At 39.9% G+C, this 120,512-nt stretch overlaps 3 protein-coding genes across 6 annotated transcripts; 1 reads left to right on the forward strand and 2 right to left on the reverse strand.

Moving 5' to 3' along the window:
* Nucleotides 1–5,361: 5,361 nt before the first annotated feature.
* On the reverse strand, nt 5,362–14,271 carry LOC137272982 (major facilitator superfamily domain-containing protein 6-like). 2 transcript variants are annotated; one of them, XM_067805420.1, is made up of 6 exons: nt 14,143–14,271; nt 13,697–13,796; nt 12,455–12,613; nt 9,352–10,929; nt 6,488–6,670; nt 5,362–5,778 (listed from the first exon to the last, which is right to left on the reverse strand). In XM_067805420.1, the coding sequence occupies exons 3-6, from the start codon at nt 12,609–12,611 to the stop codon at nt 5,660–5,662; spliced, it is 2,037 nt and encodes a 678-aa protein (XP_067661521.1). In that variant the 5' UTR covers nt 12,612–12,613; nt 13,697–13,796; nt 14,143–14,271; the 3' UTR covers nt 5,362–5,659. The 2 variants fall into 2 exon arrangements, with proteins under 2 accessions (XP_067661521.1, XP_067661522.1); XM_067805421.1 differs by having other exon boundaries at nt 14,139–14,179.
* Nucleotides 14,272–14,410: 139 nt separating this feature from the next.
* On the forward strand, nt 14,411–20,321 carry LOC137274551 (endoplasmic reticulum membrane protein complex subunit 7-like). The gene is made up of 4 exons (XM_067807802.1): nt 14,411–14,648; nt 15,403–15,661; nt 16,350–16,430; nt 17,205–20,321. Exons 1-4 carry the CDS (start codon nt 14,455–14,457, stop codon nt 17,340–17,342), a joined length of 672 nt encoding a protein of 223 aa, XP_067663903.1. The 5' UTR covers nt 14,411–14,454; the 3' UTR covers nt 17,343–20,321.
* A 7,744-nt stretch (nt 20,322–28,065) lies between these two features.
* On the reverse strand, nt 28,066–84,200 carry LOC137274552 (uncharacterized). 3 transcript variants are annotated; one of them, XM_067807803.1, is made up of 3 exons: nt 83,875–84,200; nt 46,212–52,441; nt 28,066–32,483 (listed from the first exon to the last, which is right to left on the reverse strand). In XM_067807803.1, exons 2-3 carry the CDS (start codon nt 52,270–52,272, stop codon nt 31,864–31,866), a joined length of 6,681 nt encoding a protein of 2,226 aa, XP_067663904.1. In that variant the 5' UTR covers nt 52,273–52,441; nt 83,875–84,200; the 3' UTR covers nt 28,066–31,863. The 3 variants fall into 3 exon arrangements, with proteins under 3 accessions (XP_067663904.1, XP_067663905.1, XP_067663906.1); XM_067807804.1 differs by lacking the exon at nt 83,875–84,200 and adding an exon at nt 60,249–60,291; XM_067807805.1 differs by lacking the exon at nt 83,875–84,200 and adding an exon at nt 55,982–56,035.
* Between the last annotated feature and the right edge of the window lie 36,312 nt (nt 84,201–120,512).

Below are 120,512 nucleotides of genomic sequence, written 5' to 3' on the forward strand. Positions count from 1 at the left end.
TTCCATACACTGACCTATGCCTTTGTTGCTGCACTAGCTGGTTAATGGGCATGTTTGTCTCCAAATCTTTGGGTCAGCTAAATACATATAAATAAATAATAAATTCTAGAATGGCAAATGTTTCATTTCTAAACATGTTTACCATACAAGACAACATGAACAAAACTTACTGGAAACTGGACTTTCAGATGGGATGAGGCACATTCTAGAGCCATGACATACATAATGCAAGCCATCAGGACAGGAATAGAAACTTATTAAGATTGATATCTGGTCTGGGTCCTTCAACACACACAAGGTCTGAAGTCTGAAGATAGCCAGTGGCATCCCATCTGGGTTTGATATCAAATGCAAGAAAGGAACTATGAAACATTCTCAGAAAAAATAACATCTAAAAAAATGCTGAATAATGTCTACAAAAACAAGGATTCTCACTCTCATCTTAGATGTATCGTACTTACTTCCATCATAAGTATTACTTCAATGATTCAATGAAATAAGAATAAGATTTGCATGTCAACTAAAATGTCATAGACAGATTATGACAGAATAAAACTGAAACATACACTAACAATATTCTGTACAAGCCTGTTCAAACATGCCATGTAAGACACAGGCGCTCGGGTCATTGCAAGGATTAAAGATTTTTTTAAAATATGAAAAATTAGAGATGACCCTGGACTTGAAACACTTCCCAGTATAATATATATTGTGATGTAAGACTCCCATTTGCAACACCCATACATTCAACAATATCCCTCTGACTATGTAACAATATGATACAAAAACAAAACAAAGAACAACTTCGCAACAACCACAGAACACCTTCATCTTCAAACATCCTCATAATAACCACACAATATTTCCATCTGTGCAATATCTCAATCTGTGCAACATCTCCATCTGTGCAACAACCACACAACATCTCCATCTGTGCAACAACCACACAACATTTCCATACTTCATGGTATCATTCCTTTCTTATTTCTCAAAAAAAAAATAAATAAATAAAAAACCCTTTCTGATACACAGTATTGATATACATAGTGCTCAGTTAGAAGAACTCAAACCTATATCCAGTCAGGGCAACCTTAGTAATTAACCTTGTTGCACCAGATAATAACAGGTTGTACATGATGCTCCATATAATAAGTTTCAGCTGTGGCATTTATGATTTAGAACATACTGATACACTGATTTCATTGATACACTGATTCCACAGATACACTGATTTCAATGATACACTGATTTCACTAATACACTGTTTTCACTGATACACTGATTTCAAGCACAGATTTTGAGGTTCCAACTATTATCATGAAAAAGATGAGTGCATATTTTCAAAAAAGAATATTTATTAATTCTAAAACTGAATTTTGATTTATTTAAGAAACAAACTGATTTTTTCTTGTACACTTGCCCTTTAACAAAATTATTCCGCAGGATGAGGACTATTTTGTGGATATAGAACTTCCTTATTCTGTATTCTTATTCTGATGTTTCAACTTCGTTTCTAATGTCGTTGTCAAACATGTATCACCTGTATGTAAGCATGTACCCCTCATCTACCCAACTTCTAGAATGCCAATCAAAGAAGATTATTCTGGGTCACATGAGATCAAAATAGTAATAAGCACCAAGTGTAAGTTCAGTGTATGTAATAGGTGCCCCGCTGCTTGCTAGTTACATTGTAGACGGGCTTACAACTTTATCTTATAGCTGGCCCTGGGTATGCCATTATTTGACCATGTCACTGACTACGGGAAATATCTCGGAAATAATTTACAAATGTGGTAGCTAGATGACGTCTGTTTAGTTCATGATCAATCAAACCCTAACTTCCACAGTTTCATACACTGGCAAGTTGGTAAAATGCATTTCCCAGGTTTAGGTTGCACCAGTGCAAGTTCTAAATTGTTAATTGAGCCCTGTACTGGCATATACCAAATATCTTTATCACGGACTATACTATTTACCAATGCTACTACTTAATATCTAAAGTGTATTATTTCAACTCGCAGTTGCAGAGCGTAATAAGTAATTGACAATGTTTTTTTTTAGGTAGAACAAAAATCACCAACCCTGTTAAATTCAATGCAAATTTTGCACATGTGATTATACTTGACACAATAATTCAGAAATATGTTAATGTTTACTGATACATAAGTAAACATTAATACAGGAAAAACACTGCTGTGATGATGTATCACACTTATCGAAGCTCCACGTAATACAGGGGAATTGCCTAGTTTGTCATCAAGTTGTGGTTGTGGTGAAGCTCGGATAACTTGAAGAATTTACATTGGTCCCTTTAACTTCAACACAATGGGGTTGGATTGTTTTTTCAATGACAGACTAATTCTGCATTAAGAGAAAGAAACAGTCAACTCTGAAACAATGGTCAGCATTAATTCCAGACAAGCCTCACCCACTCTGTCCTCAGTTTACGAGGAAGCAAAACTCCATTAAAGGGAGCAACCTCTTTCTTTTCTGAATTATGGAACATCAATACATAATGTGATTTCCTCGAGGACAGCAAATAAAAACAAATGGACACATGAACACCTTATATAAGATAACAAAAAGGTAAATAGACAAAATAACCCAATACTAGTAATAACTTCTAAAACACAAAATTGGTCAGTTGAGATATTTGACTTTGTTCTTTTCATCACATAGCTCACAAATCAAATATCAAAATATATGATAGTCAGAAGAAAGTTAATAAAAGAATACATAGAACAAGTGCTCATTTGAATTGTTTTAGTGAGGATTAAGGAAACTGTATAATCAGAGAGTAAATGTTATGAAAATAACAAAGTTATGTCCCTTCCTTAATGGCTCACTAATTTGTTGCCAGCTCTGCAATAATAAAAGGAACATGGCAACAGATCCACATCTGTGAATTATTACAGCTAGCAGATCTATCCTGTAATTCTAAACAACACACTTTGTATTATGCAAACAAAACAACAACAAATACAACAAAAAAAACAAACAAAAACTTGTTGTTCACTAAATATGAATCAACAGCACAATCCCTGATCATAAGTGCTGGGCATGGTGTGACCAGTGATCAGCTATATGTGATCGAAGTGAGGCAGATCAAAAATATCTCTAACATGTCAGGATCAAGTTCAACCCATGATCAGCAGATCCTGCAATGGACAGGGGATGGACAGATCCTGCAATGGACAGATTCAACTGCAGCATATATCAGCTGGCCACGTGTGTTGTAAAGGACAGTCATAAAATATGATTGAGATATGAAATAAGCAAATGAAGACCATTTCTGCCAAAAGAGAGATCATATCCATGGAAACAATCTCAACACAGGTCTTGATATGTAATGTTTTTAAAACAATTTGTGACATATCACCATGATGAATGATCTTCTGAAGAGAAACGTTCATAATTTTGTATTTAACACATAATGATTGAACATTAAACTGAAAGTCAAGCATGAACATGTGAGAAAAATTTGATAGGACACAACAAGGCTTCGTATGCATATATATGTACATAGAAAACTGGCTTTTCAGTAGTACTCACAACCAGAACACAATCATTTTTAACATGAGATGTTACATGAACCATTTCACATTGCACAGTAAGAAAATACAAAAGTCATAAGAAAGTCCACACATACAACTGCTGGCTGGTGTTGTTAGGCATGGGAGATGTACATGAACCCTGATATAAATTGTATAACATAACTCCCATACATTAACCTTGATATAACATAGCTTGGATACAAGAAACCCTCTATCCTAACTCCCATACATTAACCTTGATATAACATAGCTTGGATACAAAAAAACCTCTATCCTAACTCCCATACATTAACCTTGATATAACATAGCTTGGATACAAAAAACCCTCTATCCTAACTCCCATACATTTACCTTGATATAACATAGCTTGGATACAAAAAACCCTCTATCCCAACTCCCATACATTTACCTTGATTTAACATAGCTTGGATACAAAAAACCCTCTATCCTAACTCCCATACATTAACCTTGATATAACATAGCTTGGATACAAAAAAACCTCTATCCTACCTCCCATACATTAACCTTGATATAACATAGCTTGGATACAAAAAACCCTCTATCCCAACTCCCATACATTTACCTTGATTTAACATAGCTTGGATACAAAAAACCCTCTATCCTACCTCCCATACATTAACCTTGATATAACATAGCTTGGATACAAAAAACCCTCTATCCTAACTCCCATACATTAACCTTGATATAACATAGCTTGGATACAAAAAACCCTCTATCCTAACTCCCATACATTAACCTTAAGATTACACAGCCCAAGGTAAACCAAAAACCCTACCTTAACTCCCATACAGTGACCCTGATGCAACACCACCTCAGATTAAAAATACTATCCTATCTCCCATACTTTAACTCAAAGGTAACTTTGCCTTAGATTAAAAACCCTAATCCTGTACATGGACACAGGCTTAAAACAGTTTTATTAGCACAAGAATTGCTATGTGCAACCAGGACACAAATGGCAGCAGTGCCGAGCATTGCTTCAGGTACAAGGAAGATGACACTGTCATTGTAATAGATACTGATCACACAGTTGACAACACAAGTTATATAAACCTATAGCACACATGACATTTTGTTCAAATATGGTGACTTGTTGAAAAGAGTTAATACTGTTTCACTCATTTTTAATGCCATTTCATTTCCCACCTCAAAGTCCTCTAAGTCAGAATGCGATATTGTGTACTCTGATATGAAACCTCGGTAAGGTAAAATTTGGACAAATGTTCCCAGGGAGACTGAACATCCAAATCATATGACGGATGTCTAGCTTCCTTGGCTAATCAGATGTCAGATTTCCAAAACAGTTCAACTTACATTCCTTCTTTCCTACCTGAACAAAAGGAAACAAAGGTGAGATAAAGGTGAGATAAAGGTGAGACTGACATGTCATCATTTTGGGAGAGATATGGACAGGGTATATATTATGTCAAGGACAAAATAACAATGTCCTCACCTTTATCATTTGCATTCAGAACTACTGCCAGTTCATGATTGATTTGGTGACAGGTGGCCTTGATATGCTGCTCAGAATGATTACTCATATAAAGTACATTACTGTTTGACACTCACTTGTCCATTAGAAATTCCATCTTGCATTACCTCCCTTGATTAGAAAAACAATAATATGTCTTTACTGGAACTATAAACATTAAAACAAATAGTTTAGATAAAAATAAAAGCAGCATTGTCAAAATTGGTTGTATTACTGAAAAATAATAATCCTTTGAAATGACAATTAACTTGTCAAAATGAATCATTTTAAACTTTCAATACACCAACTTTACAGTGCACATGGAAGGACAAGATTAGATTTTAGAAGTTCACAAAATAACTTCAGTCATGAACTGTAATAGACAATACTTAAACATGCTTTGGTCAAACTGTCATGATATTTCTTCCTGAACACATTTTCATGCAAAACCATGTAAGTGTTTAAACAAAATAAACAAATCTTTAAATTAATTGTCCAGCCTTAGTGTCATATATTTGTCATGGCAGAGCTGATAGTTGTTAAACTTTAATTTATTTCACAAACGTTCACTCTGTGAACACTGACTCTAACCCTGAAGGCTCCTGTCAACAGTCTAGAGGTCATGAACTTTTTTCTCATTGCCTGCATCCGATTGAAACTCCTCCTGATTGGCTGAGGGATCTGAACTAAGCAGGTGATCTTGAGCAGCTGACAAGCCATCTTCAGTTGTTTCTGGTGAACCAAAGACAAAATAAGAATAACAAGAATTTGAGCCGAAGGTAGGTCAATCAAAGTGTTGAAACTATCAATATCTCATCAAAAGCTATCACAAGGTTTTGAAGTCATCGCATGAAACATGAAAGTGTGTGAGTCACTTACCAGATTGAGTGAGTGAGTTGGGTGTTATGCCACTTTTAGAAATATTTCAGCAATTTGTGACAGGGACACCAGAAATGGGCTTCACAATGTATCCCTGTGGGAAACTGAATTTGAACCTGGTCTTTGGCATGATGAGCTAATGCTTGAACCACTAGTCTAACATACCGTCCAATCCCTAGTGAGTGTGACACTGATTGTTTCTACAGTGCACTTCTAAACATCAACTGTGCAGATGGATGTTCATGCCATTGATCACTGGATTGTCTGGTCCAGACTCAATTATTTACAGACTTCTACAAAAATGACTAAGTACTGCTCTGAAGCATCTGCATCCAATTCCCCACAAGATCTGGACTTGGCATCCCCCGATATGAGATTGACAAATATTCTAAACACAGAGTACACTACTTACTCATTCTCACCAATACCATCGCTTCTTATCATCATGATGTTTTTATGTCATGAGCTCATGTCGGGATAGGTATTTCAGTCTAGTGATAAATGTTGATAGCTGTAATATTTCTGTGTAAACCAAGAAACAAACAAACAAATTCTCCGTTACCTTCCGCTTCAGCAGTTGTATCATCTCTTGCATCTTTCACCGATGGATATTCTAACACAAACTTGTTCAGCAGACAGTATACAATCAACACCACCACAGCTGATATGGACAACACACGGAACGTCCATCTCTCCCCAATAAGCTCAAAGAGGTACCCAGTGATCAGACTGCCAATACCTTTACCTAAAACATGAGATACTGCGTGATCACTGTTTCGGGCATCAATGAAAAAAAAGAGAGAGAGATAACTTGTGGTTCCAAAATGGAAAAGAGGACCACACTTATTGCTGCCTTTGAATAATTTAATTAAAGCTGTGTAAGTATGATTTGGATGATAACTTTATTTTCAAAGAACCAATCTAAACAGATGCTAAAAGGCCTAAAAATACAGATGCATTCAATGTGTTTGAAAAGAAGGTTCATGTTTCTACTCTTACAGGAACAGTTTTCTGAACAGGTTATAACTAATCATATTAATTGGTGATAAACCTTTCGAATAAATACCTATTTCACCTCCTACCTCTTAAAATTGCTACAACAAACATGTATGAGACATAAAATGATACTGACCAAACACAACAAACCATAACAGGCATACTAGGAATGGAAATAATGTGGGGGCTATGACAGAGTTATGTCCCTTGAATTGTTACATGCACATTCATCATTGTCTATAGGACATCATTAGGGCATCAGTTTTGTGTCAAGAAGATTGACATGTAATCATTTGTTCCTCAAGAATTTTATACTAAGCTAAGGGATCTTCCTCAGTATTTGACTCAGTTCATCCCTTGCAACAGGGCTCCAGATAACTTCTTGGGGTGTTGGTGTACTTACATTTTATATAGCAAGTAGAGGTGTAGTGGGAATTTTGATGAAGTACTGGCATATTTTTGTGTGAGCTAGGTGGTCACATGGTTTGTTAAAATGATATTAAACAACTTTTCACCTATTAATCTTTATATATGTTGGATATACAACGGCATTTATGTGCATACATGATACCCTTAAAATTATTATGTCATACATCATTGATTTTTAGGTGTACATTATGCTTGTACGTCCCTTATCTGTTGCCCTGCTTGTAATAACTACCATCACAATACTCTAGATTCAGTGCAGCTGTGGTGTGATCAATGTTTCTTCCAGTCACTGCATAAAACCTGCATAACTGTGATTATTGGCTTTGTTCACAGAACCCCTGAAGGTTCTGGTTAGAATGTATCTTCAGTAACCCATGCTTGTTGTAGGAGGCCATAAATGGGATCGGGTGGTCAGGCTTGCTGAGTGGGGTGGCGCATGTCACCGGTTCCCAATCATGCAGATCGATGTTCATGATGTTGATCAGTTGATTGTCTGGTCCCTACCCTATAATTTACAGACCGCTGCCATATACAGTGCATGACCATATTATTATGTACAATTGTAATGGCACTGATATTGTGATTTTTATGATACTGCTAGTCAAACACGACACAGCGTGTAGTCATAATATTTTGTCATAAGATGAACCATGATGTCACGTGATTCCACTTTTAATCCACTTGTCATCTGCTACATATTCTGGTTATTTCTGGCAACAATGGGGAAATCAGCTGATTTGTCAGAGTCACTTAAGAAATTAATTGTAAAAAAGTTTCAAAGAGGTGAAGAATGTTCAATCATTGAAAGATTCTTTAGAATGCCTCGAAATTGCATATATTCAGTGGTAAAGTGGTTTAATCAACGTGGATCAGTCAAGAATGCTCTCAGAACAGACCGTATGAGGAAACTGACTCCTTAGGACAATCAACAACTATTCACCTATGAGAAGGCAGATGCTGAAATTACTACTAATAAGGAACAGGGGGACACATCACAAAATATTGAGGTAAGACTGTTTATATTTAACGAGTTATGACACTTTGAACTCTCGTGTAAATCTGTCATTAACAGTCATGTTTGTACGTAATTATATGGCCACCCGCTATAGCTGGAAAACTCAATCACTCACTCACTTGTGCACCCATAACACTAAAAACTGTGACAGAGACAGAACATACCTTGATGGCAGATTTCTGGTGTTACCAGCCCCTGTTGCTTCGTTTAGTGTAGAAATGGACATGGTATTCTATGTCATGACATCATTTCCCCAATATACATACACCAGCATTGTTCCCAGGGATGAAAATATGTAGCCGAAAATCCATGTCAGTAGAGAAATGTACACATCTTGCAGGAAGATACTTTTTGTGGTTTTATACATGCTAACAAACATTTGTTATTTGAATTATGGTCTTTATTGATAAAATCTTTCCAAAACAATTTAACTTGAGTAGAAACAAGAAAAGCATTTCTGAACGTGTTAGATCTTGAGAAATGGTTCAGTGAAAGGAACCCGATTTTGTTCACTCTTGCACTACTAGTAGTACTACTAACCGACAGTGCATGACTTAAGTGCCATGTGTATGGTGACACTTATGTGAGTCAGCTTCACTTCAATAAACTTGTGAAGCCCACTTCATCATCAACAGTACGTGTATACTGGACAAAACAGTTGGGGATATTTGCAAATTTTGAAACTTTGAATAATGATCTATCTATTCATTGACAAACTGATAAAATATCAATCATAAAAATACCAATACCCCAAATTATTTTCTTCAGTATATTATTTAAAAAACTGTTCTGTGAAAGGAACAAACTCAGAAATGCAATTTCAAAACATTTTAGATAGACCCCATGATCTCATCCACAATATTTACCACGTCTACTTAAAGCTGTGTACCATTATCAGAGTATTACTGGGAAGGACAGTTACACACCGATGAACAAACTTACTGAAAAAAAGATATTCTAAATTAAATCTCATTCACAATACTTACCAAATCCAAAATGGAGCCCTCCCACAAGACCCTGCACGGTTGCTTGCATGCCTGGAGGAGCGATGATGCTAGCGTAGGATGATACAGCTGACCACATGATGCCGAACGTGATGCCGTGGATTGGCTCCACCAGCATCACATACCATGGCTGCTGTAGGAAGGAATATGCAAGGAAGCGAGCTGCATAGGCCAAACACGCCAAATACAAACATGGAATGTGGCCTATCTTCTTGATAATGAAGCCTGATATAAAGAGACAGAACACTTCAAAAACACAGTTCAACACCAAACATAACCCGAGGGTGATCTGAGTGCTGCCAAGGTCTTTGAGGTACCAGAACAGGAATCCTTCGATGGATCCTGTCAACATCCCGAAAAACATGGCTACAAACAGGTACACCACAATGTGGAAGTATGTGAAGAGTTTGCCGATATTTCGAAGAAACTTGCCTGTGGATATATCAGGGGTGACTGCGAGAAACTTGGCATCAATTGCTGCTACTAGACAGAGGATACCAAACAGGTAAAAGGACCATGAGAAGTCAACTTCTTCTTTCTTTGTCTTCACGGTGTCCATAATAAATGTGGAAGTAATTGCAAAAAGTGCAAAACCGATTGTGCCAAAAAGGCGCTGAAATCCCCACCGATGTCTCTCTTTACCAAGAGTGTCATAAACAATGGCGTCAATAAGGCTGAATGTAGGAGCAAAGGCTATGTTTCCGATTAAGTAGATAACAAAAAATACCCAGAATGTCTTTCCAAATGAATCTTTGGCTTTCTTCACAGAACACTTATTCGCAATATTCCTGTCACAGAGAGCATTGCAGTGGAGAACGCTTTCTTTGTCACAAGTGATCTGGTAGAATGTTTTACCATTGTACTGCATCCATTTCAAATCATAGTCACGGCAATGTAATGACGAGGTTGCGATTCTGTCTTTTTGTATCTCGTGCATCATAACATCAGATACATTGAGCAAATTGAATTCAAGGTAAGAATTTGATGTTGAGCTAACCCATAAGGGCACACACTTCCTGTTCTGGTATGAAGAAATGTCTCGTGAAAAGCAAACTTTCGATCCATAAGCTCCTGGCATTGAGAACCCACATTTGGCACGGCATGTGATGTCATCCGAAACTGCATTTGTGCTTCCATTGTTCAGAATCTGATACCCAAATAATCCATCAGATACATTGTAAGATTTGTCTTCCATTGCAGTCAAATTGGCGTATTCAGACAACGTGAGCCTGCATTCGTTTTTGTTGTCCCTGTACTCCTGGCAGTCTTTGATGAAGGAGTCAATGATGTTGCAGTGGATGTTGAACCGGACAGGAACCGCATCCTCATAGTGAGGTTTGGCTGGCACGATCAGCAGCATCATGTACAGGATCCCTGTGAGTAGGGTTAAAACCATTAACACCAGGGTGTGTCTCCGCAGGCGGTCGGCCATTGCTCCTATCAGTGGTCTGATGAAGAAGGCGATGAAAGGCATTACTCCATAGATGATGCCAGTTTCCCCCGATGACAGGCCAAGCTGTTTCATGTAGATGGAGATGAATGGTAGCAGGTCCCCGATCGCTAAAAGGAGAAAGTTGAGGGATAAATAACGTTACATTCAGAGGCCTGAGGGGAGGATATTTTCCTGATTAACCTATCATATTTTGTTGGAAAACATTGTCTATATATATGCCATCATTTCAATAACGCTAAAACACTGCATTCCTGAATCTGTCCTTGATGCTCAAGATGAGCATATTAGCAACATTCTATCTAAATTTAGGAAGTGTGTAAATAATGAAGACTCAGTGATTGACATCGTTAAGCCTTAATCAATCAAGTGAGTGAGTGAATTTAGTTTTAAGCCGATAATAGCAATATCAGCCATATCACGGCAGGAGCACCAAAAATTTGGCTTCATGCACTGAACCCATGTAGGGAATCGATCCTGGGTCTTTGGCATGATGAGGAATGTTTTAACCACGAGACTACCCCAATCACTCATATCAAACCAAGTAACTGAGTTGATCACCCAATCCTCTTATCAGAACAATTTGAAAACAGATAATTATAGTAACAGGCACCAGGTTTGACAACTTGGGTGTTGTTGTATAAAGTACCTTAGTGCTTCGCCACTTGCAAGTCTGTATTACAGTGTGGGAGTTACAATCACCATTGCGCTAACATCCCTTTGTACAATGGAGCCTTGGTTGATAACATGTCATTTAAACCCAGGCATAGATCGTGGCTATTCAGGGCAACAAGGGAGATTTTATGATGCTTCCACAGGATTTGACAGTGTACCAGTGTTCGCTGTAGTTTTTGTATGAGAGCATGCAAACATAAATTTATAAATATGCAGTCCACATCTTTTGCTTGTGAAATTTTCATGACAATCCTGAAGCATTTCAAAATTTATTGTTTTTTCGTACCTTGCTCTTTTAAGGTACTTTTTAAAATCAAGTAGGTCAGAATACATTTTCATGTGTGAAAAACCCAGGTTCCTCCGTTACACACTGCAGTGTACACAGAAAATACATGACGAGTTATCTCAAAAACTAAAACTAACTACTCTAACATTAAAAATATTGAAATATGGATCTTTCTTTGTGGAATACAAACATGCATATTATTGACCATAATCTTAGACAGGTTATACTTGAGCTTGAAGGGGTTGTGTGAGCTGAGAATTTATGCTACTTCCAGCAATATCACAGCAGGGGACACATAATAACCACAAGACAACCACACCACCACAAACAAACAAAATATGGCCCTGTTTCACTCAGTGAGTTTACTGCTATGACTGTCAGGCTTAAGTCAGGCTTAAAGTATGGGAGTTACCATTGTGTTAGAGCTACAATCACTTTGAGGAAGGGGGATCCCACGCAGTGAACCATGCTTGTCCTTACACTGGTCAAATGTACTGTAAACAACATATACCATATACTTGAAAGGACCTCAAAATCTTTGATCGTGACTTAAACATAGCATCCAGAAACAAAATATTTGTTACATCCATTACTTAGTGATCAGCATATTTTTCATGGAGGGAGCTTACTACAAACCGGGGCATTACATTTTCAATCACAGATAATGTATTCACCTGCTAAAAAGAAGAAATAATATCCCTTCACGGGTAACAAACGTTTGTTGACTGTCTGCCATGACTTTGTGGTTGTCGGGTGAGCTTCCACAGCTTTGGAAGTCACTTCCACATCCCCATCAGGTCCTGTCCTGCCAATGGCCACCTTGTCCGACATGCCTGAAACAGTGGGTCAAGATGACCTTAGTTTTGTGGGTAAAAGACATGTCAAAGACCGTTTGACAATATAACAGAAAGTCCAATGCATCTAGCAATATTAATGGGCTTCTACACCTTTTTCAAAGGGTATCATAGGACACAAGTCAGATAAGTCAAGCATGCTTTGTGAAAACAGGTGTGCCCATACCTTTTGATAATCAAAGTAAGCTTAAAACATTCAAACATCATTTTGACTCATTGTTTAATAACTCAGTAAATATCTTATAAACCTGTACACTTGAGAGATGGAGTTCTTTAAGACTATCAAGACAGCAAAAATAATTCAGCTTCATTTGTTGTGGTTCCATAAACTAACTCACAAACTATGATGTCATTTAAAGGGATTTCTTGATTTGCCACATTGAAAAAGCTGTTAGCTTGACAGTGCCACTAATAAACAGTTTGATTCAGTGCATTAATTGCACAAGAGCTAAGCCAGGAATGGCCCCTAATATCAAAGTGTGCTTTGGTTGGTGAGCAAATAAATGTACTTGGCTAAACTAGTCAGTCAAGCTTTGAATGAATCGTCAAACAGAATTGACTACACCTGGCCTGAGTAGAAAATGGTGACTGTGGCCTTGATGCTGAGGTCTTTGACCCACAAGATAAAGAATGAAGACAATTTGTATGGACATGCAACTTCTGTGTTCTGTATAGGCAATGTTTCAACATAGATTCTAATGTGGTTCTCAAGCAAGTAGACAATTTCCCTGATGACATAAGAACCTATGTGTAAACGCAGCTTATAGAAAATAAAAAAGGGACAGAGTTTTCAGGAATCACAACTTCATCATTACTGAGTATTTCTTTACTTCTTCATTTGGTGAATGAGCAGTACGCTGAAAGAGTAAGGATATACTCTGAAATGTTGTGTTCCTAATAATAACAAAACAGACATCCATAAAGCACTCTCTTCCTTATGTGTGTCACTTCTAAATGCCATTCAAAGACAAGAATAAGGAAGCTGTAAATCCATAAAAATTGTCCTCATTCTTTAACTCCTCAACATCCAGAATGCCAATCCAAGAAACCCAAAATACATACCTGCTTGCGAAGGTTGGCTTGAGGTTGCAATACTTTCACATAATTTATGGCATTATGCACCAACACATGATGAACGTACTTTTGCTAGGTTCTGCAACACCTGAAACGATAATAATTTTACAAATGAAGATTTATTAGTGATATAAAGGAATATCAAAACAATCCACAATGTTGCAATTATAATAGAGAATTCTACCGTTGAAAGAAACCTAAAGGCAAATAGTTTGTGTCATATTGATAATCTTGTTTATGTAGCTTCCTGAGCGCCAAAGCAAACACAAATTGTCATATATGTCCTGTCGCAAATCGGAATAAGAGCCTAATCACAGTAAATGAAAACACGATTTCAATTAAGAACTCGACACCTACGAAACAAAATGCTGAAATCAAAAGAACCAATGTTGAGAAACGGATGCAATTAACAGAGACATTGTTAGTTTACCTACTGTCACTGGTGCATTGCAAGCGCAGCATGTGTGTTATGTAATGAACTTGATATTTGTTCAGTTTATTAAGTACACCAATCAATACAATGGGAACATCATGTGCTTCCGGTTGACCCCTTCAACACTTGTATCACTAACAAAAAGTCATCACTTCATTACTGGCCTATATGGTTACTCCTGATTTATATCGTCAAGTGCAGTTATGATATAGTTATAGTTTCATAGGTTAAAAGGGGTATTAAGCATAATTTTTTTAAATCTTAATCTAAGCGGCCGAGCCTTCCCTGCATATCACTTCCGGTTATTTCCAACATGGATGGTTGGTGCAGTTTAGTCGTTTTCAGCTATGTACTTTGTTTTGTACATTCCACAGATGTTGTGGAAACCAACAGCAGTTCCAATTTCAAAATAGAAGGAAAAGTTGAAATTTTGTCGTCACACGATAAAAGCTGGATGTCTAACACTCGGATCCTGGTGGATGGGGATGATTACGTCGCATATTTGAGGTTGGTCGAGGCAATGCAAATGGCTTCATTACATCTCCTATTTTTCTTGAACTATAACCGACACATTAGTAAGCTTTCGTCGTAAACATTTATCTCTGATGTCTTTTGTTTTGGTTACAAATGTACAATTTTCCCGAAATTACAAGGGGTGTAGTGGGCTGAAGAGATGGAGTTCCATTAACAGGCATTATCTGGGTGCCGGTGTGTTTAATACTGGCAGGTTTTAAATCCAGTGTTGCCTGGTATATTTTGTTCTTAGATTTTTGTTGTTTGGATATTGATTTGTCTTTCAATCTTTGAAATTGATCATACTAAGCTGGTTGGTCTTGAAAACAGTGTTGGCTTGAACAGGTGGAAAAGATTCTTCTTGTTACAGTGAACGGAACATCATATACCGCTTTATACACTTATGAATGAAATCATTTGAACACGCTGATGCACACAGTCAAAAGACTCTCCTCTTAGGCCTGACACCCCACAAAACATGCTAAAGATTTCCAGATCAACCACCCAATACTCCTGGGCTTTCCTCTTCAGTTGGTTTGAAGGGAATCACCATCAACATGATCAAGGCAGGTTTCTTTAGGCCTGTCTCTCTTTCTTTTCCCCTGAGGCAAAGACTATGACTATGAATATTGCTTTAATTTTGACATTTGATACGTCTATTCATAGTGCAAGTTACCAGAATGTACGATACCTATGAACATGATGGTACTAATTACTATTAATGATAGTTTCTATTCTTATTTAACAGAAGCGATGGATCCTTTGTTGTCAATGGTTTACCCTCCGGTTCCTTCATTGTGGAAGTAGCCAACCCAACATACCTCTTTGAAGCAGCTCGAGTAGACATTACATCAAAGGGAAAGATCCGGGCTCGAAAAGTTAACCACCTACAGCCTAACAATGTGAGGGCCATGCCCTATCCTTTGGAGTTCCGAGAAAGGGGAAAAGCTAACTACTTCCAGGCCAGAGAACAGTGGAGAGTACAGGACTTCCTATTCCACCCAATGGTATATTTTGTCACTTTCACATTGTATTTTCTTGTCTGTTTCATATGGTGTGAGAATTGTAAACACGATCAGTGAACACAGATGCATGTAATGAAAGATCATAGAACTCATAACTAACATTATAAGCTATCATATCATATCGAGGGAAATACAGGGTCTTATCAGTCCCAAGTAGGGTTGTACACCCTGCCATGATTCTAAAGCAGTATTGCTACAAGCGGCACAAAACCATATTCACTCTTTCACTCACTAATGATGGCAGTGAAATAAGTTTTGGGTCTTGTGTCATCACTTGTGTTGATGAAGATTTTCTGTCATACTGTTTAGAGTTAACTTTCCATTTTTCTATTTTTAAAGGAAGATATAATGCCATGATAATTATATGTTGTAACTTGAGATGCTAAATGGGATTTCAAATCAAAGATTCAGAATGACATCATACTGCTGAAAACAAATCTTGTAATACTGACAATTTCAATTTTGAATATTCATTATCATGATAATAGTGGAAACTTACTTATGGAATCTGTCATCAACGTGCCTACAGCATCTACTTGTCTTTGATATGACATACTCTAGACACATGTAACTTGTGAACTTATTTCAGTCAATACTTAGCTGCTGTGACATTAAACTGACTTACTGTTGCCATAGTGAATATTTTGAGACATTGCGCATGGTGTTGCAGGTTCTGACAATGGTGTTGCCCCTTGCTCTCATCATGGTGTTGCCTAAGATGCTGAATGCAGCTGACCCTGAGACACAGAAGGTAAAAATGGAATCCTGTTTCAAACTCATACTAGAACTGCTCCCCTCATAAGGATTCCTCATCACAGCTGCAGTATTTCAAAATGAAATTTTGTTTCATTTTATTCCTCATTTCTTACTTTGCATTATGGTAAATATTTGATGATGCTGTCTGCTGGTAGTATTATCAATCTGTTTAAAGATATAAATCATTTCACATGATGTCAGGTGATACTCAGACTTGCAACCCAAAATGTCATGATCAACATGTATATTACTACTTAATTCTGATTATAGAGTGCAATCACTCTGGTAATGGCAATACGTGTCCTGAAACTGAAACTATTTTTTGTGTTACAAGCACTGTTGCAAAACTATCAGATTTTTATCCTAGAATGATATGTTCTCCTTCTGATCAGTCATTTGTGGCATTACCATCGCTGTAAACCAGTGAGAGATGTCAACATTGTAGCCTTCAATTCAAACATTCATTCAGCTCAAATGCAGTTGCCTACAATGCCAGTGTATACATACATCCCATATCATTGACTGTTGTTAAAAACTGCTCTCAGCCAACTATATGGCAGTGGTCTGTAAATAATTGAATCTGGACCAAACAGTCCAGTGATCAACATCATGAGCATTGATGTACGCAGCTGGGTTAAAATGTCATGTGTCAAACAAGTCAGGGAGCTGGAACATGATATTTGAACGTTTGTCATGAAAAGAGATGTTGATGTCCTTGTCTTCATGAATAATTAAAATGAAACTGAGTCATCACATTTGTTTCTATCAGGAGATGCAGACTCAGATGAGTGCCCTCAACTCCAAGCCCAACATGCCCGATATGTCCGAGATGTTCACCAATTTCTTTGGCGGCGGCGATGCAAGAAAACCCATCAAGTCTAAACAAAGTTCCAAGAGAAAGTCTTGAGTTTAAGCCATTTGTAAGGCATACTGTATCACTCATTTAGGCAGAGACAAAATTGTATATGTTATTTCAAAAGATTTTTATGGAACTTGTTTATTGCTAAAAGCAGAGTGCATCTCTTGCAGCAAACACTTTAATACTGTGTGTAAATAAGGCTGTGTAAATTGCAGATTGCTTATCAAAATTCATAGTGTTCATATTTGAGATCTGTATTTGTAGATTTATAGTGTACAGTAAATAGTGGGCAAGACAGATGCTTAACACAATTAGTGAAGATAAACAGAGAATATGATGGTATTATTTGTATAAGAATTTTTATCCACTTTATTGAGTATGGGAAATTATTTACTGAAAGTTATTACTTACTATTGAACTGAGGACAAATTGATTTGTGTCTAGCTGAATGGTGAAATCTAGTATTGGTTGATTCCTTTCCCAGTTAGTGTCTGTAAGATAGAAAGGCATGTTCAAAATAGGCTTCAACCACCTTTAAGTCTCTGACATATTTTCCTTGGGAATCCATAACCAAAACATCAGTTAATCCCTTCATGAAACTTTAACCCAACGTACAACCTCAATCTAACATAGTTTCAATATTTTCAAATTTCATCATTTTATTTCAACTAAGCAGGGTAAGATATCTTCTTAACGATCACTTAAAGCGCCGAAAGCACATGTTCACTAAAGGATCTTGTGGTGCCATATTGTTTTTAGAATTTGGTAATATTCTTTTAAGTATGTTCCAACATGTTAGTTTTATGTATTAAATCCAGGTAGGCTGCTTATAGGACAGAACTTATCGATTTGAATATTTCATAGATTTTGAGTGTGCATGAATAGAAGTAAAGTCATGAGTCAACTAAAGAAAAACATTGCAGGTGCAATATATTTCAGCATGGCAAGGAATAGAGAGAGTATTGTTTTCTATGTGTCTCTCACAGGAGCAACATGATCCAGTACCTGCCATGTCCAGTGTCCAGGAGTGGTTAGAAAGATGTCTTTTCGCAGCATTCAGAAGTTGTATGTATAACCAAGATCTTTATGAATAAATCTTCTTTTTCATTTTTTCATCAGTTCACCTGATGAAGGGATCTGAAATGAATTAACAAAGAAGATTTATCCATATATATCCTGGTAATAAGAAAGACTTTGTGTTTATCTATCATTTGTATGTGTGTATAATATAATGTCAATTTCTTAGAGCTGAGTTGTAAAGTTGTTGTGTCATCTTCAATTCCGATCATTTGCTTTATCGTCTTTTGCATCACACCGATTGTCATGTATTTCATTACAGGAGTGTAAATTTCTTATGTGTCTCTATTTATGAATGAATGTTGAAGTAATTATTGTGGTATCCAGCCTATGTACATTCTAATCATTCAACTTACCTGTCATGGTTAATAGTTCACAGGTTTGTTCACCATATTCTTCAGGAGATAAATACCCCAATATTGGATGTAGGTACCCAAGTTTTTCACTGATCCTGAGGGGGCCATGGGCTCATGTACCCCCTGCGGGCTCGGGGAACATAAGCAAACCTCAAGGGTACATGAACCCATGGATCCCGTGGGACCAGTGAACAATGTATTTATCTTACCGAACACCTGAATTTTAATTTTGAACTGTTTGAAGCACTCCTGTTGAATGCAAGACGAATCGCCATTTTGCAGACGACTCAAGGTGAACAGATTTAGAGTTAAGTCCCTTCCATCGATTTTCAATCGAAAAACATCGGTATTTTCCGTGGTTGATGCAAGATTCAATGTTATTCAAGGTAAAAAAGTACTACCATGATGCACCAGAAGAGTTTGGAATTCCCAGCGGTGCACTTTGAAAATAATAGAATAGCGCTTAGCCAATCAGAAAGCGACATTCATGTGTGAGGTAAGATAAAGGTCAATGAAAACTGCCACTTACTAAACCTCTGGCCAGATTCGTGTGAACTCGACTGCTGCATGAAACTAAATCAGTAGTTTTAGGCAGACATCTACAAGGCTCCTGCTCATGTTGCAGGATGTATTACAGTGTTTGTCATGTAAACATTAGCTGTCATGGTTCACATTTCTGGTGTCTTTCTTGCAGGAACCATGTTTTGAATCACTGATTAACAAAGACAGTTTGGAAGATTATGGTATACAAATCCCAGAACTGTTGCCCATGATTATTTGTGTATCGATGTATCGATTGATGCATTGTCTGTAGGACTAGTTTCGGAAACAGGAACCAGACAGTGGCTGTTGAGTTTAGAATATATGTTTGTTTTTTAAGTTTATTTAATCATTGAACACTGCCAGGTGGCATTACATTGAAACTGATCCCTGAGGAAATTAAAAGTTTGTTTCTTCATTAGGAGGTAATTTCTTCAAAGATGCATTCTGTTTCTTATATTTGAAATTTATGAAAGATCCATTTGACAATAATAGGCAAGTGATATGTTAGTTATCAAGAGTTATCCCCCTTGACTCTTTCACTGTACCAAACTGTATATGATTGTCATGCATACTGTGGTTGTTTTACACTCGTGGTGATAGTGTGTTCATGTGTTGCACATAAATCATTGTTCAGCGCCAGTTATCATTTGACCATTAAGTAATTTTTTTAACAGATGGGCTCAACATATATGTAGGGTAAGAATAGAAGATTGTTTTCTGAGATCCTTAATTACCACAGTTCCCTATTCGGGACATGGCAGGAGGGAAACAAGAACATTTCAGAAGAAACCTAAAGCTTTGAATGTGATTTTGAATACTAAAACTAAATATATTACAAAACTGTAACACTTTATTAAAATGAAATTAGCCAAACTGTACTCCAAGTGAACTCCATGGCTGGAAGTAATGCATTTTGCTGCGGCTTTCCTTTGAAGGTATTGTGTTGTATGTATTTACCTGGAGTGTGTTTTGTGTATTGATGAATGTGAGAGGTTACTGTTTTACAGTGTTTCTAAATCACGGCAATATTGTAAATAAATCTTTTCTCTTACTTTGGCAGTGTTTGTTATGTTGGATGGGAACTTAAAGTGGCCGTACCTAGTATCCTGAAGCCCGCTTCACAAAACTCTCGTAAGCCTAATGTCTTATAACTTTTCTCATAGCATTCGTACTTCGTATACTGCAACACTGACTGAAGATAATTGTCCCGCTACGAGAGCTTTCTGAAAGGAGGCCCTGTCTCGCAAACCTTGGGATTTATTTATGAAAACAGATGTGATGGAAAACCTGCTATTTGTATTCAAATGCTCTGCCTCACAAAACAATTGATTAGACCCTTGTGGAGATTAAATGAAAATTTTACTGCAGGACGATATGGTGTACAGAATTTTTAAATACCTACACCCCGTAGGGCTCATGCAGTTCTACACTATGTCGCAAACGATTACCATTTTGTAGGAAGAAAGTGTCTCAGCTTGTTTCCTATATATAAATAATTTTTTTACATTTAATGAACACAGTCGCGGAGGGAAAGCATCCCAAAATGTTCTAGGTTTTGTACTCGAAAGAAAAAGGCGCTGTCTAAAAGGCATTGTGCATTATTTGCTATACACCCAGTGCCATTTTTAGCCCTAACGCGAGAACTATCAACATAATATTTGTGTTAGTATGGCTTTATGTTTGTACAAATCGAGGTTTCCGAATCGAAGCGAGGAACTGAAGCTGCATCGTTTTGAAAGTTAGTAGATGCCTGGCTCATAACCTCGTGTTTCTTTTAGACTGGGCGATTCAAGTTTTCTCGTAGTTCATGGGACGCATTCTCGAAATCAGATCTTAGTTTTCGCTGCCCTTCTTATCTGATGTTAACGAGCTCGCACCCTCCGCTACCTGGCATAACCGATGCCTTGACAGGTATTGTATCAGAGTAAGGGTCTTGACCGGGCAATCTGGTGATAGGTAATTGAGCATCAATGAGCTGGAATACAATAAGCATCAAGACGCCTCCAGAATTTACGGCAATCATGCGCCGCAGACCAACCGATGCACTGCAAGGTTTACATGCGTTTCAGGTTTTCAGACTGGTTCGTCGGTCGGCAGAGCTGAAACACAAAGAGCAGATCAAGCATGTATAAGGTAGATCTGAATGAACGGTTCATCATTGGTATATCCTGGAATTTTGAAACGCCCTCAACCCCCCATTGGCTCCGCCAACGAAAAAAAAATTTCAGTGACCCCCAGACGAAAGTTTGGATGCATTCAGTCATGCATGCGTTTGTGTTTTACATTTTGCTTGTCCACCAACAAGACTCAAAGTCTGCTGATGCGCAATGTAGAAAACGTTTCTTCTTTTAAATATGCATTCAGTGTTTAGTTTGGTGGACGCGTGTGAAATGCAGATCTTGCTAGGCATCCACATATAATATGAATGTATATTTGCCCCTGTTTATCTTCAACAATGCAACAAGTGTCAAGTGGGTCCCTACGCGGCGGCTTTAGACATTTATTGAAACTACGCTTGGTGGGGCGCTTTCCCTGTACAGTTGAATTCTGGGAATGTGTCGTCGTTTTTCAGTAAGCCATAAAGGTGACACTCTTATGCTATTGATATAAAGGTGTTCAAGCGAGCGTGGTATTATGTTCAGTAGTTAAACAGGCTGTGTGGACAAGTGATAGCGCGCTTCGTTACAAGACTAGCATAAATGTTACCTGTGAGAGGGTCATTGTGTTTGTCGTGAGTGACTCGCTCATTTAATTACCTGAAGCTAACATAAAATGTCCTTGCACCCACTCAAGGGTGAAACTTGCACTCACATGTTAAAACCTTTGTGTACGACACGGGGAGTTATAAATACCTAATGTATTTTTATTGACAAAAAAGTTAGAGATCGTGAATATTTGGAAAGGATGAGGTGAAGAGTAAAGTTCAATGGACGTTGCAATGTATTCAGTCAAAACGTGACCAAATGATTCACGGAGCCTAATTGTTTTCCTTATATGACGAACAGCACTTTTATTTCCATACGGACTAAGAAATCAATTTATGCTTTGCTCATATGGATTGTTTTCTAAGGCACAAACAAACATGGAATTAAGATTAATTCATATATGTGATTATAGAGATGTTAGTTGTATCCTCGATTCATCATTCAAACGGCACAGGTATAGTAAGTTCAAGAAGATTAAGAAAGTAAAGATTTGAAATTAGCCATATGGGTTAAACAACATATGGTATGGCTGACTGCACCAAGAACTACCTTTGTAATACCTTCATAAAAATAAAGTGGAACGAAGCGGATTTTTGTTTCCAAAAATGCAGCTTCTAATCATTGAACTTTAATAATCCGTCTTTGGCATGGTATACATGCTCAATCTGATCTTGAGCATAGTATACATACATAATCTGTACCCCTAAGCGACATCATGAAAACATTATTCTTTATTTTTACAGTTTCGCAGTTAATCACAAGGTCGATAGAGCTGTCCAAAAGCATCCTGTAATTGAACTGAAGTCTTCTGGCCTGGATCAATTTGGCCTCAGAATCGGACGAGTTTTCCATATCGCGATACACTTACTTTCTTTTCTGGATGACAGCACCCAAGTCGATTTGGCACATCTCAGCAGATTCGGACTTCACAATCTGCTTGATCAGGTCAACAAAGTGATAGGTGTTTGGATGATGGTGTGGCAGTGTCCTGTTCAGACGGTAGTGGAAGCCTTGAAGACTATTGGCATTCGAGGCCCAACATTGCGGTGGTGATTCCATAGAAGGATCGGGAATCTTGCATCATCAACCCAAGTTGTCACAATGCAGTTATTAAATCGCTTGGCGTTATCTGCTTCTGACGTACTGACTATGGCGTCAGCCGAGGCATCATACACTTCACCTCCTGGTAACAGTGCCAGGGATGATACTCTTCTGACCAGTCTGACCTCTGGGTCCTCTTGGTACTGGACGGCAAGCCTCGGTCTTGTTTTTCCTCTTGGTGTATTACTTTATATGTTAAACATTAATAACATTTGTTCGTTTATATGTCTTTATTACCAAAGACTGTGTTAGCATTACTCTTCTCTGTGTTATAGATTAAACCAACCTCAAACTTTCTACGTAGCGGACAAGTCCGTTTTTCGCAAAGGGTATATGCTTGTTGTTTTGGTTAATCCCTCATTTGCTGTATGACCAGTGGGAGTAGGTATGACGAATGGGACAATATAATATTGGAGTATTTATGTCGCATAAATTGATATCACCCGAAAAACCTTTTCATCGATTTCGTCCTCCATCCGATGGCAGTACAATATCTGTTCAAGCTTCCTCACTTAATGTTTTTTGGGCCAAAACAAAAATTTCAAATGGCCCGAAATATTCTAATCACCCAAGCTGCACCAGTCTTTCGTCTTGAAAAGGAAACCATCACCTCTGCCACAACTGCGATCTAGCTTTTACTTGGAAACCATGAGGCATTTTGTTATGTTGATGAAGGAGTAGGAGAGTGAATCCAATTGAAGTAGACATGCAAACATTCGCCCTTCTTTTTGTGTTGTATACATACTTCGTTCAGTGTAGTTCGTGCACTGAAGGTTTAAACATATATTATTGTAAACAAACTAACTAAAAGAAAGAAATGCGGAATTCTTAATACCTAGGAGGTACATAATAACGAGCTATTTTATCTTGGGTCTCTTCCCCCAAACCTGAAAGGAGGTAATTGTGAACTGAATTTTTGCATACTTTATGCGAGGCATTATGCTCCAGAATAGACTGTTAGAAGACGCTAACTATAGATATCAAGTTTTGCAGATATGTAAGTGCATACAGCGTGAAGCGTATTCAAGAAACCAGTTCAGCTTCGCCCTCCTGTTCATTGTATGAACTATGTGGGAATGTTAAACTGAAAATGAGACCCAGCTGAATTATACAATTATAGAGAGTGAGTATAGTTTGCCGCCACTTTTAGCAATATTCCAGCATTATCAGGGTGGGGAACACTAGACATGGTCTCCATACACCAGCACTATCAGTCGCTATATGGCCAGGATACCTCACTCACCCATTCACCCACACACTCATCATGAAACGTTTGCAAAGGGTGTAGGGTGTGGTTACGCATGAACAGTTCGCTTTGGGCGTCATAGTGGTAAATGATTAATCGTTATAAATGTTATGCACAGTAATATAAGGTTACTAATGCATCGTTCTCCACAGGCGACTTGAGTACGAGTTTTAATGCTTCACTTGTAGCGCCTGTACCTATGTAGCTAGGTGTCTTTTATCTGTGATGGAACATGATCTGAGACAAACCGGTAAAATCGTAAAACATTTCGACACGTAAGTGGAGTAGACCCTCCCATCTCCTGAAGACGTTTAGTACTTGCCGTTCCTGGCTGACGACATCAAGCGACTCGGCACGACATCAGTACTAAGAACGCAGTTAAGCTTGTTAGACCAGCGTGTAGAAGAGGAAGCAGGCTGAACCACGTGTTGGGAGCTCGCCCAGTGTTATGACAGAAGTACGTGACGACCTCCGTGACGTGGGGATTAAGTCATAAGATCTGAGGTAGCGAGTAGGACGCAGCTATAAAGAGAAAAACTGCCCTTCGACCATGTCATACGGTTGGAAGAGGAGTGATCTACTCTAGCAATGCAGTGTAGCAGTTTCGTCGTAGTTTAAAGCGATGTAACGGCGAGGTATTTTGCTCCATGTATGTGAACTAGAATAATACACTCATTTGGGATTTGAGCCCTGTCCTCTTGTGGAGCCCGGTGGGTAATGCGTTGACACGTCATGGTGAAGACTGTCGTGACTCCACACAGTGTCACGGTTTCATCTGTAGTGTCACGGTTTCATCTGTAGTGTCATGGTTTCAGCTGTAGTGTCACGGTTTCATCTGTAGTGTCCAAAGATGGCCAGGAACACCTGGTATCATCCCTATTTGATAGCTAATACTTAAAACATATCAATGGTACAGTCGGAATCTCACTCTTAGGATAAAAGTCCTAGTAAGAATCATAGTGGTGTTTCTGTTGACTCATCATTTCTATTGAATGAGTTTGGACAAATCCCAGTCATACCTGAAAATGCATATCATAATCTTTGATAGCTACAAGATTCGTGCCCTCTTATCCCGTCTTACCATGCGACAGTCTGAATGGGTCTGAATTATTACCATTTTCGAGAGTAATGCCATTAAATGACGGAGTATCAATACGACTGAGGAGAACATTCGGAAGGTAATATGGGGTGGTGTCATTACACACATATAACACACACACACACACACACACGCACGCACACACACACACACACACACACACACACATAAAGGAAATCAGGTCTAATCTCAGGTTCGAACTTACGATCATTGATTCGAACCTTGATTCATACATATTCATTTTCAAATGATATCATTACTTTCCACATGTCGTACTATTGATCTAAACTGTACTGTAGCTTACGATTTGAAGAATAGCACTGCTTTGGCATTCCCCATTGAAGCAAACCATAGTAAAATTGTCAAGGAAACATTTTGATGTAACCCGAATCCCCAAACCGATGCCCTGCTTAGTGCGATGCGCCGGTTTAGCGCGAGGAAAGGAAACAGGAAAGCCAAGTTTGAACAAATTTAATGACAGTCCAAAACAGGCGCGTCGTGCGTGTTCCTGCCGTGTGTATCAACATTTGAAAATAACCCGTATTTATATGAAGATGCTAAATTATTATTTCAACCTGTATATACTGCAAACAAAAGGTTTATGTATACAAATACGTATTCCATAACACAAAGCGTCGCCAGAGGATCTACTTTACAGGTATTATCATACACACTGAAAGGGCCTTTGTCGTGTGACAGGTGAGTAGGCACGTCAGCAGCAACACTTTGATCTTTCAAGTGATCGATAGACTTTGTCATATACAGTTTGGGTGTCATTTGTGAACGGAATGCTTGAACTGGTGTTTTGTGTGTCACGCCCTCTTGATATACGATCAGGAAACACTTGTAAAAACTCACTTGAAACTGTAGCTCGTTATCTACATAGACAGTTACCTAGTCTGCAGCACAGACGCAGTCGCATCTGTCGATGAACTCAACAGGCAATTTATCATTATTTTTGAACTTTCATTATATACTTGACATTTGAATGACATTTACTTGTATATGTGTCACGTATTCTAGTTTTAGTTCTCAGTAATGTGTTTATCGCATTGTACTTTCTGCACATGAAGATAACCGCCATTACTGATGACAAGTGGCTTATCGTTTTATTTTACATTCAATATTTGTGTGACACATGACTGTGTTGTGATTTGTATTGGTGATTGTTGTAGTTGTAATTAAACAGACGATTGTGTTTACGATAAAATCATCATGATTTTGAAACTTTAAAAGTCTACAAACTGCCGATGTATTTCAACTATTTGAGAGATTAAGATGGATTTCTGTAACCAAAAGGCATAAACTATGGTACATATGCACACAGAGGAACCGAACAATGACCTGTGTTGAATTGACTTGACCGTTTCAAATGACTGATATTCCGCGACTTTCCCTCCCACAAACTCACCCATCCCTGGGGCTACAGCAGAGAGAGGTCAATGGTGCCTGTCTCGTCAAAAATTGATGGCAGTGTACATGGCGTACCACATGTCCACTGCAGTTTACATGCATGCCTTTCACTATGGGTGGCACGATTCACTGACATGGCGACTCTACACCTCAAGATTATAGAGGGACACTTTTTATGGAGAGATAACCTTTTCTTTGCAATAGATGCCCACAAAGAAGTTACCAGAGGAACATTTTTCCTAGATACACTGCACATTTATTGCAACAGATTCCCACAAAGAAGTTGCCAGAGGAACATTATAGGTACACAGCATATGTATTGCAATAGATGCCTATAATGAAATTGTCTGTCCATACTAAGTGTTCCTCGTCATCGTACCAGCTTCTAAATGCCACTTAAAGAAGGTGTTCATTTCGCAAAACATAATACTGAAAAGTGTTTTTCACATCAATTTCGTAGCATTAATATTCAGTATCAAGTATAGCTGGCGTCTTAAAGAAGGTGAGCGTGTCAAGTCCCTTGTGTAGCACCTCGTAAATGAAAAGGCAAGTTAACTGTTAACATGAACAAACACCGCACTGGAATTTGCATCGACATCAGTTTTAATCATTTTGATCACTGAAGCGATACATCTGTTCGTATCATTATTTTCATAAAACCTTTTGAAAATTTCCTAAGTCATTGAACGTTGTATCCTTTACCAAACACCTTTTGGGGCTCTTTCGAATCTTCGTATCAAGTGCATGCTTTGTTGTATCTCAAAAGTTGACATCTGTGTACTGAACTCTTAGAATATTCCTCGACATCAATGGAAAGTTGACTATGCATTTTTAATAAAGTATTTTGGACACTGAAGTACATATGTATGTAACAAAACACTCAAAAACTGGAGACTTCTATTTTTAGCTTAGGGGGACAATTAGTGGATGGACATTTGACCAATTTCGAAGGTATCAGATCTTCGCTACATCTCAATGTAAACTTCAATGATCATATTTCTAGCATAAATGCTTATTCACGCGCAAACAGAAACAAATCAACGAAGAAAAAAAAAACATTCAGCCTGTCCAGCTATACTTTGATTTCATTTAAGGCTGACATAAAGTGTACACGGACTTCACTGAGAGGGATTGTCAAGTGTCTCCTGACTTCACTTATTAAAGTCAAGTATCTTCTGACTAAACACAGAACATTGCCAACACAGAGCATACTCTGCCTTCACTGACCAGTAATACACAATGCTAGTGGCCTACTTTGACTTGCTTTAGTCTCTGAATATATGTAAATTTGACGGTAACAAATAAACTCCTTAAATTGAAAAGGATCCCCAGTGAGGTGGGAGACTTTGAGCCTCTTGACTTGCTTCATTTAGGGCCTCGGCATTCCAGGGAGGGCTAGACAGTAATGAAAATAATGTGGTTCAGAGACTGTGAGACAGATTAATAGCTCTTAGTCTACTATTCAGTAGGCTAATGCTCAATACAAGCCGAAGTCGTAACATCCGAAGTGGTACCGTACATGCCATATCATCACATAACTCTTCAACTGAATATAATATTTTATTACATATTTGTTATAAAAGTGTCGTAAGTGTACAGTACAATGTTCAGTGTACTATGCATGCTTGTTCTTTATGCACACTGGTTGGATCACTGTGTACTCCTACACGAAAAGACCCCATTAAACAGCACAACGGTACAAGTATGACGCAAGATCTGACGTTACACAAGCGTACACAAAACCACTACATTCGTTCTGGGCATCTAACAAGAGTCTTTACAAAGTTCTACATATAACGCATTTAGAATATCAAAACAGGCGTCAAAATACATCGTACATACAACTTTCATCTATATACTAGGTCAATCACATGTCGACATCAGTTCGCCAAGGTGCTTCAAACTAACAGGTATGACAGCTAAACTATTTTACAGTCAACTTTATTATCTCACTGAATTTGACAGGTAAGTATTGTTTTGCGAAACGGCAAATTATCTTGCTTCAGTTTTTGATAAATAGCGTTTAACATCAAACAGTAACTATAACTGATTTATGCTTGTGTACACTGATAACCTTAAAAAATAATTCGTAAGTATTTTGCCAATATATATTTACAACTATGACATATAATAAATAATAATCTCAAAATATATTTGTGGTATTACAGAATACAGGAAAGACACGTGGCATTCTAATACACAAAGGTGTATAGTAATCAGATTCACAGAGCAAGAGGTCATCTGCATGTTAGTTTCAATGGCAACTATGAGATAAAACTAAATCCGGTTTTGTATTTTCTTTTCTAAACCACCGTGTACATTGCAGCCACACTTTTCACCTTGAAACCACTTGCCACGTCAAATGATACACGTTATCCTCGGCCTGTTATTTAGCAAGGCTAATTGCCACAACTATCATTTTTTAATACACGGTTACTATTTGACTTCTTTCTGTAAATTTCACCACCTACATTCCGAAATCCCTGTGTCTACTAATTAAAAACACTTCCACGTTCAAATTTTTAACAAATGTCCCGTGGTATTGCCACAAGGGGAATACGGCTTAAACCGCGGTGACATAAACCTTCCATAACAAGAGGACTGGCTGTACATGGAATGTGCATTAAAGAGGCTGGGAGCCTCTCCGACATCATGGTGATAATGACACGCATCTCCAGATGATTATATCAACGCATACCATAGGCGTGTGTCGCGATGGGTTGATAAGTAAGGTGCATGCGCGATGTATGCGTGTGACCTGCATTCCTGGCTGAGGGAGGATCGACCTGGCCTGCAACTTCTGATGCTAATGATGATGTATTTAACTTGTACGAATAGGTTAACAAACAGGTAATACAGGTATGCGAGGAGTGATTCAGACTGTGATGGCTTTGTAGTCTATTCCAAAATAAATCAAACTCATCTCACTGAACCCAGAAACTGGTTTCCTTTGAAAGCTTGGCTTAATCGTGACATTGAAGCTCGCTCATTCCGTACGAGCTACCTGTATTTGCACCTGTGAACACTGTGGATGTTTATGTAGCGATGAGTTTAGGACGAGAAAAGTTTCTTAAAAACAAAGATACACTGAAGGATGAGGAACTAAATGGGATCTTTTGTCATTCAAAAATAACCTTAATCATCATCTGAACAAAGATACATTGCTTTTGCATATAAATTGTAATGTGTCAGTCCGTATATGTCCTTAACTGAGTATATACCGCACGCTGTTTTATTTATCCGTCGAATGGCTTATTATGATTGTTGTTCACGACTATCCGTCAGCCTGTTGCGTACCTCACGACAAGATTCAAGTAATTGGGCAACGTGGCGCAATTAGTCTGACAGGTTGTCTGGAGAGCAAAGAATGTTTATGGTGAATTCACGGGGCATTGTTGGGTTTCAAGGACTTCGATGCCGACAAACATTTACTCACAGCGTAACGTCAAACTGAAAATCAAAACTGAAGAGGCGTTGAGGCCCTTTGCAATTTACACTACACAAGCCTTACTTAACACAACAAGAAAAGGAAAAATGGTATTTGCGTACATGGTATTGACATTTCAAGAGGCGTATACATGTAGTTATTCACACATTGTCAAATCACGTAATATGGCAACCAATAGAGATTATTCATTTATACAAGATTCAATTTTTCTTGAAGGTGATATTCTATAAGAACACGATCTGTTCGGCTTTTAACGTCAGAACGTAAACTCGGCGTTGAAATTAACCTTTGGTTTTATCACTAGTAACCATTTGACAATTAAGTGTCCAGTGGATTATTTAGCAGTCTTTACATATATACAAGTCCCTGGGATACGTTGTCTAAATATTGCACTATATACAAGCAAGTAACGCTGCCATTGTATAACATAGAACATTACATTTATAATATCACAGTGTATATTTACGCATTTCTACACGAGAACTGCCAATTACAAACAGCAACACATTAGAAGTCGTGTACTTTGCACCATGATGTTAGTATAAGCTATTCACGCTATGCTACAGCGGAAGACGCGAGTCCATATCTACATAGCCATGGCAAGCATCATTTCACAAGACGCCATTGGCCCTTCGGAATACCGGGTGTCATTGGACCATCGATCACTTGTTTGCTTGGTCCAGGTTCGACTGCATATTACAAACCGCCGTGAAATAACTGCAGAACTGTTCTACGGGGCATAAACTCCATTCATTCGCTACACGAGTTGTGTTAGTCCTAGCACCATCATCAGTGACATCTAGTAAAACCACTAAATATGTCGGTATTCGTCGTCTGTTTCCGTCATTGTTCGGAAGTCAGCTCGAAGACCAGAGTATACACTAAGGACTGCAAGGTATAGTTCATTTCTGTACGCAGTTTCTGCAGAGCACTAATATCGTCGTTTCTTCCGTTACGTAAGAATGTGTATATTTACAAGGTCTGTGTAATCTTCGAAGCTGTCAATGAGTCAGTACATAATATAATAGCATGCTGCAATAATATCCCCATTCATTTTGCACGAAACACGAATGAGTTCGAAAAGTCCAATAAACACGCACTCAACACGTTCACATCCTGGTACCAAACTTGGACTAAATGCTTCACTTGGAATCACATGCTGTCATCAATGCTGGACTGGGTTCATGTTGATTGATCCAAAGCATCTGAGGAGTTGGTTATCAGTGCAAAGGAATGGTTACCTGCTCACTGTTGGTTCTAATTTACGCCCAATCGGAAGAGCACAAGCCAGTGACGCTATTTAGCCACCTCCACCTATCTACGGATAGGATTTGTCAGGTCAGGAATAAGGTCCACAGTGTTGAAAGTTAAATAACACATATTGTATAGATAAATAGTCCGCATGCATAATTTGCACCATCTCATGCACACTGACATGCATATATGCATTGGAAGCTTGTATATGTTGAAATGCACTATGATGTATAATACATCGAATAGTCGGTTCAGGTCAGGGGACCTTACTTCTGGAATCTAGCAAGAGCGTCCAAAACAGTTATCAAGATCACCTCTGTGGTGCTCTCAGTAGAGGATGTCATGTGAACCGCTACTGGATAGACGACCTTGTCTCTGCCTCGTGGAATAGTGGGATGTGTCATTGTCCCCCTGACCTTCGGCTACACTCAAGATTTGAGAGAACAACCTCAAGGTGTCCATACTGCTGAGTTCATTTTCGTTCCTGGCCACTGATGACGTCATACTATGTGGTCCATAGGATCCGGCTTCGAGTGCTCCACGTGCACCAGCGTTCTCCATCACGTGCTCATACAACCGTCTGCGTTGTTCGTTTGCTAGAAGATCTATTTCAATCTGCCGGGTGACAATGGCGGAGCTCTTCCTCCACACGTTGAACTCGTAGTCAATAGGCACAACTCGTTCGGCGATCACCTTGATAATAACGAAAGCCTTGCCATCTTTCAAAGTCAAATTGACTTTTTCATTGACGGCGTCGAAATTGTCTGTGTTTCCAGACCCGGACTTAGATCCGTCTGCGTGGACAAAGTCAAGGTCACCGTAGATCTCCTCGTTGTGGTGTTCCACGTCAATGTTCTGTCTAATGTCCTTGGAGTCAATATTGGCGAGCTGAGACAGCAACAGCGTTGACAGGTTCTGCTTTGGCACCTCCCTGGTGGTCATTTGAACTGGAAACAGAAAGAAGACAGTTATAGATGATGTTGGAAGTGTATTGTATATTTTATAGTCATTGGTGCAGATTACGATAACTGGGCAGATGAAGGGAAGGGACTCTCAGGACATATTTCTTGACTACGTCTTTCAAAGAAATCCACGACAAGGATTAAGTAGATGGCAAAGGGGTAATGGAAATGTATATGTGAAGACGTATTTGTACATTTTCAGAGTTTCCCTAAACGTTTACGGTAACATTCCGAGGATATTCGTGGTACGCTGGCTAGCGATTAATGAACAAACATTGTGCTTGTTTGACGGCTGTGGTTTAATAATTTAGGAAACAATATACATGAACTGGTTTGTGTTTTCTGTACATTTTACCGAAATTACGGTTTTTGTAGTTTACTTAGATGAAGCAGCAAATGTTTACGTGTGTGATAACTGAATTCCGGTGAGTGATATTATGAACAACAACACAGGCCGTCGGAACACGATGACACGCAATAAACAGAGTCGCCAAGCCTGACCACCAGACCCATTTGTCGTCTAACATCACAAGCAACTGTGTGTCTATACCAATCCCAACCTGGTATCGCCACCCAGAGAAGTATTAAAGGACCTTTATTCAAAGATTGAACTACATGTTTGATGTGTATACAAGAAGGCAGAGATTGGCATGCCTTTGAAAGATTTACACAAATTTACATTTTGCATATGGACTTGAATGATGGAAATGAGAAAGAGTCCCTAACAATATTAGCATATTCACTAACTTCACACATTTTCAAATCGCGGGGAATGTTGTTGTGTTCACTCTCACAACACTAAGCTTGTGTGTTAAACATTATACTCCTACTGAAGGCAACGTAATAGCGGAAAACGCTACGATTCGTTTGGACTTCATTGTGGTCGTTCATTATACGACACTGTGACTCATTTTGCGTTTTTCTTGACCTTTCATGACACAGAAGGAAAACATTATTAACACTTTGGTTTCACAAAACCAAAAGCGTATATGTATATGCTTTCTGAGTGTGTTTTGTGTGTGCGGTGAGTGATGGTGGTGGTGGCGGTGTGTGTGTCTGTATGTGTGTACTCTGTGTGCTTTGTATGGTGTATGTGTGCTCTGTATGGTGTGTGTGTGCTGTGTGTGGTTTATGTTCTGTGCGTTGTTTCTCTGGTTTTGTGTGCTGTGTGTGTGCTCTGTGTGTGTGCTCTGTGTGTGTTTTCTGTGTGTGGCTGCATTGCTGCATTGCTTCATTGATACCTGTATAACAACTTTAATGGTCAGAAAAGAGCTCTGATATTTCCATCCCATCTTCTGAAGCAAAACAGGATATCCTGACCATGAGCCTAGCGATAATTCTAAACAGACTTTCAAAAGCCTACAAATGACCTCGGGAGCCCTGATATATTTACAATTATCTTCATCCACGCCCCGTGTCAATTGGCTGTGTCAGTCTACAGCAAATGTCAAAGGGTACTGTTACAATATACATATATCCTCGCACACTGCATACCTCAAATTATAGCCTGCTTGTTCTCTCGCCTACGTCCTCACAATTGGCCATAACAATAACAGTGACGTTTAACACCTAGTTTCAGTAGCAGTGACCGTGGTATGTTTGAATGGGTTGGTCACGACGAGAGAACGCAATGGCCAAAAAAAGGCCATTACAAGTAGGAGCTGAGACTCGGTAGCCAGAGGCTGCCTGAGTATTAAACCTCTTGACGGTGTTGTCATCGTCTCAAATTACCTCTGACCATCCTTTCACCTTGGTCCTTTCCTTGACCTTATCAAAGGTACTCAAAGACCATCTGACCGTAAGAACTAAGTCATCTTTGCGGCATTGTAGGTAAACGTTTAGTTATCAACCACGGTTACAACAGTGTTTATTCGACGTACAATGCTCATTCACGTGGTATAATTATACACTCCTCGAGGAGTAAATAATCAGATAACTATAGGTCCCACTGACACTGAAGACAGGTGAAAGTAATCCCTATGTATGTATCACTGGTTTACAAACTTCCTTAATTGCTAAACCATCAATTTTCATCCAGTACTGAGCAGTCACAACTCTGTTACGTACGATACATACAGTATATGTTGTGTCGAACTTTGATGTGTCGAATCTATGGTTGTCTCGAAGTAAAATGTTGATTCTTGCGTATTGCTTATTTACATTAGTGGGGCAGTGGGGTAGCCCAGTGGTTAAGGCGTTCTCTCGTCACGCTAAGACCTGGGTTCGATTCCCAACATGCATATAGTGTGTGACGCCCATTTCTGATGTCCTCGCCATGATAATGCTGGAATATTGCTAAAAGCGGCGAAATACTGTCTCTCACCCCATCCCCACCCCCACCCCACCCACCCACACACACTCACTATTCATAACTTTGCGTTTATGTCGAGGCTTGGAGAATTCGAAGAGCACAGGTACCTCTTGCTTCGACACAATGGTGTTTCACAGTTTTTATGTTCACGAACAGTACAATTTACGTATCTGCTTTGTTAAAACACAAACCTAAGTTTATATGTTTTTACTTTCTGTTAAAACCCTATTGATCGGACACGGGAGATATGGCAATCTTAAGTCACATTTGGGTCAGGCATCGCAGTGGACCTTATATTTACACCCAGCCAGCTGAATGCAATCAAACCATCACCCCATCATTTTGTTACCATTACTCGGATGTCATACAGCCCCAAACTTACCCTGTTTATCATGAGAAGTATGTTTTCTAATAATAGCACTCCAAAGAGTAATGCGATGCCGCTCATATATGCAGCATCTAAACAAATATCAGCATGAATCGTATCTCCCATCTCCTGTTACAACGTGGGAGAATAAAGGTCAAGGACATTAAGGACAATAAACAGGCAAAGACGACTGTGCAAACCCATTATCGCTTCGCTGCACCTGTGATGAAGTCTGTCGCCATTTGCTGCAACCCTGTGCCCCAGTAGGGAGTCATTTCTATGGCGTTGTCGCTATGTATCTGAAAACTTGATCTAGGTCAGAAGAGCCTGCATGAAGCGTGGACGGTAGTTTGTACACTATGGCGTTGTCTAGATATTTTGTAGTGATGATAATACCTGTGCGATGAATGCTATGACGCTGCACAAAACTTTCAATTGAACGCTTTGTTGTCGATAAAAATCTGTATTTTAAAATTGGTTTCATAAAATACTTTTTGAGAGCAATAAATAAATCTCAGGAGTTATTATTTGTAACAGTGGATATGTATTTATACACACTGGTGTCATACAATGCAACGTCTGTTTCGACAACAATTTGTTTTGAATTTTATCATGTATGGCGTGCTATTTGAGGTGGGTGTTCATGACAACTTATCACGCGCGCAATCTAAAATCATCATGTCCACCGATGATATATTTATATAACACAAGCAGAAACCCTGTTATATTCCAGCAATACGACTGAAGCCGGGGGAAATCCTGTCCAGTGATTGATAGTATGAGCAAATATGGACGCAATCACCGTACAATGAGACGAATCATCTTAGTAACCAAGTCCGAACACCTGGTCAGTTAAACCGATGGGCGCAGTGAATGAGTGAATTTAGTTTTACGCCGCGTTTAGCAATATTCCAGCAATATTACGGCTGGGGACACCAGAAATGGGCTTCACACAGTGCACCCAAAAGGGGAATCGAACCCGAGTCGTCGGCGTGACGAGCGACCACTTTAACCACTCGGCGTTCACGGACAGTGATGTTTGCCATCGAAGCGCAAGAGTACGCTAACACCTGGTATCTCGATCGTTTGACAGTGATTCATAAACGCCTGTTTTTGTATAAATCTCCATTTCACAACAGTCGCTGCAAATGATGATTACTATGGACAGGTTCTGAAATAACTTTCACACGTTCATAATATACCAAGTATATATGGCGCTTTGTTTCCCAGCCTGTGTTCATAACGTCCTGTAGCCCAACATATGTTGTTCTGCGTGTTGGTTAGCCCTAATGGGTGAGAAAATGAGCTGTGCCGATGTCGCAAGTATGTGTATATTGTCATGACCTATTGCCCTTCTGTGAACAAAGTAGCAAATACAACAAAGCCACCTTGTCTCCGTTACAACCTAATACGGCTGTAGTACATTGTGATGGTGATGCTGTGTTTGTAAACACGACACTTCTTATAGAGACACTGCTAAAACATACAAACATGGCGGCAACACAACAACCCACATGGGAAGGAAATGATTAATGTTTACCATATATGAAAATATATCACGTGACATCGGTATTATTTTGACAGTTTTATGAGCATTTGGTAAATCTCGCGTAGTTTCCATATGTTTAGAATCCACCTTATTCGAGCTCATCAACAACATAAGTTTTATTTTACAAAAAATGTATACGCTATTTATTCATATATATATAAATATGGCGCCTTCAACAATCCATCAGACTGCATCGGAAACATGGCAGGAGCATAAACCTGTGACGTTACTGGATAATGGGTCACAAACACATGCTCTTGACATAGCCGGAATTGACAGCTTTCGCCAGTTGCACCAGACATTTCTACTGAGCGTTGAAGAAATTCATAAATTCATAAAGGAAATCAGATGTATTCGAATATTGTATCATTCAGAAGGAACCAGCCAGTGTCACCTGCGGTGACATTAACCTGAAGTAATGTGACAGGATGGCAGAATGTCATATCATTCCATTATTCATTTGACACATAATCAATTCTCGTCATTGTGGATAGATGGTTGAGAACAGAGTATTCTCCTCTTTTAGGGTAATAACACGGAAGTGAATGCGTTGTTATATTTATGTTCAAAAAAGATCGAGTGAGCCTGCATCTGGCATCAAACCAGCGATCAGCAGATCCAGGCGCGATAAAGGGACACCACTCTTTTCACCACGGCTCCATGGTGAACAATAACGTACGTTTCACACGTAATAAAAAAAGGTTACTTTAAATCCGAGTATGGATATGCCTTGTAAACTCAGCAACAAAAACATGTGGCACAATGCTAACAATAACAATAAAGATACGACAATTATACGCATACAGACGTAATACCTAACATCCACTGTTAGATGTATGCAACAAAGCTATTATTACCACCTGCGTACGAACATCCCGGGAGAGTCGTTTATAAAGAAGTCTTTGTCCATGTGAAGCCATTTTATGTCACATGTTCTCACTTTGATATCAGTATGGAAGATATTCCGAGGTCAACCTCTTAAAGCTGAGGTCAGTGAGAGTGTTTACTTGGGCGACTCGAGCCGCCCTCAGCGTTTATTACCCTCCCATTCACATACACGTTGGGCAGTCATCTGAAGCAGTAGTTGTCGACTGTCTTACAATATAAGTACACACTTCGTCCTGTCGGCTCTCAGCACCCCTACTCACAGATGCTGAATCAGGAGATGGTGGCCGTTATTCAAAACTGTGGGCGGCGCGTTGTTGTCATGGTAACCATAAAAAATACCCTATGTAAATGGTTTGATGGGGTGGGCGCATGTAGAGTGCCCTGTGTTGAAAGCTAACATGACCTCAACTAAATGAAATGATTGAGAAGGATGACGCGTTCTTCTACTGACGTGAGACTAACACTGCCGCGGAATTTCAATACTTGGTAAATATTTGCTGAGGATGCATCCCTGCATCGTCACATAGGCGTCAACTCCATACAGCGCCGTGTTGTGAGGAGTCGCCAAGTACCCATGAAGAATGACACTTCTTTCTTTGGGAGAAAGAAAAAACTCAGTATCTACCCAACGACTTAATGTGAAGTGTGTGGTCAAGACGTCAGTTGTTGGGCGACAGGGATGAAGTTGTCAAACATCAAGATGCCAATGGTTAAAATGTCAATGATGACCGCGTCCTCAGAATGGCAATTAATGACCGTTCTGAGGCTATTCATCGGGGCTGAATGATCAACTTCACGTGGTTACACTAGATATTATTTTCGAGGATATATGACTTTGACACAACGCGAATGTAGCTTATTTTATCAATAAAAGCGGTCTTAACTTAAACAATAGTTCACGACTTGTATACTGATATTTGTCCTACTTTGAAGTCCTATCATATTTCCGTGCATAATTTGATACACATTTTTGAAACTCTAATTGACATTTCTCTTGTTGTCACAATTTGCCTACTGCTGTCTACTGGCTGTGTTAGTGAAATTAGTTTTACGCCTCCTTTCGCAACATTCCAGCAACATAACGGCGGGGACACCAGAAATATGCTTAACACGATGCAGCTACGTGGGGCACCGAACACGGGTCTTCGTCGTGACGAGCAAACCTTTAACCACTGGGCGCCCCTACCGCCCCTGCAGTTTCCAAATCCTTTGCTGTGTTCTTGTCAAGTCTATCTTAGCTTCAAATCATTTCAACTTCATGCACTTCTTCACCAACAAAATGCCTATACCTTCAATAGAGCTGACATGACTTTTATTCTTCTTTAGTGCTTGAATGATTGACATTAAGATATATGATGGTGCAGGTCTTCAAATCCCCAAACATATCAAGCCAATACTCTAACTCCTCACTCCTAGCACCATGGGGTCCAGCTGACCATGTGTATTCTGTTAGTCCCAGGGAGTATTGGGCATGTATTGCATATTATCAATCTTTGAAATGATCAGATTATACAGAAACAGTATAATCAAGCATGTATTATAGGGCGTACATTCAAAAACATCATATGTTAAAACACAAAGCTCAGTTATTCACACATGCTATGTTTTCGCAATTCGGTATTGGAAATCACGATCAAATCTCTGGTAGTCAAGCGTATCACGGGTACATATTTAAGTACAGACATACGGCGAATTAACTGACTAGGGAACAAACACTGAAATACCGAAATTGCTTAGATACTCCTGCTCTGTGAACCGTGACGCCATACAAGCTGTTTACCTGAAGGGCCTGTATTTAATGCTTATAAATAATCCATATCCATAAATAATAGTCCATACACCCTGGTTCCGACAAAAGGCAAAAATGAACGCCAAAGAAGTTAGACGTATATCCTACTTTTGTATTTCTGTTGTTTAAACTGTGTAAACAATATTGACAAATAACCGCTGACAGTGACATATAGATCTGTGATGTATCACGGGCCATTAAGTATAAATAAGAAGGCTGTGATCTATGTGATGCGTGACATGATTAGCATATAAATATGTCCCGAACATTGACTATAGTAGAGTTTTATTTGAAGACTTGTACGCACTTGCTGCAGTTCGAGAATATAAATATGACATTTTGACAAAAGAATAAATGTATTAATTCATGTTCATTTATGTTTGTAGACTCAACAGGACTCGACAGGACAAACTCAACATTAATGTTATTCTTAGAGACATTCCCTAACTTTCACTCCCTGAGAACCAATACTTTAAACATATATTTTTCGACACCTTATCTAGCTTTGATTCGCTGAAACCTTTCACTTAGAACATATGTACCGACACATTCCATCGACTTTACTCCCCGGAAACCATTAATCATATATCAGTAGGAATATTTTCCTGAGAACACCTCTAGCTTTCACTCCATAAGAAGGCATTGTGTTGAATGTGTTCATCAACACCCTCCATCACTCTCAGACTGAAATCATAACGTTGAATATACACGTATTCTTGGACACCTTCCCTCGCTTTCACTACTTGATAACCATTGCGTTAAATATACCCCACGCTTTCTTCACTCGATTCTCCTTGACTAGGCTATTGCAGAAGAGCGATTCATATTTGAATTAGCTTCTTACAGCATTGCTAAGTGAAAGAGCATAATGCAAGTCAAAACCATTGTTAAGCATAAATGTATAGTTCCTGGTTCATTTGACACTGTTCACGATCTTACACTCTCACATACAACACAAGAAGACATTCTATTGGAATCGTGATAACATGCTAAAGGCACTTACATGCACATATGCATGTTCCAATTAATTCCATTCCGAGGTAATTAAACCATGTTATAGATCAATTCGAACCGCATGCGGTACGTTCCTAGCGTCTTAACCTAAAGTCTTCCATGGTAGATACACTAACCCCCTTTGTACGTGACGCACTTAGACACATTTACTGACCTCAACATAAGTGTCTACTGATGTTTACATGATTTCACTTTAACATCAACATCAGGTTACTACAACCTAGACCATTACTCGGGTGACAGTGAACCATGTCTTGTCACGAGGTGACAAGGACACACGACGAGACAGATGGAGATGCAACAAGAAGCAGCAACACTATCTCGTAACTCCATGCAACTGTAAGGAGCTTTCATAGTGCCGCCAGAAAGGTACACGTCAATGTCGACGTAGTACACTTCATCAAACTGGAACTGTCACAATAGGCTACATGACTGACAGCTCCATTTTCATATCTACACTAAGTATACCCCTAGGCTGTGAAAGTCTCCAAGACGTTTATCATGATTAATGGGCGGTCAGCGAGACCATGAAACGCCTGACTGGACATTGGTGTTTATCTGATTAGCTAACAGTGTTGTGCGCGGTTCACCTGGCATAGAAAGCCAGACACGCCCAAACTATAGCGATAAGGATTTCACATAGTGTATACGACCATTATGCAGGCATTAAGTAATTGCACGATGTGTTGTTACGAAACATGCATTTAAAATATATATGTAAGGGGGAATACATGTAAACATATATCACAGATATTCAATCAAAATAAAATACTTTCAGTATATCCCCATAGGTCCCTGGGCCCATTTTCATAAAGTGTTCTTAGCGCTAAAACTATCTTTATCCTTTTTTCAGGTGGGGGCGCGTTATCTATATAGCTAAGATCACTTTGAGCAAAAGGGCCAAGGCCCCGTTCCACAAAGACAGCTTAATGACAAGACAACCGTAACTATGCTCTAACACTGACTGTCTTATCACTAAGCTCGTTTTGTGGAAACGGCCCTGTTTGTGCAAAGCAACTGCATCCATGTTCCTTGGCTTTGTGTTAACTATGGAGACAGTTTACTCTCCTACATGGGGAAATTCCTTTCCTTACTTTTCATGATCTCATTGATGATTTTTTTAGTGTTTGTGCATCTCAAACCCATTCATGATTATTTGCCGAGTCTCAAAACTAATTTAAAAAGTTAAACTTTAATGCACCATCGGATCTAAATATAACGTCTTCATTAGCAAACTTGACCTGTTCAGTGTAACAGGTAAAAGTGTAACTTCTCTCTACTTACATGCCACATCTTTAAGGTGTGGATACTACCAATACAACTTTAATCTAAGGAAAATTAACAATCCCTTTGCAAACATATCTCAGCGAATGTGTGAATGCGATTTTTCCTTTACAAATGAATACTGTTCCTTTCCCATTGAACTTCTGAGCAAACGTAGTAAGGTGACTCATGTTGACTCGTGCCTTATAAGGTGTGTTGTGCAAATACCCGATCGTGCTTGAAATGAGCACACTCACACATGTATATCATAGAGCATCTCGGTGTATCTAACTCGCACATATCCCTTTAGATTACACAGAGTCAAGACAGCAGTATCTGATAGGCGAAGTACACTATGGTATTCCAGGAGCCCCGTTTGCCTAACCTATTTATTTTATATCGATGACAGAGCCCAAAGCTATTGTCCTTAGATAGTTAAAGACACGTTCTAGATACACCTTGTTGTATTGAATGTCGGTATGTCATATACATCACGAGTGACAGAGATGTAGTCCATGACATATGCCTCACAATAAGTAACATTTAGATGGTTTACGGAGGTTAGATGTCTCCCCATATCTGCATATTCTTCTATATTTGCATGGTTTTTTGGTTGTCTCTACTGACCTGATCGTTGGACTTTTATCGTGATAAAATCAATCACACAACCCTTCACATGGGTTGCTATAGGGATGCTATCTTCCACCGAAACGATACACTGGTTGCCATATAGTGATACTATCTTCCACTGACACGATACAATAGTTGCGATAGTGATACTATTTTCAAATGACACGATACATACGGGTTCCGATATAGTGATACTGTCTTCCACTGTAACGATATATTGCTACAGTGATACTATCTTCCACTGACAAGATGCATTGTTTGCCATAGTGATACTATCCTCCACCGAAACGATACGTTGCCATAGTGATACTATCTTCCACAGACACGATACGTGGGATGCCACAGTGATACTATCTTCCACTGAAACGATACGTTGAAGATACTGTCGCCCACTATCATGTTTCAATATCAACTTGTGGTGCGACGGATAGGTTGCCATAGTAACAGTGCCAAATGATAACCTGACATAGCATTTTGGTTGCCATGGTAGTATTAACAACTGATGATTCAACACCTTTTACTTGCTATGGTAGTTATATCAAGCGATCATGCAATCAACAATTTGATCACAATGTCATCAACCGATGTTTACGCCACAAAGCAAACAGGTATCACTGTAAAATGGTAGTAGTTGGTTCTGAAACATCTGAAGCAAAATATTTATTAAAAAGGCGTAATGTTCTCTCAAATCTTTTCTTTTTATATTTTTGTAACTCCTAATTATGGAATAAAGTATTATCGTGCATGGTCACTGAAATATGTCTACATATCTAACAGGTATTCCTGTCATGTTACATGGGCAATATATTCATATTATAGCTATTTCGACTATTTCATTGTTTATAATATGCAGTTGTACTGGAAACGTTTGGCTTTCAAACACTGAATGAAAATAGTTCGGGGAAAACTAAGTGCTTCCCAGCTTGATAACAGCTTCAAACCAGGACACAAAACTACAGGCATCTACAGCCCCAACCCAACCCCGCAGCTAATATTCTCACGAAAATTGAGAATTAAAGAGTTTACAAAAAGGCTCCAGTTTCTCGCCAATGTATTACCACAACCCCATGAGATTTATGGGTGTATGTGTAATTCACGGTGCCATTGCCTTACACATAAATGTCCCAATACAAGCCTTGGCTATACGGTCAGATAAATGTCTCCGCTATATTTGGAATGTAATTCATGATAATCCATGCTTCAATGGCTATCATGTGATCAGCGGAACAGCGAATACCATCTACACACTGAACATTACTACTCTATACAGCTTTCAGCAACGGGTTAGTGACCTGATCCGTGGACAAAACGTGGCCACAGTGACCCAATGGTCAAGACCTCACTGAGGTTACAGCTCAAGAAATGGCCCTGGGGTAGAAATTACTAGTATTCAACACTTGATCTGAAATTTCTCTTCGCGTGGATGGTGCAATGATCAAAGTAATTTTCCAAAAATATTTTATATACATGTACGGCAGACTTCAGGGCCAAGGGTTTCTTGCATTGCGACCACAGTTACTCTTTGTGCATCACGTGTTGGTGTAGAACATCTACCTTTCCAGTTTAATCTCAGCAGTGCTTCATATTGTCCAGGGACTATAGATATGGATCGTTTCTTCAACAATTGGTTGTGATAGCACCAGTAGGGCGTGTTCCAATATAACGGGTGTGTTTACGTTACCTACTTATATGAGAACAATAAATCTTCATATTGTCGGGTCACCCTGACTGGAATGCATGGTATGACAGGAGCAGTTAATGGAACAACACGTTGTCAAATTAAAAGGTCTTAATATGAAATTTTATCATTTAATCTACACGATTTCATACCAATTGTTTTAAACTGTCTCTTGCTTCTAAATTGTTTTTAGAACATGTTATTGAATACGCCGCTATGCAGGCTATCGTTATGTAAATATGTAAATATGTAAATATATATAAATATATATGTCATTCATTCAACCATCCTTTTATTCAGACATAAAGACATAAAAAATATTGCCTTATGAACAATTCAGTTGTTGCTTCTCATCTATCAACACCTGATGACAGATTGTAGATTATTTTGACTATTAACGTGGAATAATGAACAAACACCGTGCAAAAGAATGTGTCACCTGAGGCTAAAAGTTAACGTCCCCTGTTTCAGTGTAAAGGGCAACTTTTATTCAAACACACAGACTTCCACTACCACTGTAAGAAGTATCCAAGACACGGTGTTGATCTGAACTACAACTTGTGGGACACAAGTAATATTCAAATAGGATAGGCAATTACACTGAAAGTGGATCTAGATTTTTCAACATCCAATAGCTTTATGATAATGATCATTCTAAGCGTTGGCGGCTGGAAGGGTTGAACACAAAGTCGTCGTTGGTAATACATATACAGCCTTTCAAACTCAACTGTGTCGGATTTAGCGAGGTCAGCACATTTGACCTTATTACAAATCGTGTAGGCCGGACTACTGAAGTGAAATATTCTGTGTTGTAAGTTTGAATAAGGCACTGCTGGAATGAATAGAACCATGTCGAAACGCTCCAATGGGTGTTATAGATTAACATGATAAAGATATGAAGAACATAAAAGGGAAATATTTTGTTAGACCTGCTACATTCAGCGGAATAAATCTTGTGAATAAGATAACCACAAATAAAAAACGTGTTGCAATACAGACCAGCTATATATGTTTTTCTGGATATTCGAATAAACTCACATAAACACTGATAGAACTGGGCCGTAGATACACTTACACAAGCAAATCCTTACGTAGAACAGCAGTCTAACTGTAGATGTGTTTAATGCATTGAAATACGATCCTGCATGCCTAACTCCGCGAACAACCCTTCAAGTACATGTGCATGGCGGTCTCGACCTGCCTTACCTTCCAAAGGATAGACTTCAATTTGGTTACGGTCCTCTTTTCCATATTTACATATGTCTGTTCCTCCTGAACACCTGGTGTCTTCATACATAGGCGCAACCGAGAGATTGGCAGTGTTTTCTTATGACTATGAAAAGGATTTTGTCGCTTATATCTGAATATTGCTGACAATGTATTTGAATGTCACTGACACCGGTGACATCTGCCTAGATCGTACAATCGTACAACGCTCATTCACACCAACGACTCGCACCTGAACTTCATTTAAATTTTCAAGCAGAAAGGTACTGAATTGTGTCGTGAAAGGTCTCGCATAGGCCTTTTATATTTTAGGTTCACACAATGTGACTCCTAATTTACAAGGTATATGTTGTTTTCAAATTGTATTTGATACTTCTGACGCCCTCCCTCTGTTTAACTGAATGTATGACAATTTCAGGACGATTTAGTCATGGTAATGTTTGTTGTTGGGGTGGGTGTGGGAAAGGGTCTAGGATAGGAATGGCAGATAGGATCCTCCTCGCCGATTATACATTGTAAGAACAACGCTAACATGGCAAACGATATATATATAGATAGATACATATTATCGCATGGGTAAAATCAATGAACTTGGTTTGCACTTTACTAAGCAATATTTCAGCTATATCATGGCAACATGACTACACTGAGTATTGGACAGACGACCCAGAGGTCGACAGCATGAGAACACTACAGGTCACCTTGACGTGCAGGCACATTGGTAAGTCACAAACAGTAACCATCCAGTCCTGCAATGTACCATCATGTAACATAATGACCCAGCAGTGAGTGGGTACCCGGTAGAATACAGTGCCAATAAGTTAATCTTTCAACCACTCACAGGCAACTTGGGTTGCATACTCCGCATGAGTAAAACAGACATATACTTTTCTACTGACCGGTGTAATAATGCAGTTATTTGAGAATGATAATGGCTTAGGGCTGGCGCATAATAATCTATGATGTGCTTAATGTATTTTCAATCGAATATTCTTACCGTTTCTTCTACTGCTACTGCTGTGTTGATGTGCTATCCTATCCACGGTGTCGAAAGTGATGTCTTGGTTTACTGTGTTCCTGAACTCCGACTGATGGACGTTTTCCTCCACCTGTTCCTCATCGAACTTCTTGTAAAGGTCAGGGTCACTCTGATACAAGGGATTGTCCTTCTGAAGATGGAACTCATTGTCAAACAAATTCAAGTTGTCATCAAAGTCGTCTTCATCCTTGCTGGGGTCAATTTTGTTTTTTATCAGAATCCTTCCTCTTTCTACTTTTAGGTCTTCTGTTTCGTCTGGTATCTCTGAGTGTAGTGGTTCTCGACGAACAGTGTATATTTGTTGTTCCAGTCTCTGGACTTTTTCCTCACGAACGAATTCTCCGTTTCCTTCATTGTCAGAGCTCACGATCTCGGTCCCTGTGCCGGAGTCGGCAGTCATGTCGTGGGAGAAGCTTCTTGAAAGATTCCTGTTAGTCTTGGGAGGAGATGGTGAGGTAGATCTGATGAAGAATGTCTTCTCACTTCTATAATTCTGAGAGTTGGATCTCCCGACCGGCCTGTAATCACCTTTGTCTGGACTCAAACTGGCAAAGGAAGAGCTCCTTTGGTTGTTAAAATCTGTAGTGTAATTCTGTCTACTAATGTCCACGGAACTTTTATGCCACTGAGGCTGACTCGACGCTCGGCTGTAATAGGGCTGAGGAGATATAGACCTTACCCGTTTACTCAACATAACAGGCTCGCTATCTTCCACGCGACTTGGGCTCAGTGACCTCTGAACATAATATTTAGTTGTTTCATCCCTTCTCGATCTTCGCTCCTGCTTGGGAGACGACGGGTACTCACGTTCTACCGAGGACCTACGCTGTTTGGATGACGTAACCCGGTATTTTCCTTTCCTCTCTCCGTCGGAATCTGATGAATAACTACCCCTCCGACCTCGGGTAGGGGAGGTCCTGCTGTTCCACATGCTTCCATTTGTCAGATTATCCTCCGATTTCACATTCATCACTGTGTACACAGAGTTCCTTGTTGAAGCGTCAACAGACCTGCCTCGTCTCGGGCCGGGATCGACGCGGATGACAGTTGTGTGGGATGGAGATTCTCTGCGTGATAGGGAGTCGTCAAAGTAACCAGAGTCGAATCTCGTCGGACTTCTGTACCTCGAGTCTCGCTGCTGAGACTGAGAGGAGATCTTCCGCGACACTATTAAGTCCTCTGAGGAGGATGTTTTTGCCACTCGGTAATGATGCTCAGGTTGGGTGTCGTCATCGTCATATATTGGATCTGTGCTACTGCTACCGAATAAACTTCTGTTCATAACTCTCCTTTGGGCTTTCGTAGATTTGCCAGAAGGGGTCACACTAGTAACTCTGTACATTTGATTGGTATCTTCTACCTCTGGTTTAAATTCCATTTGTCTTCTTAAAAGCACATCGTCGTTCCTAATGTTTGACACCCTGTATTTCGTGCTCTCGTCGTCCTCAGAGTCAGAAAGATCTCTCGGCTCATGTCTACGTTTTCTCACTGGGGACAGCCTGTCATTTTCTACCTCTACCTTTGTAACTGATTTGTAACGCGTCTGTTCACTCCCAGACCCAAATGAATCACGGGCTCTGTAAAAACCGTCGTGTGACTTGTCCTTATTGAACAGTTCTTCCGCGGGTATCGTCGTGGTGACCTTGTATCGTTGAGAGCTCCGATCGCTTCTACTACTATCGCGGGAATTGAAGACTGGTTCATTATACAGTGCAGTGCTGGGTGTGTGTCTGACACGCCATAAATCGCCCCCTTTGTTGACAGACCCTTCGTAGTTGAATACTTTGTGTTGGTAATAGTCAGATCTCGTTGGTTCGTCCTCCACATACTCGTAGATAGTCCGTCTCTCTGGTGTAGTTTGGGCGCGGTTTGGTGATCTTACCACTCTATACCGAGGACTCTCCCCAGGGGGCGAGGCTTCTGCTGATGTACTCTTGGATGTTTGGGACCCATACTGGCTGTCTGTATCACCAAATGACACGTTGTTGGTCCGGTTTGTCACTGCATCGCTTGATGTGAAATACGTCTTCTCAATATGTGGACGATTGCCTTTCGGTATGGAATCGATACGCGTGATGTACCGAGTTCGTCCTTCACTTCTAGAAGAATCTGCGCGGTCCAACGAAGAACTCTTGATCTGCCTGACACTGTAGACCTTTTGACCTCGTCGGCCACCATCTGAGGACTGACTAGAGTCACTATTATATCCGTTTGTGTAACGAATACTGTCATTTGAATTCATGGAACTGTTTCTAAAAGAACTGACCATCCTGTTACTCTGGTTCCATTCTGACCTGACGTCTCGTTCTTGAGGGACATCGATCATCATGTCTACCTTCTGGCCGATCACCGTCGACTTCGTCGTTGTGACGGTTACACCTGTTGCAACGTCCTGAATCACGGGCTCAGCAGACGCAACAGCTACAGTGCCGTCTTGGCTGTTTGCAAGTGACACATTGTACGTAGAAATATGCCTTGTATCTGTTTCTGGATAATCAGGCGCTGGCGTTATCAGAGCTAATGCCTGGTTGCCACTTGTTGTCGTTGTTATGGTCCTGTATCCTGTGTCACCTCCAATTTGTATTTCATCGCCGTTTTCCATCCAGGCTTTGACTTGTGTGTCTGTCGTCTGCTCGGTCCACAGCGGGCGATCCTGCTCATCCGTGACAATATTCAAAATTGTCTTTTTGTTGACATCTTCATGCAGAGCCATATCGGTATCTGCACTTCTCAGAATCACGGCAGTTTGATTATTCGCTTGACTTGCCATGGTATCTACATCCCGATCCGAGATCACACTTATCCCACTAACTGTCACATTGCCTCGCTCCACTGAGTCGTTTTGGAAATCTGTCACGGCCAATCCCCGATCAGCCGTATTCAAACTGTCAAACAAGTTGGAAAGTACTTCCTTTGCTTTGCCATAATTCAAATCAGAACCATCGACCGAAATCCGCGTTGATTCTGGTGTATTAAAGTCAAAACTGCGCAGACTGCTCTGAGTTGTATCAAAAGTGTGACTTGTATCTACATCCCCGGACGTAAACACCATGCCTGACTGATCAAATGTAGCTGTCTGTCTCGGCTTGTCGCTAACATCCTCCACAACGTAGAGATCTCCAACATTGTCTTGCACAACATAAACACCACTGCTCGACTCCTCGGTGTTAACTTGTGGACCCGACGCTCCACTTGTCGAGCGACTGTGTCCCGAAACTCGACTGTGTCCCGACACCTGACTGTGTTCTGATGCTCGACTATGCTCTGAAACTCGACTGTGTTTCGATGCACGGCTGTGTCCACTTGCACGGCTGTGAATATCAAAACTTTGCACTTCACCAACAGCAGCCGACATGTTAGTTGAATAATCCGAAGATGTATTCATAAAGCCATTAGACAATATTGGCGTATTTGCCTGTCCGTTAAGTTCAGACGCGTGAAATGATCTCACATTCATATTTGTACCTACTTCAGATTTTTCATTATTCACAGGCTCAGCCTCTGAGTCAGATTCGGGATCATCGTCGAAAAATAAACTCCGAAATCCTGTGTCTTTTTTCTTCGGTTTGCCGTCGCCTGCTTTCAAATCTACGTCTATTCTTCCAGGTGACTGCTCCTCCGAAACCTCCTCACCTTGTTTACTGTCAAACCCTATCCGTGTATCTGAAGCAGACGACACAGCAGGCTCGTCTCGCGGTGTACCTGGTTCGGTCACGTGACCATGCGAAATGCTTCTCCACGTACTATTGCTGACAAGTTGCTCATCAGGTTGGGCTTCCCTGCGACTATCAATCACTTCTTCATCCCCAGAAGGCTTGTTGTAAGAGTCTCTTTGCTGTTCGGTGGAATTAAACGTGGTTGACGCCACAACAAGCTGGTCGTCCTTCCGAGAAGACAAATTACTGTCCTCAGATTTGTCTGTGTACACCTTCGTTTCTCTTTTCTTCTTTTCAGCTTCAAAAGCCTTCTTCTGATTGTCGTGGATCGTTTGCAGGCGTCTGTTCAGGAACGCAATGATGTTTGCCCGGGAGTAAGGGTTAGATTCGTCATTCTCCGAATTTTCCCATCTATCAGATCCAACTGTAGGCGTCGTGTCATTAACTTTGGGCGCAGGCTCCGAACTTGATGCTGCTTGTTCACTCACTTTTGCAGGGCTGTCCACTTTAGTGTCGTTGGAAACCACGGCGGGAGTCTCCATTTCAACTACGTCCACCCTCTTCAGAGGAGTCTGCGTAGGTGTCGGACTGAGCGGAACTTCGTCTGTTTCATCAGCGCTGAACATATCAATAACCTTTTTGTAACGCTTCATTTGCTGGCTTTTGGACATTTTGAACAGTTCTTTCCGTCGTTTCTTTATTGCCGACGGCTTAAATTCACCATCACCCAACTTACTGTATATCTGTTTCAGTTCATCGACAGTGCCTGGTTTGATTGCCGAGCGTGTTGTTTTTAAGGGATCATTCCATTTTATCACCTTTGAACCGATCCCCACATTGGCGACACCGCCATCACGGCTGGAGGAGTTATCTCCCTTGGATTGTCCCGGAGTGTCAATGCTATTGCTTGCAAAGTAATCATTTTTTGGAAGAGACAGTCCGTGTATTTCTTCCGCTTGGCTGCTGTTATCGGAACTCAAAGTAGTTTCCCCAGTAACAGTTTTATTGAAATACCTTAAAGTCTCATCCTCAGGTCTATAGTCTGACGACACGTCGGATTCGGAGAGAGATCCGCCCTTCGTTTGTCCAGAAACTGTTATACTCGGGCGTTTTGGGGGTGGTGGAGTAGGTTCTTGCGGTGGGGGTGGGGGTGGGGGTGGGGGTGGGGGTGGGGGTGGTATATATGGTGGGGGTGGGGTTGCTAAAGGAGATGCCAGTTGTTGTGACACCTGTGGGTACAACTCTGTTGATTTCTTCACTGGTGGGCTGGAGCTATCCCCCTCATCATTTCTAAAGTCCTCCACTGATGGAGAGTGTGGTCTTTTAGCAAGCAGAGACAACGTCTGATTCTCTCTTCCTTCATTACGGGAGGAAGTCCTGAGGGGTGGTTCAGGACTCGGGGGAGGGGTGAGCTGAGGTGGGGAGGACGATGGAGGAACAGGGGGTGGGGATGGGGGAGTAGCCTGTAGTACGTCTACAATTGATGGTGGTGACATCCTTGTGTCTGATATGTTGTCAGATGGTCCTGGAAAAGACGACAGTGAATCTAAGATGTCCGTTGCAGACTTCAGATCGTAAGAAGACACTTCAGCGTCGTTGTCGGCGTCTTCGTCACGGGTGTGTCGCGATTTCGTTGAAACAGCAGGAGACGATGAATTCAACGGAGTTGCTTGGGAATCATATCCCTGCGAAACAGTGTTTAGAAAATACGACATTACCTCATCAGTATCGTCATGGCCGGTGGGTGGGGGTGACGGTGGTGGGGTGGGCATACTCCTGGTCATGTTCTCAAAACCCCTGGGCTCATTTTCGGAAGTATCCATGTCTGTGGTAGACATGGGATAAGAACTCTCTGTCATGTGGATCTTTGTCGTGAGCGAATCCGTTTCCATAATAGTATGAGTGGAGACGGATTTTGTAGACGACCGATCTTCATAGTCGAAACCGTTTTCGTTAACTTCGCGAATGACGTCTCTGGACATACCTGTCTCATCCTCATGCGTCCAGGATGATGGGTCTGTAGATGGGTCCGTTGGGTCAGATTCGAAGTTTTGGAGAGACACGGATAACAGTGAGCTATCAGGAGAGACGGTATGTGAGTTCGAGATACTTGTATTCGCTGACGACATTGAATTTGGCCTGTCAGAGAATGTTCTTGTTACAGTTCTTCTGCCAAGATTATCACCTTTACTGAAACTGGTCCGGATATTCCTGGAACTGAAAATCATTCTTGGCTTTCGGCCATTCTCAGAAGAACGAACAACAGAATCTGAATGTGTTCGTCTGACTTGGCTCTTGATTCCCGCCAAAACATTGGAGGGAATTCTGGGAAGGGCTGAGCCAACGGTACTCCGTCTTTCCATGCTGAAGTGGCGTTTTACAGGTTGATGAGACTTAATCCATAAGGAATTCTGACTTTTACGCCGCAATAGAATCAGTCGATGAGGACGGGTACAACGGGGTAGGCCACGGAGTCTTGGAACCGTTCGTATTCCAGGCTGGGCATTCAGAATCGTTCACCCATCACGGACGCTGAAAGAAAATAACACACATGAATATTCATTTTTTAAAGATCAGTTTTAAAGTGCTCCGAAGTATCAATGGTTAATCTGCCGGAAATAACATGAATTTGTAGCGCTGAAAAACCGGTTTATCGTGTGAGATGATAAAGTGGTTGTACACAATCGGCAGTACAGAGACGCTCACTTGGCTTGCACGTCATAACATATGCAGGTATTAAGTTGCCTGCTGTAATTACGTAACTTGTCTGGTAAACCTGCATTCTTTTCGCATGATAAAACATTCTAAACATATCAACATCACAGAAATCCCGCTATACATACTTGCCATATTTTATATATCATTTTTGGCTTTGACGTATACAAGATAACATCTTTTGACTTGAAATGAGATAATTGTGTTACAACATAATTCGAGTCTTGACAGCGTTTGCACTGACTTTGATCGTCTGATGATAGAAGATCCTTCGTAGTATCCAACAGGAATATTTCATCAGTAGGGGTTTACAGTAGGGAATATGTAAAAATGTGGTCTGTCCATCTCCTGTATTGTATCGTGTTGCGTTTGACATAAATTTACTTTATTACATGATATAACTCAGTATTCTCTGCTCGCCCGTATTTTAAAGAGACGAAAAGCAACACAACAAGTACATTTATCAGGCAGAATGATACAGAATTTCTGCACTTTCACTGTCTTCGTCGAGGCATTGTTAAGGATATTACTGAATTACATTTTGTCTGATGGATTAACGATTCAACTAAATCGTTTTCCTGTAATCCTACTTTTTCCCTAATAATGATACGCGTTACACATGACCTTATAACTGGGATTACATTTACTCAATAATGTAAAGAATCTAGTACTTCCACCGGTGGCTGAGTGGGTTAGATGGCTGACTGTTTGCTGTCCATTAGGTGCCTAACTCTTAGGGTGTGGGTTCGAAACCCGAATGGGACTCAACCAAACAAATGTACTTGAATCTGTACTTGATTGAGAAAGTTCAGCCAAATGTGCAACATGTGTCACATCTGACAAAGGACTAAATGCCGTTGTGTATTCATTGACAAGTGCTGTTTCAACACCATAACCAGTCTTGTTAGTAGTACCACAGAAAAATACACGGTAACAACGTACGTCACTCACAAAACATTTATGTCAGAGTTTTTTTAATACAGGCTCGCTCTACCATGAAACGTTTGAACTAGGAGTCTCCAGAATATGCTATTTGGTTTGACATAGATATACTTAAAACGATAATGTTATTATTTACGTACCTTAAATATAAACACAATGTTAAATAACGGCTGAACTAGGTACCACTTTACTTAGTGTCAAGATAATACCGTACCAGTGTCACCGAATATATTTGTAAAGAGATAATTTCTCCCTTCATCGTCAACAAATGCCATATCAGCTTACACGAACACGAAATCTTTTATACCGTACAAAGGCTAAAGAAAATAAGACTTACCTACAGTATGTTTACAGTGTACTAAAGCATCCGCGGACCTAGCTTCATATCGCATATCTAACACTGCCCCTACCACCCTAGTGTGTATTCACCAACAGGGAATATAATGATATACAAAGCCGTCCTGCTGAGATGGAAAGCTCATTGTTTTATTGGGGTCACCAAGAAAAGGGAGTCGTATAACAGCTAGCCTGGGTTAGGATAAGTATTGACCTGAATACAATAAAGCTGATAATTTAATGGCGTCTTATCAGGAGATGGTAATTCTCATTTATCATGTAATTCATAAACTAAATAACTATTCCAGCCATTATATAATCTCCTAAATCAATAGTCCACCTGTACGATGCTGGCTTTATCATGCCGCATGAAGTAATATCTACCAACGGTGATAATACCAGGTGTTCGAGAAAAGTGAGGCATCCTTCTTCACTTGTAGTGTCTGTCACAAACACACGTCGAGTCAAGTCAATTGTTCACCCGATAATTCAGGGCACACGCCTTCAACGTGCTCATTATGACAACTTTTGAAGGGTCTTATAGAGACTTAAATGTGGTGCAGTAACACTGGTACAACGTCTTTTGAGTGAAAATTGACTGATTGTAATATTCGCCGATTTACTTCGGACCTCACGTTAATCTACACATACACCGGCGCGCGCACACACACAAAGACACACACACATATACACACACTGACAAAACATCCATGAACGTCGCTTTATTGGTGTTTGAATCTTCAACGAGACATTTCACTTGACCATACTCATACTGATACTATTAAAAGCTGAGTTCATGTGCGAATCCGTTCTCATGTAACGGTAGTTTCAGCACACACTTTCCCCGTTCTGTGTGTCATCTAACTTTAACTAACACAATGTTGATCACCAGATGTCGTCCTCATAATAACCACTGGCCGCATAAAAACAATGCCTTCAGATAATCACCTCAGGAGGAATGAGTTGTTGATTCACTAAATCGACGTCTTATATAAAGACGCCAATTTTATTAATGGACTAGATATTTATTGGTTGTCAAACAGAGACATGTTTAGAACTAATTCACACTTAGTATACGACCTCTCTGAGAGACATTACTGAAACACCGAGGCCACTTAACCCAAAGCGCCAAGCAAACAGTCAACAGGTCAATTACAATCCTCCCCTTCTAGAGTCCCTTGCTGACATAACTGAAATATTCCAGCAATATATCTGGGGGACAGGTCGATGGGCTTCACGTGTTGTACACATGTGGGCAGTCGACCACACTAACATGACTTGTTACCGCACAATCCTTTCGTCCGAATCACAGAACGCCAAGATGACCATCAGACAATATTAATGAGTGTGTTTAGTTTTAAGCCGCACTCAACAACATTCTAGCTATGTAGAGATTGTACGTAATTAATCGTAGACAATACAGCCAGACAATATTATTGTGTGATCATTAGAATGAGCATCGATCTACGCCACTGGGATAGGATGACAGGTGTCAACCAAGTCAGCGAGCCTGATCACCCGATCCCGTTAGATGCCCCCGACGACAAGCATAGGTTACTGATCTTTTCTAACCAGGGTCTTCATGGGTAGAAAGCAATAGGAAATGGTGCGTAGAAAACATCAGTAGATATTACGGAGATGAATCTGACACATGGACAAAAAAACATTTACTGCTTTGGTTGAACCACAGATACAGATTAAAAGACGACCGACTCGAGAAGAATCTGGGATTCGAACCCATAACCAGTGCATATCGCCAGACAAACAGCGAAATGTTGCAAGTGTGCTAATGAATACCCGAGCTTAAACAAAGCTGATATATGGAATTTGAACACGTGAACTATGTTACGGGGTTCTTGTGATTATATGTTCAGTTCTTAAAATTACACTTTTGCCATCAAACAGATTTTTCGTATAATTCCGTACTCATACCCATTAACAAAAAGCTACTCTAGAAACAGTATCTCAATGTGTAGATTCAGAGACTAATAATATCTGCATTATGATTACACGTTCTAGGGATATTATCAATGCAAAGTCACATCATACAAACACCAGATAACGGTTTAAGTTACTTACTGGCCATCGTGTAAAGCCCAGTGATATCTCCATGGAGTCTGACCACAGTGCCGCTGGGGGCCAGGAAAATTCCCACCTGAACAAATGCCACCTGGACAATTCCCACCTAGGACAATTCACACCCTGTTATTTTCACTATAATCCCCACCATACCACATGAAGTGTTTACTTTGTGCAATACTCACTTTGATAAAATATAAACTTGAGGAAATTGTAAGATCAAATGTTTATAAAACCAGTTTATTTTAGCTTTTGAGATACTGTTTTAAGTATACATATTTTCAAATGAATCTTAGTGTGAATGTTCTTATAAGGTGAGCATACATACTTTGCTAGAAAAACAGTAGAATTCTACAGGTTTTTAGGTTTGCTGATGGAACTTTTAAGACTGTATCTGAACTGTATTATCAACTCTTCACCATCTCAAGTCCTCCTGCTGCCTAACTGTATTACTTTATGGTTTGGAAACGTGCAACCTACAATGCTACTTGGAGACTAGACCAAGGTGCAACATCTATCACACCACCGCCATTATTATCAAGGTATTTGAACTTGTCTCCAAATTCAAAAGTTTCCCTTTGTATAAAATGGGGAGAGCATAGAGATGGAATTTGAATTTGAACTTGTCTCCAACCCGACCCCTATGTGAGTTTGTTCTTGTATATGGAAGTGACTTCGTCTAAACTGCTTCTGCAGCATTTCAGCAACATCATGTCGGAACACTGAAAAACGTCAAAATAATCCACTTTCTCAAATGACCATGAAGCAAGGAAGACAATCTATATATACACTAATACACTAATTCTATATAATACCAAAGTTTACGTTCCGGAAGAATCAACCGGTAAATTTGTTAAGTATAGGAATATACACAGTCATTCTTTCGTTATAGGTATTACATTTCATCCGGCTATTTACACTCGCAAATTAATGAACTCAGGGCACGACCTTACTAACTCTAAGCAGCTTATGTTCTCGTCAATGAATCGCATAATACCCACAAAGTATCAAGTAGCGCCTGGTCGGGTAGAAACCATGTCCTTAAGGAAATGAACCCTAGTTGTTGTATAGGTGATCAGAGTATATGGATATACGCATGAATTCAGACATGTCATGTGTGAATATATTTGCCATTCCGGTTGTAATGCGAACCTGGTCCAAACTACTTAAAGCCAAAGTATTAATCTTCATAACAGCTTGTATTCAGTGCTACCTCCGTTCATTACACACTGCTGGAAATTATATCATAAGCATGTGTTTTTTAATCATGTGGTCTTGATACATTTTCAAGAAACAGATATATCTCTACAGCGTATATAACAAATCCGTATAGATTAGCTAAAAATGCCATACAGTAACAAATGTAGTGCAGAAATAAACCATGTGATCAATCTGAGTGGATACTGATCCACTGACAGGGCCATTCATCTTGTGCGTGGAATCAATACAGGCTCCCGCGGTGTTGTATGTATGTACAGGTATAGATAAATATACAGAGAAAAGAAGATTCACGCGATCCTGGCCCGGATATGTTGATTAGTCACCAGCTCTGGCACCACTGTTACTTTTAAACAAAGACAGGGAAATAACTTCTCCCAGAAAACGCTGCTAAACCGAACCTACCATGAACTATTCAGAAAATGTGAAGACTCACCGCCATCCAAGTTATCCTTATTTTCCAAATTTTCAGAAAGGATGTCATCCTAGAAGTGACGGCTCTCATTGAACAGATTTAGAGGTAACAAGCCAGGGGCACCGATATTAATATAAAATCCTAAGCGAGGAACGCATGATTTCCCTTAATCTGGTCATAAACATTCATATGAAAACCCCCAGAAAGGTCTATGAGATAAATGATTTCAGTGGATATATAAAGACTAGTCATGGTCAGGTGTGCTGCCGTGGATGTGTTTGAAGTTGCAAACAGATCAGTTCTAATAACTATATGGTGACCTAGGGTCAAGCCACGTGATCATGTCTCTTACGACACTGTATTTGTGGACTGGGTGTCTGAGAGTCTCGTTGCATAAACAACATCTATATACCCATGTCTACACCATCCCAGGAGAGGTAAAGAACCACCAAATCAACATTAAAACTGATCCACTATTCCTGGTTCGTTTAAGAAAAATATATTCTATTAAGAGCTCTGACATACTTCGTGAGAGAATCATCATACAATTGCATGTAAAACTGCATCAGACAATTGCTTGTAAAAGCCCTGTACCACACACTGGCCTCAGTATGCCACCTCTACATGTAATCCCTTGTCATCACATTACTCCTGTACTTTCATACTACCTATCTACTATGCTAAGAACCTGTATATACATATCCACACTCTCCTGACTTGTACATCCCTATTGGCTACTGTATGCAGTCTATTTTTATGGCTTCCACATGTTGTTACTGCGCTGCCCAGTTAGTTCCTGTTGCTTTTGTTAATTATCTACTGTATATATATGTACCATCCTGTCTTATCTGCCTCTCACTTGCTTGACAACGATACAAGAAGCTGTACCGAAACGTCGCTTCACCTGAAGAAAGAAGTTGCTCATCCATAAAGTTTTGTCCTTATCGAATTGCATGTGTGCAAAAGTAAACTTCATGTATATACTTCGACAGTGAAGAGCCTTCGCATGAATCAGATCACCACTATTATCATTATCTCACAGGAATATCTTTGTGGATTTGGTGAATTCTTGGATGGCCAATTTTTTTCCTGTAACAATCTACTTAATAGAGTAATCAAAAAGATCGAGACCTCGTATGGCTGATAATAAACAAAATAGTTACAAGACAGTGTTAGAAACATCTGACACGGACGCAAGTCACCACAGCCATAGAATACATCCCGTGTATAGATCAGATACTGTCAACAAAAAGATACAATGTACAGTATGTTTGCTGACAAGATACGAATCACTGAGCCTGTTCAGGCACTGACGTCAATAGTACACCCGACCTTGCATTACGACGTCATAGAGTCCAGGCATTCTATACAGGTCAACTATGCTTGACATATCTTGATGTGACATGTTATTAAACACCTCAGATCACCGCTAGTCGTGAATAGAAAGCCCTGCAGGACTAAAAAGATCTTGCCTTTCAGTTTCGACAAGGAACTATTCATCACCCCAATGAGACTATCTAGGTCTCGACCGGTGAGGTATGGAATGCTGTTTATCCATAAAAAAACACTGATTACAGTAGAATCGTATGTTTTACATGAAACTGCGGTCTTATACTTGCATACAGTGTCACAGTAAGTCCATGTACGGTGTCTCATTATTGTAGGGATTTGATTTGTGTTTGATTATACATATGCACCCCGTGAAGATCAGAATTGATCTTCAGCATCCCACGCTTGTCGTGAGAGGTGACGAAAGGGATCGGGCGGTCAGGTTCACTGACTTGGATGACACATCATTCATTCCCACCTGCGTAGATCGATGCAATTGCTGTTGATCACCGGATTGTCTGGTCCAGATTCGATTATTTACTGACCGCCTCCATATAGCTGGAATATTGCTGACAGCGACGGAAAACTAATCTCACTACACACATGTGACCGATTTACTACTGACGTTTTGGACAGAGTTACACTATTCATGGCCTCCGACAAAGTCTCCAGAATATTTAACGCACCGGTGACAAAAGGATGCCCGGTGCATTTGGACTTGTTTCATGTTCTCCCATATATTGTCAGATGAACAGTTGACTTGCATGTGCGTGTGTTTCTGACAGCCAGTGGCCAAACACGCTCACCTCTTTGCGAACACCTGGTATCACCAGTATTTGATAATTACTCCCAAACACATGTTCATGATATAGTCGAAATGGTCCAGCATCACCGCTATTTGATAATTACCTTCAAACACCTGTTTATAATATAGTCGGAATGGTCCAGTGGACACTGGTGGTAGAGGGTTGTTATAATCATGAAAATAGTTGTGTCACTTTTAGTTCAATGTACAGTACACACATAAGCACAAGCACAACCAATGTACATACCTCTAAACTGTTCATGGTTGCATTCTGCTGAGGCTATTAACACAACAACAAATTAGCATAATGTTGTCATTATTACAATAACTTGACCTTGACCATTTTACACAAGGACTCGTCATCAAACGATCAGTTTCAATGGATATACACATTAAATTGTAATTTGAATTCAAAATGATTAGTTTATATATTTTTGCGCTAAAATTGCTGAACATGTGTCAGGCATTTGTGGAACAAAGCCCTATAGGTAGACCCCTACCTTGAAAACTTCCACTGCACGCATCGCCAGGTAAGTCCCCCAATGTCTGAATGAGAATCACACAGTGCAGCATTAAAGCCCGGAGTTTATGAACACAATCTTGACATAGTCCATGATAGAAAGCATTCACAAATATCCCGCTCGCTCACTCCAGGTGTCGGTCGTCATGTCTACACACACACTACCCGACCCTCCTCAAGTGGTACACGTGTAGGCCTAATACATCCCACTGTCTCGGTCGACTCCTCCTTAGGTGATGTACATGTACTCGACAAATCGAATACATCCAGGAGGCCAATCTTGCACCCCTATTATCCTGCTCTATGGTTCAGATACATTAAGATATCATTCTGATCTGTCCTCCAGGCTGGTCCGTCTTCACGCAGCCATCATGAGTGGATATTTGACACGGGCATCTTTTACTCTTGGCTACTTAATTCAGCGCGTGTTATAAGAATGCTCCATTGCTGTCCGACATTGCACTGATAAAAGAGGAGGGGTCTTACAAACCAACTACAATGCCTCGTGTGTTCAACAGAACACCTATTAAACCCCGTTTTCAGTCCCCATCCAGCTACCGGATAAGACATAGGTGACGTAGCAACCCCTTTGTGATCTAAAACGAACCAACTGAGACTAATTTGTTGAAGGTCGTATTGTTTGGCGCGGTTGCATAACAACGTACGAGCCCTTTGCGAAGACATAAAGTACACAGAAGTGTTACTCAATTTACTACGTGGATTACGCCTCTGTCGATGGGTACAACAATTATACATGTTTACAAGAATAAATATTAGGAAGTTACACGCCCCTAATGATTTCCTTATTTTACCACATGAACTCTTGTCGAAAGTTGAAGCATTACGAGGTGTAGTATTACTTGATGTATTACTCTCGTGTTAGTAATATTCCACTAATATGGCATCGGGGAACACCGATTTCACATATAATATCTATATGGGGAGTAAAACAAGACATTCGACATAACGAACGAACGCTGCATCCACTGGGCCAGTCGTAGGTTCTCGTTTCACAGGGCCTATTGTCAATAGTGATGCGTATGAAGGTCTAGGGGTTAGCGTTCCCCTTGAAACTAAAGAAACCATATTGATCGTACTGATATATGTATGTCTAGTAGACAGTGCGTCTAGTGGCCCGAGGTCGGAGTTCCATCCCCGGACGCTTCCTACGACAATAAATTATGGTAATTTTTGTTACCCTGCCTGGTGTTCGGCATTAAGGGGACACTACGCTGACTTGTGGGTTCGGTGTCTATACATTATGCCTGAGGAGCTCATTGCTAAACCTGCGGCGATATATCTCTATGCATAGCATTATAGCTTATCTGACAGATCACGATGATCTTGAACGTTAAACCCAATTTCTCCTTGGTCTCAGTGAACTCAGCCTGATCTAGTGATTGATAGTACAGCACCTTGGATTGCACATTAAGGTATTGATTACGGGCGGTGCTGACAACCGTGTCAATAGCTGTGCAGTAAATGGCAACACTACAAATACGTGTTACAAGTGATAAATGAAATAAACGTCGGGAACATGTGATCCCAATCAGCAGAGACTCTAGTGTATCGATCAGCAAGAAGATTACACAGATGAAAATAGAGTACAACAACAATTACCGAGTGCCGAAAGATTCAAAATGGCGACAGATATGTGTGTTTAGCAAGCTTCCTTTCAAAGTGAATATAAAGATACATTTGAACAAGAATGAGGTCTTTAACAGAAAATAAATTATTTATCAAAGTATCAAAGTAGATTTAGGCCTTTGTTGTTCCTCAAATATAATGATTATGCACTAGATAAGAAACACGAGAAAACACATCTATACACCTCCCCATGGTAGACCTGCAGTACATCACATACCTATTCGCCATATTTGTTTGTTTGCCGAGATGATAACGTGGGCAAACTCGACTGGCTGTGTTTAAAATAGGCCGTGAATTTCTAATTCAGTTGAAAAATGCGCTTTGGGGCATTTTATGTTTTAGAGTGGATGTACATGTCTATGCAATTCCTAGACATTATGCTTGTGCATCAACAGGTATATCAACAATGAGGACAACAGTAGTCACCTCTTCATTGCCACCAATGAAGGGGTCTTCACACATTCCAACAGGTATATCAACAATGAGGACAACAGTAGTCACCTCTTCATTGCCACCAATGAAGGGGTCTTCACACATTCCAACAGGTATATCAACAATGAGGACAACAGTAGTCACCTCTTCATTGCCACCAATGAAGGGGTCTTCACACATTCCAACAGGTATATCAACAATGAGGACAACAGTAGTCACCTCTTCATTGCCACCAATGAAGGGGTCTTCACACATTCCAACAGGTATATCAACAATGAGGACAACAGTAGTCACCTCTTCATTGCCACCAATGAAGGGGTCTTCACACATTCCAACAGCCACAACTGAACATCACATTACCATTTACAGCACTTCTTGTACGCTGAAAAATCAAACACTTATTTTAGAAAAGTGTCGAAAAAAAACCATGTTCCGTGTTTTAGAAAGGAGCTTGAGTTCATGCCTGACAAGTATGCTGAAGATATTCAGTATTCTGCATGCCGAGAAAACATTAATGGCGGACTACGTTAGGTCCGTACACCTATTTCATCTACTAGTTCAAATGTAGTTAAAGATAAACATAATTACTCAAAGACAATGGCTAAGATACACGGAGGCAGTGATTAATACACTACCTGTATGTAATTTGTACGTTCATAGCTGTTCATTGTGTCTCACAGACATCTGATGCACAAGGCCATCTTTTACTGGCATTTACGCCTTACGTGATAAGGATCTGTTATCGCTTATATAACCAACAAGAAATACAGTTTATGCAATGATAATGTTTTCTTTAAAATTGTAACACGCATAAAGATATAAATAACACAGTATAAGGTTCTGTAGTTGCTGTGTGGTGAACACACCGACATAGATAATGCCTTTGTACCCGGAGAGAAAAACTCGTAGGAATAGATTGTGTAATCTACACTGTTTATACACGATGCAGACACTAGGAGGCGGACATAGGCAATAATGAAGAATGCACTGACCTGAGGAAGGGCCAAGAAGTGACCCAGAAGGGTTATACAACATACAAGAAGTTGTCACCCACATGCTTGCCTTATAAATCTAACGATGCCTCTGCACAAGTGTCGGTAACATTACGTGCTAGTAGTCAATAAACAGCTATATATATTTAACGGGCATGGTAAGATTTACCACTTCAAGGGAATCGAGACAGGTGTCTTGTGAGATGCTGAAGTAACATGACACCTGTTGTCCAAGTTGAAGATAAATCACCTCAGCTCACTGATCGCCGAAAGGTATGATGTGTTACCACATCCGCAACAAGTCACAGTAGATTACCAAGGCGTCGAAAAACATTGCCCGCAGGATCAATAAAATACTCGACCCTTGACCTGTCACGATATTCTCCTGACAACTAATGGCAAACCACATGCAACGAATGATCTTTGTGAAATGATTTTAAAGTGCCCTGTATTAAGATCTGGTACCCATTTCGGGGTCTGGGCCTAGATTTTCGAAGCTCTCTTAGCGCTAAGTTAGTTGTAAGTTGATGTTAATGTATAGCACCTACGACTGTCTTAGCGCTAAGAGAGCTTCGAAAATCTAGGCCCAGGTTCCAAATCTAACACTCATTCTCAATAAAGGGCGCATTTGTGTCACCGCGCTCTGTGTTTTCCTGTTTTCCGTTTTTGTGGACCCTTTTGTATTTTTGCATCATGACAACACTCCTTCTAAAGATTTAAACAATATGTGCCTGCAAAATAAACGAAATACATCTATTAAATTGTTAATCTTGAAATTTACGTGACTTTCGCCGCATACACTGTACACACTTTAAAAGGCAATCAGCATGCTATTTTCATTACAGATAACCCGGGGAAAACGTATTTTGCTATGATAGACGTTTGCCCATCAAAGAAATGAAACAGGTAGTGAAATAACTCTACTATCGGATTTAAACTGTCTATCGCCAGTGTTTAATGTACGAACATTTGTGTCGGCATTCTTTAGTTTATGATGAATTTGGGGCACTATTTAACTTATATGCAAGTGCAATACATCGGCTTTGAGTTAGCCATGTGAAAGAGCTGTGAAAATAGGTATGACAGATCCCTTTGCGTGTCTCTGCCCTGTCTCTGTTTGAACTAGGCCTGTCATATGCGTATGGTTAAGGTTGTACATGACTGTTATAATACCAAAGTAAACAAGGTAGATCCAAATTTAACTTGCATGATGATCATGGTCTTATCACGATGTCAACATTTTGTGAGGAATCTACAACAAATTTGAACAGATATGGGGAAGCCGCTCACAGACAGAAATGAACGTTACTGAAATGTACGATACCAGCACATTTTGATTTTGTATTCCAACGTTGTTCAGTTCAATACTGTTTTACCCCGCCAAGTGCCATAGAGTCCTTAGACGGCTGAACCATGAATGAACATCTTCAGTATCGCGCAACATTTTATCAAATAAAAAGTGAAACCTTGATACCAATATGTTTCTGTGTCAACAGGTCATTCTGTTATTCATGGACACTTGAAGAAAGCATCCTTGTCATAACACTTAATATTATAAAATGCTGTTGACGTTTAAATAGTATGCAGATTGGATTAAGCTGATGCCTCCATGCATTTATCATTTTACGTCTTGAATGCAAATAAAAACAATTTTGCTCGAACCTATTGATTTTTAGACTGTTTGAATTTTGGAAATTGCTTACGTGTACCATAGCCATGTCGTGCATAATCGTACCGTGTTGTTGGTGTAATTGTTTGTATGTAGCCTATAAATGTGAATCCAGACACAGAGAGATCATTTGGTGTCCAGCATGAGAATACGTGTGATGGTAACGTACATTTCAAATGTGTTTCTAGCAGATGGAGAGGACAATGAAGTGAAAATATACTTTTTAAGAGAAGTGAGGAAGTGAGTTAGTTGGGCTAGCCCGCTTTGTGGAATAATTCAGCACAACATTCCCGGAAACGCCAGAAATGGGTTTCACACATTGAACCCATGTAGGGAATCGAACCCGGTAATGCTTGATCAACTGGTAGACCCTAGCGCCCCTTTTTGGCGAGGAAAAAGGTTTTTCAGTGGCCTAAACGAAATGATGTCACATGGATTCTGATGTCTTGTGCAAGATAGAGGAACCTGTAGTCAAATTTTAAAGAATGCTGAAATTAGATGCTGTTGAAAAGCAGAGAGTGTTAGGTTTGTTGTTTAATATTTCAAATTATTAAAAGCGTTTTTGCTTGTTTCTCCTGTCAAACCCTACTGACCGTTTGGAGTATAACAATTCATAAAGCCATAGTCATATTTTAAAATGTCCGGTACGAACAAAAGTCATGGTAGGATAATGTACTGTCAAACATGGATGTGAGAAATGTACGTTATGAAGTCACCGGTTTTGAAAATATTAATTAAGTTGCTTGAGACGAATTATATCACATTTTGCTCCTCTTAATATGTTCTGTCTGATGAAGTGAAATAGGTACTATCTGTGTGAGAATTCATAGCTTCAGAACTATGACACATTAGCAATAATGTACGTTACATATCATGTATATATGTTCATGGAATCTATATAAGAAACGAACACATTTGAATGCTTCATTTTGAAATAATTGCGTAGATTATAGTTTAAGTTTCGACTTTTAAAAATGGTCATATCTCGAAAGATTTGTAATTAGTGAATGCCACACAGGCCAAACGATGTAGTCTCAAATTACATCTGTTAATACTCATGCATGAATCCCGTCCGCAGTAACGTTTACGTACATTACTTAGCGACATTTTTTGGAAACTCGAAGCATTACTTTAAGCAACAAAATAATATATTTAAAGCAAAGACAACTGTTGTTGTCTCTCATTTACCTAATACTCCACCCTGAAATAAACTTATTTTTACTGGATATACATTAACTTTATTTTTCGACTTCGATTTTTCGACATGGTCAAATGCGCCCATTTATTGTGAATGAGCGTAAACATTGTAATTAACTTAAATAGGGGCCCTTTGTGATATTAACGTCTAAATGTTTATAAACTTGAACTGAATACAAAGTTGTATTCATATTCAATAAAATCTCCTGGGACTGTCGATCGGTTCAAGGTATGGATCTCTTTAATAACTGTTTTCATGTATTGGTTCTGTATGTTATTTACACATTGTTGACTGTTGGTGTTTTGATGGATCAGAAAACTTCCAAGTCAACAATACAATGATCAGTATACCCATACAGCCAGCTTAAATATATCTCACACGGATACCCTTACAGTCTTGCAACAATGTAAATACTGAGTAGGATTGTACATGTCTCGCTACTGTTATAATGCATGTCACGACATAACACATAAACAACGGACTGGATACAACTTCATACCACAGTAATGTTAATCTCACATGAGCTAAGACACTTTCAAACGGTATTGCAGAACATACCAACGCTCCATGAGACACCTACTCTGGAGGTAATAAGTCACTATACATGTATCATTAAGGAACATAAGCTGGCAAAAGTTGATGTCTGTATACACGTAGTGGGATTATATCTTCGTTAACAGGAGGAGGAGATCCTCACACATACATTGTATATTCTCTGATGATAACTTATGGTAAAGTTGCCTTTAATGCGTTGGAGAGATTACAGTGATCGATGGTGCTATAAAAGTGAAAACAACACACATACCCGAAAACAACACACATACCTGAAAACAACACACATACCCGCACATACCCGAAAACAACACACATACCCGAAAACAACACACATACCCGAAAACAACACACATACCCGAAACCCACTAACCCGCCCTATTACATCCTCTCACTTACTATATCCCCTATAACAAAGGTCCAATCCATTACTGCAGACAATGATAATGATGCCATTACTGTAGGTGCTTATGTATGTGTGCACGCTGTCGCTAGTAATAACTGTCGTTTACATGATGAACGGGAAGATGATAATATTTACTATAACATTGCTTTGTGTGGGAGATATTCAGGCACGACTGTCACGGGGTGTAATCAGTGACATATGTTTTTGATGCTAACAATAGACAGATGAATAAAATGGATAAATGATCATAATGTAATGATGATGATGATGATTATGCAAATGCATGTAGAAATGGGTCAAATGCAGCACAAGTGTTATACTGATTCTAGTACCTTCTGGGTTGGGTCATATCCGGGATTCGAACCCACGCTCTCGGAGTCAGGCACCTAATCGCCACCATACAAAGTCAGTGAGATATCCAACACAGCCACCGCAGATAATAACGATGATGTTAATATGTTCATATTTATCGTCCAAACACATATCTATCCTAAAGGCGCATTCGCATGTATGTTCCAGTCTCACCTTACTTTGAAGAATGCCGTTCCTGCAACGTTCACGTGTACACCGGCAGCGGGCACACAGCGGTACGACAACAACGCCACATTAATATCTGACAAATTTCATTGTGAGAAACACAAAGTATTCCCATAAAGAAACGCATAACTACAGGCTACAGAAACCCCGTACATATCTGCCACCTATCGCCTCTGTGTGTTTCATACACGCCCGCTAGGTGGGACATTGTTAACCGTCTCAATTCTCATTCAACCTGATAATAACACAACGCACCACTCGAGTTGTAGTGAACATGTTAGCAGGACTGTTTCTGTGTTTCAAACATTTATTTTTCATCAGCATCTTGAATTTGTGTTTGATGAACGATCAAATACAACTCAATGAATTCAAGCAGATGAAGTCATCTTAAACAATTAATTGTTTCATTTTTAGATGAAGTCAGCAGAGTAAAGGTTAATATGAAACATTTTTCTGTGACACTATGTCATAGTTGTCTAACAGTCGTGCCAGTATATGATAAAGCATGTCACGAAAGCATATATGTAGGTATTCATTCTCTTAAGTTTGCATTATTTTACCATTTAGCCAAGGGGAGCATGTTTTTTTTTTCATTTGAAATGTATAAATTTGAGGCAATGAGTTTGGGAGTGTCGGACAAGAATGTAGACATATTTCGGGTTTTTTTCAAATTACAAATATACGTAATTTCACTGTATTTTCAGGGATCGTTTCTAAACCAGCAACTGGGAACTAAAAGAGACAGCATCTGGAAGGCAAACCCATCCCCGCCCACCGTGGTATAGTGATTAGAGCGTCCGCCCGGAGAGAGAAGGTCGCGCGTTCTATCCTCGGCGGCATCATACAGACAGACGTTAAAAAATAGTACTTGTTAGTCCCTGCATCACTATAAAACAGCTTAAGTCTGGGCTTGTCCAAGCAGCCACACACACACTAGCAAGCACGTCGTCATATGAGAGAAATAATCTATAGTACGGCGTTAAACCATCTCACCTCACCAACAAAGTGAAAGGCAAATCCACGTTCAGGCCTAAGGGACGTAACTCTATAGCGAATTGTAGTGCCCGAGACGGCTTGCCCTTGAAATTTAAGACCAGCCGCAACGTTGACATTTCATATATACATACTTATAATTCCATACATATACAATGCATACAGTTTTTACCATTTATACTTCATCATGTTACATCACTAGCGCGGTCGAACGCATCAACAGCAGTTATATGAGGATTAGTTTTCTTCAGAGTAGGTAGTTGCACTTTTCATTTCACAAAATACCCGCACCATAACCGTGAGACTGGTGATATCAGGCCTTCTTCACATGACTGTGCTCCAGAGTTATGCCGTCGACGGGAATAGAACCCAGAATTTGGGATTCACTGAAGAATACCTCATACCCAAAGGCAAGCTCTTCCCTGTCTTTTCATGTCCACAGAGAGAAAACAAACAATTCTCAGCACACAGAGGACAAATTCTATTTCGTCTCTTACATCAGAACAATAAGTGTCATGTGATGCAGCACAATAATGGTCATTATCAACGAAATGCTGACATAATTATGTCAATAGGTACATGTGTCCTTAACCGTGCATTGTTCGGGAAATAATAAATTTAGTATCCAAACCAATTAGTGGCTTACGTTTTGAGTGTGTAACAATAGACAGTACAGTCTGCACCCAGAAAACCTCCTCACTGCTGTGACCTTACGACATAACTCACATTGGCTGAATTGAAACCGATTCACGAGTATGCACACCGCTAATAATGACCCCGATGAACCGGTTTCAGTAAAAACATTCTTTTCATGTGGGTGTATTTCAAATGTGAGCAGAAGACATTAGCTAAACTCATGTAGGGTCTTGGGGAATGAATGTACGCTCCTCCGTTTGTTGATAATGATTTGCATATCTACAGTTATTTCAATACGTAAGAAAGATCTGTTTAAAATCTTTGAAAGGTTGAAACATCGTATTGCCAGCTAGATTATTCAGGACGAGCGGAGATGAGGGTTGGGTATGTGGTTGAACTCACTGCAAATTACATTTCAGACAATCTAATTCTATCGAAGAGGTTTGGGAGTACATCTGATTTTTTTAAATATCTTAGATATACACACAGACCGCCATTCCCTAGCCTACACACAATTATGAGATACCCGTTTCCTCACTAAATCTACACAGACACATTTAAGTGATACGAAGACTCCTGATGACTCATGGCATCTGCCTGCTGTACGTATGGCTCTACTTAGCATGTAGTTCTGTTATATTGCTCCGTCCAAAAGACCATACAAAATGGACTGGATTCATTAATGGAAAAACTAACACTCACAATGTCGACGCTAGGTGTCAGCAAAATCAGATAGCAAGGCGAATGTTGTAACATTGCCTGCCTGAGGTCCTCTTTCCGGTAGGAACTCTGATCAGTTTGTAAGTTACATGTATCTCTATCAGCGCAAGATGATGGGTTAGGCTCGTGGTTAAAGTGTTCACTCTTCACACTGAATACTCAGGTTCATTTCCCCACATGGACACAGTTATGATTTCTGGTGTCGCGTCGTGATATTGCTAAATGCGGCTTAAAATTTTACTCACTCACTCACTCAGTTCTAAGACGATTACACGTATCTCACAGCAAATACAACATCGGATCTCTTACAACGACCCCCCTGTCAATTTGTTTACTGAAAACCATTTGGAATCTCCATCCCCAGGCTACTTAGAGAAGTGATGTGATACCCAGAAAGATGAAAAACATTTTACATCGGCATATCTTCCCCTCGGCGATGAATTGTTTTTACGTCCATGATCTAAAATGCAAGCTGCTGTGTTAACACCTGGGAAGGCATGTCATGACAATTACCGGGATTATCAGAGAGGTGGTGACATTCGAAGTGACATTTGACCTGACACACGCACCTGACTTTATATCTTTAACAGTGGGTTACTTTAGTTTAAAGCTACTTTGAGCAATTTTCAAGAAGTATCACGACTCGGACCAACGTTCTTAAAATGAAATTGAGCTTGGTGAGATAGAGGTATATTTCAAATTCGAGAACGTCACTAATATTTCCCACCTCTTTATATTCGGCTTATCCACTCTCACATTGTCGAGGATAAATAGGTATTTCTTATCTGAATTATGAAACATGTTCATCTCCAACTGGCAGTACCCTATCTATGATAGGATAAAGGGGTAGCTGTGTGGTAAAAGCAACTGCTCGTCAACCCAAACTCCCGGGTTCGATTCTCAAAGGGTCACCATTAGTGCTCCATCCCGGTCCCAATCCTTTACAAAACCAAGGTATTACATGGCGACTTCAGTTAGCCACATTAATGCCAAGTGTAGTGGAGATTTACATCCAGTGAAGCAAAGCTTTGCTTTAGTGATGAACATGCAACCTATCGACGTATCTCGTGGAATCCAAACAGGGTGTGTGACAATCCACCACACAATAAAAACAGGTAAGATTCCCCCATGAGATATCTCAGGTGTGCCATACACTTCTCCCGACAGCGTTGGGCGATGCCTCCTCGTGGTTGGACGCTCTGGAATGCTACTGAAGATGTCATAAATCACTGTGAGAAAACATCATGTGTGAAATAATAGAGGTCCTTTATCGGAGGTGTGGGGAGTTCATGACTTGAGTTCTTTGCCACACGCCACGTGACGATCCACGTGCGTAAGGCGTGGAGTGAAGACGTGATGTAACATCACGAGCAGTACAAATATGACTGTACATATCACACAACAGTAAACCCCAGTATTGAATGCCATGATCAAGCCGAAGTCAAAACTACGTTAAACAACACATCTTACACACAGTATATGCAAACACTGGTAACAGAAGCATGGTTTTGATATGATAAGGTGATAAAAAGCAGATGTAGAAGTGTAAAGCCGCTCCGTAACAGCATCACCGTGAGGAGCACCAGATATACGTCATCATCTTCCTGAACAGAAAGAGTACGCACTAGACCGTCGGGTCGTTTGAGGACAATGTCTTCAGTAGTGCAACAATATCACTGTAGGGAACACCCGTTATAGCTAATGTGAATGGACAGTAATGCTTTCTGACCATGCCGTCGTCTAAGCATGGCGCTATCAAATAGCAATAATGTAACAACAATCTCACGGTTGGGAACAGACTTTGTAACGTATACAAGCAGTAAGTACTGGTACTCGACTTCTGGTCATGTGACCATGTTGTCATGTGATATCTTCAACATTATCACAAAATCCATCACTTAAGGGAAATTCATTATCGTCATCACGAAAATGCTGATATCGGGCCATTGGCTTTGTACGTCGTGATCGATTGTTTTATATATAACAATATGGCGAAACCCGTATGAATGCTAAGTACAAGCACTAGGTCTCTGATCATGTGACCGTGTGTCATGTGACTGAGCATGAGGTCCTAAAAAATAGTAAGTCTGTGAAAAATATATGTTGTAGGAGCAACATGACCATATCTAACGTAACCGTTTGAGCATGATGCTTCAACAGTGTTACATCAACACAGTGACCACGGACAGCGACACCACAGGTCGCAGCAACAGCACCTACAGCTACTGTAACGTCATCAAATGACCATGACATAGGCCTTGGACCGTGCAGCCAAGAGAGTACAACCCCCAGTTTAAAAGTGATGGTTGACAAGCAGGGGCTTCACGATACAAATTCTTTATCGTGGGGTACTTCCGAAATCCAAATGTGTTTTGCTCGAGCGGTATTACATCTGAGCGTGTTCTCCAACAAAGTTGTCCGGACGCTATACTAAATCCGCTCGTGTTATTAAATCAAGAACCGGACCTTCCTAAACAGTAAACGAGTTGAACAAGTCAACCAACCACGCAGAACACACGAAGTGAGGAAACGCTGTGAGGAGCTTTGGTGTGATCATGGTATACAGGTTGTTAACGTCTACAATGCTTACAGTACATGTGCTGCTATGTTGTCCACGTATACGTGACGTCACACCATAGTGTTCTGAATGGGACTAATGTCAGGGCTTATTATTGTGAGTGGGGTAGTTTAGTAGTTACGCCAAAGACTCAGGATCGATTCCCCATTTGGGTGCAATGTGTGAATCCTGTTTCAGGTGTCCCCCGCCGTGATGTTGGTGGAGTATTGCTAAACTAAAACCATACTCACTCGCTTTTCTATAAACATGTCCTAAATATATGTTATATTCAAAGTCTGTATATGTCTATATACATGAGCTAATGTTTACAGTTTAGTGAAAATTGTTGAGAACACATCAGCTTGATGATATTTAGACATAAATTCAGAAAACAACGCATTCTATTGAAGGTGACATTTCGTATAGTAATCTATTATCTGTATCCGTTGTTCCACATAGACCATAGAAAGAAAAGGGTTTTCATAGATGTCAACAACGTTTCGAAATATGTCCTTACTCGTCAGGCGAGATGAAGGTGTAAAGATGAACTCTGAAACGTTGTTCTTTATAATAAATAAGCTGACATCCATAAAAAAAGTCTCTCCTCCTGATGTGTATCAAGCGCCATTCAAAGACATGTGAGACCACATACATCTGATACTGGCAGCTGATATTGGTGGTGTGTTACATATTATGCAACATAACTCGCTGGAGCAACATAATACACGAGTTCTATTTGAAAAGTTTTTATATGTACTGTCAAGTACACGTATACCTCACAACACATCATCTCTAGATGTAATGTCCTAATGAGGGCTGCAATCTCGAAATTAATCAGCATTTCGTTTTCTTTGTCACTGGATCTCGAATCCTCGGTCACTTCGAATGTCGCATGTCTTTAAACTTTCACATTCAAATCAGTCTGCAACCAGTGGATATTCGGTAAAAGCCATTTTGTATTTTACGTTGAAACATCTTAAATAGTTTTAAGATCAGATAAAATGTGTTCTACTTACAGCCCTATATGAGAGCAAGCCCTTCTGACATGTTGTTTCTCCACTTCAGACAGACATGATGAAATACATACACATTCTCAATACAGTTAAACCCATCCGTCCCGTCATATTTACACTCCTTTCGGACCACATACAATACTTTAAGCAAATATTGAACGTTATATGTTCCCGGAGACGAAGTGTCCTTGATAGAGCTCAGTCCCCAAAGTGCTCCTGCATGGTATCGAATGATGATAGAAACTATAAGAAATTTCACATATCAGTTATCGTGTACATCGTGATGTATGTTGACAAACGCTCAGTCTGGTATACAGTATTTTGGTTTGACCTAGCTAGATAGGATAGGCAGTGAATTGTATGACCTGAACATAGTTTCTTGGGGTTAAGAAACTCTGTTCTGTAGATCAGTATTCATGGTGTAGACGTGTGATTTAATGTAAGGCTGGAGCGATAGCACTGATAAACCGTTCAATCACATGTACGCCTACACTAGAGGGCGCTACGTGTCAGACCTACCTTGGTTTATACAACCCCCTGCATTCCGGGTGTGCTAAAGACACAGTTTATTTTAAGCTGAAACTCTACCCCCTGCCCGTCAAGTATGTCTCAGATATATGTTATTGATGCAGCTTTGTGTTTTTGAGTGCTTCAGCAAGTCTCAAGATTGTACAATCTACTACGGGGTAATTTCAAAGTATTATATTTCAGTTATATAGGTATTGTATCTTTGAGATAGTTACATTGCTGTAGGATTTAAGTGAATTTCGAAGCTTTCATCAATATTTTGCATTCTGGGCACACGTGTATCCTGCAGATAGATAGTTGGCTACAATTGTTTTAACGCAATTAACGATGAAGAAAGCAATACTCCTCCTCATCTCACCACTTCAACACTCTACCCACCACAGTACATCAACATTCTACCCATCTCACCACACTACATCAACATTCTACCCACCTCACCACACTACATCGACATTCTACCCACCTCACAACACTACATAAACACTCTACCCACCTCACCCCACTACATCAACATTCTACCCACCTCACCACACTTCATCAACACTCTACCCACCTCACCACACTACATGGACATTCTACCCACCTCACCACACTTCATCAACATTCTACCCACCTCACCACACTACATCAACATTCTACCCACCTCACCACACTACATCGACATTCTACCCACCTCACCACACTTCATCAACATTCTACCCACCTCACCACACTACATCAACATTCTACCCACCTCACCACACTACATCAACATTCTACCCACCTCACCCCACTACATCAACATTCTACCCACCTCACCACACTACATCAACATTCTACCCACCTCACTACACTACATCGACACTCCACCCACCTCACCACACTACATCAACGCTCTACCCACCTCACCACACTTCATCAAAATTCTACCCACCTCACCACACTTCATCAACATTCTACCCACCTCACCACACTTCACCAACATTCTACCCACCTCACCACACTACATCAACATTCTACCCACCTCACCACACTTCATCGACATTCTACCCACCTCACCACAATACATCAACATTCTACCCACCTCACCACACTTCATCAACATTCTACCCACCTCACCACACTTCATCGACATTCTACCCACCTCACCACACTACATCGACATTCTACCCACCTCACCATACCACATCAACATTCTTCCCACCTCACCAAACTACATCAACATTCTACCCACCTCACCACACTTCATCAACACTCTACCCACCTCACCACACTACATGGACATTCTGCCCACCTCACCACACTTCATCAACATTCTACCCACCTCACCACACTTCATCAACATTCTACCCACCTCACCACACTTCATCAACATTCTACCCACCTCACCACACTACATTGACATTCTACCCACCTCACCATACCACATCAACATTCTACCCACCTCACCACACTACATCGACATTCTACCCACCTCACCATACCACATCGACATTCTACCCACCTCACCAAACTACATCAACATTCTACCCACCTCACCACACTACATCAACATTCTACCCACCTCACCACACTTCATCAAACTTTCTACCCACCTCACCACACTTCATCAACATTCTACCCACCTCACCACACTTCATCAACATTCTACCCACCTCACCACACTACATCGACATTCTACCCACCTCACCATACCACATCAACATTCTACCCACCTCACCACACTACATCGACATTCTACCCACCTCACCATACCACATCGACATTCTACCCACCTCACCAAACTACATCAACATTCTACCCACCTCACCACACTACATCAACATTCTACCCACCTCACCACACTTCATCAACATTCTACCCACCTCACCACACTTCATCAACATTCTACCCACCTCACCACACTTCATCAACATTCTACCCACCTCACCACACTTCATCAACATTCTACCCACCTCACCACACTTCATCGACATTCTACCCACCTCACCACACTACATCGACATTCTACCCACCTCACCATACCACATCAACATTCTTCCCACCTCACCAAACTACATCAACATTCTACCCACCTCACCACACTTCATCAACACTCTACCCACCTCACCACACTACATGGACATTCTGCCCACCTCACCACACTTCATCAACATTCTACCCACCTCACCACACTTCATCAACATTCTACCCACCCCACCACACTACATCGACATTCTACCCACCTCACCACACTTCATCAACATTCTACCCACCTCACCACACTTCATCAACATTCTACCCACCTCACCACACTACATCGACATTCTACCCACCTCACCATACCACATCAACATTCTACCCACCTCACCACACTACATCGACATTCTACCCACCTCACCATACCACATCGACATTCTACCCACCTCACCAAACTACATCAACATTCTACCCACCTCACCACACTTCATCAACATTCTACCCACCTCACCACACTTCATCAACATTCTACCCACCTCACCACACTTCATCAACATTCTACCCACCTCACCACACTTCATCAACATTCTACCCACCTCACCACACTTCATCAACATTCTACCCACCTCACCACACTACATCGACATTCTACCCACCTCACCATACCACATCAACATTCTTCCCACCTCACCAAACTACATCAACATTCTACCCACCTCACCACACTACATCGACATTCTACCCACCTCACCATACCACATCAACATTCTACCCACCTCACCAAACTACATCAACATTCTACCCACCTCACCACACTTCATCAACATTCTACCCACCTCAGGGATGGTGGGGTGGCTTAGTGGTTAAAGCGTTCGCTCGTCATGCCAAAGACCCGTGTTCGAGTTCTCAAATGGGTACTTTTCATGAAGATCATTTCCTGTTTATGTTCTCTGAACCAGAAGGAAACATAAACAAATACCGAGGGTATGCGAACCCATGGGCGCCGAGGGACGTGTGAACAAAGTATTTATCTTACCGCACACCTCAATCTTAATTTTGAACTGTTTCAAACATGGGTATCGGATCGCACACTTCAGCCAACCTGTGTGAATCAAACGATACCAATTTCGCATCTTCCTGGTTTTTCCTGCGGGTATTGTCTTAGTAAAATCGCAGCTGTGCAATTCCCCTTCTTAATACTCAGAGGGAATACATTCGAACGTTTTGTCTAAATTTATCAGTTGGTATGCGAGGCAAACCTTTTCCTAGCCATCGCTAGATCTTGCAGACGACACAAGAAATAACTCCTTTCCGTCGATTTGCATCCGCAAAACATCGGTAATGTCCGTGCATCATGCGTGATTCAATGTTATTCGAGATAAAGAAGTACTTCTATGAAGTACCAAATGAGTTGCCATTGGCAGCGGGGTACATTGCAATGTACCTCGCTTGTAGGTGCCAATCAGAAAACGATATTTATGTGTGAGGTAAGATGAAGACATAGCCATGAATAAAAACAAACCCGTGTTTTGGGGTGAGTTCCCTGACCCTACCTGCCTTGCTCGACACGGGGGTATGCTCTCGTCATACCTAGTTGTCATCTTACTATTAGGACAGCAATAAATGTCACTACAGTCTATCGTTATAGTGTATTGAGACAATTGCATGCCCCAGAGGGGTCAAATATGAATGTTTTCAGGTCAAACGTGACTGATTTCCAGATGATGTTATCAACAGTTTTATTTCAGTATCCACGAGTTCAGCTGAACACACAAAGTAATCACATGGACACCTGCACGCCCGCGTTCATACACCATATATCCGTTCTCCACAAGCGATGTGTGTTGTTTTCTACTGCGTCCAGTTCATGATAATTAATCTTTATGTGGATTTAACATCATACTAATTTGGCACATAATATTAACATGTTATAAAATCGATCACATTTAGTGTATTCTTCGTTTTTTGTAAATGTAATGGCTTTTATGTTTGAGAATACTTTTCAAGATACGTTTCCCCCTTCCAAATATATCACTGCTTGTCTCCCTTTATGGACCCCCGAAAGATTCCTGGCTCTGCTTTAGCCATTATGGATAATTATCCATGCAGGGATAGAAATCCGGGATAGAATTGTTTTTCAGAGGCGACTAACGGGATCGGGTGGACAGGTTCGTTGGCTTGGTTGACGCATGTCATCGTATCCCACTTGTGTAGATAGACGCTTATGCTGTTGATCACTGGATTGTCTCGTCTAGACTCGATTATGTTCAGCCCGCTGCCAAATAGCTTGCCTGTTGCTGAGTGCGACGTCAAACAACAAACTCACCAACTAATCTGGATAAAATATTTGAAACAATATATTTATTTGTATTCTATCACAGTCGTCGGATGCATTCCATCTATATGAACGACCAATTGAAACAGTGATTGATGTTATGAGCACTATTAGCAGTGTACGATCAGTCACCCGACCCACCACTTATCCTCAACATGTACTGGTGGCTGGGGCCCTCTTCTGGCCCCTAATGCCTCGGGGTATCTATCATTAACCCTTGTCAGTGGTAACTTTATAAAGACCTGGATGTCGCTGAAAACTGTCCTACTGCTTCCGTTTGAAATAAATCACAGTTGTTTCTCTGTAAGTCATATCTGCCGCAACATATTCCCATATAGCCAAATCTGCGGTAACAGATGACAGCAATGCCTCTCAAGTGTCCTTTGTACATCCAGGAATATGTATTTATAGAAGTGTACTTATTAAGAGACAGGCTATTCGCCGTTTACTAAGGCCAAATCTGTCACCTTGCAGGAGTCCCTTACTGCTGCTGAATGTCAGATGACAATGTGAGTCAGCGAGTTTAGCTTAACGCCGTTTTTATCGCCGTCAACGTGAGACGAAATATGGAGCAGGTAATAAACGCTTTAACACTTTGGTGTAGCAAGCCACACAGGTTTCTGGGACCCCCAAGGGATGCGCGTCATCAACGTCCGTTCGAGACTCTGCCTTCCGAATTACCAGGGATATTATGTAAATACCGAAAATACCTGGAAAATGAATGTGAACACCGATATTGTTTTAACATCACATACGGAAAGGAATACTCAGTATACGAATTCTGTTTTGTTACAAATGTATGGTCCTTTATTATTTTTTCTGAAAACAGTTCCAGTAATGCACAGCACTTTTGCTAAAGTGCTAACAGTGCAATTTGTTGTATTAACCTGTTACAAACAACTTGTAGTGACAATAAAGATCGTCACTAGTTTGGTTTTTGAGTAGCTTTTATGTGGGATATAACTCGTATCTCGCGAGGTTCTCACGCATGACTCGGCAACGTTGATTCATCAAGTGAAGAAGATACGCTATCGTTAATGTGTGTATTCATATCTCGGACATAGAAAAAATAAATATAAGTCATGTGTGGGTCGTAGCTGGACTCCAAGGTGAAACACCATTCAGTTTCTTCAGAGATTTAAGATCAAGTTCCTTCAGTCATGTTTCCGACTAAGGACAAACACCGTGTCTTACATCTGCAACTAGTTGTATGCGATTTAAAATCGCATTAAGGTGTTGCATGCTAAAAGTTGTCTCTACAAGTCGGACCGTGAGAATGTATAAGACATATATAAGACATTTGGCTACATACCGGAATACATCTAGATAGTATGAAAGATTATAATTCAGTCTGTGATGTATCATCTGAGAAACTGCCTACTGAGAATGTCCTTGACAAAATGAAATGAAGCCCATTTCTGTTGTACCCTTCCGTAATATTGCTGGAGTATTGGACTAAGAGCGGAGTAAAACATGAATCATTCACTGAACATAGAAATAACATGTTTTTACTCCATGATTCATAAGAGTGAAGGGGCGGTGGGGTAGCCTAGTGGTTAAAACGTTCGCTCGTCACGCCGAAGACCCGGGTTCGATTCCCCACATGGGTACAATGTGCGAGGCCCATTTTCTGGTGTCCCCCGCCGTGATATAGCTGGAATATTGCTAAAAGCGGCGTAAAACCAAACTCACTCACTCACTCACTCATAAGAGAGAAACGTGTACAAATGTATTGTTAAAACCAAAATGTTCTGTTCTGGAGTAGAATAAGTTCCAACACTGTTGCTTGTCATTAGAGTCATTAGAGTAGATGCAAATGGTCAGTTTGATAACATGAGCGTGTGTCTGCGCTCACAGTGTCAACCACTAGTTTGTCTGGTGAGAACCGGTTGTTACAACGGGTCACCGTGACATATTTGGAATAATACTGACCCAGCTAATACAACAAACAAAGCCACGAAAGATATCCGTGAAACAATGTCAGATCCTTCAACACCTGAGTATTTGCGGAATGGAGAATGCACACGCTCACATGCATACACATCCTGAATCTCATGAATAACTTTGTTGGTGAGAAAACGAAAATAATCTTATTCATAGACATGACCTTCAATTTGACACACGGCAGTGTTTCCGTCATCTGTCATGTCGGGCATTCACTGAATAAAGGATACAGTTTACATTGAACAGAACAGAATCACAGAAACAAGTTAGCATTTGCGACTTCTCCCAGCATCACATGAGGTGAAAATCCCCCGTCATATTACAGATAAACTGACATACAGAGGTAACAACACACCGTACACAAACAAAATTGCTTTGGGGTTATTTCCCTACATATTTCGAATAGTATTTTGATGGTGACTCACAAGCCTCAAACATTGTGCATGTGTTGCCCAAACACCTCAGATATCGTAACCAGATGAGACGATGCCAGCGGCTCACGTTTGGTCGATGCTGAAAGTTTAATGACATGCCCACTTTAATGGTCGATATGCTCTGATGCCGACAGCATGCAGCCGTCTTGTCACTGTTGCGGTACCAAAACACTGTTGATGCTCATGACGTCGCTGCGAGCACCCGGTTGCACAGGTCTGTCTTCAACTTCTCTCAGATGTTTGGGCAGTCTAGCTGACTGACGTGTTTCATTTGTCTGATGATAGTCTGCCATGTACAGCCTAACGTACTGACAGTAAGGCTGTTCGAACCCCCCATCAACAACATACAAAGGGATCGCCCTCGTTCCGATGCTCATACTCTTTGCATTTAATGCTGCATTTAAATGGTGTATGACTACAATCTCAGTGTTAACAAAATCATGTGTTGTCATGACATAACCCACAACACTGTAAATGACATGTGAGGTTTCGGCATCACGCGCACAATGTTTCTGACTTAAATCGCCAGGTGTGTATATTCGTTTGCACGTCAGTACATTATATAAATATTCTATATAAATATTATTATGATAAAGGTAGAAGATACTATTTTCAAGGAGACAAACATTATAGAAATGGATGAAGGGCAAAGTAGTAGGCGAGGAAATCGGTGTGTTGCACAGTGGCCGGACATACATTTTAGAAACCGTATTTCCTATGGTAAATGTACACCTTACGACATTTACTTCAGTGACTGACAAGAACATGACAATTTGTATGTCCATAAACACCAGTGGATGTCGCTAACGGTTACCATATGCAGGGAAATGCAAATAGCGTCTGTCTTCAAAGGATAACTATAACAAGGTCCTACAGAAAAACACATGAGAGGATAAACCACATACTCTAGCAAGGAGAATCCACGTCATAGCAACATGTAAGGATTCTCTTTCACTGGTCTCCCTAAAATGAGATCAGATCTTTATCTTGCATGTTCTCCACCATGTTATATCACACCTGTGTCGGTATCACCACACACACACTTATTCTATGATAACAAGAATACATAACTAAAAGAGATTACAAAGAGATCAAATACACTGGAACAATCTTCCAATCATTCGACAGCCTTACGAAACTTTAGCATAAGTTATATCTGGTACAATCACGTAATACAGCACGTTTTTAATTGAAATAAAATATTTAGCCTACCTCAAGAATATCTGATCTATAAATGTCCCGAACGCCACAGAGACGTTCCTCCCAGGAGTAGTGTGTGTCAACGACAACAAACTCTATATGTATATTCTTTCCCGACACATGTCCCATAAAACCTGTTCAGAGGGACGTATTCTTGAGGGTCGTCTCTTTGTTTGCTGTCATCAAAAGATTGGGTGTTGACCTCTATACAGATTGAATACAAATATGCCAGCTCTCGCAACTATGCATAAACCAATGGTGCTTTACATTTTACCTCGATATTATTTGATCAGTGTTGCAAAGTTTAATACAACTGTCTCACTTAGGAATAAGTATTTGAATGGCTGATTTGGGTGTATGCGGTTTAGTCACATTCTTCAATATATCATTCACGTATAGGCCATCTTAGCATGAGATTTGATCTCATGTTTACATGTTAGTGATCATAGAGAACATCAGACTCTTTTACCAGTTGTGAAGAAATGTAACATTAAACTAAATATCTCTGGTGGTGCACCAGAGGTATCTGTGGATATTCAACGTCCAAGCAGGTAACACATGTCAACGTGACCCAGATACGGGCCATTTGTTTACTGGGTCAGGGACTTCACACATCATTAAATTTTAATTGCTACAATTCAGAAGTCATATCGTTGTCAGATGGGTACCAAACTAGACGCCAGTATTAACAACTTCAAAATGCATCCGTGTTGATGCCCGTGTTGTTCACTTACATTGCAACTTCTTTAAGGCCATTTAGAACCGCAAGATGCAGTATATATTGAGAAAATTAACAATTTGTAATACACAAATATTTAACTGACCTCAACATTCATATTTGTGGCGTTTGTGTTCACGTTTTGTCATGGCCAAAATGCAAAATGACAGGAGCAGAATGGAATGGATACAGATGGTTAGTATGATCGTGCTTCATTGATCTCTTAACTGAAGGGAGGGTGTGTTATGTTAAAGGTCATGTGTTGTTTTAGTATGAATAAGTAAGGAAGGGAGGTCGAGATGGGCGGTATGGAGGACAGCCTTCGTAATTCACGTCAGTCCTTAGGCCTTCGTTATCCCCAAAAACGAAGAGTATGATTTTTCAGATAATATCAGTGAGCATTTACTAACTTTTATCTCGGTCAATTGTCACATTTTTGTTTGCTGGGAATTCCTTATATTGTAGATAAAACGTAGAGTTTACACATACTGATCAGGACCCACAACATTTTATCGTTCTGGGTCCTTAGCGCCTGCAGCTTTTCAGGGTTAAAGGCAAATAGTAGTAGGGGGTCATTAAGAAAAACGCGAAGGACGGCTGCCATAAATATATTTCCACCTTGCTGGAAAAACTAATCCTGGATCCCCGATCATTTGAAGAACAATATCAGAGAGGCATAGGTTAATATTTAGTGTCTGGTCGTTAAATGCAGAGACCAATCTCTCCCTTCCCACCGACCACCGAATCACATATTCAAATTAATGTACTAGAGTCCTCACGGTTCCAGATGTCAAAAGTATAGTGCACTAAATAAGGTTCATTAATACAGACTTGTAACGGAGGAGCTATGAAGTCTAGTAGGATGACGTCACGGCACCCGTGACCTGGACAGATAAACATTAAAAGATGTCAGTCTATATCTGTCTATATCGTCTTACTATGGATACAGATGTCACACTAACATAATATCGGTGCTTGGACAGTAGACTAATATCCTTAATCCTTAACTTTAACCAAGCCTGGCTCACACTTAGAGATAACTGTTACCCAGGTCTCGCGTTCTAAAGATACGATCGACCTGTCTGTAATGACACACCTAGGATTACACACAACACAAAGTTTAATGGTTGATATGAGAAAACGATTGTGGGTCTTACCTCGTTCAACGAATACTGTCCCAGGTACACAGGAGATGGACCAGCGCCTTGGAGGGACGCGGGGGATATTGTGACTGGGATATGGAGGATGAGTTCCGAATATGAAATGAGTATGCTTCGCTCCACTGGTTTCATTTCCCGGGGGCACTTCGCTTCATGGCCAGGCGTTGCTCGCACCTCATCACAACACGGGTATTTCAGCACGCGGTGTAACGCTTCGCAAACAAGTTATGAATGTAATAAAGGAAGAGTCACGTGGTTAGTGTGCGTTCCGAGTTGGAACTTGATCAAGGTGAGTGAAGAGATGCATGGATGCACCCTAGACTAAGGATCGGCCTCTGAATGTATGAAACTTTGATATGATCAGTAAAACCTATTTTAACTGAAAATGATCCCATGTGAGATGAACCTGAGGAAATCTGGACTGCTTCATGTGCGGTTTAAGCATTGCAGGGAGGGTTAGGAAGTATGGAAAATAATGTGGTTCATGAACTGTGAGACAGACTAGGATGAGCCAAGTATATGTACCTGCCTCACTAGCACAGAGACATATGGATACAAGTACTGGCGCAGTTTTCCACAGTGTTTACGGATTCTGTAACACGTGTTGATGTTTTTCTTTAAAATGTCAACGTTTGATTCATTACATTATTTAATAAATTTTGTATCATGTTATTGTTTTTATTTTGTATTGAAAGGAGAGACTGAATATGAGCTGCAAAGCAAGTTTTAGAAAAGAAATATTTCACCCAGTGTTGGGGCTGTAATGTATTTTTCGGGACACTGTAAAACCGGTTTGGGACTCCAATTAGGTCAGGCGTATCTATTGTTATCTGTGTGTGCATATTTTACATTGTTTTGATTGTCGCCCGTTGTCATGTGTGCATTTACGCTACAAGAATAAGGCTGTACGTTGTCAGAGCTAGAACACGAAAACTGACCGTTCCTGTTAGTTCGATAAGTATTTCTTCAGCTGTTTATACAGTCAAGGTGTGCACAATGTGCAAATATAGCGTATCATAGCGCGAACCTGTAGATGGCAGTGAGATCGCTTAACGTCTTTAATAACAATGTTCGAGTTATATCATGGATGGCGCGCTTAATGTGGGAGGAGCTCCCGAAATGATGTAGGTCTCGGATGTTTACCGCATTGGAAAACCCACGAGCGCAGATCAGGTGATGACAAATTTAGCACATAATTGTCAACATCGGATAAATGAGTTAAGCTTCACGCCGCTTTTAGCAATATTCCAGCAATATCACGGCGGGGAACGCTGGAAATACACATTGTACCCACGTGGGGAATCGAACCCGAGTCTTTGGTGTAACCACCGAGCGGATTGACCACTAGGCTAACTCACCACCGCCCAGTTTTGCATTAAGAGGCGTGGCCAGACAGAGGCATCTCAGCTCCTTAAATGACCGGACTATCCTTCAAGGACGATTTATTCTAATAAACTAAACAGAGACAGAGAGAAACGACTGCGTGAATAAGCGCTTCTTGTGAAACAGCATACCTGTTTTGGGGGGATTTTCTCGTAGTTTTTTTTTTTCTTTAATAAAGTTTGACAGGTTTTTGACTGAAGCCCATTTGTGATGTCTCCTGCCGTGATATTACAGGTATATTGCTAAATGCATTGTAATGCCATACATTCTCTCTATTTTTATATTAAATTTACTCTTTTCTTTTCATTACTGTGCCATCTCCGAGTTTTAACAGTTAACCTGTAACTAGAAGTTGTGAAGCGCATAAGGGAAGGTTTGGTTGGTTTGTTGTTGGACGCCACATTCAACAATATTCCAGTTAAATGGCGGCGGCCGTCAAATAATCGAGCCTGGGACAATCCAGTGATCAACATCATGAGTATCGATATACGATGCTCTAAGGCGTAAGAGCGATATACAGATTAGACTAATAAAAGTGAATATGGATCCAGTTTAGATAACATGCTTCTGCGGATAATAATAACACAATAACGCAATGTGTTTTGTGACCTTGTTTGGTTTGTTGTTGTTGTTGTTGTTGTTTGCTTTTCTGTTGCTGTTTTCAGTAATTGTTACTGAACATTATATCCCCCTCTGGATCCACCTTTGAAAATAAACTAAACATCTCGAGGTTTCGACTACATAAACTCAGACAGAACACGTCTTCAATAATTCCTAACACCTCAGGTGTAATTGATTCGGCGAGTCAGCCTAGTGGGTAAAGCGTTCGCTCTTCACACCGAAGACACAGGTTCAATTCTCCACATGAGTAGAATGTGTGAAGCCCATGTCCCGTGTTCCACGCAGTGGCATTGCTGGAATACTCCTGAACGTGGTGTAAAACTATACTCACTCATACTAATGTGATGTAATTATTTGTCATGTATGTGTAAATGGCGGTTGCTACCATTGCAATGTAAAGTTGTTTACGGGGGGATTGTATGTGTAGGTTCATTCTTAAGCATTTAAACTTCCTCCATAAAGATGCTTTCGTGCAAACCAGATGGCAAACTAAACACACTGTTGTCTAGTCATTGAGTCAGCAGTCATCTATCTGGACCAACATACATAACATGCCCTTGTGTGAGTGAGTAAGTTTAGTTTTAAGCCGTTTCCATAGCAGGGGACACTAGAAATCGCTTTCACACATTGTACTTATGTGGAGAAGCGAACTCGGGTCTTCAGCGTGATGAGCGAGCGGTTTAACCACTCCGCTTCCTTACCGACCCATTTCGCATCAACAGCCGTGCCCAGTCAGACGCACCTCAGCGTCCTAGATGACCGTCCTTCAAGGACGATTTATTCCCACAAATCACAGTAGTGACAGAGAGAAAGGTACACATCAATAAAGCGCGTCTTCCGAAGCACAGCATACACTGGGGTTTCTAAAATGTATAACATGTGACCTCTACATTGATAACAGTAAAAAAAGTTTATTCAGATCGTCCTAAGGATGTTCTGGCTAATTAATATCCTCATCGGAATACTTTTACCCTCAATATCAATTCCATTGTTACGATAATTTAAAACATCAAACAATCTCTGGCACTAACAATACTGTCACACCAGCACTGTGATCTGCATCTGGACGCACTTCTGTAACATTAGCTCTTTGATAATTATAGGGGTATCTCGTTAATGGATGTTTTTTGGTAAATTGTTATGTATAGTAATAAATAACCGTCTTCAGCGATTCGCAGAACTTCAAGCTAAAATTCCCGAGGCACACGCTGGTTTCCGTAAACGTTGCTCCACTACAGATAATATATTTGCATTGCAATGTCTCATTCAAAAGTATCTTTCTAAAGGTGGTGGTCGTTTTTATTGTTTGTTTGTAGACTTCCGAAAGGCTTTTGATTCCGTTAACAGGACACTACTTTTGTACTCACTTTTCAGGCAAGGGATAAGAGGCAACTTAATCTCAGTTCTAAGGGATATGTATTCCAAAATATTGGTGTCAGTTCGCCATTCCCATCTGTCAATTGGTAGATATTTCGAATCATTAAGTGGCGTACGTCAGGGTTGTATTTTAAGCCCGTTTCTCTTTGCGATGTTTATAACAGAATTTCAGAGAATCTGTCCATTTAAGATATCTTAAAGAAGTTAAGTCATTGTTAAATACTGAATATTATGTCTCTTCCATCAATCAAATAGCTATCAGAAGAAATGTATGTTTGCTCAGACTACATGCACTTCCTTTGAAATGTAATATTCGAGACAATAATTTTGGTAAGACATGTAAACTGTGTGACTGTGGCTCGAAAGAAGATGAAATTCACTTCATGTTTGAATGCAAAACATATGATTTTATTAGAGATACGTAGTTTCCATATTCTAGAATGGATAGCAAACAGACTAAATATTTTTGTTTCATAAGTAGTACTTGTATCCACACACTTTCTAACGGTTCTAAATATATTAAAGAAGCCCTTACTTTTAGAAATTCCATTACATCCTCTGCAACAAGTTAACTTAATTCCGTCTATGTAATTTGCTACTCTTTATGTTGTAAATTGTTTTCCTTATTGTACATGGGCCAACGGCCTACAAAACCGAAATAAAGAAACTGTCCTCTTTTCTATTTTCATACAGATTTGCATGCTTTGTTTGTTTGCATTCAACAGGATTTTAAAAGGATGCCACATACAGTCTGACCATTCAAACCATGTTGCCAAGTGAGTGAGGAAGCGAGTGACCTTTTACGCCGTTTTTGACGATATCCCAACAATATCACAAAGCAGGGCAATGGGCAAAATTTCAGCCACATATTTCAGAGAACTGACAAAATGGAAAAAAGCAAGAAAGAAAAGCAATCTCACCACAACATGTGCCAGTTTTCTGATGAGTATCGAGGTATTTTGTAAAGGTTGGTCAGACGATTATCCGCAGTCTGTGAGTTTGGTTGTTACGGAGTGAGTTGGTTCATGATTAGGGTGGCGTGGTTTAACGAAGAGTTTAAACGAATCAGACCTGTGTTAAAACTGGGTACATACATAATGGTTCATATGACCTCATTAAGCCTCTACCCATCAACGTCTTGCTAAAACGTTATGCAAGCGGAGAGGTTTCCAGTGGGTCACCAGCTTCGTCCTTGATTCTTCAGCACAAAGTTGTAAAAGAAGGGCCGTTGTCTGAGGTCCTAGACTATGTATGTGAAACTGATCTCTGCGTCGTTTAACACCATGTCAGTTCATTTCTTGCCGCACCTGAAGATCCGGGTTAGAATTGATCTTCAGCAACCCATGCTTCTCACAAGAGGGGACCAGGGAGGTTGGGTGACTCATTCACAGACTTCCGGGATATAGCTGGAATGTTTTTGGGTGCAGCTTTAAACAACAATGAACCAACCAAACCATTTCCTGTCTCCTTGTCCATTCGCTTAGGTAGTTCAGACGGACAGTATTTTATGTCCGCACCGTGCAACTATTTGGTGAGACTTTTTAACAACTTTTCTGTTCTGTTTCCGTTAGATGTGACCATATAATCCCCTATTTCACTCTCTCACATCTACTTTGATTGATGGACTTTATGAGTTGTAAAGGATCATCTGTGAGGGAGTCTCTGAGAGGAGATCATGATATGCTAGAAAAACAGAATCACCCTATCTTTCTTTCGTTTTCGTATTAGGTTAACAACTGCGTGCGTTTTTGGCAGGTATCAATGGATAACACACCACCCGTCTACATTTTTCCTAAACACAAAAATGAATGAAAGATGGATATGATGGGTATTTTCGGCGGTTCTTTGTTTCCAGCAACGGTACAATAATTCTGTTGCCAACAAACCTCTGCGTTTTCTGATCCTCTTAAACGTAAATGTTTACATTTTTGAAAGAGAGAGAGAAAGAGAGAGAGAGAGAGAGCAAAATAATGTGTCTATTTTAAAATTTTCTAATGCTTTCATTTCTTAGACACTGATGTATCATGCCAGATATCAATGGTACGTACAACAGCTTTTGTGTGTTCAGGGTCTGGCTAAACAATACGTTATGCAAGCGGACACGTTCCCAGTAGATGGCCTCTCATCAATCCGTTGCCAGTAATGTAGACAAATGTGAGTGGGAGTAAGTGGGTCTGGACGGGTTTTGATACGTTAAGAGTGCTATGTATCCAGGGCTTATAATCCTAACCCTCGTGGACTTAAGGAGACGCCTGACATGACTTGCCGATCAATCAGCATGTTACAGTTATAACTGGGCCAAACCGACCATTTCCTAACATCACCCCTCTCAATTTTCACTGATATGAAAACTAAAAACATCAGTACCGAAACTATGTAGTCTGATTACAATAATCAAGAAAATGAAATGTCAGTAAAAAATACTGAAAACATTAAACTGTAATATCTTTGAAACAGACATATCAGAACTCTTGGCCCATGATCACAGACATTTTCCTTGCCTGAAAACTGTATATGTCCTTCATAACATTCAAATAAAGTTAAAAGAAATGCCTTTCACTAAATGTTTAACACAAAGACTTCAACATTGTTTGTTTTTTTTAATCACTTTTAACACAACAAATAACACACTATTGACACAAAATGGAATTTCCTAATTTTTCGGGAGTCATCCAAGTTACACAGCATTCTGTATCCACTTTAAATTCAATACTTTATATGCCACAAACTACTAAAGTCAGCTTCAGTACTGAACAGTGTTTACTTGTCCAGCTAATGAATTTGACGAAATACTAAAATGTTGACTGAATTCATCTTTAGAATTGTTCTCTTATTGCATCAAACGTGTAGAATGTTTTGCCCGTCAAAATTGTTCCTTTTTGTGAAGTTTTGACTGACAGATTGAATCACTATTGGTAGAAGATTGCTTGTACCTCCATGCATGTTAAATATGTCCTTTAACAAGAATTACATTCGTCATTACAGTGGTCGCACATCGACCGGTCTTACAACAAGATGTCCAGGTCCTCCTTTCACAAAGCCACTAAGTCTTTCGTAAGTCACTAAGGTAACCTCAGTAACGAATGGGGTTAAGGTTAACCTTAGTAAATGTTGCTTCATGTAAGGAGGTACTGGGCCTACATTTTCGAAGTTCTCTTAGCACTATGACACTCGTGAGATCATGTTAATGTATGTCACTCAAGACTATCTTAGCGCTATGACACTCGTGAGATCATGTTAATGTATGTCACTTATGACTATCTTAGCACTATGACACTCGTGAGATCATGTTAATGTATGTCACTTATGACTATCTTAGCACTATGACACTCGTGAGATCATGTTAATGTATGTCACTTATGGATATCTTAACGCTATGATAATTGTGAGATCATGTTAATGTATGTCACTCATGACTATCTTAGCGCTATGATAATTGTGAGATCATGTTAATGTATAGCACTTATGACTATCTTAGCGCTATGATACTCGTGAGATCATGTTAATGTATGGCACTTATGACTATCTTAGCGCTATGATAATTGTGAGATCATGTTAATGTATGGTACTTATGACTATCTTAGCGCTATGACACTCGTTAGATCATGTTAATATATGGCACTTATGACTATCTTAGCACTATGACACTCGTGAGACCATGTTAATGTATGTCACTCATGACTATCTTAACGCTATGACACTCGTGAGATCATGTTAATGTATGGCACTTATGACTATCTTAGCGCTATGACACTCGTGAGATCATGTTAATGTATGGCACTTATGGCTATCTTAGCGCTATGACACTCGTGAGATCATGTTAATGTATGGTACTTATGACTATCTTAGCGCTATGACACTCGTGAGATCATGTTAATGTATGGCACTTATGACTATCTTAGCGCTATGACACTCGTGAGATCATGTTAATGTATGGCACTTATGACTATCTTAGCACTATGACACTCGTGAGATCATGTTAATGTATGGCACTTATGGATATCTTAGCGCTATGACACTCGTGAGATCATGTTAATGTATGGCACTTATGACTATCTTAACGCTATGACACTCGTGAGATCATGTTAATATATGGCACTTATGACTATCTTAACGCTATGACACTCGTGAGATCATGTTAATGTATGGCACTTATGACTATCTTAGCGCCATGATACTCGTGAGATCATATTAATGTATGGTACGTATGACTATCTTAGCGCTAAGACAGCCCAGGCCCAGGGGCTTAGATTAGATTAGGTTGTTAGGTGGTGCCGTCATGTAAAGACGATCTATTCTTATAATAACCTTTAGGGTCTCACGTGGACAGTTTCATCTTGTGAATGGTACCTTGACCTTGTTGAATGAATTTCTTCCCCATTCATTGCTTTCATGGCTATAGCTGTCAACTGTCCTACCTGGCCTTTGTTGCACCGAACAGTTTCATTATGAAACCACAATCTGTCACGCAACCACATTAACAAGCGTGCACCGTTATTACAGTCTCCTGCAATACGCCAGACTTGGCAACAAGTTTGTTATTGCCTTCTTCTGGTTTCTGGTACTGTTGATCACATTTGATGGAGGGTTTAATGCTATGTAAGTTTTGTAATAATCTTTTCTGCCTTCATTGTTGAATCTTTCACTGGTGCAAATAGATGACGATAACAAAGTTCATCACCCGTAGTTGAAATGAGAGTAAATGATCTGTTTTGGATCTTTGATGTTATTCTCCTCCGTATTACAATAGATCTCTCAGCATAAATGTTACAGTCCTCTCGTCCAATTGAAAACATGGGAATCGGCAACCTGAAATTGTTTAATTTGTGGCATATTTTCATCTCTTTCAGCCATGTTTGTGTAGAGACAAACACTTGACATCCTGTCAGTTTCTCTCTCCGCCCGGTTTCCAGCATACAAAAAAGATTCAGCTTTGGTAGTGGAGGAATAAGTTTCCAAAACCTTGTCAGATACAACTCTGCCCGAGAAGTGTTCAACTATCAAACAAGTCTGAAAGAAGGTTACAGCCATCCCCACAAGAGAAGAACACTACATCTGGTCACGCAGAGCGTGACAACTAGGAGTGGTAAGGGCATAATTCAAATAAATAAATAAATAAATAAATAAATAAATAAATAAATAAATAAATAAATAAATAAATAAATAAATAAATAAATAAATAAATAAATAAATAAATAAATAAACAAACCTTTTTTTCTTTCCAACACTGCTGACTCGATCCAAAAACGTAAGGCCTCCTCAAATAAAATGTGTATCTACTAACCTGTTACAAAGAACGCGAGAAATTGGAAACACAATTACAAGAAATGAGAACCAAGAACATTATTCAGATAATTTTGTCTTTATTTCTTTCATCTTTTTTGCCCTGACCGACCGAGCGACCCATGTTCAGAATTTGGTGCCAAAGAGGAAAAACATAAAAAAAGAATGGCAGCCTAACTCTCGGACAGCAACATTTGTCAGAATTGCGTTCTGTATGTGAGTGATTGCATAATAATATGCAACCCTGAAGGTGTTTCGTTGGACTTGAGATCTCAGCCAGTCAGTACTTAATTGTCACTATATGCCTGCAACAGTGGATTTCGTTGAATACAGAAAAATGAGGAAATCGAGACTATTTTATTCTGGGGTTATTGTGAGATCGCATTTTGTCTCCCACTGGCTCTGTGCGTACAACGAAAACTACAGGCCAGTCCCATAAAGTATTCGTCACTTGACGTCATTGTCATAGATTTACATGTCAATTTAGTGTTGCATAAATAATTTTCTTGCATTTGATTCTCGTATGATCCAAGTCAAATGTGTACGTTTGTGAGTAATCATCTTATCTACAATCACATAATTTCCGTTCAATTTTCCGCTGGTTATTTATCGAATGGTAACAATTTAATCAAAATATTACAGTGCTATGTACTCTTCTAACATATGGGACCCGTGAAGGTCCCGGGGTAAAATAGGCCTTCAGCAGTGGAGAACAGAGTAGAGCAGAGATGTTTTCAACTTTGCCTGTAGAATTTGACAAAGATCCATCCTAAACTCACTTCATAAAAACTATTTATGTTACACTGAAATAACATGTATGTCTATGGAAACGTCGTCAAGTGAAGAAACTAATTCTTGATTGCCGGAGACAAAATAGACATATCATTTCTCCAACATTTGGATGTGAAGATGACTTCCGTCAAATGATACTTGTTCTCAAAAGCCGCAATCTACTTTCGGGGATACTGATTAAAGAGGAGTAAAATCATACTGACGTTTACGAAATTACGAAACTCCACGTTGTCCTTCGTCCATGAAACATCTGGGTGAGTGAGTATGTCCCAATATGTCGTCCTCGTGAAAACATGTCGTATCTGATGCCATATTCGTTGCAATGCGAGCTCCAACATATGGAGGTTATATGGTTTTATCTCCAGCGGAAAGTCTTTCTCCCATTTCGTCCTACACATCAGCGTTAGATCCAAAGACGGAAGCGCCATGATAGGAATGAGTATTTTCCCAAAGAAGGTTCAGGGTGTGTCGTGCAGTATGGGATTGTGCATTGTCCTGTCGCACAACGTAAGTGGGAACAACTGTTGTTCTCAGTACCACCACTGCGCCACAAGTTCGGTGTATTCTCAAATAATCCTATTTGGTGGAAAAAGAGAGGGCCAAACATAATTCATGTAAATTCATGTAAACAAACGTGGCAAAATGGCAGGTATAAAAGACAGTTCAAAACGAGTGAGTGAGTGAGTGCAATATTACAGCTATATGGCGGCGGTCTGTAAATAATCGAGTCTGGACCAGACAATCCAGTGATCAACAACATGAGCATCGATCTGCGCAATTGGGAACCGATGACATGTGTCAACCACGTCAGCGAGTCTGACCACCCGATCCCGTTAGTCGCCACTTACGACAAGCTGGGTCACCTTTTATGGCAGGCATGGGTTGCTGAAGGCCTATTCTACCCCGGGACCTTCACGGGTCCAGTTCAAAACGAAGCATGACAACACCACAAATTAAGAGATATTAAATGATTTGTTGTCTTTTAATGAACAAACTGAGATCTACAGATGTACAGATTTTCCACATAGGTTTATCTAATGCTAGCAAATATTGTTTTGATAGATCTCTTATTTCTTTTGAATTTCTAGTATAAAATAATTCTTCAATGGTGTGAAGTTGGGAAAATATGCCTAGTTTGTAAACATTTCAATCTAAAATATGTAAAAGTTTCACATTTGAATAAATAATGAAAAACATCACCTAACAGTACCATGCCAACGACCAGTTTCTATCAGGAGACTGGGATTACATGTTCTGTTTTCTCTAACAGTACCATGCCACCGATCAGTTTCTATCAGGAGACTGCGATTACATGTTCTGTTTTCTCTAACAGTACCATGCCACCGATCAGTTTCTATCAGGAGACTGCGATTACATGTTCTGTTTTCTCTAACAGTACCATGCCACCGATCAGTTTCTATCAGGAGACTGCGATTACATGTTCTGTTTTCTCTAACAGTACCATGCCACCGATCAGTTTCTATCAGGAGACTGGGATTACATGTTCTGTTTTCTCTAACAGTACCATGCCACCGATCAGTTTCTATCAGGAGACTGCGATTACTTTAAAATCTGAGTAAAAAGGGATTAAAAACTTAAGATATTGTTTACTTCCAAGAAATTATTTAGGACATTGTTTCATGTGCTAGTACAAACCTATCCAAAGCAGCTTAAAATTGTGATCTGTCTATAGACATTCTGGTCTGATTTCTTGCCTTTACCCTTTGTATCTAGGCCTAATACAGCCATTGATCCATGTTTCAAGCAATATTCCTGTGGTGAATATGAACTTGAAATAAATCAACAAAGGACCAAATAGATCTAAGGAATCAATAGAAAAGTCGTTTTCAATGTCACCAATACCAACTGATTTGTTTACCTTCAGCTTTGTGGTAACAAATGTCACTATTAAGTTAATATCACCATTTAAAATGTTAAAATGTATCATTTTGATTTCTTGATTTATTTCAAAATAAGAGGAGTCTCTTTACTGCTGGTATTCTTGGAATGTTCAAAAACATTTTTATGTCTGGAAGCAGTTCTAGCTGATGTAATCGCCCTTGTACCCTCTGGAAACTGATGATTCTGGTGCATTTCTGGCGAATAAATGGGATTTGCTTTTTCACAAACATAAATGATTTTAGCTTTTTTTCAAGCCGGTCGTCATACGCTACCGTAGTGATTACAGGGCGGGGCCCCTATTAAGGTGAAACATGTCATGTCAATTATGGTAATATTTTAATGATAGCCAAAAGGTTTAAGTTAGTAACTCTGGTTTGGATTGACCGATCTTTTTACTGGCTTAATATTGTGGACAATAATGATACATATATGCTCATCGCAAAATATATTTTAGTAAGAGCAAAGGTCAGTTTTAATAGAAACGACATTTGATGAGAAAATATGAGTTAAACTTTACAAATATGTTTTTCTGCTTCGGCTATATTTTTTATCTGCATTTTATGTTACATGATGTCTGTTGCCCAGTAACAGTTTCATGCTTCAAATAGTATGAACGATACCAAATGTGTCAAAGATACGCTTGGACTATCATAATTTATTAATCACATTACAGGAAGCTCTTAAATGTATAATGCTGTTATTCCAGATGTCTTTCTTTACTCATCAAAGAATGATGAGTGAGCCAGGTCAACATAACGCAAGCAGAAACGACTTACATAAGTCTTAAATTATTTGCAACTTATTGCAACTTTGATGAAGATCTGTTATGGTAGAAACGTACTGCTTAAATACAAAACATTAAGCGACTACTCTTCTGGACAACTCAAAGATATTCATACATAATATTCATATAAACATCTTGCGTCTACTGTAACGCTCATAAAATATGCAGGCCTCTGCTTTAGTAGTATGTTCTGATATACACATAAGAGTTGCACATTACATGGTGATGACCCTATGAACATCGGTCTTCACAAGTGGGATAATGATGAATGAAACAATTATTTACATTTACAGAGCACTAGATTCCATGCACTAGTCCATATACACAGAGCTACAACTTTTGTTACAATCTTATTATTATTACACTCTTCAAAAAAAAACCGCAAAATGAAATTCAAAAATGATACTTATAATTTTGTACACATATGTTAACTCAAACATTTTAGGGTTGCACATTGTTTCTGGAATGTTTTAGAAGATCATGCTTGACGTAACCAAAAATGAGTTTGAACGGTTTTATCAATCAGGGTTGTCATGGTGTGCGTGGATGTGGAATATCAGGCACAATCACTGTTTCTCGCATGCTAAACATGTGTACAGCATGTGACTATGAAAGATCCAAATGAATCTCACAATTTCATCCACGATCTTTGCAAGTACTGTACACGAAAATGGGACGCTGACGATCGAAATAAGGCAATTGAATGAGCTGGCAAATCAAAGAGTGAAGTGACAGTGATCGTCAACGTTCATCCCAGCACAAAAACTCGATTGTGGAATCCATTTCGTCAAACAAATTCGACAAATGACCGCCCAAGATCAGTCACCACACCTGCCCAAGATCGGTACATCCGGGTAACCCACTTTACCGCCCAGGACACAGCACAAGAGCAGTTTGGAGCCAGAAGAGTATGTCCATTCAGACAATAAGAAGCCGTCTCCGAGAAGTAGCAACACGTGCCAAACGTCCAAAAGTTGCCCCCTCGTCAGCACGACTACATCAGCGTCGACGATTGAGATGGTATGGCACGGTGTTACCATGGAACCTGGCAAACTTGGGGTGCGATGGTAGAGACCGTGTCTACAGACGACGTCATTAACGTTTTGCCGCTAACTGCATCAGATAGGTGGACAGATTCGGTCAAGAGAGTGGTATGGTTTAGGGGAAGATCTCATACACCCACAGATCGGAACTTGTGCTTGTCCAAGGCAATCTGACGGCATACTTCGACCAGATTCTCCGTCCGCGCATCCTTCACCTTGTTGACCGTCAACGACAGCTCTTCCAACAGGACAACGCCAGGCCCCACACAGCACGTGCCACCGTGGACTACCTGGCTAATAACAACATCAATACCCTCCCCTGGCCCTCCAGATCAGATCGATAGACGGGTACGTCGACGTCGTAATCCACCACAGAATCTTCAATTGCTGTTCCACATGCTGCAGGAGGAATGGAGAAGGATTCCACAACAAATCATCCAACGACTGATTCGATCTGTACCCAGGAGGAGGTGTCGGACAGTGGTAGCAGCTGGATGTGGTCATATGATTTACTGACTTCAACACCACCTGGTGGACAGCAGTAATAACTGTGATGACTGTTATTCTCATGACATATGGACAGGATATCAATACATTGCTCCACAAAAGTTAATTCATGTATCTTTGTTTTCCGATGAACCACACGTCCTTGAATAACACCAAATTTTCATTGATATTTGGGTTTTGCGTTTCTTTTCAAGGATTATCGGTGCTCAACGCTGTTTAACATAAACTGAACTGTGACCTGAGATCTATGTATATAGGACCACGCGCCACTACGTCGGGATACGATAGCCTGCATCAAACAAGCAAGTGAGGACAACCAACTGATGACATTATTTCCCTCTTACTACAACATAGGTTGCTGAAGATCAGTTGAAGATCAATTTCGACCCAACATATTTATGAAAATGTGAGAATAGTTATTGAATAAATGCAAAGTCTACCTTCTGATATGGATTGCATATCATTCTATCATTGAATGCTAATATTGACAACATAATGTATGTCACGAATACCAACTGGTCTTTGAACAAGTCGTGCCTCAGAGAGCCAATTGTGCAGTTGCATCTGATTACTATCAGCTATTCAATACACGCATAAAAGTTGGTATATGGTTGACAGAAGTTTTAGAATGAGACGTTTTGCCCGTAAAACCTTGAAATCGTTTACACATATTGACAGTAGTGAGTGGCCTCGTCCAGACAAATACCAAAACGACAACTGTCGTTCATTTAACGATTTCAGTATGTCGCATGACTATGTTGTCCTTCAAGCTGACACTTAATGAATATACAATAGTTATCGCATCATGGAATTTGCTCACGTGAAAAACTATCTTCATCAGCTGATGAACGTCGTCAATATTTATGTCATCTCTAAACTATTGACAGACCTCACCTACGTGAACACTACCACGTTGGCTGTAGTCCCTTGCATTGTTCCAACAGACATTATCAAAGTAATAGCTGTGATCAACAGAGTGTGTTTTTAAAAATCTACTGCTTGCTCAGATATATATATTTATTAACGAATGTTAATATTACGAGGAGATGAGGTTTCCTCCTAGTGAGAACATCATATGCTATATCTGTATCGCTGGGACCTTATACAAGCCAGTTGTCTGTCTCATACTCCAAACATTTAGCCCAACCCTTTCTGTAGTGCAATAGTCCAAAATGAAGCCAGTTTAGACTCTTAGACTTCCCTCTCCCCACTGATCTGGATCTATGAGCTCACTGAGGCTAATTTAGCATAATACGCAGTATAATGTGTCAGGATCCTGTAATTATGGATTCAAACATGCTCCGGGTGTGCTTATTGGTATTTAGAGACCATATCTATATTTTTGAATTTCTCCTGCATTAAACAACTGTTTTACGATCCAATATTAAACTTGCACACCCTACCGCCTTTTAATGGCTTTGGGTTTTTTGCGTGTGTTTGTTTTTGTTGCATTTGAATGGGTTGGGGCTCTTCAAGATGAAATACAGCTAAGTAGGATTAATTGATCATTTGTTTTCTAACACAGAAGTAACGAATTAAGTGACCTATGTCTGGTTTCTGGTGTATGCGTTTGCGACTGATCAATACTTGATGAAATTTAGATGTTTGTTAGTAACATGACAACGTATGGTATGGATTTACAGCTTCTTTATTATTCACAACACGACGCTCATACCCTGATGGAAGGGCAAGATGTAGCACTTAAACGTTGTGTATTTATGATATTAAATATCTATCTACTTCATTTTATGGAATATATAAAGGTTCATCTATGTACATCGTATGCACGATTACTTGTGGGATCTTTTAATTAGCAGACTTATTTTCTCCAATAATCCATGGGGTAGTAGAAATAACGGGAGGTAATTGTTCAAGGCGTTAAGGCGTTGATACGTCCGGACCTCAAGCTAACCTGCAGCGTTGCTTAAATACTAAAGCACTAAACTTGAAAACAAGCTTACCTAAAAGAAGTAAAACAACACTATGTAAAAGTACCTGTGAGTAATGCAGCTTTAAGCAGGTTCGGATCACAAGTACTTTTACAGACGTTTTGGGTATTGCTTGAATGCATGAATAATGAATCAATAACAGCATGAATGGGAAACATGTCACAGATTGTAATGTCGATGTCAGTTAACACCCAGTAAACCAGCAGAGTAATAACACGTTGTGCAGCCTAAACAACTATCAAACCTCAATGTGAATGAAGCCCCTTTCTCCCACTCACATCTGGCTATAGAGCTTCCAGTGGCTTGAGGCGAAGTAGTTCAGCAGGTTACTTAATGGAAACCTGTGGTCTTGCATAACAATGTTTTGCTTAGCCTTGATTTCAAAGACCTCAGCATATGTGAATAGCACAAGGGGAACCCAGTTCTTCCGTGACCATTTTCTTTTAGTATTTGTAACAATAGCATATATAAAGTGTTCAAACACATGCCCTTGATATCCACAATGATGCACAAATTTTTAAGCCATGAAAGCATTTGAAAATTTACAAATTTACACCTTCTGGCCACTTGACGTGAAGACAAACCAGTCCCAAGAAACCAAACAGCACTTTCTCTCTCAACAGCTGATATACGTGGCAATATGTAAAGTCAACAAGTTAATACTATTCAAAATGAATGCGCTGTCAGATGGAAGAAAGCCACCACACAAGGAACATATACCTGGCAGTCATTGCTTTTGTGCATTAAATGCAGCGGGGGTCGCTTATTTAGCCTAAACATTTGGATGGGGTAGTGGGGGAGGGGGTAGTCATTCACATTGTACTTGCCGTCAAATACATTATTAACCTAGAGTCATACATCAGAACACATCGCCTTCACTTATGCATGTACATGTAAAGCACTTCCGGTGTGGAGTGCAAGCCGGTAAGACGTGTTTCCGAGTGCTCTCGTGTCGGTGAATGAAACCGTACATTTCTGCACTGTCCGGCCAACCTATATACAGCTAAATTCAAATGGCATATGGACACTAAAAGGTGAACATGTATGGAGAATACCAATATGTTTTCACAAAATATTCATCAAAGTAATGGTCTGTGCATCGATTCTAATGACAAACTGAAAGCACGTGTAGCATGGGTATCACGCTCGCCGGTTGGCGAATCCGGGTGGATTGTTTCACACCGAAAGCACACCGACAGAAGCAGTCTTGACGACATTTAACATCACTTGGCAGTCTGCTAAAACGCCAGATGTTGTGCTTCATGTACTTTAATTTAGTTTTATATCTGAGTGGCCACTTCTTACCAGCGACCGCAAGTGCAGACTCATGTGACTGCGTCCATATATCACATGCGATAAGCAGCCATCGCGCATGTGTAAATATGTTGCCCAACAGTGAGTGAATCGCCAACCCGTTATTGCAAGAATGTTAATGTTGTGTTGTGACGCTGAACTCAACCCCGGTCCACCTAGAAAGAATGGTAAGGAGAAGCGGTCAAAACTTCCCTTTGCCGAGTATGACGACGATCCGACAGATGATATTCACGGAATATTTCGACACATTAAAATGAAAGCGATGAACATTTAATTTGATAATTTCACTGCTGATCAAACTAAACTACGTGATGAAATTACTGAATTGTCAACTAAGGTTAAATTCCTGGAAGAAACGTTGAATAAACGTGAAGCTCAAAGAAGGCATAATAATAGGTGGAGTTCATGGCGACTCCCGTGAATCTTGGGATGAATCTGAAGTGGCTGTTCGGAACTTTATAAAAGATCAGCTGGGGTAAATAGATACAGAAACAATACCGATTGAGCGTGCGCATCGTCTGCCGTCCAAGTCACGTCCCAAGCGCCTGGTAGTAAAGTTTTCGTCCTTCGAGGATAAACGAAAGGTGCGAGAACTTGCCAGAGCAGAGTTGAAGGGCAACAGATACTTTAAGGTCAGCGACGACTTGACTGAGAGGACGAGATGCACGAGGGCAGTTCTTGTCCCCATGATGTTAAACGCTCGGAAGGAAGGGCATACAGAGTACATTTCCTACGATAAGCACCCATTCGACAGCAAGTCAATAAGGCAAGTAGCAACCCGTTTTGGTTCATATGACAGAGCTGTGACTTGCCCTGGTTCCGGAGTTAACTCGGGACCCAGGGCTCGCCAGAGCTCTACCCCGATGTTTTCTCATGGAGACAGGCTGGAATCTGAGGAAGCGGGGAATATCCCGTCCGAAGTGAGATCAGGCACACATGACTCCCACCCCACTGAATAGAGACCCGGCCGTGGTACGAGTCATGTACTTAGTCGAAGCTCCACGTGTGAACTGATGTCAAAACTTGGAAATTGTTGCTTTCTATCCTTTTTAAACAGGTTTGAAATATTTTGTCTAACTGAAACCACGGAACATGACTGTAGTAAGATTGAACATGCTTTCCACAATTATGTATGTTTTGCTACCAGACCATCTAGAAAATCCAATGTTGGTCGGTATTCAGGTGGCGTAGTGCTGTGTGTACTACATTTAGTTACCAGAATAGAACCAGAACTTGAAAACTGCATTGTTCTGCTGCTGAATTTCACGAAGAAACATGCACTGATTATTGGGGTATATACCCCTCCAGAGGGCAGTCCTTACTCTTGTCGATACGCTTGAGCAGAATATAGCCTCTTTATTCTCAGGGCTTCGATTCAAACCAGAAATATTGCTTCTGGGAGATTTTAATGCTAGGACTGCATCAAATGATGATTTTCTTATGGAAGATGAAAATGATATTGATCTTTTAAACCTTGGGTGTGTACGAAGTTCAAAGACTTGCGAGCTTGTTAACACAGCTGTGGCAGGTAAAGATTGCAAAACGTTTTGGAAAACAATTAAATCTCTCATTTCGTCTCAAAATGTGAGAAACACAATTAGTCCAGGTAGCTGGTATGAGTCTTTTAATAATTTGCTTAATCCAGAGATGTCAGATGCTATGTATGATGACGATGACAATACCAGATTGTAACATGATCCAGTAGACTGTAGGGATTGTGTTGAGGTGAGTGAGTGAGTGAGTTAACATTTAACGTCACATCGGCAGTATTGCAGCCATATCGTGACGAGAGCATTCTTAAAAAAGGAATGTATATGATAAAAACCTGTCGACGACGGACAGTAAAACAACTAGAATATCACAATAGGAAATAAAACTAGCGTGAAAAGTTAAAACAAATATTCCTATTCAGACAATACAATATAAAAACAGGCTATATAGATCACCAACAACTGAAGGTAGATCACCATACTAGGGGCCATGGGGACTTACAGTACTTCTGCTACCTGCATGGTCCCTAGCTGGATTTACATCATCCCCTCAGCTGCTGGTGATTGTAAGCAAGATTAGCCACAAATTAAAATGACACATATTCTACGGCTAAGACAAAATGGAAGATCAAATTTGACTTGAAATGTTTTGGGACTTACGTACCCTCTCAGGAGGACAATAATTTTACAGTGCTTTAACCCCCCTCGAGGATACAGCCACTAACACTCTAAGTTACTAATTCAAACTGCCAAGCATAAAATATTTATCTATTTACAATTCACTTAGCAAATCTAATTCTTTTAAAAATGCAATAATTAAATAAGAACTAACAGAATTAAAAAGATCCTTCAAAGTTCGTGAATTAAAATACTTATCCCTTGTGATGGAATATTCAACACAGTCAAGCAGGACATGCTTGACTGTGATTCTTTCATCACAAGGGATACAAAACGGAGGATCTTCACCTTTTAATAGATACTCGTGAGTATACCTCGTATGGCCAATACGACATCGTCGCATAATGACCTCCTCAAATCTGGACTGACAACCCAAGTAAGTATAACCGATATAAGGTTTTATTTCATGTAATTTATTTATACCCACTTGGGTGTCCCACTTCTTCTGCATCAGATCACGGATATAAGATCTTATTGCAGCTTTATAATCAGAGTATGGAATAAGAAGTGGTGTCACAGATTTGTTGAGTGCTGCTTTAGCAGCAAGATCGGCCATTGTGTTACCAGAAATGCCAACGTGACTAGGTAACCAACAAAGGACAATGTCGCACTGGCCAGTAGCAAGATTATTGTACAATTCAATAATTTCAATTAAAAGTGGATGTTTACAAGAAATATTTTTAATAGCCTGAAGGCAAGAAAGAGAGTCTGAATAGATTATATACTGTTTATGTTTAGGGTGTCTTTGAACATATTTAAGAGCAGTTAATATGGCGTTTGCTTCTGCAGTAAAAATAGAGCTGTTATCAGGTAATCTAGAAGAGATTGTTCTGGATCCAATGACAGTGGCACAAGCTACTGCGCCACCGTCCTTGGACCCATCTGTAAATAAGGATTTGTAATTGTTATGTTTACTTTTTAATTGGTGATATTTTTGCTTATATTGTAAGTCATTAGTTTCTGATTTTTTAAATGATGTTAATGTTAGATCGATCTGTGGTCTAACCAGTTGCCAAGGGGGTGAAGAAAGAAAACGAAAAGGATCTATATTTTCCAGCACAATGCCAGCAGCAGTAATAAACGGCTTAATTCTGAGTCCAAGTGGCGGAACAAGAGAAGATTTGTTGTTGTAAGCATCCTCATAAAGAGGATTGAAGACACAGTTATATGCAGGGTTTGACTGATTGGAATACAGTTTTGTGATGTACTGTAAAGTTAATTTTATACGGCGTTGGTCAAGAGATGGCTCATCAGCCTTGACGTAGAGACTGTCAACAGGTGAAGTTCTAAAGGAACCAAGACAAAGTCTTAAACCTTGGTGATGGACAGAATCAAGAAGTTTCAGGTTGCTTTTGCATGCTCCACCATATACGATGGAACCATAGTCAAGTTTAGAACGGACTAATGATCGATATAGGTGTAAGAGGGTCGCCTGATCCCCTCCCCACTTTGAGTTGGAAACAACTTTCAACAAATCGAGTGCCTTCAGGCATTTGGCTTTAAGAGATTTAATGTGCGGCAGAAAAGTTAAATGGGAGTCAAAGATTAGGCCCAAGAACTTGGCCTCCTTTACAAATTTGATGAGAGTGCCATTTAAGGATAGTTCTGGGTCCTTATGAGGCTTGTATTTTCTACAAAAATGTATGCAGTTAGTTTTGGATTTAGAGAATTTAAAGCCGTTTTCAAGACACCATTTATTTATTTTGTTTAAACACAACTGCAGTTGTCGTTCAATAGCATGCATATTTCTGCCACAACAAGAAATATTAAAATCATCCACAAATAATGATCCATCAATTGAATCATTTAAAACTTTGGATAAACTGTTGATCTTAATACTAAATAAAGTGACAGACAAAATACTACCTTGAGGAACACCCTGATCCTGATTGTAATGATCAGACAGGGTAGAACCCACTCGGATTTGAAATTGCCGGTCTTTTAAAAACTGTGATATAAAAAGAGGCACACGGCCCCTCAAACCAAAATCATGTAAATCCTTCAAAATGCCATGCTTCCAGGTCGTATCATAAGCTTTCGCAAGATCAAAGAAAATTGATACAGCATGTTGTTTATTCACCATAGCATTTTTAACAAAGGATTCTAACCGTACCAAATGGTCAATGGTACTACGATTTTTCCTGAAACCGCATTGAATATTTGTTATAAGGTTATTGGTTTCAAGATACCAAACTAATCTATTATTCACCATACGTTCCATGGTTTTACAGACGCAGCTAGTGAGAGATATTGGCCTGTAATTTGACGGATCTGTATGATCCCTGCCAGGTTTAGGTACTGGTATTACGATGGCATTACGTCATGAAGGAGGAAAATCTCCAGATGTCCATATTTGATCAAAGATATCTAAAAGTGTTATCAAGCAAGGTTCGGGTAAGTGTTTCAGTAGCTGGTAATGTATATTATCATCGCCAGTTGCAGTGTCATGAGCTTGCTCAAGTGCAGTATGCAGCTCATGTAATGAAAACACTTCATTATAATCTTCACCATTATTTGAGTCAAAATTAAGTTTTGCCTTTTCCTGTTGTTTTTGATATTGCTGAAACTCAGGGACATAATTTGCCGATGAAGAATCTTTGGCGAGAGTTTCGCCAATTTTATTGGCTATCTCAGATTTGTCTGTAAGTACATTATCACCCTCCCTAAGATGGTGAACAACAGATTTTGAACCTTTGCCCTTAATTCTTTGAACCATGTTCCATACTTTGGACACTGGCGTACGTGAATTAATCTTGGAGACATAGTCCCTCCAAGATTGTCGTTTATTTTGTTTGAAGGTACGACGTGCCTTTGCATTGAGCATTTTAAATTTGTTTAAGTTGTGGACAGTTGGGTGATGGCGGAAATATTTCTCAGCCTTTTTCCTCGCTTTTCTGGCCTGTCGGCAATCCGAGTTAAACCATGGTTTTCTTATATGTGGACTGACAGAGGACTTTGGAATACATCCATCAGCTATTTCATTCAAAACATCAGAGAATATCTGAATGGGGTCTACAACACCACTAAACAATTCAGGTTATAGTTTGCTTGTGCATAAAGTTTCAAACATCAACCAGTTTGCTTTTGTGAAATTCCGCCTTGTACATGGTGGAGTATCAGATGGATTTACTGCTGAAGTATAGTTGGGAAATGGTCACTCCCACAAAGATCATTGTGAACAGACCATTCAAAGTCATTGAAAAGGTTCGCATCAGTTAGAGACAAATCAAGAGAAGAGTAGGTGCCAGTAGCAGGATGCAAATAAGTATGGGAATCATCATTAAATATACACAGGTCGTTATTAGTGATGAACTCCTCCAGACGTTTACCTTTAGTATTAGTATTTCTACCTCCCCAGAGTGGATTGTGTCCATTCAAATCCCCCATGATAATACATGGTTTTGGAAGCTGATCATAAAGATTTTGAAGATCAGCTTGCTGGAGAGCTGCAGATGGTGGAATATAAAGTGAACAGAGAGTGAAAGCAACGTGAAGTGTCAGACGCACAGCAACAGCTTGAAGATTAGTCTTAAGCACAACAGGGCTGTGGATAACATCTTGCCTCACAAGAATTGAAGATCCTCCAGTGACCCTTTCACCTGGAGGAGAAAAAGAATGGTATGCTTGGAACTGGCGCAAAGCTATAGTATCGTTCTGCTTTAAATAAGTCTCTTGCAGGCAGAAAGCTGATGGTTTAAAATCTTGGACCAATAATTGTAATTCATTGAAGTTGGTCCGCAGTCCTCGACAATTCCACTGTATAAGATTATTCGAAAACATTATTATTTGGGTGGATTGATTGGGGATCTACCCCGCACTCTCCTTGAGGGCGAAACGCTGTGTGCCCTCGGTTGGATGTTTTCCATAACATCCATCTGTTCAAGTGATCCAAACTTATTGAAAAGTTGGATTTGGTTATTTGACCCCTTTGAAATTTTCGAATTTTGCTGTCCTTTTGATGATTCTGATGTTGGTTTAGGCTTGGATGGTTTAACATTATGCTGAGTTTGAGGTTTTTGTCCTTTTGAACGATCTTGAGACAGAGATGACGACTGTGGCTGAGCTTGAGAGTGATGTTGTGTGACTGAAAGTGATTTAGTAGTTTGTGTGGCCTGTTCGCTAGTATAAATCCCAGGTGCTTCTGTGCTGATCCATGTGAGATCTGTTTGGCAGTCTATAGATTTAGTTGTTACTTTAGGTTTCAAAGCTGCACTAACAACGGATGCATAGGAATCTGTACCATCATTAGATTGGACAAGTTTCCTAGCTTCAGAGAAGCTGATGTTTCTGGAAAATTTAGTCTTATTGATTTTCATCTGTTGTTTCCAGATGGGACAGTCTTTGGAAAAGGATGAGTGACTTCCTGAACAATTTGTACATTTCTTGATATCACTATCACAGTCTTCAGTAGTATGAGACTGCTGACTGCAGTGTGCACATGTAACAGGTCTTGTACAGGAATTGACACAATGGCCATACTTTTGACATTTAAAACATCGTAAGGGATTTGGAATGAAAATATCAACATTGATATTACAGTAGCCGGCTTTAATTGATCTGGGGGCAGTTGGTGCTGAAAAGGAAAAGAGATAGGTGTTAGTGAGTTGAGTTTGAGAATTTTTCCTGGTTGAGAATCTTTTCACGTATAACACACCTTGGTCTCTCATTTCAAAAGCTATTTCACTTTCAGTCATGTCTGCAAACAACTGATCTCTATCACGTACTATTCCTTTGCTGGTATTGAGAGTTCTGTGTTCAGTGACTGAAACTGGAACACCGACAAGCGAAGTGATTGACAGAAGGTTAACAGATTGCTGTTTTTTACTGCATTCAATCAGCAAAGAGCCTGATCTCAATCTTTTGATGTTTTTAACCTCGCCAGCTATGCCATGAACATCCTTTGATATTGCAAATGGGTTCAGTTTCAGAGGTGTCTTGTCACTAGCCTCTACAACAAGAAAACGTGGCCAATATTCTGTTTGTTTTGAAGTTTGTGGTTCATCATCATTATTGAGTGGACGTTTGGTCTTTTTTGAGGGGGTTTCGTATTCCATGTTCAGGTTATATTGGTTCGTCATCCGAGCTCCCCACCCACCACGGAGTATCACAAGGACAATGCTAAAAACAAGCGGATCTCCAGCTTGCAGCACCAAGGATACCCGGATGATATACTCCAGCTGAAGAATTATAAATAATTAATCTACCAGATTGGCCCATGAGCCACCGCCTTCTGGGCATAAGACTCTAGGCAAAAATATACATGAATTTGAGGAGTTGAAATAGAGTTAGAAAAATCCGCCAAGATTTTAAAAATGGTATACTACATTACTCATAATATTGTATAAGGGTACATAATTTTACCACAGGGCTTGGCGTGACCAGCCGATTGATAGAATCGGGCCGATTCTACCACCCGTCTAGGTGAAGTAAGGGCCGAAGTGGTGTGTTGGGCAAAGGGAACACGATTCAGGCTCCCAGTGCCCTCAACCACCAGACTACCGTCCTCCACCGACACGGGACGCAACCCACGGCAAACAGGTTGCCCAATTCGGTCGCCTCTTACGACCAGCAATGGGGTGCTGTGGACACATTCTGTCCCGGATCCACACGGGAGAAGAGCACTTAGCGTTACCCAGCACCCACCACGAGGAGGTGGCTCTTCACGGGTGCCGATTGTGTTGAGGCTGACAAGATATCTGATCAGATCACTCTTGATGAAGTAAATAAAGCTATTTTAATGTTAAAAACAGGTAAAGCCGCTGGAATGATGGGATTCCACCAGAATTTATTAAACACTCCTCATTTATAGCTCCTTATCTACACGCTCCGTTACTATCATGGATACCGGATTCTTTCCGAATCATGGAGTACTGGTCTTTTGGTGCCATTGTATAAGAGCGGTTACTCTTCCAATCCAAACAATTATAGAGGAATTTCTCTTTTCAGTGTAATAGGTAAAGTTTTTACATCCATTCTAGAATACAGACTGCGGCAATTCGTTGAAATCAATAACATGTTACATGAAGGACAAGCAGAATTCCGTAATAACTGTTCTACTGTTGATATTATCTTTACACTGACTGCTCTTGTGCAAAAGTACTTGTGAAAACCTAAACACCGCTTTTACGCGGCTTTTATAGATTTCAAAAAAGCTTTTGATTTTGTTAACATGAAGGAATTGCTACACATGTGGAAATACGGCGCCCGTGGTAATTTCTATAAGGTGTTGGAAAGTATGTATTCTAACGTGTTGTCCTGTATTCGATCAGGTCAAATCAGAATTCAGTCGTTCAACACTTCCGCTGGAGTTAGACAGGGCCGTATGCTCAGTCCGCTTCTGTTTATCTTTTTCATAAATCAACTTGTTAAAGAAAGAAATAGTAATGGTATATTTGTAAATGATTGTATTGAGGTGATTAGAATACTATTGTTTGCAAACGATGTGGTCTTGGTTGCAGACTCGCAAATCGACTTACAAAGAAAGTTAGATATATTAGAGCAGTTTTGTATTATGTTGGGTTTGGATTTTAATCTTGAGAAATCAAATGTTATAGTTTTTAGAAATGGAGTATACTTAGGATGTTCAGAAAAATGGTATCTAGCGGGAAAGGAAACAGTCGCTACAGCATACTATAAATACTTGGGTGTCATTTTTTCATCTCGTTTTATCTGGTCTAAAATTGTGATAAATAGCTTTACAAGCACAACGTGCATGTTTTCCGATTTACCGTTTGTATCATAACTATCCAAACATCGGCTTTAAACCTATTATGAATATTTTTATACTAGAATAGTTCCTATAGCCTTATATGGCAGTGAAATTTTGGGGTTATTACTTCAGAGATTCAATAAAAACAGGTCCAAAGTAACTTCATTAAAAAATATTTATCAACGAAATCTTGTACTATAGGTGCTTCAAGGGATATTGACAGATACAACCTGTGTGTTAGATATTACTGCAATTGTTTTAGATATTGGTGTCGGTTAATTCGTTTACACCCTTCACGATATCCAGCAGCGTGCTATCAAATGCTAAAGCAACAGGATGGGGTCTAATATACACGCACATTACTATGTACAACAGGTTTTTCATATGTATGGATAAATCAAAAGTGTGGCGATTTTTCTCTGCTTATATCCGCATTTAAAAAGCGCTGTATTGAAATAAACGTCCAAGATTGGTAAACAAGATTAAACAAGTCACTGTATCTTTCTTTCTATAAATCCATTAAGACTATTTTTGAAGCTGAATCATATATTTTCTCAGATATTTTACCCAAAGATCTATTAAGGCTGTTAGCAAAATTAAGATGTCAGTCTCATAATCTCAAAGTTCAGAAGCATAGAAAATTGAACAATGATAACAAAAATGATATAACCTGCACACGTTGTTTACATGAGATACAAGATGAATACCATATTATTCTTATCAGTCCATGTTATGAGTCTCATAGGATATTGTACGTACCTCCCTTTTATGCCAATAACCCATCAAGGGTGAAATTCTATAAGCTACTAGCATGTAAAGATCTGTCATTGATAAAACAAAAATATTGCTATATTTTTAAAGAGAACTCAAGTATTTAAAAAAACATATTATACAACCACACCGTATTAACATGACAAAGAGGGACCTTGGATGGCTGTAATAACATATTTACCGATCAACCAACTGATAACTTTGACCATGTGACCAAATAATGACGAGAATAGCACGGGTTATGTATATAATGTGCAATTGTTTTCCAGCCCACCTCTTTCCATACTTGACGTCTAGGCAGTGAAATATGTTCTTATGTCACGCAAACAACACAGAATTAACAAAAGGAATGTGAGAATTGGGTTTCATAGCAGTATTGCCGCAATGTCACGGCGGGGGACAAGGGAAATGGGCTTCACACATAGTACCCATGTGGGGAATCGAATTCGAGTGTTCGGCGTGACGAGCGACCGCTGTAACTACAAGGCTACCCCACTGCGAAGGTGACAACACTTTCCATTCTCACAAGACACGATGTAGCGGTCTGTCCACACTGTAGTTCTTGTTGAGTATACCAATGTTAACAGAGTCTCCTAAGAGGTGGCAGTTTGTCATTTTTTGGATAATCGTTGACAATAACACTCCAGCTATATGATGGCGGTCTGTAAATAATCGAGTCTGGACCAGACCATCCAATGATCAACAACACGAGCATCGGTATACGCAAATGGGGCCCAATGACATGTGTTAACCACGCCAGCTAGCCTGACCACCCGATCCCGTTAGTCGCATCTTATGACCAGCATGGTTTTCTGACGACCAATTCTAACAAGTCCAATAAAACTTGACTACTTAAGAGTCTTGTCTCCTGTTTACTGGGTTCCGTTCCATTGCGCAACTTGGTGCGATAACCAGTCCAGAATGTTTATGAATACATTCATATTAAGCAGCATGATTACATACGTCGAAGTACTTGTACATATTGTGCAACACTACGCTCCTTCTACTTATTGCAAACACGTCGTACAGCATTATAATTAAAATTCATTTGTAAATACCATTTTCTTATGAAACAAGGAATCGGAATTCAGTGTAACTAGAGCTGTTTGGGGTGTCTATTTTCACTTTTACACGTGAAAATTTGGATCGACTGAAAAGGTCATTGCCTGAACAGGTTAATGAGACTCATGGTTTCGGTATGCCGCATTTTCACAGGTTTTGTCTCCTCAAAGAAACTACGAGATTTCTGTAGTGATGTACAGGTTGAGCTGAAGACGTCTATAAAGCCTTTCCGAATACAACTGTGGTAGAGGCAAGACGTGATTGCTATCTCACTTGTATTACATTTTACACATACAGAAAATATACACAGTTTAAAATGTAGATTACAACATTATGACGTTCGTATGTGGAAAATATAGAGGTAATCATGACATGCATAAAACACTCCTACCCTTCCATAAAATGGTATGGCAGATTGTGTCATTTCCAGAAACAAGATTCGGACTAAGTCTGAAAATCTGACCATTTGTCAAAATACCTAAGCCAGGATAACCCCCCACCCCCATTGATATGACTGGTAAGGTCTCCGCTGCGGATAGGTTGCAGGTTGTATTTCGTCCACCAGATTGTGTGTACAGTTGAAACACAGTCTTCTCTCCACAGGAATATTAATCACATAGCAGGCATTATTCACACATGTTAGATTTCAATCATGTTTTTGCATGTACCCGTTATAAGTTTTATAACGCGTGGTAATGAGTCGGTCGACACACCACTGTGAATAAATAGTGGGCAAATGTTTGCCTGACGGGGTGACGTAGTACACTAGGTTCAACACCCACTGCACATAACACTACTTCCCAGTGGAATCACGGTCACAGGCCATCCTGTGCACCCTGTACTAGTTAATCTCTGTCCGTGCTGTGATATATCACTTGCAGGTAAGTCATCCAGTTTTCTACCTATTGTCAGAACTTATCACCCAAAACTGTATTCCACAGGAGATATTGCTTGTGTGAGATAAAAGACGATATTTTCTGGGAGATATCGTTTTGACACTATATTTTGTATATTGCCTTGACACCGCATTATGTCATGGACCTGATGACGCAACAATGCTATGACATCGTTTCACTGAAAGTCTAATGGTGACACCGTGGTCAGTGATGCATATTTTTTACTGAAAAAGTAATGAAGAGGGATTTTTTTAAGATAAATGGAATCTCACCCTCTTATCGACTGATATCAATTGTATCAACACTCGTAGATAATATTAAACACATCCTTGGCAAGGCTCGGATATTTTAAACTTTATCAAGTCGTGGTGATATAATTGCTATCACTAGACATTCCCTATTTATCATGCTAGGAATTATTTATTCCACGCACGATATTACATCCACAATGATCAAACATTGATCACCACGTATCAGCAATTTTGCAACACTGCTAGGCTGACAAAACTAAAGTGGTATCTTTTGCCGATGAGATACTTTGGATCAGTGTTAATAGACAAATTCAAAAAGCTTGTACGCTTGTAGTTTGTGATTTTCATCCTTGTCACATAGATTATGCATCAACCAGTGACACACTGTCATCAGCAGTGTCTCGTTGTGTTTAGTCTTCAGTTAGTCTGATTTCATTCCATCACCAAGTTACTAATTTCGATTGCGGAAAGATTTGGTTATAAAACAGAACCTTGCTCAACTCCGGAATCCTGTGGATCTTGAAGTTTTTTAACTGTTATACAATGCTCGATACCTTTAAACCACAGTATATCAGCATTCATTGATTCACACGCCTTTGGTAATTTCACACGCCACGATATGACTTAAATATTGCCGATATGACGTTAAATATTAACGCACTGACTAACTCACTTTGTAAAGTCAGAAAAACAAGCGCCGATCACTGGATTTTCTGGTCCAGACACGAATATTTATCGGCCACAAATGGCTTCATGGTTTCTTCATGCAGCTGGAATATTTTTCAATCAAAACAAACGAAAGTAGTTTTCTTGATATTCCTCGTTATCGACATTACAGAGGATACTGTTCACGCTGTCGAATCACACAATTCCTATTCAGAATCCATTTAGTCCCGTCCACTCGACATATTGATGAGGATACTTTTATGGAGTAGCATGTACAATGTGAATGCCACTCCATCCCACTCCTACCCAACCTCCAACCAGTATGCAATAATCTGGAACGTCTTGAAATGGTACTTAGCAATCACTTTAAACCAAGAAGTATGATCATCTTCAGCATAGTTAGATAATTGAATATTCATATTTACTGTCAAAGTGATTAATGGTAGTTAATTTAGTTTTACGCCGCAGCAATATTCCACGCTATATGGCGGCGGTCTGCAAATAATCGAGTCCGGACCAAACATTCCAGTGATGAGCATCGACCTACGTAATTGCGATACAATACATATGTCAACCAAGTCCACCAGCCGGAACACCCGATCCCTTGGTTGCCTTTTACAAGGGTGGGGTGATATGAAAGGGGTGTAAAGCTTTACTTGAGACTATTTCGCTCATGTGACGAGGTGCATGCGTGTGTACGTGCGGCTGCTTGTACTAGCCCAGACTTAAGCTGGTTTTATAGTGCTAGCCCACTGAGATACCATGATAGCGCAGTTAAGCATAAATACTCCACTCAGAACACTCCACTCTAAGTAAACTTAGTCTCAGTGTATTTCGTTACACTCCACCACTGAGTCTAACAAAACCTAGTAGAAGGTCGTGTCAGGTAACCTTTGAGCGACCAATGACCGTCCAGTCAAACGCGAGACGGTTAAATAGATTTAACCAATCAGATAACGGCTACTAGTTAGGGATCGGAGGGACTTTCAAAATATTCAAGTCACTCACACAGATCTCTCCACCAACAAAAATCCGCATATAACACAGTTATTTGACCTGCAGCACATACGCTTTGGGGTTTCTGTTGACATGGTTACCATTAGCTAATATTTTCGCAAGATAACATCTTTGAATATTGCCAAAACACTATTTTCAGCGACTGTTTACCCACCGTTGTCATGGTTGTACGTACGCCGTGTGCATCACCTGGAAGCAAGCGTACGCTAAATAGCATTCGGAATCGCTCGGGTACGAACGTTTTTGAGATAAAAAGTTCAAAAGGTTTGTACGAATGTGCACTTTCGCGATTTGGTAAGCTGTGTTCTGATTGGTCAGTCTCAAAGACCTCCTATAAGGTTTTGTTAGACTCAGTAGTGGTGTGTAACGAAAAGTACTGAGCATAAATTTACTTAGACTGCAGTACACTCGTACTCAGAGTCGACCAGTCCTTGCTGTACCCATCAATGCCCAGCACCAGGCGTGACCACTACATCACAGAGATAGTTCCGACTCTTAACGACAGGCATAGGTTACCGAAGAACAGTTGTAACCCGGATCAGTCTTATACATACTGTCAGAGGGCAATGTAGAGACATAAAGGTTAAACTGACTTTAAGAAAGATTTGCATTGTAGTCTAGGATTGGTCCCAGTTACGAATATTAGGATCTTTGTTGTTATGTTATACATATGTGTTTTAAGTTTTCTATAGCCCAGATGTGGATTCCAAATGGAAGTAATGATCTCAAACCAGCGCCTTGCTTACGTAGGGGGTATGTGCCAAAGGCTGAATCACTCCCAGATGCTGTTCCGACAATAAATACACCAAACAAAGCAAATGTTCAACATGACCCTGTTATATAGCTTTAAAATAAGTTTTCATTTCCAGAATATCTTTACGTGTCTCATGTCTATACAAGAATGTCAGGTTAGCTCCAGCAAAAGTATGTAAGTATCAGACTTTTTGTCTTCCTGAAACAGGCAAGCGAATCTGTTCCTCGATATTGGCAAGTTCGGTGTGTCTGGTTTGTCAGTTTTCGGATATCACGTGTCATGTCGTACAAATAAGTATGAACAGTGCAACACATCAGCGTGGAAAGTTCTATGCATGTTCAAACCACAGTAGATAACACCAGTGCTGGTAAAGACATTACAACATTGCTAAAACCTAGTACGTTACAACTTAATATTTCTACAACCACGGCTTGTAACATAGAAGAAATGGGCATATAGGTGTATACTAACACAGACGGGGTGTACAGACTTATCATGGCTTATGTGCTGGGTGCGGTTCTATTTAGTCACCTGTATTTATTTAGTCACCTGAATTAGCATCAGTCAATCGCCAATCTGTCATCCGCAAACCACTGATCCTCTTTATCATTTATGTTTTATTTATGTACTCTTAAAAAAGTAGGGGATAATGAACTTTCAGTTTGGATAGGAATTGTTAACCTTACCAAACGTTTCAAGGACAGACAACGTATGAACGCACCACCATTTCCCTCTATTACCACCCCTAAACACAACACATGATATGCAAGTGCACAGCGCAGTAGCCCCATACACGTTCATGGGGTCTCATTCTTGATTCTGACGTGTTTTGGTCGCGACATCAAGTAGAACATTAATTTTGACACTCATCTTGCATCACACATTTGTTAGTGTTTGTTTCTAGTCCCTTGTTTTAAAATGAAAATCGTATACATGCAAATTACATGCCATACACCAATCATCTTTCAAAAGCGACTACATTCCAAATAACTATGGTTGTAAAGAAGTGCAAAAAAATTAAGATGCCATACTTTTTTAGAGTATATGTCAGACGCCTTTGAGACAACACCATGAAAGTGAACCGTGAAGGCCACGGGGAAGAATAGGCCTTCAGCAACCCGTTTGCCATAAAAGTTTGTCGTAAGAGGCGACTAACGGGATCGGGTGGTAAGGTTTGCTGACTTGGTTGACACATGTCATCGGTTCCCAATTGCGCAGATCTATGCTCATGTTGTTGATCACAGGATTACAAACCGACGCCATATAGCTGGAATATTGCTGAGTGTGGAGTAAAACTAAACTCACTCACTCACTCACTCTCACCATGAAAGTACGGCAACACTTGCTAATTCGACAACCAGTTACACTAACAACACTCCCTGTCTTTCAGAGACAACATTCTCCAGCTGAGATGAGCTGTTCAAGTTAAGGTTCCTCTGTTGCATACCGTGCATATGCATAACTATGTACCTCTGCGATAACTTTGGCGCAATGTCATTAAGCCTCAATCGCTTAGAATCTGTCAGCAATTCATAACGGGACACGAAACAGTAATACGAACAGCGAGTGCGTTTATAACAGAGTCAACCATGTCAGACACTCCGACCACTACAACAACTGTTGAATGCACAACACCTGTTTCTTCAAAGACGTGTGACAAGACAAGACATTGTATTTTAGGCCACCGGTCCTTATACAAGAGAGTTTCATACCACGTTGTGATACATGTTGTAGGGATTTACATTAGGACATGATTAATAGTAAGAGCTCGTTACGACGAATAAATGCATATAGAGAACAAACTTGCGAAGGGTCGATTCATGATTAGTTGTTAATATACTTGTAAAAGCTATCAGTGATGGATTCCGATAGATGATATTCTAGGATATACTTGTAATGTAAATCTTCAGAAAATGGACAGTTACAGGTAAAATGTACTTCATCTTCAACTGAAGAATTGCATAAAGGACAAGATCTTAAAGATTGTGGGATGGACAGTTTTCTACCTCACGAAATTCCTTTTTAAAACATACCCATCACCCTCGCTTATCCATACCACCCCATACGCATGAGAAAACAGAAGGTTTCTAACTTGTGATGCACAAGATATTTACCCATATTATCTAGATGAACGATCATATTATCACCTTAAACCATACAGTTTGGAATACCGGGTCCGACACAGAAAAACTTCTTTCAAGTCCTAAGATGTAATCTCTCTTTGAACACTTCCGGTTTATATAATAAAATGGGCTGTAACTGGGCACCACACAGTTTGAAAAATATATTTGGAGTAAACATTCCATATTCCTGGTAGATAGAAAGAATTGAAATCATAGCTTTCGTAGCACGTAGGAGCAAGTCATAGACACAACACATAGGACGTGTGATGACAGCTTATTCCCAACTCAGATTTCTAGTATTCAGCCACAGTAAATGGCGACAGCATTAATTATTAAATTGAGAAATACCTGCAGACAAACGAGGCAAGGACCCTTTCATCAACCAGCACCTGTTTTCCTTCATTCACACTACATTAACATGTTCTGAGAGAAGCCATGTCTTGTTAATGGTGGTACATTCTGCTCCCATGATAAGAAAGATAAGATTCGAGCAACTTTCGGATCTGCTAAATCCTACCGATAAAACACCTGGTAGTTGTCATTATTTTCGGAGCTGCTGAAAGGCAAACCCTGCAGGAATTCACAAACAGAGAATTACAACTTTACCATGATGTTGTTCAGGATAATCTCCTGGACAGTTCTAAAAACCTCAGTAGAAAACATATCATGGCCATGCACTGAGTCAAATATAACTGTAACTCGACACATACTCTTCAATTAGACGACGACACATTTGTTAACCCTTACAGAATTATAATTCTTACTCATAGTAAAGCTTTGGGGAATGCCGATGCATTATCAATTAGGAGATGCGCATGTCAAATGGGAGAACACATTCTATGGTACACACCTATATTCCAGTATCCATTTCCCAAATTACCGCCTTATTTTCTCAGGTTTGGTATTACCTAACATTTCCGACAACTTGGGACGCCTTGTACAAAGCTTCAGAAACTTGCCGTATCAAGGACGTGGATGACGTACATGTCAGTCTTGTGCTAGCCATGAAGGCTGGGGTGGAGAAAAAAAGTTTCGAGAAATTGGGACATAACTGTCCTCCGCCTGCTTCCCTGATTACGGAAGGAGCGATGAATGCGAAAGCAGTTGTTTTAGACGGATATAGACGGATAATTCTTTCCAAGACTGCGAAAAATGAATGACTTTCATTGGCGAAGTTTGGTTAGTGTGCTACCACGATGTTGTCCTTCTGTGTCCCCGCCAAAAATGTGCAAGAAATCGTGTTTACTTTGGTACCGACCTACTTGTGTTTCAGAGGAGATTTGTTTCTGTGATTCGTCGTCACCGAAGAACCAACAGACGTAAACCTGGATTGGCGCTGTAAATAATTATGGTAGAAATTTACTCTAAAATGAACACTTTAAGACGAAAGAAGTAAGCAGCCTTGTATTAATATACGCCTGGAAATATGTACTATGTTAAGGTTTGATGTTTTGTTGTCAAAATCGTATCAAGTAATGGTTACTAGAAAATCGCATGTAAATGCTGATGGCAGCTGTTCATAAGGAAGCGTGTAAGATCAGGTTTCACTAAAAATGTGCAATCAATGATGAACGCACAACAGGTGGTCATTATTTTCAAGAACATTTCTGAAATAATTTAACGACAGTTGTCGTACTGGTTTTGATGTTTCCTCTTACATAGCCACCATAAGAAATCATTACAAAGCAAAGATTTCTCAATTAATTGTTTACGGGTATGGGAAAAGAAGAGAAATAGTTGGTTTATATTTATTTTCAAACTTACCCAAAATATAAATGCTCCCTCTATCAAAGATGGCAATTAGCAGACAGCTTTTTTGAACATGGAGCTCCATGACAAAAAGATAAGTATCTCATATTTTCATCTGATCAATACTGAGTGAAAACGCACAAGCTGCATATGGTAAAAGAACTCCAGCGCAATGATTCAGAAGTTAATGTTTAGGAATATTTTTAGCAATAAAATCTTTAAATTATTTAAGGCAATCGCAAGTGTGGCAATATTCCAGATTTGTTTTTCGTAAGGCAGCAGTCAGCATTTTATCAATATTTTGTTCTAGTAAACATCCACTAAACCATACTTCATTGTTTGGTATTTTTAAAAACCATTTACAGTATTGCAATTCAGTGACAACTGTGTCTAATTCCATTTTCAAAAGGTCAGATAAAATATTTTTATACGCTTTCTTGAGAAAGTTCCATTTGACCATAATTAAGTTGTGATACTTTGGTTTTCAAAATGGTTCATGATAATATATCAAGTTTATTGTCAGAAGATATTTTATTACAAATTTATTACAACTCATGTTGACACATTAATCATCCTCATCAGTTCTACGGGCACCGTGGCAGTTATGTACTACAAATGACAAGTTACGATATTGAAATTGGATATCTCAAGGCCATAATGAAATATATCCATGAGCATTAATCATGCAAAACCGACTTTGTAAGTGTGAGAGTAAGGTTTTACGACGCTTTTAGCAATGATCCAGCAATATAATCCAGAAACAGGCTTCACACATTTTACCCATAAGGGGAGTCGAACCCGGTTCTTCGGCTAGACCAGCGAAGGCTGTAACCACTAGGCTATCCAACCGCCCAAACTGACAACAAAGGCACATCTTGGTGCATATGCTATGGACACCAAAATTACACGGAATCATCTCGTAAACGTAACACCTTGTTCTATGATTTCAACAAAACCTAAACTGAAACATGGTACGACATTACTGCAATCTGAGAACAGTAAACAAAAACGTAACAATGACCGTAAGGGTGACCATGACTACCCATGAAATCGCACATTGTTTGGCACTGGTGTCTTTTACGGAATGAACCACAACAGACGACCACACCTGTATCACGTATAGCAATTTCTCTTACTTATAACATCTGCTAGCCTCCTCCTCATGCAGCCAATCAAGCATCGTCTTATTAGCATCTGATTCCTCTGCCGTTCCAATACCGTGAATGCCTCAAGTCTTCCCTGACGAATAGTCTGAAAGATATTCATGTTTCGGTGGAACTGCTCTCCAACTAGGGCGATAGGGGAACGAGACGGCCTGGCGATGTCAACTATGAATATCTTACAACTGGCAAAAGATAACACAATTCGGCCCCATGGCCCTATGAGTACTTCCTGTGGAAAACGTTAACCCCTGTGTTTCCCAGCTACTATAATATTTCACACTGGCAAATCGATCGAAACCCCACACCGTCACAGATGGGTTCAGCTGCATAATTCATCATGATGGCACGACG

The sequence above is a fragment of the Haliotis asinina genome, chromosome 2 (genome assembly GCF_037392515.1).
Source record: "Haliotis asinina isolate JCU_RB_2024 chromosome 2, JCU_Hal_asi_v2, whole genome shotgun sequence".
In the NCBI taxonomy this organism is placed as follows: domain Eukaryota; kingdom Metazoa; phylum Mollusca; class Gastropoda; order Lepetellida; family Haliotidae; genus Haliotis; species Haliotis asinina.

Excerpts from the sequence above, each read along its gene's own strand:
- LOC137274551 (XM_067807802.1), top strand. The coding sequence starts at position 14,455 with ATGGATGGTTGGTGCAGTTTAGTCGTTTTCAGCTATGTACTTTGTTTT. Across the intron at positions 14,649-15,402 it reads GATTACGTCGCATATTTGAG|AAGCGATGGATCCTTTGTTG; the intron begins GTTGGTCGAGGC and ends CTTATTTAACAG. Across the intron at positions 15,662-16,349 it reads ACTTCCTATTCCACCCAATG|GTTCTGACAATGGTGTTGCC; the intron begins GTATATTTTGTC and ends ATGGTGTTGCAG.
- LOC137272982 (XM_067805420.1), bottom strand. The coding sequence starts at position 12,611 with ATGTCGGACAAGGTGGCCATTGGCAGGACAGGACCTGATGGGGATGTG. Across the intron at positions 10,930-12,454 it reads TTATTTCTTCTTTTTAGCAG|CGATCGGGGACCTGCTACCA; the intron begins GTGAATACATTA and ends TTCTCCTTTTAG. Across the intron at positions 6,671-9,351 it reads AGGGCTCCATTTTGGATTTG|GTAAAGGTATTGGCAGTCTG; the intron begins GTAAGTATTGTG and ends CTCATGTTTTAG.
- LOC137274552 (XM_067807803.1), bottom strand. The coding sequence starts at position 52,272 with ATGGAAAGACGGAGTACCGTTGGCTCAGCCCTTCCCAGAATTCCCTCC. Across the intron at positions 32,484-46,211 it reads CAGTAGCAGTAGAAGAAACG|TTCAAATGACCACCAGGGAG; the intron begins GTAAGAATATTC and ends TTCTGTTTCCAG.